Source organism: Mytilus trossulus, chromosome 4, assembly GCF_036588685.1.
Source record: "Mytilus trossulus isolate FHL-02 chromosome 4, PNRI_Mtr1.1.1.hap1, whole genome shotgun sequence".
In the NCBI taxonomy this organism is placed as follows: domain Eukaryota; kingdom Metazoa; phylum Mollusca; class Bivalvia; order Mytilida; family Mytilidae; genus Mytilus; species Mytilus trossulus.
Genome location: NC_086376.1, coordinates 57,343,191 through 57,465,918, shown reverse-complemented (window position 1 = coordinate 57,465,918; position 122,728 = coordinate 57,343,191). Strand labels below are relative to the sequence as shown.

Here is a 122,728-nt window from a genome sequence, read left to right as displayed (position 1 = left end):
TCCAAAGTACATGGATGCCCCACTAAATGCACTATCATTTTCCATGTTCAATGGACCGTGAAATAGGGTAAAAAGTCTAATTTGGCATTAAAATTAGAAAGATCATACAATAGGGAACCAAAAACTTTAACCTGAATCTTCTATGTTCAGTGGACCATGAAATTGGGGGCAAAAGTATTATTTGTTTTAAAATTAGAGAGATCATATCATAAGGAACATGTGTACTAAGTTTCAAGTTGATTGGACAGCAGCTTCATCAAAAACTACATTGACCAAAAACTTTAACTTGAAGCGGGACAGACGAACGAACGCACGAACGAACTGACCCACAGACTAGAAAACATAATGCCCCTCTACTATCGTAGGTGGGGCATAAAAAGTGTGGAAAACGTATTTGTAAGATGACTGACAGATGGACAGACAGACAAACAGAGTGCAAACCTGTAGTCGCCTTCAACTTTGTCAAAGGGGGCTAAAAAAGAGGGTAAAGTGATGTTTCAAAAAATTAAAACTAGAGGCTCTAAAGAGCCTGTGTTGCTCACTTTGGTCTATGTGCATATTAAACAAAGGACACAGATGGATTCATGACAAAATTGTGTTTTGGTGATGGTGATGTTTTTGTAGATCTTACTTAACTGAACAAGCTTGCTGCTTACAATTATCTCTATCTATAATGAACTTGGCCCAGTAGGCAGTAGCTACAGTGGAAAATAATTTGTAAAAATTTACAAAATTTATGAAAATTGTTAAAAATTGACTATAAAGGGGTCAATTGACAATTTGATCATGCTGACTTATTTGTAGGTCTTTCTTTGCCCTTTATTATTGCAGTTTATCTCTATCTATAATAATATTCAAGATAATAACCAAAAGCTGCAAAATTTTCTTAAAATTTCCAATTCAGGTTGAGCAATCCAACAACAGGTTGCCTGATTGGTCTAAATTTCAGGCCAGATAGATCTTGACATAATTAACAGTTTTATACTTGTCAGATTTGCTCTAAATACTTTGGTTTCAGGGATATGAGCCAAAAATCTGCATTTTATCCAATGTACTATTTTTAGCCAAGTCTGCCATCTTGGTTCGCCGTAGGGGTCATTGCACACATTTTTAAAACTAGATACCCTCATGATGATTGTGGACAAGTTTGGTTAAATTTGTCTTAATAGTTTCAAAGGAGAAGATTCTTGTAAAAGACTACCAAATTTTATGAAAAATTAACTATAAAGGGTCATGTTTACTTATTTGTAGACCTTACTCTGCTGAACATTATGGCTGTTTACAGTATCTCTATCTTAATAATATTCAAGATAATAATAAAAAAACGGCAAACTTTCCTTGAATTACCAATTCAGGGGCAGCAACCCAACAATGGATCATCTGAAAAATTTCCGGGCAGATTGATCTTGACCTGATAAACAATTTTACCCCTATGTTCTATTTTCAGCCAAGGTGGTTGGTTGGCCCGTTATGGACACATTTTTTTAAACTGAATACCCCAATGATGTTTGTGGCAAAATTTGGCCCAGTAGTTTCAGAGAAGCTTTGGGCCAGGTGAGCTAAAATGTATACAAATATTTGATGGAGATGTAACTATTTGAGAGATTTATATTTCCTTCTAGACTAAAGCTTAATTTGTGTCACCAGGTTTCACAGCTTTGAGTTTTCAGAAACTATAAGAATACATGGATATTACTGGTTTTAAAGATTGTCTTTTTTATAACAGAATTGAAATGCTTTTCCTGAACTGGTTTTTCTTGAATATTCTTTTATTGGGTCATCCTTGTGTTTAGTTTACTGATGATTAAAAAGAGGTAGAGGGTTGAGATCTTACAAACTGGTTCTAACTATCATGAGACACTCACACACTCACTCATTAGACAAAACCAGTCTAGCTCTGTTTTAAGTTCATGCAAATCCTTTAGTTTTTGTTTTTATCCTGATTTGCATATTTTAGATAGATTTTCCTTATTTGAATATCAGTCAACTATTGTTGCCTGTTCTTTAACCCTGTCACATGCTCATGAGGAAGCCTCGCTGTGACTATATATCATATCTTCATGTTGTTTTGTTTTATGAAGATTTGGTGTTGATGGCAAATACATTTTTTAAAGGTTTATGGAACTTTGTCTCACCTGAGACTTTCATCTCAAAATACAACTTGCATATGAATTTCAATCCAGCTGCAAAGGCTTAAAATATTTGTATAAAGCTTTATTTGTCAGGAGGTAGAAGACCTTTATGCTTTAACAACACAAGAAGATGTGGTATGAGTGCCAATGAGACAAATCTTCATCCATGTCACAATTTGTTATCGTTTTTTTCATATGTCCATTGTCCTTAAACTAATTGTCAAGGTTCAGCGACTGCTTGAAAAAAACCTGTCATAGTTTCGTGAACAATGTTAGTTTTGTTGCTTTCTCATTAACTAGAAGCAAAATATATTTGAAGTATGGAATGATTGTAAGGTGTACATTTCTGGCAGATTTTATATGACCTTGACCTTATTTTTAAGGTCAGTTTAGTTTCATGTCTTCATCAGTTTATCAGATACTTTAAGCAACATGTCAACTATATTTGGTCTAGGAATGATTGTAAGGTGACCATGACCTCATTTTCCTGGTAAACAGACTATGTTTTGTTTTTGTGGTTTTGTCTATTTTTCAGATACTATTAGCAAAAGGTCCTCTATATATGGTGTATGGAATGATTGTAAGGTGTACATGCCAGACTGGCATATTTCATCTGACATTGCCTATTTTTTTTCTAGGGTTTAACGTTATTGATAATGTTATGTGATACTTGTTGACTTTTATCATAAATTCAATCAAAAATAAAGCAGGCAAGACATTTCAACATGTGCACTCTTGTTAGGTGTATTGTAGTATCTTAGTAAACACAACTGATTTTTTCTCTGTGTTTAAGGCCTCACTGTGAATTTTAGATGAAGAACAGCATCAAAAGCACTATTCCTTTGCTATTTTTTCATGTGCACATAAGAGGTTTTCACATCCTGTTCAAAAAATCAGAACCAATTACTACAAAATGTAAATAAAAACAACATAATTTCAGTTTTTGCCAGTTTATTTGGGTGTTTGAAGCTAGACAACTATATATAGCTTTGTAACAAGTTACCAACCCAGTGTAAGTTATAGGGTTACCACAGAGACAGAAGGCATAAACATTGACTAGTGGTTAATCTAAAAATATAATGCTGCTCTGCTGTAAGAAAGAACTCAAAAAAGGAACCAGCAATTTAGTAACAATACTGGTTTCTTGTAAAATAGGAAGATAAGGTAATCAGTATTCTAGAAAAAAAGTGAAATTTTGATTAAAAAAAAAACCAAAAGAAAAATTGGTTTTTCAAATGCATAGAATAAAAAGAAATGATAAATAAAAACTATCAGGTTTTAGAGAAATAACCACAAATAGTTGGAAGAAATTTCAATTCAGTTAAATTTCAAAAGAAGAAACAAACTACCCTACCTATATATTCCCATTCTGTCTTTTTTTTCTATTTTGCTTATTTGTAGCAACTTTAAGCATATTTATAACGTGAGGTTATATGATTACCTACACTGAGTTTACATCATTCAAAGCATTCTATCTCAAGTCAACATCTATACACCAGTCAAACCAATGTACAAAATCAATCATAGGTAATTCTACTCTCATATCTCTACTTTCACTTTCAATTAATTATACTTCTGTATTCTAAAGGCAAACACAACTTAGATCAACAATAACTAAAATTGAGACGAACCTACATGTAATTAAATTTGTTCATCTACAACTTAAAAATTCTGGACATTAACTCATAAGAAAGATTTGTGACATTTCATTCATAATAAATTATGACTTTAAACATGTTATTGTCATCATCTTGTTTTACGAAAACACTGTGAAAAGCATACATAATCTTAAGTGAAAAATATATTCTTCTAAGAGTCAAGTGTAAATCACAAGATAAACTGGCTTGTGAAAAATACTGTATTTTCATGTAGGTTCTTCACTTGAGAAATTCTGCTGCTGGTCAAAAATAAGAAATTTGAAGATGTATAACTTATATTAAATGGCTTGCTGCTGATAATTTTTATGCCAAAGGTAACCAAAAAAATGTAACATAAAATTTTAAGAGGTATTCAACTGCCAAAATTATTTCAACATGTGTTGTTTAAAGGCTGCAGTCATTAAATGAAAAACAGAAAATAAACTTACTTAAACTATAAATGATTAATTCTAGTTGTAAAATTTAAAACTTAATATTAATTTGAGATGTAAAATTTTATTGAAGTTTTCACCAAATTCAAATAGGCAAATCTTACAGAACTTTTGAAGTGAAGAATCAAACATGAAAATTTGAATTGTGGTAAAAATTTCTACAAACCAACTAGCAACAAACAAATAAAGCACCATTAAAATCTATGTATAAAATCTGTCATATAGACAGAACATTGCACAGAGCCATAAAGACATTCAAACGTACAAAAAAAAACTATAAGCGGGTTGTATTATTTTCACCTGACTAGACCTATACGTTAATAAATATTATAAACAGAAGTCTGGTTATGTGAAAATATATAGTAATAATATAAAATATCAGAGACAATTAAAACCTGATGAAGATAAATTATTAAATATCAGATAAATAAATCCAAACTGATTATGCTGAGTGTTATGTGATACACATGATTTGTATGCTGTAATAAAATACACTGTTCATATAGTTTAGCTTAAATTGGTAAGTGTTCAGCCAGGACATAACATTGTAAAGCCATGACACAACTTTATAAAGCCATGACATTACATTGTATAGCCATGACATTACATTGTATAGCCATGACATTACATTGTATAGCCAGGACATAACATTGTTAAGCCATGACACAACTTTATAAAGCCATGACATTACATTGTATAGCCATGACATAACATTGTACAGCCATGACACAACTTCATAAAGCCATGACATTACATTGTATAGCCATGACATAACATTGTACAGCAACGACATAACATTGTATAGACATGACATAACATTGTACAGCAACAACATAACATTGTTAAGCCATGACACAACTTTATAAAGCCATGACATTACATTGTATAGCCATGACATAACATTGTACAGCAACGACATAACATTGTATAGCCATGACATAACATTGCACAGCAACAACATAATATTAGGCTTTTATTTCTACTGGTATCCTTAGTAGGATATCTAATGCAAATGATTCTAGTCTGCATATTAATGATTAACCTCATGAATATTAACCGGGGTTGAGAATTTTGAACTGCATATTCATTATTCAACATGTAAAAATGAACCGAGGTTCAAATTCCAATCTGCATATTTTTTAAATTTCATAAAAGAAAAAGAAAGAAAAAAAAACAAAAAAACATGCTTTATATACTCCAATTGCTATGTTCTGAATGCATAATAGTGTAAATATTTTTAACACATGTTTTTATACTTGCAATCTAAGCTAAGAAATATTGATTAGGCATACATTCACCAACACATGTAAACGGCTTGATTCATACAGTCAGTACATACTCACTGGGGCACTAAGACTACACAGTTAAATGCCCACAAATCCTTCATATACATGTCTGTAAATTTACACCCTGTTTGCTTTTTAAACAAAACAAAACAATATAAACCCTCATTATTTCATTGTTATGCAGAGCATAATCAACTATATAAAAAAAATACTTGCAGCAGAATTTTTTGTGACTATTGTCAGATTCTTTTCAAATCACTGTAATATTTTTAAAAATTAACCAAAAAATAAAATCTAAATCCTCAATGTTCCCTTTTCTGCATTTATTTCTCTCCATATATTCAATGTATAATTGGGAGATGTACAGCTTTTTATTGCTCCAGATTTATGATGCCTTCGGCTAATCAAAAATTATCTCCCCCTTATTTTGTTGTTTTACTAAAGGGAGATAATCGACTACTATGATTCAACAATGTGAGAGTATCATACTTTCATTATAAGCCTTAAATCAAACATGACATAACAGGATAAAACAGGGGGAAGACATGAGAGAAAGAAGAAAGTGTTTAAATCAACACTATTGTCCTCACACATAAAAAATCTAATATAATACAAGCAAAATTACATCTAGTAAAATTTCATTCTGTAAAATCTAATCACAAAATTACTTTACATGCATGCTCTGATTACTCAAAACCTTGTAGAAGATAACTCACACTTGACAAACATATGGACACTCTCAATCCAACAAGGAAGTAAGATATTCACTCTCACATACACAAAGCACACCTTTTTTTGACAGCAAATATATACATCATGCATTTAATATAAAATAACAATTGCACATTCTGATGACATGATAAACTGGTAATTAATTTATATAAATATAATATTTCACAGACCAATAGCTTTTCTATACAATAACCGATTAACCAAAAATTAACTTTTATCAAGGCACAAAGCATTTGATTTTGATTATGCAAAAATGTTCATCTCCATGAAAATTTCGCTGAAAGTTTATCTGGGGATTTTTCAGATGTTCTAATTTGAATAGAATTTACAAATTAAATAAAAGCTCTATAGTTTTGTACTTATGTTTATTCTATACCCATACAAAAAAGAGACTAACATATGGAGTATTCAAAATTTGACAAGGGAGACATTTTTTCGTCTTATTTAAAGATTTTTTGATCATATCCATTTGTCAGATGTGAGGTGCAAATTGAAAGCGAATGCTTTTCCATTGTAATAAGTGTTATTGAAAACTTGTCAAAGTATCAAGAAATTATTTGAGAATCTCATATCATTTTGATATACCAAAATGATGAAAAATATTGTGAAGTTATACAAAAACATTTTTAAATCTTTGAAATGGTTTGAATCTTATTTTAATGTACTAAAGAAAATAAAGAAAAGCTGTTAATATTAATTCAAAATCTTGCTCAAGACAATACAAAAGAAGGCATGATTATTAATATTGATAAAATTTGATAAAAATTGAAACGTAACCATATGTGATTTCATAAGATCTATATTTATTTTAATACTTGCATAAAAATCAAAATTTTATAACAAAGAGCTAGTTTTGATTTTTTTTTTACAGAAAACTATTTGCCACTGTCCCTTTGATTCATGATAACTATTAATAAATATCTGTTTATATACGGTCAACTATTAATAAACTAAAACTGATACAAACCTAAAAGTGCACAACCAAGTCTACGAGGTGATACAATAAATAAAAATAACACAAGCCCTTTAAAAAAAATCTGTAAACCTGAGGTAAAAATACAACCAAGCAGAATACCCTAAAATTTTAAATAAAAATTATATTCAACAAAATAACAAGGCTACTACAAAATTTAGAAATTTATATAATAATTTCAAATAACAAAATAATATTTCAATCTACTAAAAAAAAAAATTGATACACTTGTATAATGCTAGGCATGAACAACTTTTTCACTATTTTGTATTTCTATAGATTTTACTTTTGAAGTCATTTTATATACTGTAGTTTCATTATTATTCGTAGGATACCAATTTTCATTGCTTTTTTTTTGTTATTTGGACACTACAAATTTAAATGGTAGACAAAGTATAAATTGTCTATAGGTTTGCATACTTTTGCAAAGCCATGAACTAAGAATCAAATATCCACAAAAATTGGTACCAAAAAAAATAGTGAATCCACAATATTGTATTGTATTTCCTTTTTTTTTATAACTATTGGGGCAAACATCTACTTCAAATAATGGATATTTGAATCATGATGTTCCATTACAAAAATCTATCCCAACAAAATAATCATAAATTATTTATTAAATTGATGTTTTCCTGTTGAACCGGAAAAAATTGGAAGAAAATTGTTTTCGATAAAACATCCTAGATTGAGCAAAATTTAGAGTTATTCATGCATGGCACAATGACTTGTGTACCTATATTTTCTAATTAACACCAAACATTCATGCAAGTTCGGTTTGACTGTTTTTTATCACCTTTGCGAATACTTCCAATGTGCAAATCCATTTGTTTTCATCAGATCCTTATGATAATGAATTGTTACGGAAATTTTTTATTAGTCTTCTTATGTTTTACTTCTAATTTCATCTTTTTAACTTTCATATACTGAATGACTTTGTCTTCAAACTTTTCATTCTCATTATAACCATCTATGAATTCAAACAAATGAAGTCAAAAATTTCATCGAAAAATCGAAACCATTGGAAGTTAGTAACCCCTGTACTGTATACATTTTTTAAAAACAACCTAGTATTTTCTCACAACTCATTACGACAAAAAAGGTCAAAAAGGTAAAAATACTAACAATAAATATATTATCATTAAACAATAACTTGTATGAAAACAGCAGATCTAATCATTTAACTGTGGTAAAAATATCTCAAATTTTATACTAAGGTTTTTAACATTCAAAATCTTAATACAGTTTCATTTGAAAACAAATGACCTATTTCTTCACCAAGGTTTATTGAGTAATTTTATCTCCTTCGAAATTGGCTGGCTACAGTTAAATAAATCAAGGAGTTATTCTCTATTTGTGTCAAGAGAACTGAACATAATATAAACCTCCTTTCTCAATAAAAGATAATTTGTGGATAGTAATTTGTTTTTGAAAAATATCCAATTGCTTTTCAGTACATTTTTAAATAATTTTTATTTATACAGTAACTAATATTTTCAAGGTTTCTCCTTGTATTTCAACCTAGCAATACTTTAAAAAATTCTGTCTGGCAGATGTAAACAGTAAATAAAACATGATTTATGACAAAAATATACGTTTTAAATCGGATAAGAAAAATGGTAAAGCTTGGTTCCAATTGTCTGTACTGTACAAAAGCACTAGTTATCTTTCTACTAATATCACTGATCACATGACCCCATCATCCAATGATATGTCATATTTTGATCACATGGTTCTTAGGGATGATAATTTAAAATAAGTCCACTTTTTTCTTCATGTCATTTTGTTTCCATAAAGGCAGTCTATAAAATTCATTTCTTGGTACTTCTAATATATTCTGAAAGTCTTCTTCATCTAAATGTATCTGTAATGAGATATTTTTTTGTTAATAAAAGATTATCAGAGGAAATGGCAGTTTGAGTTTATATCAAACAATATCTAATGGTATCTATGACAAACTGAACATGTTGTCTACCAACTGTTCAGCTAAAAAGCATTTATAAATTGATACCTGTTTAAACAAAATTGATCAAATTGAACTCCTGCAATATCTCTCATTTTTCTACTTCCTCTATTGTGATTTATAGTATAAAAAACTTTTGTAACAATTTAAGCAGATGTTACCATTTTCAGATAAGAGTATTTACTATAAGAAGCTGTACACTGCTGTTTTTATTCATTGTTTGTTTAATTTACTACATATGGTCTTGATATGTAATTGTGTAGATTTTTATTCATGCAAAACTACTCCACATTTTTTTACAAAGTCAGACTGACATGTGTTGTTTGTACGTCTTTGGAGTTGAGTGATGGTTCTTCGATATGTGTATACAAATGTTAATGCATTTACATACATTTTAGTGAGTTTCAAAAACTCTTCATTAACCAGATGCAGGGTGCAGCTTTATACGACTGCAGAGGTCAAAATCTGAACAGTTGGGCAAGTATGGACACATTATTCAAGCTTGATACTGTCTGAAATTTGGATTGTGATCAAATTTTTGACATTATATAGGTTTCTGACACACAATTAATGTAGTCAAAAATCTTACAAATCTATTTCTCATTACTGTCAGTGTGCAATTAAATATTTCATCTTGAAAACTTTTCAAAAATTTGAAAATTTTGAGAAAAAAAAATATGAATCCCGTTTAAAAATTGTAAACAAAAAATCCCCGACCCAACTTATTGAAATCCCCCTTGGAGTAATAACCCCAAAACTCAATTCTAGCCTTTCCTTTGTAGTGTGGAACCTTACAGTACAATTTTAGAGAGATCTATACACTAAAACACAAGTTATTGTCTAGAAACTAGAAAAATGCTCATTTTTGGCCCTTTTTGGCCCCTAATTCCATAATGGTTTGGGCAATAAACCCAAAACTCAATCCCATCCTTCCCTTTGTTATATAGAACATTGTGGTACAATTTTAGAGTGATCCATACACTTACACACATGTTATCGTCTTGAAACTAGAAAAATGCTGGTTTTTGGCCCCTTTTTTGCCCTTAATTCCTGAACAGTTGGCACCAAAACCCCTTAAATGTATCCTAACCTTCTACATGTGGTATCTAACATTGTGGTACAATTTCAGAGCAATCAAAATATCTATACACAAGTTATTATCCTGAAACTAGAAATATGCTCGTTTTGGGCCCCTTATTCTAAAACAGTTCGGACCATCATCCCCAGGCTTCCTTTTGTGGTATTGAACCTTCTGAAAAAAGTTCATAAAGATCTATTAACTTAAACTAAAGTTATTGTCCGGAAACCAATGTGTCTTCGGACGACGACGCAGAAGACAACATCATACCATTATACGATCCCAAATTTTTGTTGCGGCCGTATAAAAAGTGCCAGTTGTTTACACAAAAAAACATATGTATCTTCTTTTCCTTGCGAATCAGACATTCACTAAACTATAACTATTCATTAAGTGCAAGCTTTTCAACCATCAGTTATAATTTGTGGTAAAAACATTCATTAGAAAGAACCCACGGTGAAGCAGTGTGGAATTAACAATCATTAGAAACTCAACAACACAAGGTCTATACCTGGATCTATAAACTTACCTCTAAACGATTTAAATCTACATCCCTTGGTAAATCAAAATTGGTGATTTTTAATGTTTCATATGGATAAATCTGCAAAAATAAAGTAAAACAATTAAAAATTTTGCATTTCTGTTTTTTCTTCTATCAGCATTACATTTTAATATTACATTCTTTTTTTGGTAACAGAATGAAAATATCATTACTGATTAAATAAATTGCTTACTTCAGCATTGAATGATGGACAACAATTTAACCTGATGTTTTTAGACCAATGTAACGTAACGGTACCCAAATTGCAACGAGTACCCAAATTGCACCTTTTTAGCAAAAATAGCAGTGGAAATCTTACAAGATTTCCTAGAGACTAAACAAGTTGTATTTTAATGATCCGATAGTATGCACGTCTTTCAACAAATGTAAACATATTAAGATACACACAAAACGTTTACAGTATTTATCAACAGATGAAGTGTTTACTAAAAAAGCAAAATGTACTGAAACCTCGCCATGCGATGTCATCAAAACGTCATCTATTTGAAATTAGCAAATATAATATGCTTCAAGTATCCATTTCTTAAAAAAAGAAGAGTCAGCATGGATAAATATCCAATTGTTCAAAATATTTGAAAAAAAGTAAACAAAAGCTTTGTTATTCGACTTTTGACGATGCAAATTTAAGCATGGATGCAATTTGGGTACTCCTCATTATCGCTATTATCTGTATTTTTCCTTTGATGTTTTTTTGTGATAATTTTCATATCACTCGTGTAGAGTGAGAATGAAAATTATCGCTAGTTTCTAAGGTCCTTAGCAACAGTGACTAATATAATTCATGCGCTAGAGTGTCGGCCAATCAGAAAAGATTAGCCAGAACTATACAAAAAACTGTTATCGGATGACTTCGTTGAAATGTCAACAATAAAAGATGATTTCTCGTTTTAATATTTTACCGTGAATTTCGCCGATAAATAATTTATTGGAAGTTAATAAAAGTAATCAAATCATGTTATGAACAAATAAAAAAAATCCTTTTTTTTTTTACATAAGTCTACTTCAAATCATCGTAGGTCTGTCTGCATGTACATTTCTTCATGCATGTATATTTCTTCGTCTCCTTTGAAAATACATAATATATTCAACCGTTCACTTCATTTTGATACGTAGAAACACCAAATTACAGCTTATGAACAGTGAAAATGGTATTCGCCATATTTGAACACGCCGGATGGTCAGATGAGACATCTTTTTAGCAAATGAATGAACTACCTGAGCGACTACATATATATATCAAATAAGCCTACGCCAAAAAAAATAGTACCACTAAAGAAAATGCATTATCATCGTATAAGATACTTTTTTTTACTGAAATTTAAATTAAATGATATCCGAAAATACAAATAATAGCGATAAATAGATTATTTATGTTTTTTTTAAACTCGATGCATTTTCTCATTCTCATCTCATCTCAGGGCTCCGCCCTTCGATGAGATGAGAATGAGAAAATGCATCTCGTTTAAAAAAACATAAATAATCTATAATTACAGAATCATTGATGGTTTGGAGGGTAGTTCAGACCAATTTTTCTATGATTCCATGTGAATTGAAAATCAAATTGATGTACCTATATAATAAAGAAGGATACGGCAACAAAATAAACACAAAATGGAAATGTTTGTCTTGATCATAAAAAAACGTAGTTGGAAAAACTGTCAAAATAGGTGCAATTTGGGTACTGTCATGTTACACATTCTGAAATCGTATCTTTTTTTCACATCAATGTTCGAGTTTCTCATCAGTTATAATATACTTAAAACACACAATCTTTAAAAAGATTTCTTTATACTGCACAGCCGTGTTTTATTATAATTAATGTTTTATTTCTTCCCAAGTCTAACATACATTTTATCTTTTAATAAATCTTTTATGATTTGTATAACTATACATTCTTTACTAAGATTGGTTACCAGTGCTTCCTAGAGTGATTTTTTTTTGGGTAGTTTTTTTTTTTTAATTCAATAAAAACATCTTGGTCCCTTGAATTAAGTCCCTACCAAGGAGGTTATATTAGAAGGAGAGTGAACACTCTGCTTGATACAAAATTAGCATCCCCAGGATAGCAGTTTGATCGGAGAAAAATTATAAAATTATAAAGAAACCGACATGTTTATCACCCACTTGACATGGCCCTCTGATGTACCGGGTGTATTTCTAGTTACAGTGCAGTGCATAGGTGTTTATGATTTGGAAAAAGATTTGAAGTTCAATTTTAAAATCAACCGTCTGTCTACAGTGAAAAAAGATAAAGAAATGACAAAGTTATGAGGGTTTAAAGGAAAGTTAGTGAGCGATTTTTATACAACACTACATTACTTTCAACAAAGATTTTCGCTTCACCGGTCAATTTCTGCTTATGAGAATTGGCAGGTAATAATCATAGAAAATATATGAATATGCAAAGTTCTTTAGTTACGGTGACCGGTAACGACCGGAAGGAATATTTGCAATTGAAACATAGAGAAATTTATCTGGAACAACATAAAAGTGACTTTCTGTTATGACTGTTGAATTAAACATTGACGGCAATGAGACGGATATTCGTTTTATTTCTATTGGTAATAAGTTTACTTTTAACATAAAATTTTAATTTTTAATTACTTTATAAAAAATATCACAAAAAATCTGATTAACATTTCAATAATTGTATATCCGGTCAGTTTATGACACCTCAGGTGTTTCCGTTCTTACTCAGGTATGTAATTAGGACAAAATCTCCCTCTGTGACAGAGTCGATCTCAACTAATTAACACCCACTTACAGAAAAGTCGGTAACATTTTATGTGTAATTATCGTCTTTCGTCCTCTCTCCTTTTAATATAACCTCCTTGGTCCCTACATATGAAACATGTTAACATTATTTACAGTTTAAAATGGTAATATATTGATCAGTAACTACAGTTTTTTTACAGTCAAATTCTTGGATAAATTATTTCAAACATTATCAAACAAGTTATATTTTATATTTTCATGTCTTACCTGTGGTTCAGCCTCCGTATGCCAACTACTTTTTTGTAATGTAAGTAACGACACACCGGGTTTGTCACTAAAACTATAACCGAATGACTCTCTCTGTAAAAGAAAATGCATTGTTTAGTATCAAAATGCACATGTAAATCAAGAAAGGAAAAACAAATATAGAAAGAAAGTATGTATACACATTACATTTTGTTTACTTGCATTCCTCTCAAAGGATGGTATCATTATTTCTAACATGTCTGATATTGTAACTTTACATTTGCTTTCAGTTTCAGGTTCACTTGTTTTAGAAGTGTCACACAAAATTGAAATTAATCATAACACATTTTTGTTTGGAATTTTTAAAAATGAGGAACTTTTTTATTTTTAACTTATTTTTGAATGAACTATTTTTTAAATGATTTTTTTTTTTTTAAATAAACTACTTTTTAATACCTTACCTCTGTGTTCATGGTTGATGATGATGTATCTGAAACAAAAATGAAAATGTTACGATATAAAACGAATAAATCGAGTTTTTTTAGTTTTGATGCAATATGAACAATGTCTTGACAACACATATCCTTGTATGATATCAGATGCGTAAATTTGTTGGATTAATTCCCATGTGAAATCATCATTGCTAATTTACTGGGAAATCTTTGTATTTTAGTGAAGCCAATCTAATAACAAGTGGAAATGTACTTCCAGTGTCATCATACAAGTTGTCCTTTCCATTTTATCATATTGCAAAATCAACTGATGAAATGTTTAGAAATACCTAGATCTTGCATGGTATTTATAATGTGTTATTATTTGTGCTTGCCATTGGCTTCCACAGCACAGGAGATCCCTATGGATTGTAGATTGGGTTTGTAATGCTCAGTCTTTATATTGATATTTGATTTTCTGTTGTTTTTAATTTCTAACTATGGTATTGTCAGTTTTTCTTTTGACTTGATTTTATTAACATTATCCTATTTGTGTCTATTGCTTCTTTTTTTTTACCCCAAATGTACACTTTTTGATATAAATAAAAACAAAGCGACAGTAAATGAAAGTAGTCTATACTTACATCTACTAGATCTATGTGTTTCAAAATCAAAATATCTCTGAAAATATAATATATATCACATTTTACTTTATTTGACAGCTATAAATAGACCATTTAAAGCAATACAATACTACCTGAATGTATAAGACATCAGCTCTTTGAAACATTACAAATTTCGTTAAACATTTTCCAGGAGTCGATTGTGAAATTAAGAAATTGTAAGAAACTGGCGGTACTTTGAATTGACACTTTCTCAGTGCTGTGAATCATTACATAAAATTGACTTCTTATAGCAGTACTTCAACAGAACAGAACAAACACTTTTCCTATGGTTTTTTTGTGCTATAAAATAATACTTTCAAGACAATTTTAAATCTTTAAATTCTTTTCATTGCTAATTCATACACTACATCATAACTTAATAAAATCTAAATCAGAAAAGATTTTCCTTACGATTACTTACAAAATCTATATGACCTCCATACATTCCTTGTAGGGGTAATGTGTGGGCTCTTGGTTCCATACCATAACCTGGCTTAGCAACTGTAAAAACAATAGGCTTCAAAGTTAAAAATGTAGATGAAAAATATATAAGATAAAGTTTATTTAAAATGAAAAGCAAAGGGTAGTCTAAAAGCCTTTCATATACAAGTTAAGTTTCTATGTTGTCTTTTTTAAACTGCTGTTTGTCTTTTGATCTCTTCAATTTTTACTACAGTGTTGTCAGTTTGTTTACAACTTATAAATTTAACTGTCTTTGGCCTCTTTTTTTACGAACCATGCTGGAGAAGAACTATGTACTGTGTGATAATTTCAAAGGAGGTCTTTCATGGGAGTATTTACTGTCTAGAATCGAATAATGAATAGAAATTTGACGAAAAAAATCTTCAAATACATAAGATGTATAAAAAAAAAAAAAAAAAAAAAAAAAGTAAATGAAATAACAACTTATATGCTGGTATTGTCAAGGAGACAATAAAATATTCAAACAATATCAAATGACGATTTTGAAACAAATATGATCGGAAATTAATAATATAACAAATATAGCCTTTTTATGAGGTCAATACAGGATATATCGACCCAAAGAAAAATATCGACCTCGGACTTCGTCCTCAGTCAATATACTTCTTTCAGGTCAATATATCCATGTATCGACCTCATACAAAGACTATCTTTGTATATTGATACATGTGCATGTTACATCATATCTTCAGTGTTTATTATCACATCTACAGTGTTTTAATAATATATGTAGTGTTAATTTTTACAGAAACTAAAAATCTGCATTTAATTTTCACAAGAACTTGAATAAAACAATATTAGAAAACACATTCAAAATCAAGAAGGTCTTAAACAACAATACTTTAGCAATTGCTGCAATCATTAAATAATATAAGGTCACAGTTATCAGGATAAAAACATATAGATAATTGTGCATCATTACAAAATATGGAAGTGATAATTTACATGTTATCAAAACCATGGTGAGAATTATACATTAAGAGAGAGACAGTATTGTGAAAAAGTTAACTCTCATCTATAACACGAAAAATTAGTTAAAATGTCTAAAATAAGTTAGTAAAGGTAGGCTGAAGCTCATTGGTTCGATTTTTCATTATTTATTATGTCTTTATCATTAATTAAGTATATTACATTGAATATAAACTAAGGGTGTGGTATGATTGCCTATAAAGTTTATTGCCAAACACCTTTTTCTTAATTATATCAGCTGTGAATGCTTTATAATATCAAATGCCTTTTTCTTCTTCTTTTGAGATCATTTAAACCTGATGCTCTTTTGTAACAATTCCCTGGGAAAAACAGTACCAAATATTTCACAGCGCGACTTAAACAGCTTTTTTTCTAACTATAACCATTAGAATGCAGCTGATTTTACAATAAAATTGTTTTTATAAATGTGTAATACATACATGCATTTCTATCTTCTTTACCATATTTTATTCATAAATAACCTGGATAATTTATAAGTTTGATCACATAAAGAACAAGAGAATATGTACCTGGATAATTGGACAATGTAGTTATAGTTCTGTACCCTCTAATATCACTGTCGTCCCAACTTCTCTTTGGTCTATCTACAAACCGTGAAGGTGCTGTAATATAAAAGTAAAATATCAGCATCAATTTTTTTAACTTTGTCTATATAATTGCATTGCAACTAACTGGTTTAAATTTTTTGAAAAAATAAAGGTTTCAAATGGTATATTTACAAACAAATACATATAAAAATCCACATATCCACACAATAAGCCTCTAAACTTACATGCAAACATTGGTGACTGATATCTAGTACAATATTTAGGTTCATGATCAGCACCAGGTACTCGTGAGGCTTTCCATGGATCTAACAATTTCATTGGCTGAGCTTTCCTTTCAGCCAACTCTTTATAAATAATTTTGCCTATACCAGAAGTGTCTTTAAATTTAGATAATTCTTCTATTTCTCTTTGAATTTTCGGATCTTCTTGGGGAGCTTCATCATCACTGTCCTCATCTCTCTCTCCTCTACTCTTCCTCCGCTGTCGCACTTAAATTGAAATATTCATATATATTATTAATTATTTGCTATGTAAAGACAGCTTTTATAGGAATAAATAAATATAAGGGGTAAAACTCAAGGAAGAGCTTGTGAAAATTGAGGTTTCAGTATTCAATTAATCAGTTGAACCTAACTACCTTTTTTTAATGTACAAGGTTCAATAACATCGATTTATTATCTTTTTATTTTCAGGTAGAATGCATATAGGAGAAAGTATAATTTTGAAGTTGAATATTGACAACTCATACTTATTAAGATAGACAAATGGTGTAGAAATGCAATGGGTGAGGTTTGTGTGCATGTAAAACATTTTGTTTTGGTACAAATTCAAGATATCTAGACCATGTGTTTTATCTATTTTTTTGAAGATGAGTAAGGTTTTTGAGCTTTTTGTGCTGTATATTTGGTCCTTTTTGTGCATCATTTTGTAATGGACTGTGTGTGTATGGATGAAAAATAACACAAGGGAATTGAAAACTATGGCATGTAAAAATCTATGAACGACTTTAAATTTAAGTGAGAAGACTGCTAAGAAACGTGATTCAACTTAAAACTCTGTAAGAAATCATTTCTACGTAATAACGTATCAAATGCTTGTTTTCCATATATAACTTGATGGCTTGCACAATTCATATAAAGTTCTAGACAAGTGTGGTTATACATGTACACATTACAACTTGAATATTTGAGTATATATTTCATTGATAACTTTCTTGAAATGTTCATAAAAAAATGCACTAAGTTTTTTTGTTTTTTTTTTTATCTCAAAAGTGATAAAGCCATGAAAATTGATAACTATCATTCCAGTCACCTGCAGTTTTGATTGCATGAAATAATCTTGAAATGGATAAAATGACCTACTTAATTCAGGTAATATAGAGGCTAAAGCAGGAGGTGCTGGCCAGTCTTCTCGTTCTATTTTTTCTAATTCATTAGCGAGTGGTTTCTTGGCACTTGGGTACATGCTGAGACGAATTGCTTCATTATTCTTGAGATCAGCAGGTGAGGATGCTCGTCTTGTTCTCTTCACTATCACCTTACCACCAGATGCTAAAAAAAAAAGTATAAAAGATTTTACTCATGCTTATATAAACATTTTTCAAAGGAAAACATTTTTTTGTTGCTGTATACATATTGCAGTAAAAGAGGTGAATCCTCAATAGTTCTACCTTTTGTCCTGGTGGACATCATTTATATACAATTTTAAGCATGATCAAAATGGTTAACACTTACATGAAAGAGGTCTAACTCTTGAAACTAATGATTTAAATAAACACGAGCATGATGGTTAAAACATGTCCAGTGCACATTTTAATTTTACAGTTTTTAAAACTATTTTTTTCATAATTATCCTTTAAAACAAATCATAGAACAGTACCACAAATATATAATCAAGCTACACTGTTTAATTTTTATATAACTATAATTCATAAAACATCAGTTCTGGATGATACAATGGCAAGCTCTCATTTGCAAGGAAGTGGAATTGAGTACAACTAACAAACTGAGCCATAATTCTAATTTAAACCTTCAGAAATTTAATTAGTTAACAGTTATATCATTCAATATAAATTTAACAGATTTCTTAAATATATTTGTATGACGCTCATCATATCTACATCAATCCCCATTAACCCACTTTTCTTAAACCATGCAAATGAAAAAAAAAAATATGTTCTTTGAATTTTATACATGAGTTTTAATCCTTGAAGACTGAATTATATTTCATTTGCTATTTTAAATTCTTTTATTTTGGCCAAAGTACAGAACTAATTCTTACTCAGATTTTCATTTGACACAAATTAAGTTAATAAGCTGATTTTCATAACCTAGAAATAAATCAAAAAGACATTTATAATCTATAACATATCTCAAGACTCTAGAAATTATGAATACTTTCAGATATCTCAATTAAAAATACACTTATAAGAATTTAATGAGTTTTAAAATATGGTACAATTTAATCAGTAGGTTTTGTTACATAATGATTTTTTCAAATCAAAAAACTAATTGCAGAATATTGATTTAAGAACCTAAAAAATGTTCTTAAAAGTTCTACTTTTAGTACTTTCATGTTAGAGGATATATTACTTTAAGATCTATTGTTCTTCAGGGATCAGCTTCAAAGTTGTATTCAGGTTGATTTCCTCCTCATTTGTGTTATCAAAAGTTTTGTCAAATCTGTTTCTGTTTCTACATGGTCTATCTTTATTTCAAAGCTACATCACAGCTAAACTGCTCTTTCCCAATTAAAATTACCCTTTTAGACCAAATGAACCTCAAATTCAATAATTTTTCCCTGATGGACACTGTCAACCCCTGTTTGGTTAGGATCCCATTTCTTTATTCGAACAATGATTTGAAATTAAAATAATTGCATACTGGCAGCTGTCAGATAAACAATCTGGAGGGACATCATTCATTTTATATGTACGAGCCAATTTTGATGAGAGTCAATTACATGAAATATGAAACTACCCTTCAATTTGGAGAATGATTCTTCTTAAAACCAAAATATTATATATCCTGTTCCTTAAATGGTAACTTCAGAATTCAGAGGTAAAACATGTGATGCATTACTTTTTGAAAAGGGTCACACATTTATACAGCCTTTTCATCTGTCGACCCAGTAAAGTGTTATACATACCCAAAGCAGCCATTCCACCTAAAATAGAAACAAATAGAGGTTAAGGTTGAATTCCATATAAGGATGACAATGCTGTTTTGAAAGTCTGGTGCTCTTTCATAAATAAAATCTGCCACCAAAAATGGATTGCAAGGTTATCTCAAAGAGTTATGATTATTTTTTCTTGTAAGATTTTTTTGTGAAATAAGTAACTGTATTTCATATCTATAAAATTTGCAAACAATAAAACATTAAAGTAAACTGATAATTTACTATTACTTACTTTGCTAAAACATGCTATATTCAATATATATTGAAGACATATACTACATTTATTGACCTATTCTTGTCAGAAACAAAAAAACTGTGATTGTGACAGGGGAGATAAACTTTGCACAAATGTGTTACAATTCAAAGGGAGATAATTAAACCAGATAAAGTGTAAAGAAATAATCAAAATTGTATATTCCAATAGTGAAATAGAAAGAAAACAAGAACATTTGTTACCTTTTCATTTCATTTTCAAAAAAAAATCCCCCAATTAATGATGCCCTTTCCTATGTGTATGTTCATATATATTTATAGATTTTTTTTTATCTATATTTTACCCAAAATATTATAATGATATAAACCTCCAATATCCTAAGGAAGTAAAAAGGAGATACAGTACAAACATGCCACAAATATAACTACTTGTTATATTCATTTAGTTAGTTCATATATTAAGCATGTGTTACTCCTCAATTAAACATTGACTATCAATCTAACCAAGCATGTGTGACCACTTAATCAAACATTGACTATTAATATTTCATTTCTATTCTCTTGATATGATGAAAACCTTTTAATCAATTATATAATTGATCTCAGGAAATAAAAATCTGTAAACCTAATTTAACTCAGTGCTTAAAGGAGTGTGTTCGATAAGGTCCTAAAATGGCCCCCCTTTTTAGAGTAAATGTCAAATTCGGATTTATCGACCAATATCACGATAAAGCATAGCTAAAACATTGATTGGCTACGATATAAACCATTTTGTTGATAATTTTACGTTTCTGCGTTTCATTTTGAAGTCACAAGTTGTACTCATATTGATTTTTCACGAAAAAATCAATGAAAATGGGTAAATTTCAATAGATTATTGGACAGGAAACCTTGAGCGCATACCTCGACAACAAAGATCTTTTAAAATAATGTTTGTGAAGACGTTTCACATGTCTTATTTGAATATTTAGCTTGTCGACTCCTGCGCTCTATGTTTCCTTGTCCTTTATTTGGTTGAAATCTAGCTGATTTTGTCAAATTTCACCAAAATCCCTTATCTTGACCTTTTTGGATGTAAAAATCAACATTTTAGAATTAAACTTTGAGAAAAACAGTTCGGTTTAACTTTCTAACATGTCTTTAAGGCAACTTAAAACATTTATTGTCTTGTAACTATGAACTTTATAATTGGGGCCAAATATGGCCCTTACCGAACTTACTCCTTTCAAATAAGTTTTAATCTTTGTTTTCCACAATCAGATTTCGATTACATATCCTCTTTTGGTAATACAAGTTTGCTTATTAGGATTTTAGCCCTTCACTCAAATAATTTATATAATCAAGAATTTGTATCATGATAGTTATCATACACTTACTTTTGTTGGTTGATTTGAGATACTGTGGTGTGCCTTTGTTATAGGAGAAATTTGCTGAAAAAAAATAAAATTTGCATATATGTATTTATTATGAAATATGTTATTAAATATAAGTTGTGTACATGAATAGTATACCCTACAAGAAAATTTTGATATACCAAAGCATTCAAAAAGTAAGTTTTGAGAACATCATAACAACAAGGAAATGTGTTAGAATCTAATGAATAAATCAGACATTTTTTTTTCTCCAAGAGATCAAATGCTGTGCATGAAAATAACTCAAGGTCACTGTACAGCCTTCAGCAATGAGCAAAACTCATACTGTAAAGTCAGCTATAAAAGGCACCAACATGACAAAATGTAAAACAATTCAATTGTGAACCAGATGCTCCAAAGGGCGCAGCTTGATACGACCACAGAGGTTGAACCAAGAACAGTTGGGGCAAGTATGGACACAACATTCAAGCTTGATACAGCTCTGAATTTGGATTGTGATAAAATATTTGATACAGAATAGGTTTCTGACACAGAATGAACGTGGTCTAAGAGCTTAAAAAAAAAAATTGGACATTTACCTATTATGGTCCAATATTAAAAATCTAAATACATGGTTAGATTCAGCATATCAAAGAACCCCAAGAATTCAAATTTTGATGAAATCAAATATAAAAGTTCAATTTTGGACTCTTTAAAACTCAATGTGGACCAATTTGATAAAGGGGCCCAAATATCAAAAATCTAAGTACATGGTTAGATTCAGCATATCAAAGAAACCCCATATATTCAATTTTTGTTGAAATCAAACAAAAAGTTTAATTTTGGACCCCGATTTGAACCAACTTGAAAACTGGGCCCATAATAAAAAATCTATGTACATGTTCAGACTCAACATATCAAAGAACCCCAAGAATTCAATTTTTGTTTAAACCAAACTAAGTTTAATTTTGGACCCTTTGGACCTCAATGTAGATCAATTTGAAAACGGGACCAAAAATTAAGAATGTTGATACACGGTTAGATTCGGCATATCAAAGAACCCCAATAATTCAATTTTTGATGAAATCAAACAAAGTTTAATTTTGGATCCTTTTGGCCCCTAATTCTTAAAGTGTTGGGACCAAAACTCCCAAAATCAATCCCAACCTTTCTTTTGTGATCATAAACCTTGTGTTTAAATTTCATAGATTTCTAGTTACTTAAACTAAAGTTATTGTGCGAAAACCAAAAAAATGCTTATTTGTGCCACTTTTTGGCCCCCATTCCTAAACTGTTAGGACCAAAAAACCACAAATCAATCCCAACGCAGACGACGACGACGTGATACCAATGTACGACAAAAAAAAATTATAATTTTTGCGGTCTTATAAAAATTACATTTCCAAAACTTAAATTAGTAAAGTTTGGTCAAAACTTGGTGTTATATCACATAAGATCAGAAAACACACTTATTGTTGAAAAGGTTCAAGGTTTTGAAGAAAAAAAAATTGTTATAACAAACAGAAAACAAGGATATAAATTATTTTTTTATGACTTTATTTAAATTTGATAGATCCCTTAACAGATACATTATTTATTTTTCATATCTCATGTCAATGACATTAACTTTAGGTATTAAATTTTTTGTGATCTTAATCTTTTTTAGATCTGAAATATTTTTTAAAGACACAGATTGTCAAAATAATGTTTATAAATACATTTTACCATCTACAACAAATACTATTTATTTATTTGTGATGCCATGTGTTGATAATTTTACTGTTATAATCATTTTCAATTGGTCACTCTAAAATCAGAATAATTGTGTAGTAGGAGAGAAACTGGCATTAAAATACTCTCAATGTGCAGTATCACATCTGAGCCTATTTGTGTAGTAAGGTTGCTGTCTAATTGATGTACATCCCTCACAGAAGAATGAAGATCAGCAACGAACTCCCCTCAAAAAGCTGGGATATACTGAGGTGCTTCAGATAAGGCATGCAGTTCTTTTTCCAAGTCTGGTACCCTCCATGTTACTCATTTCATTTAAAATTCTGTTGGAATAATATATGAACTAACTAGTTTATGTAAATGTGGAGATTTTTTGTCATTTGTAATATTATTGGTACCTTCCAGGGAAATGTTTGGGCTATTTGTAGTATGTGTGGTACCTTCCTAGTCTATGAATATGTAGACATTTAGGTAACTTTGCATAATGTGTGGTACCTTCTTGGCCTACAAAAATGTGTATAATTTTTGCCATTTGTATTAGGTTTTGTACCTACCTGGTCTGTGAAAATGTGGAGATTTTTGGCCATTTGTTGTTGGTGTAGTTGTGGCTTTCTTTAAGTAAGTTGCTTTCTGTAAATAACTACTGTTGTAAAATTTCCCAAAACTGAGTGCAGATCCTCTCTCATCTAAAGAATCCTGAAAAGAAACCACGATAGTTATAACATTAATACAACTAACAAGTTACTTTTGTAATTTTCACCCTGAAAACAATGTTTTTGTTTTTTGTCCTGAAATGTTTCTATCATTTGTTGTTTGATGTATAAGAAACTATTTTTTTTCAAACAAGAATGCCTAAGAAGACACATGAAAAGTTGTAAGTGGGTAAATAATAATCGTAAATTGTTCATTAAAACTAAATAAAAGTATGTATTTGCTATGTTTTTCATATGTTATTTGAAATAACAAGGGTCAAATATTTGAATTGATCATTTTTTATTATTAATTGTTTGTTCACAGTTAATATATTGTTTGTAGGTTGATTCTTTTCATTTCAGTAAAAACTTCCTATAACGGATAAATCTTGTAGTTTTACATGTAACATTTGTTTAAATATCTCGTAGAAGGGTGTTTTACTTACTAATAAAAATCTGATAACAACTTTTTCATTCAGAATTTAATAGTGGTTTACCACCTTTCCTAAATTCAAGGAAAACTAATTCTATTTTTTATGATTTTTTTTTTATAAATCATTTATGTTCATAAACTATCTACCATTTGTCTAAGATACATATCAATGGCCACTAAACATACAGTCAAGGTTAATATTCATATCTGATGTTGACAAAAACATTTTGAAACTAGATGTGTCAAAGCCCCAAAAAGTTGAAAAATCTGCAATTTCAATATAAACACATGTGGACACAAACATGATGGTAGTCTCATATATCAAACATCAGCTCAAAATCTGGAGGCGTATAGAAAAAAAATCTGTATAACTGTGATTTTCAATACTTTATCAAAGTCCAAAGCCCGTAATTTCAGCAAAAATTAGCTGAGCAGAACTTAACTTGAACTTGACCTGTGACTTATCATGATTAACTCACATACCAAAAATCAGCCCAATATCTGAAGGCGTTTAGAAAAAAAGTCTGTATTACTGTGATTTTCAATGATTTTCAACAAATTCTCAAAGTCCAAAGCCCGTAATTTCAGCATAAATTAGTGGAGCGGAACAAAACTTCAACTTGATCTGTAACTCATCATGGTTAACTCGCATATAAAAAATCAGCCCAATATCTGAAGGCATTTAGAAAAAAAGTCTGTATAACTGATTTTCAACAATTTCTCAAAGTCCAAAGCCCGTAATTTCGGCAAAAATTAGTGGAGCGGAACGAAACTTAAACTTGATCTGTAAATCATCATGGTTAACTCACATATAAAAAATCAGCCCAATATCTGAAGGCTTTTAGAAAAAAAGTCTGTATTACTGTGATTTTCAACGATTTTCAACAAATTCTCAAAGTCCAACGCCCGTAATTTCGGCCAAAATTAGTGGACCGGAACAAACCTTCAACTTGATCTGTAACCGAATGACGGAATTTCGGACAAGGGTAAAACTATATGGCACCGACAACTTTGTTGCGAGGCCATAAAAATAAACGTCTAACACATAAAGGTTCAGTTGTGGAAAGTTCAATGACTGAATTTTTATGAACCTTCCTCTGATTCTCCTGTGATTTTTGTCATTCGTCATTGCTTAAAAGATTAATTATATCTACATACATAAACATGAGAATAAAATAAATGTGGTATGATTGCCAATTAGACAACTCTCCACCAGGGACCAAATGACGTAGAAGTATAAGTCAGTGTTCTACCTTCTCTCAACTCGAGACCAAATGACGGTGAAGTTGGTGTCTTTAAGTCATTGTGCTGCCTTCAACAAAGCCTATCCTATCTTTTCCTTCTTTTTCTTATTTCAAAGAACTTGGAATATAGGATCAGTTCAGCCAATTAAAAGCAGACTGATTAGGGTTTTTTTTTTTTTTACTTGTTTGGGTTTTTACTAACTGCCACTCCCACAGACAGGGTCCATATGAAAAATAGGAAAGGCACTAGAAATTCCAAAAATATGATCATGTCTGCTTTAGATCACGTTATATCTTCAATGCAATCAACACTATGTACAATCCAACTAATAACAACAAAACGAGATAACTGTTCAAGAGAAAAGCATTCCACCTATTTCTTCATTATTTTGTGACTGAACCAACACATTATTTAAATAATAATGTTTGACTATGTTATGTATAATTAAAATTATTTTGGCTTTGCCTTTTACATGGTACACATATTACAAATTACTAGATGGAGTTCATATAGTGTAAAATTTGACACTTCTGTCTATCATTCTGTCAAATTAATGTTCAATAGCAGACGGCCTAATTGTGAACAACCTCTTTCACCTCTGTCTTCAAAGAATCAGAGCTAGAATATCTAAACACCTCTTTAAAGTAATGGCCTCTTAAATACATCAAATAAATATTACATATATAAAATTCACACAACAAACTTAATATTAGTGTTTTATCATGCCCCATCTCTTCAGTTTTATATTTTGAACAGGTACAAAATTGTATATAGCTTCAAAACTTTGATGTTAACATTAAACTCCTGGCTTTTTATTGTTATAGTCTTGGAAACAGCTTTTCAACAATATTTCAAACTGTGAAGTTCAACACTATTTATGTTACAGACGGCCATTTATTCAGTCTCACATTTATAGGTAAATCTTGCCCTAAGGAGATAATGTTAAAAAATAGAATGAATTACATGCTAAAGATAATTTTCCCTATAATTTAACATGGTATAAATAATGTGAGTAAATATTTTATCGGGCAATAATCAACAAACTTTACACCAATGAATCAATGTATGGTACAACTTTCTTACAATATCCAAAAGATTTCTGAAGACAAGCAATTCAAATGAGTTTTACTTTTATCAGTTCACTAGTGGCAACCATGTTTTGTACCCCCTTGCGCAACAAAATACCTGATAACGGGCTCTTTTTCTTTCATTGTCAAGTTTGTGTATCAGTGCTATGTTTGAAAAAGTGAGATGGACGATATCTAAATCCACAAGTCGATGACAAACTGACAACGCCTTTGCAAAACAACAAAACAACAAACAAAAGACAAACACAACAGAAAACTAAAGACAAATGAGATCCACCGAAAAATGGGGTGATCAGCTCAGGTGCTCCAGAAGGGTAAACAGATCCTGCTCCACATGTAACATCTGTGTAGTTGTAACCTCTTCTTCACATCATATTCTTCATACATTTCGATCTTAGTAATAGTTGGTGATGCCCAAAAAAACACAAGAAGAGACAAAACATAAATATGTTAACTATCCACCTACATAATATAAACATAAGTTGATACAGTACAAATCAGTTGATCAGTTATGTTGGCAACAGCAGCTGGCCTAATTAAATTAAATATTTGTTTACGTTCTAACTTCTTCCTGTGCATATTTTGGAAAGAAAACAACTTTCTAAGTTTTGATGCTGGAGTACACTTAAGACATCTGACAACAGCACAAACACAAATTAAATTGGAACACAAGAAATGTATACAAAATTAAGATGATCGCCAATATGAGACAATTCTCAACCACCAATGACAAAGAAGCTAGAAAACGAGCAAATGAAATGTATGAATGTTCTGAAATAGATAGACAGATAACTTAATATAAGCTTTTGATCAGTAAAAGAATCAACTTTAGACTTTTAACATTTCCGTAGGCATGAAGAGTTTAATAAATGGATTGAATCCTTTTCGGTCATTTCTGTATGGCCTTTCAAAAATTTCTACACGTTAAATTAAAAATCAACATTTATTGATATTTTCTATTTTGTTGCAAAATAAATGCTCGATTTGTAAAACATTTGCTTCATTAAGTTATACATGTTCAATGAAAATGTAAAAAAGATGCAGCTTATGTGACCTTGCACTTAACAAGATTATAACCTAACCTTACCAAGGCTATGTCATTGCACTGTTAACAAGGCAAGCAATAAAATCAATTATAATATAACTTTATTATTTATTTACATGTATATTTCACCTGTGATGACTTGATGTTGACATTCTCCAGCCTACAACATGGCATTTAGTGATTAATTGATCTGACAATAAACCTTTAGTTAACTAATACAATTTCCTTCTATTTTCATGGGACAAGGCAGATCTAGGAATTCATAATATAATAAGGTGATGATTTATTGCATTTTTCCCCCAACTTGATTGAGAAAAAAACTTTATTAACTGGTGCTTCTGTTATTCTCTGTGGTTTACAAAATGTTTTTTAAACACATTATATCTGGTTTAATCTTTTCCTTTTCAAACTGAAATATCAGATCATAAATTCAACAAGAGTGCACAACAGAAATATCTCCCTTGTTTTATGATTGAATTTATGTTGAAAGTCTGAATGAAAAAAGGTTTTACATGTAATACAAGTATCTCATAAAGTTATTATCAATGTCAAATCCATGAAAATGAGGTTATTCAGATGAACATTGCCAGACGGATATGTACACCAGACACTCAATACAGTGGTCCTATGGCTTATAGTACTTGAGAAATAGATCATAGCTCAAAATCTAAAAAATGACCAATGAATCATGAAAATGAGGTCAAGGTCATATGAACCTGGCTAACAGACAAATACACCTTACAATTATTCCTAACATAAAATATAATTTACCTATTGCTAATAGTATCTGATAAATTGACAAAACCATGAAAACTTTATGTTGACCATTGAATCATGAAAATGAGTTCCAGGTCATATGAAACCAGCAAGACAAGACATTTGCCCCTTGCAATCATTCCATACTTTAAATATAGTTGCCTACTTTTTATATTATCTGAGATACAGAATTGATCACGAAAAATGAACCTTGATCACAGACCCATGAAATGGAGTCAAGGTCAATCCTGAGCGAGAGTCATATAGAACTTACAAGGAACCCATATAACAAATCCTTTCACTCATCATGTTAACAGAGATCATGACTGAACCATGAAAATGAGGTCAAGGACAATAGACATATGACAGAAGGAAACTTGTGACATAAGGCATCAGCATACAAGGCATGATGCTTTTTTATGGTTGTCTACCTTTTGAAATATATAACAGCAGCTTCATACAAATAGTTTACGATCACTTCATTTACGCAATCGCTGAATTGTAATCCCTATGTCATTCAGTAAAAATGATCTGCATATTCATGAAATCCAAAAAGAATGGAGTAGCCACAGTATTGACTTGTAATAATTAGTAATACATAGTATTGAAAAGTTTTCCACATTTTATTTTGAACTTTGCACTAATTGATTAAACTTGATAACAAAAGGGGGATTTTAATTAGAGAAGGGCACCTGGCTTGTTCAGTTAAACTTGTGAAGTTTGTATAATAATTAACACAGACTAAAGTTTATAACCTCTATCATTAAATGAATAAAATGGACAGCAATAATTGACATTATCCAGATGAATTGATTTTCTCAAGGTAAATACTTCAGGTAATTACACAGAAGTTTCACAGTTCATATTTCCAATAAATTTCCCACTGCTTTTGTAAACATGACCTAACCTTGACTTAAAAAATAATACATCTGTTCAGTGTAACTAGGAATTAAAATACAACTATGTTAGATGTTTTTCTGAAATTTTCATAAGAACTTTTCACAAACTTGCCAAGTAATAGTATGGCTTGTTAGCTTGTAGCTTGAAAATACACACCCCATTAGTTATAGTACATTCAATGCTATAATATATTGAAAATAGTAGGCAAATGATGTTTTCCCTAAAAAAATTTAGATGAACTTTTAACAGTCTTGCCAAGTAATAATATGACTTATTAGCACTAAGCTTGAAAGTTACCCACCCATTAGTTACAGTACACATTCAATGCTACATTATATTGAAAATAGTAAGCAAATCACTAAATATAGCATTACCAGGACTTCATGGCAATTTATATTACAACTCACAAACTTTACCTAATTTCAAATCAATGTTATGCATAGTTGCTAGGAAATGTGTTTAAAAGTTAACAGTAGAACAAGGCAGTAGAAATATCAAGAACAAAAGTTTTAATTCATGAGCACAGAAAGTTAAAATGAGATACCAACATTATAACTTCCACCCATCATACTTGATGGCAAGTTTTCAAGAGTTGAAATATCAACTTAGGCAAACATTGTCAACTTATCCAGGAACTTTTATTCAAAAAGTATTTAACGGATGACTTGTTGTTAATTGAATTTCCTACCAAATAATCAATTGCTTTCCAATCAAAATACTAAGTCTTTTTTTCTGGTTGACCCAGTTACAGATGGCTTTATCCTATTGCATTGTTGTTTAACTTAGTTCTATCCTGAAACTGCTTGAAAAATCAACTTACTTTCAAAACTTGATTTGCCTAAAGAACAGCAATGCCATAATGAAGAAGACTTTGCTGGGAAAAGCTACCCACATGTAAATGATTAAATCAAGCATAAAATGTAGGTCATGATTATCAAAGTTTAAAAAACTAATTCTTCTGTTGTTATATGATACAGTGGTATACAGGTATGGAAATTTATAACATGGTCTTATGTACTAAGTATCTAAAACATAAGTTGCTTGACCTTCAGAAAAAGGGCATTGTCACCCAAATGTTGATTTTGTTTATATATATATAAAACAGTTACTGATATAACATCACATGTTTCTATGACACAAGACTTATATAAATACAAGTTTCACCAAAGTTTCTCCAACATAAAATATAGGTCCTAGTGACTCAAATGCAACTAGGTGCCTTGGTGGCTGATGATCAAAGTAGTTCAACAACTGTTTATCTGGCTGTCAACTATGAGATTGGAAGTTCCAAACCTGTGGCAGGTGCATTAAGAACTCAAGCTTAATTGCTAGGATTATCGTTTTTCCTGTGAAGGTCAGGGGTTCTCTCTGGGCACTCTAGCTTCCTCCACCAATAAAAACTTAACGCCACTATATAAATAACAGTGCTAAAAGTGACGTTAAACAAATAAACAATTAGTCAAATGTAACTTGTAAGTAAAGATTCTTCTAACAGCTTTTGCCAGCTGTGCTGAATCTTATTCAAGTGGGTCTCATTGGGGTCTAAGCGTGACGTGGGATTGCTGATTTTTTTGTAAGCATAACATGTGAAAGTCAAATTATTGTGCTGTGAAAAAGGAAAATGAAGTATAGCGGGACACAGGGAAATTACAAAAAAATGAGAAATGCTTACTTACATAGTGTAAGCGGGATACGGGAATCTGACAAAATAGTAAGCGGGATCTGGGATCAGAACCCCCCAATGAGACCCCTCTCAACTAAGACAAAGATGTGTGAAATGGGTATAAATATTCATTGAGATATCTTGGATTATGATATGGTTGTCACCAAGGCATCAGGTATGTGAAATACTACAAACAATGTAAATATCTCAGATAAAGCCGTAATGCTTCACAAATAGCTCTGTAAACAAACATAGGAAAGAATAAATAATCTATCTGTGAGATGTGTTAAACATCTGGGATAAATAGCTTCTTAAGTATTATATAAACCTGTGTTAATTATTTCTTCAGGTTTGGACTTAGGGCAAATTGAACAGAGGGCCTAAAAATAGGAAAACTCTGGTTAAATGTAAAGACAAAATTCATATTGACAATTAGGAAAAGCTAAGAATCTGATTTTTCCTATTTCCAATAGCAAACAACCATTAGCATATACCAATATAAACTCTCTATTGAATAAAAAGAGGGAAACGATACTAATAGCAAAGGGACAATAAAAAATAATAGCACCAAGGAAAAAATGACAAAACAACTTGAGATAAACAGTCTATAAAACACTAAATCCCAAACAGAAATACTTAACAACATTAACTCGCCCAAAAATCTAGGTCATCTCATGCTTCAGAAGAAAAGCAGATTATGCTCTGAGTATTTGGCACATGTCCTTCCTCATGGCAACTACAAATTAAGTGATAAGTCTTATTAGGAGATAAGTGAGACATAGCTTATTCTAAAGACTTCTGAAGAGAACCTAACTTGTTGTTTATACAATGTATTGGTATACAACAATAATCTTGATGAAGAAAATTACTGTGCTTGAGGAAAAATTACACTGCTTGCAGATGAAAACTACTAGACGTGATGCTTATCTATAGATTTGAGTACTGCCTTATCTCTTTGTATATTTTCCAAAGGAGTAATTATCGCTATCAATAATTTCTATAGCCAATTATATAAAATGTCAAAAATCAGCAATAATTTTCTGAAAAAGTGTTATTTTCTTAGACAGATTAATCAATAGGAACTGATAGACGTTTTGTTTTACTGAGCCCCTATAGTCTAAAACAAATAACAGAGGAAAAGATGATGGTTCTGTATTATGTAATTTTAAGATACCAGTACAGAGTCTGGTTACATAATCACCAAAGTTACAGAGTGCTATTGCTTGCAAATGAGACTACTATAACTTTATAGAAGTCTCAGCTTGCAAAAATAAACATTCAAAAGTAAAAATCGTTTCATGTAACATATACCTGCAATACTTAATTGCACTCAACAGCATGTTTAACCTTCAAAAGTGAAATCAACAATTATTTGAACTTTTATTTTAGAAAATTAGCAAAATTTTCCAAAGAATAGCATCGAAAATTGAAAAATTGAACATTGAAAATTTGAAAATGCTTTTCAAAATGCAACAAAAATAATTCAGTATTGAAAGACTCTAAGCATACATTTTCATAGAAAGCATTAACATGCGGTTTAATCCCAAACAAAAATGCTTTAGAATTGAATGACTAGCTCATAAGCTGTATCACACAATGTTAGGTCAAGACTATTTCTCATTCTGGTAAAAAGTAGTCACAAAAATACTGAACTGTGAGGAAATGACTAATATGTTATCTGTCCCTACTATGCATTAAGTGGTCTGAATGAGTATTATTACTGTTAGAGTGATACGAAAATAGGTATCAAACGAATAATAATGAATCCACAGATAGCTAAATGAGTAACGTTTCACATGCATGATATAAATGTGTCTAAGCCCTCAGAAGCAATGCTTATCACAAAATATTTCAATATTGAGGACAATTTCCTCTTTTTAACATGTGTTGGACAGTTTAAATTCCTTAAAACACATACTCTCCATTCACCCTTTTACAAGGAGTTGCACTTACAAGGAACAAGGCACATTGACAGACAAACTGATGGACAATGTGGTCACTATATCCCCCTAACCCCTTTCAAAATCTGTAGGGTATAACAAAACGTGATTAAATTCTGAAAAGAGGTAAAAAAAAAAACCACAAATACAACAAACAAAATGACAAATGCAGCATAGAATACTTAGTTACTTTAGAATCATAAACCAGAAAAGCTGTTCGAATGCATGAAATTCATAAAGTGTTATTTTCATTTTTTTACTGCAAGCTAGTGAAAACCCAAATTTCAACTAATAAAGACAATGTCATCCAAGTCTAAAAGGTATCTGTTCTGTTTTCAAACCAGATAGTAAAATACTATTTATATCTAAGAATTCTTATAGAAGTTCTATAATAACAACAAACATGAACGCCTGGATCAAACACAATCATATCAATCTTTTTTTTCTTACTGTTGATTAAATACCTCTAGAATTTCATGTCTAACCCACTCAATCACCATAAATATTATAGATCAACATCTTTCACCTCATAACAAATTACTCACAGAATTTTGTTACAATAAAAATATACAAGACGATTCTTGTATCTCTTTGTATAGTACAATATATAAACACATGTAAGGTACCAATTCAGAAAACACAAGACTCAGTATTAAGTAAAAAATATTGTTCAATGTCTTGGAATACAGTATTTGCCAGTGTAATGTGGAGAAAAGAATGCAATGCTTTCTCATGTGTTCTTACATATTTCGTATATGGTCTCTAAAAAAATCGTCAGCTTTACAGAAATATTTTTTGGTAAGAATCATAAATTTTGTACATAAAGCCAGCAACAAGGAAATTCTGTTAACTTTATCTTCTTCATATTAATAAGGTCATATGGAAGGGGACCCAGACATTTCCCCGTTTTGTTTCATTTTTGTTATTGAAGTGCATTTTTTTTAATATCCTATATTTTATCGCCAGATTTCTTTTTTAATCTTATGTGTCTCCTCTGGAAACTAATCACAAACTTTAACAATTAAAATGTTGATGATACATGTATATCTACTGAAGAGTTTCAGATATAAGAAATAGCATGTTTAAGTCTCTCTAAAGAAACTTTCATTATAGGCATCACTTTAACTAGTTAATAAACAAAAATACCCATTTTGGTAATGAGTAAAAGAAACACCTGTTTGACTGTCTGTTTTTATAATCTATACCTGTAGTGTAACTTGCTTTAAAATACATTGTATTTATTTAGTATGCTTAATTCATAAACAACATATAAATAAAACAAGACAACATAAAGACAATCAGGTTTAATGTCTGTAAGCTAGCTAGATGTAGGTAGAAACAAACTGATCAACACAATAAAACATTCGGACAAACCGGTTTACTGCATATAAACAAATATGTAAGCCAGCAAGGTTGTAGGCATACAACTAGTACAAAAAAAACCACATCAAAAAAATGTGTTAACTACCTGTAAACAAGTCTATATATGTATAAGTCAGCATACAAGTATACAAAACAACATCAAAACAAACCTGTTTACTGCCTGGAAACAAGTCTATAAGCCAGCATACAACAAGTATACAAATCAACATGAAAACAAACCTGTTTACTAAGTTTGTAAACCAGCATACAACAAGTATACAAAACAACATCAAAACAAACCTGTTTACTGCCTGTAAACCAGCTAGGCATACACATTCCAGTAAGGGTTTGCATTAAACTCTAAAACAAGCAGTCATCATTAGCAAAATAGACAAAATTTGGGAAGAAAATCATAAATCAACAATATAAAACAAAACCGTTTATTTATTTTTGATCAAGTCAAATTTGTTCTTTTATTTTATGATTTTCTATTAATTCCTTAAGCTCTTTTTATGTAAAATAGACCAAAAGAAAGGACAACACTTGATCATCTAAATACATGGTTAGATTCAGCGTGAAGAACCCCATATATTCAATTTTTGTTGAAATCAAACAAAGTTTAATTTTTAACCCTTTGGACCTTAATGTAGACCAATTTGAAAACGGGACAATACTGTGCAATTGGATATTTCTTGCTATTGCGCAATAGTGCGCAATTAGATATTTCTTGCTATTGCGCAATACTGTGCAATTGAAGATTTCTTGCTTTTGCACAATACTGTGCAATTGAAGATTTCTTGATATTGCGCAATACTGTGCAATTCAAAATTTCTTGCTTTTGCACAAACCTTTTTAAAATTTCATAGATTTCTGTTTACTTATACTGAAGTTAATGAGCGAAAACCAAGAAAAATGCATAGTTAGGCCCTTTTTGGCCCCTAATTCCTAAACTGTTGGAACCAAAACACCCAAAATCAATCCCAACCTTTCTTTTGTGGTCATAAACCTTGTGTCAAAATTTCATAGATTTCTATTAACTTAAACTAAAGTTATAGTGCGAAAACCAAGAAAATGCTTATTTGGGCCCTTTTTGGCCCCTAATTCCTAAAATGTTGGGACCAAAACTCCCATTTCTATTTACTTTTACTAAAGTTAGTGCGAAAACCAAATGTCTTCGGATGACGACGACAACGACACCAACGTGATACCAATATACGACCAAAAAATTTTCAATTTTTGCAGTCGTATAAAAAGGAAAAATTTAACAGGTTTTATTTCAACTTCATTGCACAGGGAAATGTGTCAATGCTATATTTTATCAAATGTTAACCTACATATTAAGCCATACTGACATGTATTAAACACCTAAATCACCAGATAATCCTTATCTTATTTTACATACTTAATTAAATTATATTGAATATCAATCTAAAAAAAAAAGTTGCTGAACTTTGATTTATACACATGAAAATTGTAAATCACAAAGTTAAATTATGAAGTTCTGAATAATAAACAACTTTAGTTTCATTTGGGATACAATGTTAGGGTTATAATGTGTTATGAAAAAGGATAACGAGTCTTACTTCAATTCATAACACAAAATAAATTCATGCACAGCAAAAAAAAACACACATAAAGCAATGGCACAGAGCATTTATTGCTGTTACCAATCTCGAAGTCACAATATGTTTGTATTATTCAATTCTTTCTCATATTTTCTATATTTCTTTTCTATATCCAAATTTTATTATACATTCTGTATTACAGCTGTAGTAATTATTCTGAAGTAACTCTCTCATTAGGTTTCCTTACAAAAATAAGGAGCTGTGGTATGATTACCATTACAGCCAATTGCATTGAGTGTGTAGGCAAAATTAGTGTCTTTGGTAAGCAAGCTTGCTAGCTGAACCTTGAAGACATTATTAAATTATTACGTTAAGTAAACTACCCTCCTACAAGAGTAAACAAGTCATATAAATAACCAATCTATCTGTCTGAAGGACTAGGCTACTTCAAAAGGAGGGTACTATACCTAACCTAATAATGACTTCACCGTTCAGCTGGCAAGAAAAATAACCAAGATATTACCTTTTCCTATACACACTCAATGCAATCGGCTGTAATGGTAATTTCCTACTACTATTCATGTCTCTTAAGAGTCCTCTCTATGAAAATAGAATTCATTAGATGTAAAATCTTTTGTACTGATTACAATGTATTAAGTACCATGTCACATGGTCAGGTCAGGTCATATAGAAGATTGTCATTGATTTGACCAGTGAGGCAGCATGTCACAATCTGGTCAAAGTTAAAAATGTCCATCAAATCAATAGAGAAAATAGTTGCTTTGTAATATTACTTTAATATTCTATCAATAATAATACAACACAAATTCCGAAACAAGAAAAAATGTGTGCAGAGTTTCATACTATATGTACATAATCAAATCAAATCAGTTTATTTCTGAAGGGCATATCAATAGTTACTAAAAAGGAGAATAAGATAAATAGACAGATATACAGTTTGTTTTCGACAAAACATTCATTAAATGTTATATTTGATTTATATAACATGTACAAAAATAAACAATTTGTGAGAGGAAGCTTTTTTTCTCATAATTGTTAAATTTTAACGAAATAACCCACCTAATTGTTCAGTATTTTTATCTCGTCCAATGTTGAAATTCTACTGAATTTTTAAAGCTCAAAAAACAGAAAAAAATTAAAACAAGGGGATAATAAACAGAAATCAGCTACCAGCCAAGAAATTGCAATGCATGCAGCAGAAAAGTACATATGGGCGTAAATCTGCTATAATAAGGGTAGGGGTTGATATCAGTTCCCTATCTGGAGTTTTTATGATCACCCTCCCCCTCACATCTGGAGGCAGTTGTTAAAAGACATTTTGTTTTCCAAGCCCATTTTATAACTTGATAAATAAAGGTACACATTGTATTCAACCGTTTTACATCAAGCATTCTAACTTTATTCTTAAGTTTGATTATTGATACACAGTGAGTATCAACAAAATGAAGATTTCCCTCTCCTTTGATAATAACAAATAGTTGAAATGATCTTGGTGAAACAACAAGTCCAAATACAACATCTTGAAAGAATAGTTTTGACAACATTTTTTGAGTAATCTGGCCATAGGCACGTAACTCCTGATACCCAGGTACTAGTTCAACCACTAACAGCAACACACCAGGAAAATCTGGCAGCGCAACACAATAATCTGACACAGTTGTGTGTTTTGTATCTGTGCTATCCCCTGTACCGTCTGGTGCTGATTTGGCTGACTCCAGATTTAATGATGACAGACTTAATAAAGATGAAGAGTTGCTAGGGCCACCAGAGGGAGCTCTAATGTATGGTGCGTCATACTGCTTTTGAGTAAATATGCTTTCTAAGTCACCAAAAATAGTTTCTACTAAAGTGCTGGTTGTATCATGAAGACATGGAACAAAACCTTTTACATTTGGCTTTGAATTATCACTCTGAAGGCAAGTAAGAAGTATTCTAACCAATTCATGTATCCACATTTTAGCCTGACCATTTTCCATATCTGTTGCCATGGTTGTTACAAATGCAGACACATATTCTTTCTGTTCTGTTGACAGCTTTCCAAATGCTTCTTTCACATCTTTGTCTGTCTTCAAGCTTTTTTTGGATGACCACAATTCTTTTGCACATTTTAGGTCTAGTAACTTTATGCAATGGACTATCTCCTTCCAGTTTTCCTCTGTTATTTCAGAATGCTCAAATGTCTCCAAAGAACTGTTTATAGATTCATAAAAATCTTCTATAGTTAATCCTTGTAGTGAACTATCGCAGTCATAGTGTGAAGTCTCTGGCAAATCTTTAGTGAAAAATTTTACACTATCAATTTTGTTTTCAAGCGTAGAATCGTATAGTGTCCTGACCAGTAAGGATCTTTGATTGTAAGTTCCCATCCATGCATAATCTAATTCATTCAGCAGTTCTATCCCAACAAGATCAGTATTATGTCTTTTCCCTGGGACAGATTTAAACTGCCTGGTGAAGCTGTGTGATGCCATCTTTATCTTCACATCCTCACAAAATACAGAAAATTTAAATTACTAATACCTTTTTTAAAAGATTTCCCAGGAACAGACTAATTTGTATGGTAATGATGTCTGGATATTTATGTTATATCCAAAAGCAAAATGAGGAACTTAAAACATCTAAGAGAACTTCAGGTGGGAGTCATGAATGAATAGATGAACCACAAATTAAAATATTCAACAAGGTATTAATTTATAAAAATTTTGTCAAATTTTGTCAAAACCACAAAATCAATGATCAAGAACATTCAATTTTCTTCAATCCACAAAAACAGGTACCCATGAAAATAAACAAATCCACCTTAGACTGAATATATGCCATAGGATAGGACCATACACTTAATATCATTATTATATTTACAATTTATTTTCACTGTATATTAGCCTTGGGAGTAACAGCAAATAAAATCATTACTTAATCATAATAAATATGTTGGATTAAAACAACTACTGATGAAGCCAATTACATCTTAGCATTCTGTCTTTTAAGTCTAATTCTCCATGGCTTCTTCTGCCCTGGTATAATCAAAGTTACTGGCAGAGGTATAACTCGGTTAACTACAACCTACTTTTTGACAAAGCTAAAGTCCTGTAAATTCAGAATTTATCGTGAGGTTTTTATTATTGCGCAATAATGCAACTGGGTGAGTATCGCAGTAAGAACTTGCAATCTTATATCTGATTCATACATGTATATCATTATGGAGATCGATATTCCTGAAATCCCAATAATTAATATTATATTTTTGTACATTCTTCAAAAATTGCAATAATAAAATGCACTCAATAATTTCTGAATTTACAGTACCTATTCTGTTACAAGGATCATCTTGAAACCTTATTCAATCCCTGATAAATACTGTGACTTTATATCTCAAACTTTACACTGTAGATTGGAGTTTAAATTTCTCAATTTGTACGTATAACCAATATAAAATAAGCTGTTTGCCCTTCCTGGTTTCATGTTCATGATTTTTCTTTTCTCATATTCTAAAATTCTTAAGGTTATTTTATACAATCAAGAAATTAGGGAAAATAAATGCCTCCTAAAAATAAAATTGCTGTTTTTCATTTAAATACATTATTTGGTTCCTTCTCTTTTTTATGTGAAAACACAATTTCAAATCATCTTTTCCACAAACCAAGGTCTAGTTAAAAGCACTAGATTGACCAATACGCATTGTATAGGCCTTAATCCAAAATTGTGTGCATAACCAATACGTTTACAACCAGGTAAAATTACAAAAAGAAGCATTTTAACAATCCTTATAACATTCTGATGCTTAAGAACAATGAAATTACTATTTCATCATTTTTTTTTAGTTTCTTTTTAATGCATTGCTGTGACATTGTCAATAGTAGCTTATATATTCTCAGCTAACAATAATTTTGCATTTTATTGGGAAATAAATTCTATTATTGGAATTTATTGCTATTATTGTCTGCCAATCAAGATTAGGGATTCTTTTGGACAAACATATAATGTAATTATGATCAAATAAAGGATTATCATTATCAGCTTCTTCCAAACAACAAAATACTATTTTCCAGGAACTAAACTTGAGAATTCCAAGCTAGGAGCCCAGACCAGACATTTCATAATTTGTTTCTATATAATACTACTAAAATTCAACTGAAAGTTTAGGGACCCAGCTCAAAATCTAGGAGCCATGGGCTACTGGGCCCCCTTTAAGTTGTGTCCCTATTTTCAAGTATTCTAGTTTTGAAAGTCTTTTTGCATGTAACTTTCAAAATTGATTATCTGGGGTAAAATCCACTTGCAAGTTCACATCAAGTTTGTATATTTAGTTAAAGTTTAACTTGTGAATCATTCTAAACTTTTAAACCAAATTGTAAGAAAAACTGTCATTTTATGGTCCAGATTTCAAGAAAGTCTTACTTCTTATCTAATTTACATACAACAGACATGTAAATCAAATAACTGATCTAGTATACAAGTACTTTTCAAATTCCATTAATAAGACATCAATACATAGTTGGTGGTAGGTATATATTTATATACAAGTGGTAACAGATGACACTCAGTTTTATACCTGATGTGACTCATCTGTTTACATGTGCAACTGCATAATGCACCTTCACTTGTCACAGATGTCGTATATTTCACTTCATTTACATAAATGTTTGTCGAAATTTAACATCTACACAGAAAAGTGTTGACATTTTAAATAATTTTTCTCTCCCAAAATGAGTCAAAATTTAACTGGTACTTATACATGTGCATTCAGCATATTTAACATGCATTTAAATACATGTACATATATATATTCAGTCCATCTGTATGAATCATGAAACATTACAAGTACAAGGCCAATATTTTGTCAGTCTACAACATTAACATGGGATTCTGAGACAATCAATCAAAAGTAATTATGGGAAATGGCAGTCGATGAAACAATTCCTAATTAATATATAACCTCCATAGTTATTATATAATATTACCCAATCACTACATGTTACTGTTTGATTTGACTTTCAATATCAAATAAAATAGGGGAAATATGTGTATTTTTTCTCATGTCAATTAAGTTTAATAGCTAATATCAGACTTTTCTCCATCATTACCTTAAAAACAAACATCATATTCTTTTTTATAACTACATAATCAATGTTTTAACGATCAGTTCCCAAAATGGACTTCAGGCAAACAATTCATATCAATTTATATGGCACTAAAATCTAATTAACAGTACAAAATGTTAGGAAAACTGAGAAACATTTATCCTCAAGTCTTAGTTTTCACTGCACGTTTAACATTGGACTTAATGTCATACATTTCATATTTTTTCAATCAAGGCCAGGATATGTGTTATATAAACAGTGGAGGGCAGGATAACCAAAGTCAGATTCAGGGAGACCTAGAGGGTGCATGTCCCCTCCCCCTGTTAACCAAACAAGGAACCTACCCTGATTATGTAATTTATCCATAGTTAAAATTATCATTTTTCAGAACAACAATTTTAATTTCTATAGTTACATCATCACAATTCGCGATATGTTTCATCTGACAGATATACATGTACAGTTTAACATGTCCACTGAATTTTAGATCACTCTGTCTGCTGCCCTTGCATATACACTATAAGTATAATGCTGGATATTAATTTTATTTGTCAAATATGTTCCTTCAAAGAACAAGGGGTGGTAAGGGCCATTTTTGGCCCCACCTTCAAATTTTAATTTTAATTATGGTACTGTAACCCTATACTTAGTACAGTCTGAAAATGGTGTTATTTTGAAAATGTATCATATATTATGTTGCTTAGCAACGATTAAAATGCATAACCTTTATCAGACAAAAGAAATTACCAGTGGTTAAATTTCTGAGCTCCTTCAAACATTCAAACAAGCAAGAAATTATCTAGTCCTGACAGTCAATTTTCCTATCACATTCCAATCAAAATATTTAGGTTATCTAAAATGAGCTGTCCATCTTCATTAATTTGTGAAATTTTCTTTAAACAAGAATACAAAAAACAATTTGTGTTTGTCTTTGATAAATTGTACATTCTTTGGTATCTCACAGAATCTCTTTAAAGATTAATTCCATACTGATTCATAGATGTCCATATTGACAGACACTTAAAATAGACATCAAAATAAGTTGTTTGTGTATTCATAACAATAGAGGATTTTTTTCTTTAAAATTCAAAGGAGAAGAGGATCTTGCGAAAGAATTAAGAGTTTAAGCAACTCTTCTCTAAAAGTGGTTCATGGTCACTCTGTGCTATATCAAATTAATAACACTGTTAACGTAAGAATTAATGGTCATATAACCTGTATTTCTGACACCCCACCCCTCCCCCTGGTTTTTAATTTGAAGACCATAAGTTGAGTCTCATTGCTTTGTCCCATCACAGTTTAGTGGATGATGAAAACTAATTTGTAAACAATTTCCCTCTAACCATCTTTTGGCAATGTCACTCAGAATAAACAATTTATAAATAGCTAACAATTAGGATTAGAATTCTTAGTGAATCACCAATTATTGACAAACCTTGCAAGGATAAACAAGAAATAATTGACTTGATTCTATGCAACACAAATTGCAGAGATTGTACCATAATGTGTCAAAAATTTATTTTTCCTCCTTTCTGATTCACTCACAAAAATCTATCCAAATCCATTTGGGGATAGTTATCCCCTTGCAAATCTCAATATTTTTATATTTTAAATTCATGATTACGAATAAAAATTCAATTCACATGAAAATTTGACCACTTGGAAAGACAAATGAAAGAATTTTAAGTTGAAAAAGAAATAAGAAGAAATATGTGCAAATATTTCAGGAGTTTAATATATTTCCTTCTGATGATACAAAACTTAATTGTAAGTACAATTTTTTTACTGGAATTCTATTGCAAAAGTAAATGGAGACAAATATTCAGAATGAATTGAGATATGGTTCATCATTAAACCCCATATCAAAATAAGACCTCAGGAAACTTGTGCCAAAAATTCTTGGTATGTACAAACAATGGAATGACATAACAATTGCTGTTTAGTAAAACAGGCAATAACTTATTAATTGAAGTGTATGAAAATTGCCAAGGAATCCCTCTTCCCCAGGTGGTTAACGATATTATCTGATTTACCTCCCCTTGAGGAAATCATAAATCACCAACCCCCTGTGTGTTCAAACTGATTATTTCTATAATTGAATTAAGACAAAACATTCAGAAAATGACAGAATCATTCCTATGTGATGATAGAACTTAAACTTTACAGCAGCAGACACATTGATTCATCTTATAATATGACTAGTACAGAAGGTCATGTTCAGGACAAGGTCAAGGTGACATTAAGACACAATGATAAGGACGTGTTTGGGCTGCAAGTCCAGAATTGAACTGTTTATTCATGATACAGTACAAAGAAGAGACCATCAATTCCTGCAACTCTTTTTCTATATTCCATAGTTAGCCTTGTTGCTTGTTCATAAATATAGGAATATGTGGTATGAGTGCCAATGAGACAACTCTCCATCCAAGTCACAATTTATAAAAGTAAACCATTATAGGCCAAGGTACGGTTTTCAACACGGAGCCTAGGTTTACTCCAAACAGCAAGCTATAAAGGGCCCCAAAAATTACTAGTGTACATGTAAAACCATTCAAACAGGAAAACCAACAGACTAATGATAAATCTATATAAAAAACAACAGACAGTGGGCAACTGTACTGAATTTACCATCCCTTTTCCAATTGGTCATGCTATTTTACAACCAACATGATTGATTGCTAGATGTCAGTTGCAAATATTTCATGCATGCTCAGAACCAACACATTCTAACTGATGCCCCTCACTATGAGTTGTCTTACTGTTCAACAGAAAAAGTCCAGAAAACCATATATCTTCCCTCTATTTCCCTTGGAAGTGACAAGACACTGAATAAAAATTGAAATTTTAAATTATACCCCTTATAACAACTGCATAGGATTAGATATCAATGAATTAACTATAGTTGTAAAAGACTTTTTCTTTCTTATTTTCTAAGGTCAATATGTAATTGAATATTTTTATTATATACTGCCAGGTGTAAAATCTATATAAACTGAGAAACATTTATAGGACAATACTTCATCCCTTAATTTCAAAGATATTAGTCAATATAACTTAATTAACAGGACCAAAATATAAAATTCTAATCTAGGTCATAATGATCAGTGCCAATTGCTGACAGCTGTTTATCCTTTTTATATTTTGTGGAATACTGATTTATATTTTAATTAAAAAGTACAATCATAAAAACAGGTGTTCATCAATCATAACTGCATCAACAGTATTAGATTTTCTGATGGAACACATAAAGTCATAAACAAGATAAAATTCTGTCAGGTTACTGGATTTCCAAACTATTCAATTGGTAGCCCTGTATAGTAAAAAATTAACTGGTGGTTACTGAATATTCAAAGTATTAGTATCATTGTACAGTAAAACCCTAATATGCATGACTTCTGTCAGCCTGGTTACTAATATCCAAAGTATTGGTAACATTATACAGTAAAACCATGTCATACATGAATTCTGTCAGGTTACAGAATATCTAAAATATTGGTGCACTATATACAGTAAAACCCTATGTTACATGACTTTTGTCAGTTTACTGTTGGTAACACTGTACAGACCGGTAAGACCATATTGATTTCCAATGTATTGACAATGTTACCTAGTAAACCCCTAATTATATATAAAGATACAGTTTATCAGTACAAATGAAAACTTTTTCTGTAGATCTTCGATTCATATGCACAGTTTCAGAAAGGTAGTAAAAAGTTGATTTTCTTAATAGTTGAGTATTTGTACATGTGATGCTGATACATTGTAGGTTAATTTGATGTTAATATAACATACAAAACAAACTGTATAGTTTTTACTCGCGAAATTAAATCGCTGCGAAGTTGACTAGCTGGGTATAAACGCGAAATAAAGTATCCGCGAAAATAAGTTGGTTTACAGTATATGTGAATTCAGGGTAAGGAAAAACAACAATAATTTCCATGCAGGTTCTCATACATACTTGGTATGCAGTGCACATTTATAAGTGTTCAATAAAAGTAGGCCTATCTGTATACTTAGACAAATAATTTGTAGCTGTTGTTTGAGATCCAAGTCAAAGCACGGATAGAATAACTGCAAAATCATCATTTCTTTCTCAAGACAATATTTTTTCCCCAACAAATTTCAATGAATTATGGGTATATACTCATCATACATTTTTTTAAGAAAAAGGAGAAATATTTACTTGTATAGAAAGTAACTATAAACTAATGTAAGCAATTCATAAGCAATGCAAAAATTTAAAAGTATGCCAAAAAAAAGCTTGAAATTACTAATTATAGCTAGTTTGACTGAGGTATACTTTCATGAGACAGAAACCCAATAACACAAAATTTTTAAGTTTTATGAAATTTCTTTATCAAAATACAAACCGATTGAGCTCTACGCCAGCTATTTGTTGTTGACCTTGAAGCAAGAGAAGCAGTGCTTAGACTGGGACTGTTACCAGGAAACTGGAATACATACAAATAAAAGCACACACTATAAACAAGGCAAAATATAAACATAAGCAAACAACAAATATACAAAATATAATAGTAGCATGCAAGAAAAAAAATATATGTACATGAAAATAAAGAATAAGTGTCAACTAAAAAAGAGCAAAAAAAATGATTTCTAAAAACGTTCAAAGAAAAGTACATTTATCCGATTTAAGCATATTAAATTGTATATATTGTTAATTTCAAAATAAAATAAAAACACTTTAATTTTTTTTGTTAATGATGAGCATTATGATATGAAAATGTGTTTTGGTGAATTACATGTATATTGGTCATGTGTACAGAGTCTCAATAGTTTTACCTTTATTTTCTATTGGAAATGAACCTGTTTGAAGTCTAGTCTGTGCTATTATATATAAACTAATTTTATAGACTATCTTATTGTAACATTCAATTTATATTTGTATGTTCAAGTACTACATGTACATACAATCAGTTTTTATTTCCAACTTCTGTCCCCAGATATACACATGTACATAAAGAGATGGGGCATGATTGCCAATGATGCAGCTAGCTACCCACCAGTGGCCAAAGGACAAGAAAGTAAACAACTATAGCTTATACTGCAAAATCAAAACCATAGAGTAAACTACATGTACAAAAGACAGTGGAATAACAAAATGTAAATAAGAAACAATTAAAGGAGTCTTGAAAAAGGACAAAAGAAGTCTGTTTAGTTTGATCATGTAACAAGGTTGCTAATTTTGGCCATGGTAGCCCCATTTATTACTGTTTTTAATGCAATGTGTAATGGTATTGCTGCATACATGTACATGTACAAGTACATTTAAAAATTTGACCTGATCTTTTTATAATATTAACTTACAATGTACATGTATCTATTTTTTTTATTGTATACACATGAAGCAAAAACTATTTCAAACCTGGTTTAAGAAGGACATGTCTTTTCACCAGCAGTACTTCTCTAATATATATAACCATGACATACAATTTTTTGAGGATTTCCCTGTGAGTCAGTTTTTATACATGTATTGTATATTGCCAAACAAAATTTATAAATACGTTCATGGCTCATTTTACAAAATCAAGAAATCCTGTCCTTGAATAATGATGGTAATAAAAGATGACCAAAATATATAATAAAAAGGCAAAGGAACGGGAAAAAGATAAAATTTCAGTAGTTCTTATAATTACAAGAACTTGAAGTAAAGTCAATAGAATCTTTAAAATGTGAAAAGCAGTAAATACAGAAAAGGTAAAAATCACGATCCTTCACACATACAAGCAATTCAGGACCACATGGAAATGGGCTTCTTTGGTTAAAAATAAATAAAAGATGTCAACATTTTAACCCTTTCATACATTACAGTAAGTGACTACTTTAAGTGAATGATTTAATGGAAGGTAAATTGTCAGGTGATAACAATTTTACCTGAGAACACCTTGTCAAGGTGAATTCAGGGGACAGTTAATCTGATGTATAACATAACATTTTTGGTAATATTACATATGCTTTAACAAAACAAATCTTTTAAAATTTGATGTCTCTATTTATTTTGGCCATCATAATATTAAATATAATTAACATACAATGTAATATGTACAAGATATATATGTGTTTTATGATTTATGTTTAATGATTTAAGTCTAATTTACAAACTACAATGTACTATGAAAATATGTGTTATGATCTCCAGTCAATGAAACCTTTCACAACTGCATGTAAGAAAAGATATAGGTCATCCCTCCATATGGGCTCCATCCCAAAAAAAACGTTATAATACGTGTAGATTTGTGTATATGTACATGTATTACCTATACATATATACCCATTTATGATGACAATATAATCATCCCAGAGTTTAAGAACTTAATGTTAAATCTTTTAACCTTTAGAAATAGGATGATATATATCAGGATATGAAGGTGTAATGCATGTGCTAACCAGATGACATGATAAGTGCATTTAAATGCACATTTGCACATACATCTACTTGTAGAAGTCCTCTCTATTAAAAGGATCCCAATTGCAAATATTCAATGTTTTAGTCATTAAATTCATCTACGGTTTTATAATAATAATAATAAAATTGAGAAAAGAAATGGGGAATGTTTCAAAGTGACAACAACCCGACCATAGAGCAGACAACAGCCGAAGGCCACCAATTGGTCTTTAATCTAGCGAAAAACTTTCGCAACCGTAAGCGTCCTTCAGCTGGCCCCTTAAAAAATATGTATACTAATACAGTGATAATGGACGTCATACTAAACTCCGAAATCATACACAAGAAACTAAAATTAAAAATCATACAAGACTAACAAAGGCCAGAGGCTCCTGACTTGGGGCAGGAGCAAAATTGCGGCGGGGTTAAACATGTTTATGAGATCTCAACCCTCCCCCTATACCTCTAGCCAATGTTGAAAAGTAAATAATAAGACTACATACATATGTAAACCTTTGATAAATCTTAAAATGTGTCTGGTTAAAGAAAAGAAATTTTATCTAGGCAACACCAATACAAAGACAGGTCAAACACCTCCTCGCTGCATGAGGTCTTAGATAAATGTGATGCTTCACAGTTGTGCACCAATTGTAGAACAGTTGGTATCTAAATAGTATAAAAGCATATTGATAAATCTTTCATGTTTATTAATTTCACCTGCTAATTTCAGGACTTACCATGATAACTTGGAAAGGAAAACATTTTAATTATTTTTTGATAACTACTAGGAATTCAGATAATTTTGCAAACATGTATTATAGCATGTGTGTTGGAGAACTTATCTCAGCACATTGAGCACAAATCAAGATTTTGACTAATTCTGCCCTGTATTTATTACATCAAACTCAGTGGCGTATCCAGAAATTTTCATAAGTGGGGGCCCACTGACTGACCTAAGAGGGGGCCAGCTCCAGTCACGCTTCAATGATTCCCTTTATAAGCAACTTGGTCCAATTCTGAATTTTTATTTTTTTATTTTCTATTTGGCATTTAAAAATACAGAAAAATATTTTTATAGATTTCTTTAATAGTTCATGTAAATTGCATCTTTTATCAGCTTTCAATCAGATATACAAAATGTATATAGAGTGTGACTTCACAGTGACTTGGTTAAGATTTTATTTTCTGATAATATTGATGACATGACGCTACTGGTACAGGGATAAATATGTAGTTGCTTTCATTATGTTTATACAGAAGTACAATTGTTTCAAATGGGTTGGATATTTTTCCATTCAAGATAGTTAATAAATTAACATGCAAGCTTTGACAAGCTATTCTGAATTAAATATTCAACTATTGAGAGGGAATACATCATATAACACATAAGTATTTAGAAAATAGAAAATTTGTTTTTCCCCATAAATTTCATTGTAAAACCTGTGATTGAAAGGGACAACAAATGCTCTGTCTCCAATATGAGGCTACTTATAAGGGCAGGTACAAAATGTACATGTTTTGATAAAAAAAAAAGATAAATGTACCAATCACAGCACTTGAAATTTTTGGTTGATAATCAAATCAAATTTAAAGTAAAAAAAGCTGCAAATCAAAGCTGTGGCAGAAATAAGCTCAGCTACTTTGCATAAAATTCTAAAGATAAAAGACACTACTGTTATATAAGCCTTTGTTTACAAACATTTTGTAATGTTTATATCTACATATGTAGGTAGGTGCATTTGTGTGGAAATGTGGAATTCATAGATAAACTTCCAGTAAAAACAATGATCTGAAAATAGCATTGTAGATTAGAAAATCTAATTAGATTCTGATGTATTATATCAGGTGAACAGGAAACGCTTGATTTAACCGAGCCTTGCAGGTGATTAAAACCTGCTGTTTGGTATACAGGTGGAGCTATATTCTTTTGTTGTATACCAGACAGAAAATTGTTCAGAATTCTACATATAAACAAATTCCACAATCTTATGCCTTACGCTTGTTATGCAAAACAAATAGGAAACAAAAAGCTTGTGTTCCTAGCTTAGATATAGAAATTTTAAAGGAAAATGTGGTTTTCTATATTATGATTATAAAATATATAATGAAATATATAAAATATATATACCAGTACTTCTATACTGATGGAGATTTTTCAAAAGAACATACAAAGTGTACATGTACATTGTATTTACTTTCATGACCATTTTCATACAAACCAGGTGCTCCGCAGGGCACAGCTTATACGACCCCAGTGGTTGAACCCTGAACAGTTAGGGCAAATTTGGTCACAATATTCAAGCTTGATTCTGTCTGAATTTGGATTGTGATCAAATTTTTGAAATAAAATAGGTTTTTGTCACAAAATTAATGTGGTCAAAGATCTTACAAATCTATTGCACAATACTGTGCAATTGAAGATTTCTTCTTAAAACTTTTCAAAATTCGAAATTTGAAAAATTTGAAAAAAAGGAAGCCCTTCAAAAAATGGTAAACAACCCACCCCCCCCCCACACTTTTTGAAACCCCCTTGGAGCAATAACCCTTAAACTCAATCCCATGCTTTCCATTGCAGTATTGAACCTTGTAGTACAATTTCAGAGAGATCCATACACTGAAACACAAGTTATTGTCATGATTGTTTGGAAACTAGAAACATACTTCTTTTTGGCCCCTTATTCCTATATATTTTGGGCAATTAACCAAAAACTTAATCCCAGCCTCCCCTTTTTTATATGGTACATTGTGGTACAATTTCAGAGAGATCCATACAATTACACATAAGTAATGGTCTTGAAACTAGAAAAATGCTTGTTTTGACCCTTTTTTGGCCCTTAATTCCTAAACTTTGGCCCCATAAAAAATGCTTGTTTTGGGCCCCTAATTTCTAATTGGTTGGGACCATCATCCCCAAAATCAATCCCAACCTTCCCTTTGTGGTATTGAACCTTCTAAAAAAATTTCATGAAGATCTATTCACCTAAACTAAAGTTATTATTCGAAAACCAATGTGTCTTCGGACAACGAAGACACACGAAGACACAGACGACTACATCATACCATTATACGTCGGATCAAAAAAAAAATTTAGGGTCGTATAAAAATTTACAAACTTGAAGATGTACAGAAGCTCATAATAGATACCAGAATACAAATTTATGTAAACAGAACCTCAATATTTTTGTTATAAGAATTAAAGATAGTGAAAATCAACTTTACTAAAAGTACATATATGCATTTAACAACAAAACTAAAACATATTATGAAGATACATGTGACACTCTCCATGCTACATCAAGGGAGGTAACTTACTTGTTGTTCTGATGGAGTAAATGCCTCATCATCACTTTGATCTGTTTGATCTTGATCTGAGTCTAAAAATAAATATTTTGGTTTTTATTTTTCAAAAATAAAATTGCTTGACAAGTACGTACATTTATTAATTAAGGTGCTAAAACTTCCTTTACAATTATTTCATTCAAATTTAATTATATATATTATCCATCTACAAGTTACATGTAGTACAAATATGGTTTTCTTTTATAATCAATATCAGTGGCAGATCCATGAAATTTCATAAGCCAAGCTTCATTGATTCCCTATGTTATCAACCATTTTTTTCTAGAAAAGGGGGGACCCTAAATCCACCTTTGAATATCATAGAACTTTCATGGTCTATATTGTAGAATATTTGACCAGAGCCAGAAGGTGAATGAGGTTTTCTCCTTATGGAATTATATACATGTACAATATACAACTGTACTTGTATGATATTAATGCATAGACATTTTACCACTCTAACTCCCAAAATATGTTGCCTTTTTTGAAATACTGTATCCAGAATTATAGATTAGATATACATGTACATGTATACTTATAGGTATTGTGTGTATAATACAATGCAAATTCTCCAAATCTTCAGCACAGAAGGACAGAACAAAGGGGCTATTGTATCAAAACTTAACTTTATCATATTTGTAATTTGTATTACAGACTTGGTGTTTTTTTCATTTTCTATATTCATAACAGAAATGATGATAAATTTGTTGACATTATAATAGATAATTATCTGGGATAAACAAGATATATACATGTATTTGTCATGATTCACTTCAATTAATGCACTGATGTAATCCTCAAGTGTGCATTTATTTACATGTATATTTTCAGCTTTCTGTTTTCAGATAATAGAAAAATTCTTGTCTATTTCCAACATTACAAAACCATGAAAACCAGACTTATTTATCCTCAACCAGTATGTTACTGAAAATTGCAATTGTTTCACCATCTAGAAAATCTGCAATTTTTTTAAAATATGTACAACAAATCAATGTTGAACCAGCCTTCACCAAGAGTCAGAGACATACTCAGTCTCAATATACATTAAAAATATTTTGAAAGCAATAAAAGTCATTTCTTCCTTCCTTGTTCAGATGAAGAAAATTTCTAAAAAAGATCCTACATTTAATTATATATAAGAGTAAAAGAGGCTTTAGAAATTACTGAGGCCTAAAATAAAATATTGTTTGTTTCCACAATCCCTACCGACCCTGCAAAAACGGTTTGACTCATTTATTATCAAAACTTGAAAGTAAGTCAAATATTATTTTATTCATTTCTAATTTTTAGGCTTGCAAGATAGACAGATATTGTTCCAGCATTTTGGAAAAAAAAAAAAATTATTTCCATACTTACATGTACCTACCCACACCTGGCTTGGCAGGGTCGGGATTTGGGAAACAAACAATATATTAATTTAGGCCTGTCAGAACAAAACACCTTTTTTTGTATATCACAAATATACTTTTTATAGCTGACCATGTGGTAGGTTTATTTTCTCATTGTTGCAGGGCTGACAATTGCCTATAATTGCTTACATCCACTTTATTTGAACTTTGGTGGATACTTTTCTCATTGACAATCATAATACATCTCCTTTTTCTTATACATGTATTCCTTTCAGTAATGACTGAGACTATTATTTTGAAACCCCTGAATATATTTACACTGAATGGCTGCTGCTGTGGTCCAGCAAATCTAGACCATTGGTCAAAGAATTCTGTAACTGAAACCAGTGGATGCCAGCCATCTACATGTATATGTAACACTTACCAAAAGCGTGTCCATTGGATTGTCCTGAACTTATTATTCCATTAGGAGCTGGCGTAGATGTAGCTTGTGGAAAATGATTCAATATGCTAGAATCTATCAGTTTTTCTGGAGTACACACCTCCATTTTTTCATTTCCGTTCATTTTTGGAGGAGTTCTAGATAAAGTTTGATCTGGAATATTTTCTTTTTGATCATAATCCATACTAATTCGAGGAGATTCATGTTTAGGAATTGTTTGTAAAGACTTTTTGCTAACGGGACTTATGGGTTTTTCTATATCTGAATATGGCCTTCCTCCTCCAGGATCCCCTGAACTGGACTTCTCTGAATGAGAAGGAGTGTGTTCTTTACTGGATCGCCTTCCCCTATGTTTTGAACGCTTTGGTGACTTTCGAGGCGAGGGGGAAGGTTCGCCGTCAGCATCTTTGTGTTTTGTTGCCTTTTGTCCTGTAAAAAAAAATCAGTTTATAATAATATATATGAATATATACATAAAGCCCTCAGTTCATGATCAATGTTCATGATTGTATTTTACAAAAATTCATATGTTGTCTGGAAATTTAAAGGCAATGTTTTTTTTTTAATTTTAAAAACCATAAGTTAATTCAATACACACAAATTAAAAATCCTGAGCACTGCAGATCTAAGCCCAATACAACATTGTTTTCATTAAAAGTTGAGATTGATCTGAATTCTTAATCATTTCCAAGCTTTTAGAATTTCTTTAACAGAGAAACAAATAACCTGATATTAAATTTTGATACCACATGTTGAGTGTTAATAACTGTGAAAAATCTACAAATCTTAGTGTCATGGTCACACTGAAAGCGTAAGGCATTTTCAAAATAAAAAGTAAACAAACTGAAATTCTAGATTAAAAATTTTCATATCAGCTAAGTAACAATGTCATTTGCACCTTTATTTCACCTCGCTCCAATACACATGAAATCTACAATTGTACATGTACATAAAAACTAATTTCATCGACATGTATGCAATACATTGTAATGGGCAGGTAAATCACCACAAATTAATACTTATCCAAACATCAAACTGTTATCAGCATTTTTGAAGGCCTGTCATTTGTGGGGTCTAGTGATCTTTGGGGTCAGCAGGTTATTACCTTTATTTCAGAATTTAAATCAAATTGTCAAATAAACAAAAAGCTTTGACAAAGCCAACAATGATAACAATTACCTACATAAAGGTTACAATGTATTATCTGAAGAAATCAACACTTTGCTAAGGGTTATATATTCATTGTACCTGTTATGTGTACATGTATACTCAAAATGTCAATTGTCTCCAAAAAAAGAAAAATGAGATAAAAATGTATATATATACTGTATATGATCCGTTCATCCTATATATTGACTCTTAAAATTCAAGAGTTAATCTAAAAATGAGGGTACTTTCTCTAAAAAATGAGGGTGCTTTTTATATGGCCTTCCAAATACCGTTTCGATCCCTAACATCACTGAAGAGACATTTATTGTCGAAATCCGGATATGGTGTACTAAAGAAATATTGACACCGAATGATTGTGGCACAACATCCTGTCCACAAGTTAACAAATTTTTTTTTCTGTGACGTATTAAATTTATAATAAGATCCATTTTGTTACAACCTGTGATCAATTTTATTTGGCAATCGCCAATGGCAGTCAGCAGGGTTAAAGAACATCAGTTGTTCGACCTGTTAGTCAAATGCGTTTTGTTTAAATATACTTTTTCACTCTTTTGGTCTTTTGGAAAATGTTGTTTGTGCTGTTTTTAGACCCTTCTACAACGAAATTTGTTTGACATGCACACGTATAAAAATTGCGGTTTTTATCCAACGCAGTCATAGGTTTGAACGTAGTTTTCAATTTAGACTCGTATATATACTGTACATATACAACAAAACCCTCAATCAGTTATAAAATTGTTTTGTCAGCAAAATTTAAACTCTTAATTCTATTAAATTATACAAATGCATATACATGTACATTTTATTGTGCACACATTGACACAGACTGGTGAAAGGGGTTAGATCTTTCAAAATTAGAATAACTTAAATAAACTACTTTAACATACATGTTTAAACCTCTTACAGCTGTTTGATTCCTTTTCGAATTTGTCTATTCTATGTTTACTGTAATCGGCTTTGCATAGCTCGAACCTTCTTCTTGCCACCAAAAATTCAAGTGAAAAAAACTATTAGAAACTGGTCAAAATTGTAAAACTCTGGTTTATATCAAATTGTATGTGTTCCTTGGTGGTATTTTCATGGAAGTCTCTGTTTTCCGTTTTCCATCATTAAATACAGGTTGGAGAATAAAAGCGTGGACTGCATGAATACAAGCCAGAATTTGGTACAATTGTATTTTAATGATTGACATTTCATAATTTGAGAATTTTTTATGCATATAGATTTTCATTTCATGCAAATCTACCAAACCTTATAATCACACACCTTTTCAGAATCAATGTACATGTATCATAAATTGTATATATAGTTGTTAAAAAGCTTACTGAATTTACCTCAAGTAATGTGTACTTTTTTATCATTTAAACAATATTAAATATAATGCATTGTGTAAATATTGACTTCTATATATAGAGCTTATACATAACCAGTACATGTACAATGTATGTTTAGCACTTCATTGTACTGTGTAAAATAAACATTCCACAGCATGGACTTATACTGGTTAAGCAGCTTAAAAAAACAAACATTCTATGTTTGAAGACCAGTAATCCAATAATGCAGTTAAGTACCTGGCCTTGTTAAATAAAAATGTTGATGGTATTAAACAGTGGGAAACTTCCTTTGTCAAATGTTCATCATATACATACATATATAGCAGTTACTGGGGTATAAAAACCACCGCTATAAATTCACAATTAACTTTTACCAAGTAGTGAAGTACGCATTAAAATTATTTTTGAAGAATATTTGCATGCATAAGGCACTGACAATTCTATAAAAAACATATAATTTGTTTCTGAAGAGAAGTGTTCAAAATAGTTTTACTTCATTGAAAATTAGGGGAGGGGGTAACAATCCAATGAGATTCAAAAATGGCACTTTAAAATTGTTGAAGATGGGATTAAAGTGTACATTTATGTGTATCCCTTGTTATACAATGTATATATATTTACTTCAAGAATGACAATGTTATGAGATGAGCCAATATTTTAGGCAATTCCTGTTACATGTAGATCAGTTAACCTTTTATGTGTTATGTTATACATGCACAAATCATGAAAATGTACATATAAAATTCTACATTTTCTATACATAGCTTACTGGCACAACTTTAGATTTAATATGCAGTTAATAGTTAGTTCATGTAAATGTATGTAATGCATACCAGTGGTCAATTATTTTGGGAATTCTACAATGTAAATACATTGTTACTACATCATAGTACATGTACATGTACAACTACAATTGTCATTTTTTTTTTATGTACCTCTACATTGTACAGTATTTATATGATTCATCATACACAGTGATTTATCAAGAATGTAGCCCAACAACTGTGTTATGTTTTATTTATTCAGTAATCAGGCTAATTAGACCTAAAGTAGTTTCATGCAGTTCGGAATGTTATCAGCATCTCTTCGAGGAATCAATGAACCTTCATGCTTCATCAATTTGCCAAACCGCCATCTTGGAATCAAATTATTCCATACATTTGCCAAAACATTTTGTCATCTTTGCTTCTGTATCTGTTATGTTTTTATTTTTCATCGTAAAATGTCAATAAACTTCATCTCCTCAGGTAAGTGCATCGAAAATGAACCATTGGTGTGTGATTACTAATTTTACCACACATGCAACCGGTCTCCGAGACGCGTGTTGATTTCAGACCAAATTAAATATATACTATTCCATAAAACTTACCCATTTTCTGTGTTCTTTTGATATACTAGCGTTTAACACAATTCCTTACAATACGATAAACATCCCCGTAACATTTTCATTCGAGCTTGTTTGGGAGAAGTAGGCGAAATGTCAATACATTCATTGAATAGGATTATTCCAATATGTGCAAGGTGCTCGGTGATATTAAGTTTTTCCGCAGTAAAAAGGAATGTAGTCTAAAATGAATTTCTTTTCTAATTTTGAAAAATTCAGATCGATTATTGTTTTGAAATAGTCATTGTGATGTCTTTTGCAATAAAACATTGTCGTTACATTTATTTCAATGACATGCGTGCTATTCTTCCCTTCATAATCTTGGTATCACCCAAATTATGCTCCGCCCAAATACCCACAATTCAATAACATGGTTTACTACACATGTTAAAGTTTACTACGAAAACAGTTGTGAATGAAATTTTAAGTACGTACCAACATGACATCGTTATTGTTATTGACTGGAACTGGTGTAGCTGCAACATTACTATTGGTTTTAATTGTTTTGATAATGAACAGGTAGGATAATTTTGTTTTTTAAACGTTGAAAAAAAATACAAATTTATATATAATTGGAGATTTTTTTTCTTAATTTGTTCTCCTCAATTATATATATTGTTTTCGCAACCAGTTGTCAAAAGTGAAAGGCTTCCATCTGATCTCTGGCAAACTAAATTAAATGATGATATGTATTCAAGTCTTTCGTGAGAAATGTTATTTTGATATTTAGATTATTAGCCGCTAATTCGAAGAAAGCGGTATTTGTATAGACTGTATAGTATATGCTATAAAAATATGCTATAAAAATATGTCCTAAGTCAGGAATCTGATGTACAGTAGTTGTCGTTTGTTTATGTAATATATACGTGTTTCTCGTTTCTCGTTTTGTTTATATAGATTAGACCGTTGGTTTTCCCGTTTGAATGGTTTTACACTAGTAATGTTGGGGCCCTTTATAGCTTGTTGTTCGGTGTGAGCCAAGGCTCCGTGTTGAAGGCCGTACTTTAACCTATAATGGTTTACTTTTTAAATTGTTATTTGGATGGAGAGTTGTCTCATTGGCACTCACACCACATCTTCCTATATCTATATACAAATCCTTGTAGGCTTGTTTAAAAAAAATTATCATTATCAAGAATAATTGACATTTGTTGATGCTTGACAGCATATTTAGACATAATTCACTGTTTTATATTTCTATTATTCGCAATAAATGCTTTTATTATTCCTCGCATAATTGAATTTAGGTCAAGGTGCAGCCAACTGACCAGACGTTGACCATAGACAATGTTAACCTCGGGCCAAGTGTAGATATGTCCTATTTTCGGTGCAAAATATAGTTAGCATGCATTTTGTGTCCGGGGATACATGGACACGTATGTATGTAACTATATAAACAGATAAACAATCAATGTCTATTATAGTGGTTACAGAAGCCCAGTGTTATATAAAACGTGTGATTTAGACGGACACAGCTGGACACAAGGTTACTACAGAAGCCCAAGTGTTATATAAAACTTGTGATTTAGGCGGACACAGCTGGACACACGGTTACTTCTATATAAAACATAAAAAAAAACTACTGACTACAGGCGGACACAACGCAATTTCTATATGAAACTTCAAAAATCTGCTGGCTACAGGTGGACACAGCTGGACACCGTGCTATTTCAATATAAAACTTCTAGAAATGAGGGTATACAGTCGGACACAAGTGGACACAACGTATTTCTCTATAAAACTTTATGAAATAAGGGGATACAAGCGGACACAGCTGGACACAGTACTATTCCTATATAAAACTTATAAAATATGCTGGCTACAGGTGGACACAGTGCTATTTCAATATAAAACTTCTAGAAATGAGGGGATACAGGCGGACACAAGTGGACACAACGCAATTTCTATATAAGACTTATAAAATCACCTGGCTACAGGTGGACACAGCTGGATACAGGACTATTCCTATATAAAACTTCTAGAAATGAGGGGACACAGGCGGACACAAGTGGACACAACGCAATTTCTATATAAAACTTCTAGAAATGAGGGGACACAGGCAGACACAAGTGGACACAACGCAATTTCTATATAAAACTTATAAAATTTGCTGGCTACAGGTGGACACAGCTGGACACAGTACTTTTTTCAATATAAAACTTCTAGAAATGAGGGGATACAGGCGGACACAAGTGGACACAACGCAATTTCTATATAAAACTTATAAAATATGCTGGCTACAGGTGGACACAGCTGGACACAGTACTTTTTTCAATATAAAACTTCTAGAAATGAGGGGATACAGTCGGACACAAGTGGACACAACGTATTTCTCTATAAAACTTTATGAAATAAGGGGATACAAGCGGACACAGCTGGACACAGTACTATTCCTATATAAAACTTATAAAATATGCTGGCTACAGGTGGACACAGTGCTATTTCAATATAAAACTTCTAGAAATGAGGGGATACAGGCGGACACAAGTGGACACAACGCAATTTCTATATAAGACTTATAAAATCACCTGGCTACAGGTGGACACAGCTGGATACAGGACTATTCCTATATAAAACTTCTAGAAATGAGGGGACACAGGCGGACACAAGTGGACACAACGCAATTTCTATATAAAACTTCTAGAAATGAGGGGACACAGGCAGACACAAGTGGACACAACGCAATTTCTATATAAAACTTATAAAATTTGCTGGCTACAGGTGGACACAGCTGGACACAGTACTTTTTTCAATATAAAACTTCTAGAAATGAGGGGATACAGGCGGACACAAGTGGACACAACGCAATTTCTATATAAAACTTATAAAATATGCTGGCTACAGGTGGACACAGCTGGACACAGTACTTTTTTCAATATAAAACTTCTAGAAATGAGGGGATACAGTCGGACACAAGTGGACACAACGTATTTCTCTATAAAACTTTATGAAATAAGGGGATACAAGCGGACACAGCTGGACACAGTACTATTCCTATATAAAACTTATAAAATATGCTGGCTACAGGTGGACACAGTGCTATTTCAATATAAAACTTCTAGAAATGAGGGGATACAGGCGGACACAAGTGGACACAACGCAATTTCTATATAAGACTTATAAAATCACCTGGCTACAGGTGGACACAGCTGGATACAGGACTATTCCTATATAAAACTTCTAGAAATGAGGGGACACAGGCGGACACAAGTGGACACAACGCAATTTCTATATAAAACTTATAAAATTTGCTGGCTACAGGTGGACACAGCTGGACACAGTACTTTTTCAATATTAAACTTCTAGAAATGAGGGGACACAGGCGGACACAAGTGGACACAACGCAATTTCTATATAAAACTTATAAAATTTGCTGGCTACAGGTGGACACAGCTGGACACAGTACTTTTTTCAATATAAAACTTCTAGAAATGAGGGGATACAGGCGGACACAAGTGGACACAACGCAATTTCTATATAAAACTTATAAAATATGCTGGCTACAGGTGGACACAGCTGGACACAGTACTATTCCTATATAAAACTTCTTGATATGGGGGTTACAGGCGGACACAAGTGGACACAACGTAATTTCTATATAAAACTTATAAAATTTGCTGGCTACAGGTGGACACAGCTGGACACAGTACTTTTTCAATATAAAACTTCTAGAAATGAGGGGATACAGGCGGACACAAGTGGACACAACGCAATTTCTATATAAAACTTATAAAATATGCTGGCTACAGGTGGACACAGCTGGACACAGTACTATTCCTATATAAAACTTCTTGATATGGGGGGTTACAGGCGGACACAAGTGGACACAACGTTATTTCTATATAAAACTTATAAAATCTGCTGGCTACAGGTGGACACAACTGGACACAGTGCTATTTCAATATAAAACTTCTAGAAATGAGGGGATACAGGCGGACACAAGTGGACACAACGCAATTTCTATATAAAACTTATAAAATATGCTGGCTACAGGTGGACACAGCTGGACACAGTACTATTCCTATATAAAACTTCTTGATATGGGGGGTTACAGGCGGACACAAGTGGACACAACGTTATTTCTATATAAAACTTATAAAATCTGCTGGCTACAGGTGGACACAACTGGACACAGTGCTATTCAATATAAAACTTCTAGAAATGAGGGGATACAGGCGGACACAAGTGGACACAACGCAATTTCTATATAAAACTTATAAAATATGCTGGCTACAGGTGGACACAGCTGGACACAGTACTATTCCTATATAAAACTTCTTGATATGGGGGGTTACAGGCGGACACAAGTGGACACAACGTTATTTCTATATAAAACTTATAAAATCTGCTGGCTACAGGTGGACACAACTGGACACAGTGCTATTTCAATATAAAACTTCTAGAAATGAGGGGATACAGGCGGACACACGTGGACACAGCGCAATTTCTATATAAAACTTCTAGAAATGAGGGGACACAGGCGGACACAAGTGGACACAACGCAATTTCTATATAAAACTTATAAAATTTGCTGGCTACAGGTGGACACAGCTGGACACAGTACTTTTTCAATATAAAACTTCTTGATATGGGGGGTTACAGGCGGACACAAGTGGACACAACGTAATTTCTATATAAAACTTATAAAATCTACTGGCTACAGGTGGACATAACTGGACACAGTGATATTTCAATATAAAACTTCTAGAAATGAGGGGACACAGGCGGACACAAGTGGACACAACGCAATTTCTATATAAAACTTATAAAATTTGCTGGCTACAGGTGGACACAGCTGGACACAGTACTTTTTCAATATAAAACTTCTAGAAATGAGGGGATACAGGCGGACACAAGTGGACACAACGCAATTTCTATATAAAACTTATAAAATATGCTGGCTACAGGTGGACACAGCTGGACACAGTACTATTCCTATATAAAACTTCTTGATATGGGGGGTTACAGGCGGACACAAGTGGACACAACGTAATTTCTATATAAAACTTATAAAATTTGCTGGCTACAGGTGGACACAGCTGGACACAGTACTTTTTCAATATAAAACTTCTAGAAATGAGGGGATACAGGCGGACACAAGTGGACACAACGCAATTTCTATATAAAACTTATAAAATATGCTGGCTACAGGTGGACACAGCTGGACACAGTACTATTCCTATATAAAACTTCTTGATATGGGGGGTTACAGGCGGACACAAGTGGACACAACGTTATTTCTATATAAAACTTATAAAATCTGCTGGCTACAGGTGGACACAACTGGACACAGTGCATTTCAATATAAAACTTCTAGAAATGAGGGGACACAGGCGGACACAAGTGGACACAACGCAATTTCTATATAAAACTTATAAAAGTTTGCTGGCTGCAGGTGGACACAGCTGGACACAGTACTTTTTCAATATAAAACTTCTAGAAATGAGGGGTTACAGGCGGACACAAGTGGACACAACGTATTTCTATATAAAACTTTTTGAAATAAGGGGATAAAAGCGGACACAGCTGGACACAGTACTATTCCTATATAAAACTTCTTGATCAATGCATTTGAATGGGAGCATATATAGTTGGACCCCACCCCTTTTTACTCTGGGTTGGGACCCCCCCCCCCTTTTTTTAAAATGGCTGGATCCGCCTCTGTGTTATCCAGTGTGTAGCAAAATATAGTCGATCTCTCAGACAGTGTTATTAGATGTGTCAATACATGATGTGTCACTGCTTTTATAGATTGTGTATATACATATATCATCTTTTGTGTATTTACCTTATACTTTGATCTAATACTAATAATTTGTGTGTAATTATGTTGTAACGTTTGCTTATATTCATTAATTGTATGTTCGTTGAATCTCATGTATGAGGAATTAAAGATATGAATGACTGAATATTAGGTCAATGTCAGAAAAATAGAAGCTTTTTGTATGAGGCTGATAAACTGGCTCTGCCGAGCCCTTTCCCAGTTTTGCGCCGAGTACAAACAAAGTTTATATTTTTATGACATTGACCTAATATTGTTTTATACTGCAACTTAAATTAATAAATTGATAGTTTTTTTAAATGGTAACACAAATGTCAAACTTATTTTCATCCCTTAATTGAGGGGTCCTTATCCCGAAATCCCGGACTTAAAAACACGACATCCTGAGGTCCCGAATTAAAATAAATTTAAATCCCTACTTTTCGAAATTCAAAAAAGAATTCCCGGATCCCGAAAGGGTCAATCCCGAAATACCGAGCTTAAATACACCCGATTCCAGACAAAAGAACATATTCTAATTCAGTTTATGCTCTTTAGCTTTGGAAATTATAAATCATTAAGCATTTATATGAAACCGGTACCGTACATGCTGGTGTATTTCAGATACATGTTTTGTTGTAATTATTTTTGTATTTTATCGCTTAAGAAGGAGATGCGAGTTGTATCTAACAGCAACAATTCTCTTTAAGTTCAGTCAAAGTTAAAAATTCAGTATATGGCTTGACCACATGCTATTTTGAATTTTGAAGATGAAAATCCTTCCATTTAGTGTTAAACAAACAACTCATTGTCATTAATATTAGTTTAGTATTTACAACCGTTATTGGTGGGGACTGGTGATATATTAAATAGTGGTTTCTTGTGGCACATTTCACTATGTGTAGACCTTTCACTTCCTCCTTTGTTAGGAAAGGCATGACAATGAAATACAACTTGGTCTCATTAATAAATAAAAAGAAACAATAAGCTTTCCCTGTTTGTTAAAACGGCAAATGAATTTCCACTTGTATTTTTTTTCCATCTGATTAGTTAAGCTTTTTTCAACTGATTTTTATAGTTCGTTCTTATGTTGTCCTGTTATACCACTGTCCCAGGTTAGGGGAGGGTTGGAATCCCGCTAACATGTTTAACCCCGCCACATTATTTATGTATGTGCCTGTCCCAAGTCAGGAGCCTGTAATTCAGTGGTTGTCATTTGTTTATGTGCTACATATTTGTTTTTTGTTCATTTTTTTACTTAAATAAGGCCGTTAGTTTTCTCGTTTGAATTGATTTACATTGTCTTATCGGGGCATTTTATAGCTGACTATGCGGTATGGGCTTTGCTCATTGTTGAAGGCCGTACGGTGATATATAGTTGTTAATGTTTGTGTCATTTTGGTCTTTTGTGGATAGTTGTCTCATTGGCAATCATACCACATCTTCTTTTTATTATTACCACTTAAGATAATTGAATATATTCAGGTATATCAAGATTTTTTTCTATGCATACAAAAACTGCAGTTGAATTTTCCTCGTGACTTTTTTTCCGTTTACCATCAGGACACACCAGCACAATGACAGGACCAACCAGTACAGAATCAGGACATTTCTAAATTGAGAAAATGCACAATTTTAATATAGATTGTGCAGGTTTTTCACCAAACATTTTTGTCGTGTGGTTTTAGGTAAAGAAAGCGGTCTCCAGGGGCATTTTTATTTTATTTTTTGTGTTCAACATTTTAAAAAAGTGAGCACTTTTGTGTTACTTTTACTGAAACAGTTTACAAGGTCACATTTTTAAATTTGTGGCCCATAAACCCATAAGAAACAAACTTAAAAAAAATCCTTCCATTTCTTATGCGAGAAAACGTAAAAAATCATTATCGTCTTTTTTTACATATTCACCAGAACCAGTCAGGACCAAATCACCAGTACAGAAAGATTTCTTGCAGGGCAACCTTACCCACCGTGATGTACACATTTTTCGTATCGTACTGCACGCACGGAGTGTGTTACGAAAATGATTACAAAAACTTTAATTTTGATAATTAGATAAATCAGTACCCACATACGATGAATGACAGAAACTGAATGGAAAACGCAGATAAATTCATTTTTCAAAAGGAGTACATGTAGGTCCGGTGAGGACCGATTTGGACTCAAATTTCAGGTTCATCTGACGAAAGATTTCGACCACTTTTTAAACACTTAAGTGTCTATTTTATTTAAACCGATTAGTTTATGTGAAAGATTTAAAGATGGTTTAAGAAATTATTGCCAGAGGCACCGTGAGGTGACACTTCCAGGTATTCAAGCGATGCACCGCCTGCTGAGCAGTGTACGCGCGGACGGTAATTTGGGACTTTATTTAAAAAAAAATATCGTTTATAATATACATCATGTGTACATTGATATACTATATTTAATTACTAAACTGATACGTGTAGTCAATTTTATATACTACCAATTGTTTATGAAATATATTTTTCGTGCAAAGAATGATATTTAATTCCAACCAAAGATTTGAGGAATAAGCAATTTATTGAGATATATTTTTCCATCGGTAAAATTTGAAAAATGTAACTGTGTACTACTTGTCAATAATAATGGATATTTCAAAACATTTAAATATTGATTCACAAAAATGCACGCACTTGTCGATCGTTGGTATGGAAAGATAGAAAGATTCGGAACTAAAGATAGTCACATTTAAAGTATTTATTTTGCACAACAACAAAAAAGACAAAAACTGCCAGATCAGTATACGATCTGATTTAAATCCAGCGTCCGTATATATGTGCACAATGGTACTTCAGTTACTGAGATTTGATCGGAACGGACGGATTTTTCTACATGTTCAACAATTTGGTACAACGATTGAATATTGTTAAATGCATACATGTATATGACCTATAGATCGAACTTGCTTTGTTTCGTCGAAAATACGAATATAAAAAAATCATGCAGGAGATTTCAAATTAGCCCAATTAATATGTGTGAAACTGAAACCGCAATTCTGCTGTAGTGCACGTCGATCGTATCTGTAACATGAAGGCGTATGGTAACTATACTACCTTACTTAGTTCAACAGTAGATAACAACCCTTTCTTTGTGCATTATACACTCAGGAACACACATCTTACTATTTTGCATGGATTGGTATTAAATGTTACTTTTTCAACTGTAGTCCTTAACCAAATCGTTTTCTTCTCCATCTGACAGGCTTAATTTTGGATCAAGTGATCATCGAAGTACGGATGCTAGTATTTATAATTCGGCTAGTCTGGATGACTTTGTGCGATACCCGCGTTCCGTATTCATTACTAGTATACGGTTTAAACATACATGTATAATTTAAATTTCAGATCCTTCAGTTTGCATATAAATATGATATTTAAATTTCGTATGGCTTTATAGTACAACCCGCGAAACATTTTATTTGATGTCACCAATGGTAAACATGTAAAATGAAACAATAACTTACCATATACCAAGGATTTGTATAGTTAACAAATACAAATCCTTGCATATACCAATATAAACTTTTGTTGTATGTTTAATATACAAACAGAAATCGACCCTAAAAAAGTAACAATACAAGCTTGAAATACTAAATCCCTGTGATGTGTTTTAGTCGATTTTAGTCTCTGATGCATGATTTTTTACTATTAATTGGTTTTGGCTTTTAACTAGCTGTCAGTAACTGCGAGTACTCTCAAATCGTATTTTCTTGTTAATTCGACCTGTTGATACTGTTTATAATGCTTTTTTGTCATTTTTTATTTATATGGATCTTGGCTGTATACCAGCTTTGATTATTTGTAATATCTTCAATTTTTCACTTATTCTTACAACATTTGTATAAACTTCAAGATTATAAAAAAACGTTTTTTTTCTAAAGTGAACATTGATTGGTTAAATATTTCTCAGTGTGTTTGAATTTATTTGATAGCCTTTTGGTCATGACTGTTTGTCTCTAATATTTAATTAACTGTGCATTTGTATTCAGATATCGCAGATCAAATTTATTCGTTCTTTGTGTAATCATACGTTTTTTGATTGAGTTAAGTCTGCTAATTGATATTTTATCGTATGTTTTTATATGTTGTGATGTTATGCTATTGTTTCAGAAAAAGGGAGAAGGTTTGGGCCCATTAAAACGTTTAATCCCGCTGCAAATGTTTGCACCTGTCCTAAGTCAGGAATCTGATGTACAGTAGTTGTCGTTTGTTTATGTAATATATACGTGTTTCTCGTTTCTCGTTTTGTTTATATAGATTAGACCGTTGGTTTTCCCGTTTGAATGGTTTTACACTAGTAATTTTGGGGCCCTTTATAGCTTGTTGTTCGGTGTGAGCCAAGGCTCCGTGTTGAAGGCCGTACTTTAACCTATAATGGTTTAATTTTTAAATTGTTATTTGGATAAAGAGTTGTCTCATTGGCACTCACACCACATCTTCCTATATCTATTATAGTATTTTGAAGCTTTTTTGAAGCATTCAAATATAATGAAACGTACGATATTTTTTACGAATACAAAGAAAAAGCAAGTCTGCCCAAAAATGATTGATATTCAGTCAAAAAAACATGTATAGTGTGTTCATTGTAAACGTAAACCAGAATGCGTATAGATGTCTCTACGTATAACAGTCACAAATCACTTCTACGATTATAAATCAGCGATTTACCATTCATGCAATAATATTTTGCCGAAGGTGATCGAGATGTCCTTACAGTGGCGGATCCAGGGGGAGGGTTCTGGGGATTGGAACCCCTTTTTTTGAAAGATCAATGCATTTGAGTGGGGACATATAGTTGGAAGCCCACTTTGTCCTGGGTTGGGACCCCCTCCCCCCTTTTTTTCAAATGGCTGGATCCGCCACTGCCTTATTAGGTAATTCAAATTCTCGGACACTTAATTTTTTTCCAGTACACGTTATAGTTAATATCTGAGCCATATTATACATGTATTATACTATATGGGACTATAATACTTTAGTATAATAGTCCCTGATTATATTCTCTGTTGATATGCATCCTTCTTTTATTATTAAAAGTCTTGGTTTTTTTTTTAAACACTTTACACCGTATATCGGCACTGCCGATAATCTTTCAAAAAGCAAATTTAAGTTTCAACCTTTAAAACGTATATGTCACATAATTTGACCACATGACAAGAAATTATACAATAAACATTGGTCACGCACGACAGATTCCGATGTAAAAGATGTGCCGTTACAATAGCCAGTTTACACGCATCAGTGCACACAGTTTTGTCGAATAGGCCAGTTGCATGATTGGAGGAAAGTTACCGAAAACCACGCCTACCTTTAAACTAATACCCAATCAAATGCCTTTACAGAGATTTTGTTGCGTATTCAATATTTGAAAAAGTTTAGACTCTTAATTCAAACTTAGAAGTATAGAAGTATAGAATATGCCCGTAACGCAATTTTTCAATAAATTTAAAATCTTATTTTACGTACCTAGTGAGGAAAAAATACAAATTAAAAAAAATTGCAAATTACAAATATTTCGAAATCCTTGATTATGCCAGAGACATAATGTATTATATGTCTCTGATTATGCTAATAACAGAATAGAAACTAAGTGGATATTATATATGAAAAAATGTTTTTGCTCGGGTGTTTTTGATAATTACGGTGTGATCTGCGGTATGAGTATGTTCAATATTATAGAGTCATTATAATGCACAGTTAGAGATAAATGGGTGTCAATATTTATCAAACGGAAACCCAAAGACCAGTTTCAACAAGAATGCTTATCTGTTATTACATAATTGCATAAAACTTAATGTTGTTGTATTTTCAAAAAGAATTAAATAATTTGAAAACTACTTTTCATAATGACATATTTACCTTACTAAATTCATTTATATAATATGCAAAATGAATATAGATGTGGTAGTCAGTCGCCACTTGCCGATTGAATCTGGAAGGTGGCAGGATTTAAAGAGAGAAAATATAATCTGCCGTCTCTGTGACACAAAAAACATTGGTGACGAGTACCATTACAAATATGAATTGTAGAACATTTTAACTATAGAAAGAATTTTTTTTACGGAACTACTGTTAGTCAAAACCTAATATTTTTAAAGTTGATCAACAGTTAAACCAGAGACATATATACACATATATGTCTCTGGTTAAACTCATCAAATAATTCCTTTAAACTATAAATTACACGAAGAAAGCCTACGAGTAAAGTACAAGTGAATATATCATAAAGATTATATTTAATCCTGATTCGTCCTTGGAAATGGAAAACTCTGGATTCTCTTTGATATTTACCTGAGAGATCATAAAAGAAAAATCTAACAAGACTTTCAAAAGTTTGTGAAAAATGAATAGAAATAAAAGATTTTTGTGTAGACGAGTAACAACATTGCATTAGCATGATTAGGAAATTTGACCAAATCAATGAAACTAAATTTAAAAAAAATAAGTGCACATCTTTCTAGTGGCGAAAACCACACATATCGAGTTACGTCGACGAAAGAGAATAAGTACATTAATAATAATTATGATGTCAATTTCATGAAATTATAGGGTTTTAATTAGAAAATAATCTGAAACATGATTCGTGATTCCCCATGTATATATAGATTAAAACAGAATTATGATTTTTATTCTTAAATTAAATTCTGAAATACAAAAGCATGGCTCTAATACTTGACAGTTCAGCGAACACTATTACATGAAATACACGATGCTATTGACCGAACACAAATGTGAGAGATTCAAATTGTAAAATCAGCCGCTGGACGGTAGAATTTCTATCAATCATTCAACGATATTAAAAGACTTTTGAGTGTAAAAGTATGATATAAATACTTTTAATGTGTTGAAATAATTTATCAAATGGAATGCTTGTTAAACTGTTCCAGTCATTGTTACTATAGTGACTGTCAGTCCATTGCGATATTACACAGCTCTTTTACAAATTCTGAAGAAGAAAAAAAGAAAAAAGAAAAAATAATGTTCCCATGGGAAAAATATATCTTCCCATGGGAAGAAAATTAGTTCCCATGGGAAGAAAAAATGTCCCATGGGAAGAAACTATCTACCAATGTTCCCATGGGATATTAAAGTTCCGATGGGAACTTTAAAATTCCCATGAGAACTTTTACTTTTTCCATTGAAACTTTTCCTTTCCCATGGGAACTTTAACTTTTCCCATGTGAAATGTACTTTTAATCAGCTGTGGTGACAATAGTGACAATGGTGACATGTTGGGACATATGGGGAAATTTAACATTTTTGATTATCTATCACTTGGGCAAAAAATATTTTTGATATCTTGTAAACCGACAAAGTCAGATTTGCCAATCCTGGAATGGCAAATTTGTCCCGCACAGGGTTTAATAAATAAACATATGCATGCAAGGGCGGTTATGTACTTTATTATACAAATAACGCATACCGGTGCCAACTTTTCAAAATGCCCATGGGGGTTTTGCATGCAAGATGGCTGTCATAGTCCTAAAAAACCTTCAAGGGGGTATTCAAATACATTTTAATTTTCATACTCTCATAAGCCTAAAGTCATTGTAAAATTAATTGTGTTGTCTAAAATGTGCACACAATTGCTCTTTCAAAATTTGAATTTGAGAGCCTCCATGGGGGAAATCCCCCGCAAATAGTGACAGTTGGCAGGTATGTTATATTTCCCAATCTCGTTGTTGTGTATACTGAAAAGTGCTATAATTCTATACGCATGGAATTCATGCTACTATTTTCTTTTGTTTACTCTGTATGTGCATGTTTGCACAAATAACTTTGAATTCAATTGTCACCTTTAGTATAAAAACAGTATAAAGGAAGGAAGAGATGAGTAACTTCGGGAATGCAAATGCAAAAACCAATTTTCTGTGTATACTATATAAGTATAATACTATTAGTCCTAAGTATACTGATTTGTATCACTACAATATAAAAGTTATTACGGTGCGGTTGAATTTCCTGTCATTTATTCATCATCCAGACACGAACTTGTTTCAGAAAACATTATCGGCTCGGCCAGTATACATTAACCTTAGTTTCAGGTATAGAGATGTGCTCTTTTTCTGTGACATGTGCTTTTGACCATCCACAAGAACTAACTGGCTATTTTTCTTGTTCTTGTATTTCTAAAGTTTTTTTTATAAATAATTTGGAACCAAATCGAAGGCCTGACTAACGAGTTCTGTCCCCTATTTGTTTTAAGTTTGTAATAGATTCAGATTAAGTATGCTAATAAGATATGTGCGCATAAAAAGTGCACACAAATCTCAGTATGTAATTTTAAATTCTCAATGTGTGTTTTCAGTTTATCTATTCTCAGTGTGTCTTTTTGAAATGTCAGTGTGTAATTTTCAATTCTCAGTGTGTAATTTTCAATTCTCAGTGTGTAATTTTCAATTCTCAGTGTGTAATTTTCAATTCTCAGTGTTAGTTTTTCATTTTTGTAATCTCAGTGCGTCTTTATGAAATCTCAGTGTGTATTTTTTTAATTCTCAGTTTGTGCTTTGAAGTTTTTAAATCTCAGTGTGTAAATTTTTCGAAAAATGGTTTAAACATAGTTTTGACGAGAACGGCTTGCCATAATTTTGTTGTGCTTGCTCACAGTTATTTGAGAAAATTGTAAGGATTTCATGGCGCCAAATAAGAATAGTCTGGGATCCCGGCCTATTCTGAGTTCGCATTGCAATGACAACCTAGGCTACAGATGAAAAGCGAGTTCTGCCCCCTAGTTATTTAAGCTTGTAATAGATTCAGATTAAATATGCTAATTAGATATGGGCGCATAAAATGTGCGCACAAATCTCATTGTGTAATTTTCAATTCTCAATGTGTGTTTTTCAGTTTATTTCATCTCAGTGTGTCTTTTTGAAATCTTAGTGTGTATTTTCAATTCTCAGTGTGTAATTTTCAATTCTCAGTGTGTTATTTTCAATTCTCAGTGTGTAATTTTCAATTCTCAGTGTGTGTTTTTAGGTTTTTTGTAATCTCAGAAAGACAGTTCGTCTTTATGAAATCTCATTGTGTAATATTTTATTCTCAGTGTGTGTTTTTAGGTTTTTTAATCTCATTGTGGTTTTTTTTTTAATTCTCAGTATGTAAATTTAAAAAAAAAATGGTTTAAACAAAGTTTTGACGAGAACGGCTTGCCATTCTTTTACAGCACATTTCACGTTATCATACAAAGACTGAATCGCAGACAGGAACTTTCCATTTATGCCCGTTCCTTGCAACTTCGTTTCTCTCTGAATCCGTTCTGTTAATCACACAGTACTTTGCGAGCCATGAATTAAAACGAGTATTGAGAACATGGCAATATATTTTACTAGGGACAGATATTAATGTAATTACCCGGTAATTTAAAGGAATCGTTCTATCTTCAGATCCAGGTTTAAAAACTAGATTGATTATGCTTTTAGTCCATTTATCTGGTACATTTCCCAGTTCGAAACAATTGTTACAGATTATATACAAAAATTCAATGGCTGCTGTGTTTTTTATTAACTACTGCAGGCATCTCATCAAATCCTGAAGCTTTTAGTAGTCAAAGTTCGCGCATTCGACTGCACCATAGTGATCTCACCGTGTGGTGAGTTCATTCATCGTCGAAACGTCACGTTGGTTATAATCAATGTCACTATTATTTCAGGATGTACCCCTCTGAGAAGCCCAAAATTTCTAGAATTAAACTTTTTTTTTCTAAAGGGTGCTATAAACAGTTTCGTACTAAAAACTAGGGGTTATTCCCCGTCTAAAAATAACCATGGAGGAAAACCCCTGTTTATTTACTTACTTGGTGAAAAAGTATCATGTTTTTTGTATTTGATTGTAAAAATTAGTTAATTAGCTTTCAATTAAAACAGGTTGAATGATTGAAATAATTTTAAAAATTATATTAAATAAACATATTTCGAGGGAAGACAACACTGTAAACAGTCTGTTTTTTTAGCAGTGAAAATTGAAAACTTATTTGCAGCCATTGTAGCTCTTTTCGGAGCAGGAAACCGTACCCTGAAACAAGATTTTTTTGAAAGGCCAGGTAAAAACCTACAAAATTCATACAGTTTTAATTATGAAAAATGTGCATGGATCATGTCTTCATGGGTGTGCACTTGACCTGATTTCAAGTTTTTTATGTTAAAATTATACCTTTTTCCCCCCATGTTCATTGGATGAAATTTTTATAATATATTAAAAGTACACATTATTTTTATTTCATTATAAACTAGAGAACATTCTGATTCCAGTGATATCTAGTTTTATACAAGTAGCTTTATTAATCAGTCCACCAGTAAGGGTCACATATGCATGGTCCCTCAAAACATGACGTCATAGAAAAAAACTGTTGATTGCACCCAAACCTGATTTTTGGGTTAATATGACTGTAAAAAAAATATTGGTGAAGAAAAAATTATATGGTGGTGCGCTTCTTTTTTTGCTACGGCCTTTTAAAGTACCCAATTTTTACGATTTTTCCATTTTTAATCAGTTTTTACCCATTTTTGGGCAATTATCGTGAAAAAAGATCACAGTTCCACAATTAAACTTTTTTTCAAACTCTCAATAAAGATGAAGGGGACCAATCTGAATAAATTCAACTCACTAAAACTATAGGTAGGTGTTAATACAAGACAGTTTTATCAGATTTTGATGCTTTTTCATGTCAAATTTACCATATTGACAATGTTGTAATTTTTTTTATTTTTCTCTCTTTAAAGAACAAAATGCTTATTTTTCAACTCTCTTGTTATAAATGATTGAAAAATATACATATCTATGAAATTTGAAAAGACAATTAAAGGTATATGGAATGGGTAGGTTTCTGGTAAATTATTTTTTTCTGTACCGCTCACCCATTTTTCTCAAAATTTCACTAAAAAAGATTGACTTGATTAGTAATAAAATTTGTAAATTTCATTACTCAAAAACTATTTATAAGATAGACAATTTTTTCACAGAGTTAAGTTTGATTATGATAATTTTCAAATTCATTGCTATTTTCTTCTTATATCACATGTTTTGGAAATAATTCTAGAACGAGATTTCAATGAGACTGAACGAGAATGAAATGTCAGAAGAATACATCCTTAAGCTGGCATTTGGTTAAATTCCATGATTGAACTTCATTTCTAAGTAAATTATACATGAAAAAAATCGTCAAAAGTAGTATTTTATCCTGAAACTTGCATTTGAAGAACTAGGGAAAGGTGTTTGAGAAAACAGGCCACTGGAAACGTCTACTATTGCTTGCAGGAAACAGATTATGGTTCGGTTCCTTCCGTGCAATATATCATTTGGTACTAACAACTCTCAAAAAAGAAATTTTGGTACTTGAACTTGCCGGGATCGTTTTTCTCCGCTCGAAACCGCCACCCAAATATATGCAATGTAAAGCATAGCCGACATCCAGCATGTGGGTGTTCAAGACGCTGTAATTGTACTAAGGTAGAAAAATAATGAAAAGTAATATGTATTTGAAATTCAATTTGTTTTAGATTCGTTTAGTCTATTTTACAAATTATATAAACGTAAATCCAAGGAGTTTGTTTTGAAAGGTGACAAAAAGAGGAAGTAACTCAAATTGTTGTAAACAACTTTCGTACATACACTAGGCCGTTATATTATTTTTCTCGTTTGTATTGTTTTGAATTGTCATTTCGGGGCCTTTTATAGCTGACTATGCGGTATGGGCTTTACTCATTGTTACAGACCGTACGGTAACCTAATTTATGTGTCATTTGGTCTATTGTGGAGAATTGTCTCATTGGCAATCCAACAAATGGAGGTGTTTAACGACCTTGGCTGGGTTATTGCCCTCGCACGGTCGAATATGGCAATCCGCATACCACATATTCTTTTTATATTTGAAATACACAAATTATTTACAACCTATAAAAGCTAAGGTAATTAGTGTGTTTGACACCAAAGCTGTCAAGAGAAGCCATACAATTAATGGGTCAGTTAATTTGACAGCACACACAGCTAGTTAAACGGCCCTTCCTGGTCATTGTAGCTAGAATTACGAATTTGCTGCCGTATTTCAAAGGAAAATTACTTAAGAAATCAGTCTGATGGCTTAGGAATCATAATGAAAACGGATCATTTTCGGAATTCCTGGGTTATTTAACGGACTAGCGAGTATCACAGGTAACCCTGAGAATTGTGAAACACCCACAGGATACAGGTCAGTTGACAGAAATGCAGCCGCCTGACAATTTCTTTAATATAGCGGAAAAAAAGGAGGAAATAAAATATTTTTAGTAGTTTGAAATAGTGTTATACTAAAATATTTTATATCATTTAGTGTTATACTACATATACTGCTATAAATATTTTATTTCCCCCATTTTTTCGCTATAATTATGAACATTAACGCCAGGCGAGTGTGAAACGTCTAATACGCATAGATATCTGATAATTATCTAGGTATATAATACATATTCTTACTTTGAAATAGTTGCATTGCCATTTGATTTTATTATCAATAGTCATGAGGACCAATTTAAAAGTCGGCTCTACACCTTCAAGTGGTTTCCCTGTACCCTGGATTAATAGATTGTACGTGCGCATGCGCATTTCGTATTTTAAGTTCATTACAATAAAAGTTGCAAGAATTTGGCCAACGCAAGTTTGTCCCTTTTCATACTTCATATAAGGGTATAATATTGTTTTATATTGACGATTAATTCACTCAATATCTTGATTATATCCAGGAATGATTTAAAATTTAAATATTAGTATAGCCATTGGTGTTCTATATGGATGTGTCCGGTGCCTAAACAATGCAAAAAGAGATTTGCAGTATAATTTATTTATTTAAGAAAATTGAATCTGATTGAATTTTCAATTGTGTCATTTGTCATGTGGTCATTTATATTAAATCAAGCATCTATGTTAAACTGAATTACTGTATTCAGTATTTGTAATTTATCGTTGTGTCCATGTGTCCGGACACAAAATGCATGTTAACTATATTTTGCACCGAAACCTTGCCACTAATGGCCAAGTGGACAGTGTCATACTGTCATATTGAAAAGCGTCTATCAACTTTTAAAAAAAAAAAAAAAAAAACATGTATGCAATGTGAAACGTTGTGTAGAATGTCTGAATATTGAACAATTCGTAAACGTTTTTAATGCTCAAAATAAGTTTACGAAGTATGGATCGAGTTTGCAGCTCATTGTTGAAGGTCGTACAATGACCTGTTGTTGCTACCTTCTATGTCACTTGATCTCTGGTCCATGAAGAGTCCAGTGTCTTATTTGCAATCATACCACATCTTCTTAGTTTTATAATGAGATACAAGGATATGAAATTTCAAAAAGCAATGAAAAGTTGACCAGAAAATGAAATGAATCGGTCACCTTTGTAAACATAATCTAGGCAAAGAATATCAGTCTCTCTTTAATTATAGTCACATCCATGTATGTATATACATAATGTATATATGCCATTTGCAGTCATATTAACAGCTTTAATTTGTGTTTTTTGAAACGAGCAATTTTCTGTAAAATTGGTTATTACTGATGTCTCGACAAAATTTATCGTTTTGCATAAACATCAAAAGTAATAAAAATATCTAGTCAGGTGATGATTTATTTTATAAATGTAATGCATGATGTAACAAATTACACTTAATTTGTCAAACCAATTGTGTGATGTCGTTGTACAGTATATATTGTTGGTGTCAGGGGCGGATTTAGGCGGGGGCGTGGCGGGCGTGCCCCCCCCTAAAATTTGGAAAGCATGGGTTGTTTTCTAACTTATTTAAGTATCAGAAGAGACCATTCCATCTTTCTTAACATTGAAAGTATATAAAACAGTCAGTTTAACAGAATCAACGTGATTATCAATCACTGACCTACGATTTATTTAAGTTCTATAATATATATATACCTAAAAGAAATGTGTCAAACGCGGAGCTGCGTTTGATGACAAATAAAATAGGGTTTTAGCAGTCAAAGTACAAACAATTGTTACATTGTATTTGCGGTTTTTATAATCAATTTCTTTGATAATCGAATTTCCAAAGCATCCTTAACGGCCTTACTCACTTTCACAATTTCATCATGGCACGGACCAAGAAAACAGTTCAGGTGTGATTCTTTCTTAATGTAGAAATACTGTTTCAAGCGAAAGGTTAGTTTATAATTTGTATCTCTGTGTCTTTATAAATTTCTTAGTTGTAACCTTGAATTTTTTTTCCGAATTATGTACCGCATTATTACATGCATGGGATCCTCAGAAAATAAACATGACTACGTAAATGCATCACATTCTAATTTTATTTGGTTTGTGGCGAACACTGTATGTATATATAAAGTCTGGCACGACCTCCGAAAATCAAAAAAGTAAAAACAGATATCTTATGAAAGGACAATTCAAAATCACGGAGTAATAGTAGAAATTTTCGTTTGCAAAATCTAATACAAGTATTGGTCAGGTGAGCTGTTGTGATCTGTCTCGTCTCACCTTGCCCGTCTATCTGTCAACTCTTCACATTTCCGTCGGGGCTGGTGTTATGGAGTGTTAAAGTCATTGTTAAGTGAACCGATTTCATTTCACATTATTGAAACCATGTACAATCGGCTTTGACACATTGACCGGCGATGTGCAAACAAGGGTAATTTCCATTTGTGATGTTTCTGTATTTCTTTTTGTCACAACTACCAGCACCATGTCTTTCAAGGATTAGTTGAGATATTTATTACCTGATATTGCTATATAGATCATCTTACAATAAGTGCTGGTGTCTTGATTGAAGATTGGTTTGCATAGGAACACAGAATCAAAATAAAATGTTCACATGGTCTTCAGATTCTGTTTTTAGGGCTTCAGCTTTATAACTGTAGCTTTATAAACTCATATATGCAATATGAATCTATTAGTGCGTAAGTTAGGAGTGTTAGAAGATTGTTGTAGATTTTTCAATTTGTAGGAGACCTTTCCATCATAACTTGAAGTTCTTTGTGGAACAGGAACATATACATATACATATATATTGTTTTACATCTGTCCGTCCATCCGTTAGTCAGTCACTAGTGATTGTAGATTGTTAACAGGGTGGATTTAGGCGGTTTCTGCTAGAAACTTTAATTTCTCGCTAATTTTACCTCACATTAGATCGAAATATCTACATTGCACCCCTTTAGAAGAAAATTTCAATAATTTTACCTAAAAAAAAAAAAAAGGGCGCCCCCCCCCTAATCTGAAATCCTGGATCCGCCCGTGGGTGTTGCAGTCAGTCACATTTACATTCACATTAAACTAGGGCAATTTTGATTATGGTTAATCATTTGCATTATTATGATAAATGACTTGTAGACTGAAACATTTTATCAGACGACGACGACCTTGACTCTCCATGAGAGTCTTGCATGGTTTGACAGTGATCTGATGGAATGTATCGAGAAACAGAAGAGCAGACCAGTCCCCTTTCAAATGATACATGTGCAGATTGGATAGAAATATTACAACGGTAGTGTTTCAAACAGTATAAACAAACATCCGCAAATGTCTTTCCATCTCAGCTGCTAGAAGTGTTAATAATTCTACCCTTTTAACTTGTTTCCTCAACTGCTATTTATATTGATGATCTTGTTTTAGATTTTGCAATAAAGCATATGGAAATAAATTCAATGGAATTTATCATTTTTGGAGTGTTAAAAACTCTTTGAACATTTTTGATAAACTACTTACTGTTATTTATAAAAATATGAAATAAGAACATTAATTGAAAAACGAATGCGACTTATCACTAAATTTATACTTGTCATGAATAAGTAGATTGTTGCCACGAGGGAGCAGGATCTGAGATCACACCGGTTTTCGTTGGGTTCATGTTGCTCAGTCTTTATATTTCTATGTAGTATTTTGTGGACTGTTTTCGTGATGAATATAATAAAAGTGAAGTCTTAATTTAAAGTGCGTTACTCATTTAAAAGCTGTATAGTTTTCAATGAGGCCCTAAAACAAACTACATACATGCATGCAGTACACATTCAATAGCAACGTACATCATGCATCGGGGTTTTGATTTTTTTCGCAATTTTTTTCATTTGCGCCATTTTCTTCACTTTTGGCAATATTGTTTTTCGCTTGTGCCAATTTACACGAAAATACAAGTCATGATACATTTCAGTTGTACAGAATTTATTGACATTATGAAATAAAAATACCCCTTCCATCTTTCCTCGGCTCACCATGGGAAGTTCATGTAGGAGTTTGATTTCGTTAATTTATTGTATAAATTTATAAAACTATATGCATTACACGTAAATTAGCCTTTTGTTCTAGATGAAAACGACAACACTATTTTCGATGAAAGGATTTATTAAAACTTTTTACATTGCTTGTTTCAAAATCTATGTGAAAAGATGCTTGAGTCATAACCAAATGTTTTTGCTGACATTTTAGACTGCATATTTGAAGTTCCACGTGATACAATAACCTTATTGTCGGTTTTGTTGCAAATAGGGCATTCAGAAGAGAAACGTTGTTACCATATTTGGTAAATTCCATCCACGAATGGTGTACATCTGATAAAAATATTTTGGTGTTGATGTGTTTCCCTCAGTTTTAGTTTGTAACCCGGATTTGTTTTCTCTCAATCGGTATACTACTGTTGCCTTTATTGGACATCCCTTGATAGTGTCGTTATAAATATTTCTTTTATATCATAACGCATCCATTTTTAACTGAATTAATAAAAATAATTATTTCGCTTTCATGTCTTTGTTTTGACGGTCATAAAGCTGATAGATCTGTGAACACCCTGCCTAGTCTTTGGCAAGATTGCATGGGGTATCTTTATATCTCTCCCTGTGAAGCATTCCTTAAATCTCTTGGTTGAGGGAGATTTTCCAACATTCGCCATAATAGCGTATTGTCCGTATTATATCGACTTGTGTTTTTATTTTGTATTTTGGTATATGTTTTGTTAAAGTCAAACTGAAAGTCTTTATTTATTTTAACATTGGACAAAATGTTTCTTTTAAAATGACATTGTATATTTGAGTGTAGGGATCCCAATATTTCAAATAAATATATCCAACGTGAAAGGTGAAATTTGAAACTAGGAGAAATTTTTTTGGGCTGTATCAGTGATCACAAACGTATTAATGTTACACTATAGGTCGAACTTATATGTGCCAACTTTTCCTTTCTTGAGTATTTTAAAGTTTAATAGATAGGAAAATAGATAGAATTTACAGAATTTGGCAAAAATACATCGATTAAAAAGAAAAAAATAACATTTTACTCGGATTACCTTTATAAGGATTAAAGTTAGATTCATTTTTTTTCAACTTTGGGTTAAATACAGTTTAAGATACAAGATCAAACATATTCTTTGGAAACAAATACGAAGAATGGAAACCAAATACAGTTGTATTGAATGATGAAGTCTTACGGTTACCTATAGTTTCTTTCATCTTCATCATTTCGACTCTGCTGAATAGTTTATCCCACATCTCTGTATTTTATACAGTGTACTATGCGTTTACTATTTTACCAATTTTACATATGTATCGAATTACATTATAATCCATTCGTTAAGCTATTATGGGTAGATCATTCAGACATGTCTTTATCTATTGGTTACAATGAAAAATATTCAAATTTAAAACAAGAGTGATCAAAATAATTGCATACTGAAAAAGACATGCAAGAGCCACCAAACTCGTAACTTGAAAACAAATAGACAACGCCATGATAAAATAACGAAAAACGACATAAAAACGACCAACGCAACGTAGAAGACTAAAGACTGAGCAATACAAACCCACCCAAAACCAGGGGGTGATGACAGGTGCTCCGGGAGGGAAAGCAGAGTTCTATACCACACGTGGCACCCTTCGTGAAGCTGCTTGGAATCTGTATAATCCAATTTTCAAGAACGTTATTTGCAACTTTGTAGTGTATCCCATTTTAAAACAGTGGTTGTTTCAATACCCAGCTGGTCATTTCATAGCTGCGGTATCGTAGCTCTTTAGGTCCTTTTGTTATTTTTTGACTATTTGCGGACCATAACAAAAGGACCTAAAGAGCTACGATACCGCAGCTAGTCATATACCTTAATAGTTCTAAGGAGGTTATATAACATCCAGTCCTTGCTTGATAATCAGTGTTTATTGACCATGTTGTAGAAATAATACCGTACCCAATACTAAAAGAAAAGAAAGCAAGTGAGTGATTCGCCAATTCAAAACTTGAAAAAATAGAGAAAAATAAATAAAAGAGTAATCAGATTAAAAGTTATAATAATGACGTTTCACAGTTTTCACACATAAAGCATTTACATAAAAAAGAGGTTAAAAGATAATGAAAAATTTGAGGTTCAAGTGGGAGAAACATTACATTAATGATTTCATTGTTTATAGTTTCAAATGGCAGTTCCTGTAAAATGGTGTTATCTATTCTTTTATTAATTTTAGACATCACGAACGGTTAATTTTGGCTGCTTAACGTGAAGTCATTCATTTAATCAATACTACATGGTAATTAGATTAATGATGTTGCCGTCAGAAACTTAATACCATGCATAAGATATATAAATAATAAATGAAAGTCAGCCTACATTCGGAAAATTAGTCGGCTGTTTCTTCAATATTTAGAATTGAACTTTATACAAGAAAGATACTGCATGTCCTTATATAAACAATATTAACTTTTGTCAAGAGCACCATTGAAATTAAACAGCAATATAAAATACCGTATAAAATAAGGAGGTATGATACGTTTGTCAATCTGACAACTATCCACAAGAGACCAAAATTAAGTAGATATTCCATAGTAACAAGTCACCGCACGGATTTTAGCACTGAGCAAGCTATAAAAGTCCCCAACATGACCAAATGTAAAACAATCCAAAACAAGATTTATGTACAACAACAAAAAAACGAAAAACAAATATGATATAGCAACAGACGACAATAACCGAATTAGGTCCTTGTGACCAATTTCACAAAATAGGAATTTCGACTAAGGTTGATCGTAAGTCATGGACAATTCAGTAAACTAGCTTACGATCATCTTTAGTCGTTTTTTGAGAAACTGATCACCGGACTTCACGGGGACAATCCCATACAGAATGCAGCGGGGTTAAATATGTTTGCAGGCGACATTTATTGCCGACAAATCTTTCCTTAACATAGGACAGTGGTGTAACAACAGAACATAAGAACAAGCTGTAGTTCATGGTGTTTACACCTTCCATTAAAGTTATAAAATTGTAGCAAGGTTAGTAGTCCAAGCATGAAGTTTGACTATAATTGTCAGTGAAAGAGCTTTTACGGAATCTTTACATAAAAGAGCTATTATAATTCTTAATTCTTAATATCTAGCACTAGATACAAAAAACTCTATCCGTTTGCATATTTCAAAGGTAGACTGCAGAAGTTTGTTGTCTATGTAGTGCTAGCGAATTAAATGTATTTTAATGCATTTTTCTCTACGTCATGCAGATAAAATGCCTGATATTGAGCACGTTTTCTATATACAAATACATGTGTGGTTTTCCTCCCAATATCTTTCAAATTTAGAACGAGTTTGAAACATTTTTTCTTAAAATTTTCCTACGAACACTGCATAAGTCCACATGCCTTATATTAAATTCTATCGTTTTTGATAATCATTTCGCTCATGTCAGTTTGCATTTCTTCTTCATCAAATTCTAAAACAATAGGATATCTATGCTGACTTGTGAATAAAAGTTTTACTTATATTGATGTATCTATTATATTTGTAAGTATATATATATCTTTTGGGTTTGTTGTTGATTCTCCATTTCAATAATGTAAACAGCCTTGAGAGCTATCATCTCATGCGTTAAGAAGCTATGGGTTCCATAGAGTTGAAGTTAAAATTGACCTCTAACCTGGCTACATTTCCCTGTGATTCACATGGCTATTTAATTATCCAACTCATTTGTGCATTACCAAAAACGAACTCAGAAAGTGTAAACAAAATGTAAATACGTACAATTAAAATACATAATTTTCCAGGGACACAGCTTTCATGGCATGTCTATAAACTGTTCCTCTGGTATCTTTCGCCCCTCTTTTGTCTTCAGTGTAATTATCGGATATGGTATCTCCTGCGCTCGAGTTCGAGAAATTTAAGATTAATAAGCGAGAATTGAATTGACAACTAGAGTGTTCATTTTCAATTTTTTTTTGTGTCAATCTACCTTGTTTTCAGCAGTTTTTGTGTATTTTGGTTTTCATTGGGAGTCCAACCTCATTTCCGTTTTGGATATGGAGGATACCGGTACCATACTAATTAGTGCTTCTTGAAAGAACGAGTTTGAAGTTGAACGTCATCATTGAGTTTTTGTCAAAGAAAACTTCATAATTCACAAAAGAATAAAAGAAAGACAGTTGAACTACATACTTAATCCATTCTATATCTTTACAGCCGATTTCATTGAGTGTGTAGCCTAAGGTAATATCTTTGGTTAGCTTTCTTGTTATCTGAACGGTGAAGTCATTATTAGGTAAGGTATACGTCCCTCCTTTGAAGTAACCTAGTCCAACGGACAGATAAATTGGTTATCTGCTGGACTAGTCTACTCTTAAAAATAGGTAGTTTACCTGACCTAACAATGACTTCACGGTTCAGCTTACAAGCAAGCTAACCAAAGATATTACCTTTGGCTTCACACTCAATGAAATCGGCTGTAATAGAATATCAAAAGTCAGTGCCACTAGGTGGTGTGTCAGCAACTTTGTCTTTTTACAGACATGCATCCTTCCCCATGCAGCATTAGGAAATTGAGGCTACACTTACTTGGTTCACAGTGATACATGCCATCATAATAAAAGGCAAGTGGTGATCCCCGTCTTTACGATTTTCATCCACATGCATTGCTAACCTATAATTTTGGAGGGTGTGTTTGTACTTTCGACCATAACGTAAGTTTGTGGTCCGACTTGCCTATTTTTAAAAGAGAAATGTGCCCATAATTTGACTGATAATGCATTTTCAGGCACAATGATGCTTTGATTTACTTGGCTACTTAATTCCATATTGCAGCTTAACATTATTTTTTTTTACTAGTGATTGGTTGAACATACTCTACTTTAAAATTGAGAATACTACTTTGAATTTTGTTTTTACGATCGACGCGATTTTGGCATTAAAAAAGGATAATCACAGTTGAATTCAGCCAAATGTTCTTAGCAACCGTCTTGTTTTCATAAAATTCAACCGTATCTTCACTTCTACAAAAATGCCAGAAAGGCATACGTCAGTACAGAATCTGTACGACGGACCGTAGCACAGACATTGTTAAAGGCCACATGGATTTTTGATTTGATCTCAATATTTGCAACATCAATATCAAATCGGCAAGTTCAATAGACGCTCTATGTTATAATGGAAGGCTGTTCTCAAAATACCAAAGAGTTCCCCAATATCAAAAACAAAACGTGAAAAATATTTCCGCATAAACAAAGTTTGATCATTGTTATACCCACGTTAACCAACACCCCTTAAGAAATGAATATCTGATCCTCTGTCAATAAACATATTATTTTCTGTGTTAAATAACTATTTTGATCTGAGAGTCACTGATGAGTCTTATGTAGACTATTTACACATTACAACATTCGTATGCCCGCAATATTTGGATAAATGAGATACTAACATCGGTAAATACTGTACCATTTACTTTAACATAACATATTTAAAGACGGCCTTGCAAAGTTTACAAAAGTATTTGGACTGAATTTGTGACCAACAACTGAGTTCGAGCTAATTTGAATTATCAGATCTACATACAGTCTGAATAGAGAAATATTTCTCCATAATAGAAATAGATAACAGGTCAGAGTCATAAGAGAATGTATCCTTTGTCAAAACTTCAGTTTCATCATTTGATTCAACTAGTAACCATAAGACATGTACATTCCTTAAAAACATAGATGTGGCGTGGTCAATTGCAAAAAAGAGTTGGTTAAAATCAATTTAATTATCTTTCATCTTGATTAATGTTGACACTTTAACACGGTACGCGGGATGCGCTGTAGAGCTGCAATAATATAGATAGGTTTATCAAAATATTCAGTTACAAAAAGCAAGGTTTAGTGTAAGATAAACAACAGCTGTTAAAATTAATGATTTGGAGGGAAAGTTGAGACTTGTCAGTTTTAAGCTAAGCATATCAAATAGACACACGGACTTTCACTAAGAGATTATATTTTTGATCCCTCATTGTATATTTTACTTGTTATATGAATATTAAAGATGTCATGATACATTGTTCAAACTGGATACATATGATAACTACTTTAGAGGATTAATATGAAGAAATCTGATGTAGACGTTTAGAACTGTTTCCTTTTATTGACGGATAAAGACCATACGATACAAGTCTTATATGGACCATCGTGACCCATAATCCGAAAATGAATATTATACAGTAACATCTGTGCGATGGAAGCTAAAAATCCCGACGTAACGTTTTGAGAATGTCCTAGCTTGTTCTTATGTGACAACACTTGAGCTCGTTGTACGTACGTCATTTTACTATTTGGATGGAATATCTAAAAAGAATGCATGACGAATTTTATAAACTGCTTTTCAAAAAAAATAACGAAATAATGCATGGCTTTTTCCAAGAAGGAACTAATAGTATTTAATTCAAATATGAAATTTCCATGAGAAAATAAAATAACAAAAATACCGAACTCCAAAAGAAATAAACAAACGTCCTTTATCAAATGACAAAAAGGAAAAATCAAAAGTCCATACACATCAAATGAATGTACATATATTGTTAGTGTGATGGACGTTAATTTCATTTCCCGATTAATTAAGATAATGTTAGTATTGTCACTCATACAGAATGAAAAAAAGTGCAAAGTGACCAATACAGATTTCCATAGCAACTGCATTATGGTTTTAATCAATTGTTGATCAGTATATAGACTACACTGAACTTGTAACATATTTGTTTAGAGCCATCTGAAGGACTCCTCTGGGTGCGGGAGGTTCTCGCTGTATTGAAGACCCACTGGTGGCCTTCGGCTGTTGTCTGCTCTATGGTCGGGTTGTTGTCTCTTTGACACATTCCTCATTTCCATTCTCAATTTTATAAACTGTCGTAAAAACTAGGAAGTCAACACACCCATCTTGCTATTTTTATTATGCCCCACCTACGATAGTAGAGGAGCATTATGTTTTCTGGTCTGTAGTTCCGTTCGTTCGTTCCTCCGTCCGTTCGTCCGTTCGTTCGTCCCGCTTCAGGTTAAAGTTTTTGGTCAAGTTAGTTTTTGATGAAGTTGAGGTCCAATTAACTTGAAACTTAGTACACTTGTTCCCTATGATATGATCTTTCTAATTTTAATGCCAAATTTTACCCCAATTTCACGATCCACTGAACATAGAAAATGATAACGCGAGTGGGGCATCCGTGCACTTGGGACACATTCTTGTTGAAAATATTTTGTGAGTAGAAACAACTTTATTTTCTTAGAGAAAGCATATTAATGATATTTAAAAAAATAACCACTCTATTGAGGCTTGCCTCATTCTCAAGGAGTTAATGTGCAATAAAATGCATGGATAGCAAGTTTAGATGCATGTATCAACAGTGTTATTAAAAAGAATACACTATTTGTTATTTTTAAATTCCCTAAATGAAACCAGTGAATCTGTAAAAAATGTTCTCAATTATGTCAGTGATTTTGTATATTCCATGGTCCGCAAATTAGGGTTTTATGAATTCCATAATTAATTCAGTTAATCACCTAATTTTACAAATCCACTGCAATTTTTATTTTTTTAGAACATTATGAACATGAGAACTAAAAACCTAAAAACGACCTTATAACAAATATTTATAAGCTAACTTGCATATTCTCATCCTATCTAGTTAAACTGACAAAACGAATTTTTGTTTCATAATAAGTAATATGGTTCTGCATATTTGTCATAGTTAAAATATTAACGTTAGCTAAACCAAATGAATGCTCTTCATATATGTATTTAAACTTCTATGTCTTCATTGCAGACGTAGACCGAAAAGTAATGTTCCTCCCGGAGTAGTTGTACTGTATCAGATAGGAAGGGGCAACTTTGCGCCAAGTATCTCACCATTCCCGCTGAAATTAGAAACATTCCTCAGAATGACAAAGATTCCGTATATGGTATGTTTAGCTAGTAAGAATGACAGAGATTCCGTATATGGTACATTTAGCTAGTAAGAATGACAGATATTTCGTATATGGTACGTTTAGCTTGTAAGAATGACAGAGATTCCATATATGGTACGTTTAGCTAGTGAGGATGACAGAGACTCCGTATATGGTACGTTTAGCTAGTGAGAATGACAGAGATTCTGTATATGGTACGTTTAGCTTGTAAGAATGACAGAGATTCCGTATATGGTACGTTTAGCTAGTAAGAATGACAGAGATTCTGTATATGGTACGTTTAGCTAGTAAGAATGACAGAGATTCCGTATATGGTACGTTTAGCTAGTAAGAATGAGAGAGATTCCGTATATGTTTAGCTTGTAAGAATGACAGAGATTCCGTATATATTACGTCACAGTTTAGCTTGTGAGAATGACAGAGATTCTGTATATGGTACGTTTAGCTAGTAAGAATGACAGAGATTCTGTATATGGTACCTTTAGCTAGTAAGAATGACAGAGATTCCGTATATGGTACGTTTAGCTAGTAAGAATGACAGAGATTCTGTATATGGATATAGGAAGATGTGGTGTGAGTGCCAATGAGACAACTCTCCATCCAAATAACAATTTAAAAATTAAACCATTATAGGTTAAAGTACGGCCTTCAACACGGAGCCTTGGCTCACACCGAACAACAAGCTATAAAGGGCCCCAAAATTACTAGTGTAAAACCATTCAAACGGGAAAACCAACGGTCTAATCTATATAAACAAAACGAGAAACGAGAAACACGTATATATTACATAAACAAACGACAACTACTGTACATCAGATTCCTGACTTAGGACAGGTGCAAACATTTGCAGCGGGATTAAACGTTTTAATGGGCCCAAACCTTCTCCCTTTTTCTGAAACAATAGCATAACATCACAACATATAAAAACATACGATAAAATATCAATTAGCAGACTTAACTCAATCAAAAAACGTATGATTACACAAAGAACGAATAAATTTGATCTGCGATATCTGAATACAAATGCACAGTTAATTAAATATTAGAGACAAACAGTCATGACCAAAAGGCTATCAAATAAATTCAAACACACTGAGAAATATTTAACCAATCAATGTTCACTTTAGAAAAAAACCGGTTTTTTATAATCTTGAAGTTTATACAATATGGTACGTTTAGCTAGTAAGAATGACAGAGATTCCGTATATGGTACATTTAGCTAGTAAGAATGACAGATATTTCGTATATGGTACGTTTAGCTTGTAAGAATGACAGAGATTCCATATATGGTACGTTTAGCTAGTGAGGATGACAGAGACTCCGTATATGGTACGTTTAGCTAGTGAGAATGACAGAGATTCCGTATATGGTACGTTTAGCTAGTATGAAATGACAGAGATTCCGTATATGGTATGTTTAGCTAGTAAGAATGACAGAGATTCTGTATATGGTACGTTTAGCTAGTAAGAATGACAGAGATTCTATATATGGTACCTTTAGCTGGTAAGGATGACAGAGATTCCGTGTATGGTACGTTTAGCTAGTAAGAATGACAGAGATTCTGTATATGGTACGTTTAGCAAGTAGAATGACAGAAATTCTGTATATGGTACGTTTAGCTAGTAAGAATGACAGAGATTCTGTATATGGATATAGGAAGATGTGGTGTGAGTGCCAATGAGACAACTCTCCATCCAAATAACAATTTAAAAATTAAACCATTATAGGTTAAAGTACGGCCTTCAACACGGAGCCTTGGCTCACACCGAACAACAAGCTATAAAGGGCCCCAAAATTACTAGTGTAAAACCATTCAAACGGGAAAACCAACGGTCTAATCTATATAAACAAAACGAGAAACGAGAAACACGTATATATTACATAAACAAACGACAACTACTGTACATCAGATTCCTGACTTAGGACAGGTGCAAACATTTGCAGCGGGATTAAACGTTTTAATGGGCCCAAACCTTCTCCCTTTTTCTGAAACAATAGCATAACATCACAACATATAAAAACATACGATAAAATATCAATTAGCAGACTTAACTCAATCAAAAAACGTATGATTACACAAAGAACGAATAAATTTGATCTGCGATATCTGAATACAAATGCACAGTTAATTAAATATTAGAGACAAACAGTCATGACCAAAAGGCTATCAAATAAATTCAAACACACTGAGAAATATTTAACCAATCAATGTTCACTTTAGAAAAAAACCGGTTTTTTATAATCTTGAAGTTTATACAATATGGTACGTTTAGCTAGTAAGAATGACAGATTCCGTATATGGTACATTTAGCTAGTAAGAATGACAGATATTTCGTATATGGTACGTTTAGCTTGTAAGAATGACAGAGATTCCATATATGGTACGTTTAGCTAGTGAGGATGACAGAGACTCCGTATATGGTACGTTTAGCTAGTATGAAATGACAGAGATTCCGTATATGGTATGTTTAGCTAGTAAGAATGACAGAGATTCTGTATATGGTACGTTTAGCTAGTAAGAATGACAGAGATTCTATATATGGTACCTTTAGCTGGTAAGGATGACAGAGATTCCGTGTATGGTACGTTTAGCTAGTAAGAATGACAGAGATTCTGTATATGGTACGTTTAGCAAGTAGAATGACAGAAATTCTGTATATGGTACGATTAGCTAGTAAGAATGACAAAAATTCTGTATATGGTACGTTTAGCTATTAAGAATGACAGAGATTCTATATATGGTACGTTTAGCTTGTAAGAATGACAGAGATTCCGTATATGGTACGTTTAGTTAGTAAGAATGACAGAGATTCCGTATATGGTACGTTTAGCTAGTATGAAATGACAGAGATTCCGTATATGGTATGTTTAGCTAGTAAGAATGACAGAGATTCTGTATATGGTACGTTTAGCTAGTAAGAATGACAGAGATTCTATATATGGTACCTTTAGCTGGTAAGGATGACAGAGATTCCGTGTATGGTACGTTTAGCTAGTAAGAATGACAGAGATTCTGTATATGGTACGTTTAGCAAGTAGAATGACAGAAATTCTGTATATGGTACGATTAGCTAGTAAGAATGACAAAAATTCTGTATATGGTACGTTTAGCTATTAAGAATGACAGAGATTCTATATATGGTACGTTTAGCTTGTAAGAATGACAGAGATTCCGTATATGGTACGTTTAGTTAGTAAGAATGACAGAGATTCCGTATATGGTACGTTTAGCTAGTAAGAATGAGAGAGATTCCGTATATGTTTAGCTTGTAAGAATGACAGAGATTCCGTATATATTACGTCACAGTTTAGCTTGTGAGAATGACAGAGATTCTGTATGTGGTACGTTTAGCTAGTAAGAATGACAGAGATTCTGTATATGGTACCTTTAGCTAGTAAGAATGACAGAGATTCCGTATATGGTACGTTTAGCTAGTAAGAATGACAGAGATTCTGTATATGGTACCTTTAGCTAGTAAGAATGACAGAGATTCCGTATATGGTACATTTAGCTAGTAAGAATGACAGATATTTCGTATATGGTACGTTTAGCTTGTAAGAATGACAGAGATTCCATATATGGTACGTTTAGCTAGTGAGGATGACAGAGACTCCGTATATGGTACGTTTAGCTAGTGAGAATGACAGAGATTCCGTATATGGTACGTTTAGCTAGTATGAAATGACAGAGATTCCGTATATGGTATGTTTAGCTAGTAAGAATGACAGAGATTCTGTATATGGTACGTTTAGCTAGTAAGAATGACAGAGATTCTATATATGGTACCTTTAGCTGGTAAGGATGACAGAGATTCCGTGTATGGTACGTTTAGCTAGTAAGAATGACAGAGATTCTGTATATGGTACGTTTAGCAAGTAGAATGACAGAAATTCTGTATATGGTACGATTAGCTAGTAAGAATGACAAAAATTCTGTATATGGTACGTTTAGCTATTAAGAATGACAGAGATTCTATATATGGTACGTTTAGCTTGTAAGAATGACAGAGATTCCGTGTATGGTACGTTTAGCTAGTAAGAATGACAGAGATTCCGTATATGGTACGTTTAGCTAGTAAGAATGACAGAGATTCCGTATATGTTTAGCTTGTAAGAATGACAGAGATTCCGTATATATTACGTCACAGTTTAGCTTGTGAGAATGACAGAGATTCTGTATATGGTACGTTTAGCTAGTAAGAATGACAGAGATAACGTATATGGTACCTTTAGCTAGTAAGAATGACAGAGATTCCGTATATGGTACCTTTAGCTAGTAAAAATGACAGAGATTCCGTATATGGGACCTTTAGCTAGTAAGGATGACAGAGATTCTGTATATGGTACGTTTAGCTAGTAAGAATGACAGAGATTCCGTATATGGTACGTTTAGCTAGTAAGAATGACAGAGATTCCGTATATGGTACGTTTAGCTAGTAAGAATGACACAGATTCCGTATATGGTACGTTTAGCTAGTAAGAATGACAGAAATTATGTACATGTATATGGTACGTTTAGCTAGTTAAAATGACAGAGATTCCGTATATGGTACGTTTAGCTTGTAAGAATGACAGAGATTCTGTATATGGTACGTTTTGCTAGAAAGAATGTCAGAGATTCTGTATATGGTACGTTTAGCTAGTAAAAATGACAGAGATTTCGTATATGGTACGTTTAGCTAGTAAGAATGACAGAAATTATGTATATGGTACGTTTAGCTAGAAAGAATGTCAGAGATTCTGTATATGGTACGTTTAGCTTGTGAGAATGACAGAGATTCTGTATATGGTACATTTAGCTTGTGAGAATAACAGAGATTCCGTATATGGTACGTTTAGCTAGTTAGAATGACAGAGACTCCGTATATGGTACGTTTAGCTTGTGAGAATGACAGAGATTCTGTATATGGTACGTTTAGCTTGTGAGAATAACAGAGATTCCGTATATGGTACGTTTAGCTAGTTAGAATGACAGAGACTCCGTATATGGTACGTTTAGCTTGTGAGAATGACAGAGATTCTGTATATGGTACGTTTAGCTTGTGAGAATGACAGAGATTCTGTATATGGTACGTTTAGCTTGTGAGAATGACAGAGATTCTGTATATGGTACGTTTAGCTTGTGAGAATGACAGAGATTCTGTATATGGTACGTTTAGCTTGTGAGAATGACAGAGATTCTGTATATGGTACGTTTTGCTAGTAAGAATGACAGAGATTCTGTTTATGGTACGTTTAGCTAGTTAAAATGACAGAGATTCCGTATATGGTACGTTTAGCTAGTAAGAATGACAGAGATTCTGTATATGGTACGTTTAGCTAGTGAAATGACAGAGATTCTGTATATGGTACGTTTAGCTTGTAAGAATGATAGAGATTGCATATGGTACATTTGGATAGTTAGAATGACAAAACAGTCCGTTTGTGAATGATAGGTATAACTAGTAAGAGTGACAAGTTTTTCATGTATGGTACGTTTAGCCGGCAAGAATGATAAAGATTTCGTATATGTATACGTTTAGTTAATGTGAATTAAAACGGAAGGAGAAACCCCATCATCATCTTCAAATGCCTAAAAAGAGAGCAAATATGTTCCACAAAAAGGCAAATGTTGTTCCCAAAAACACTGTGCTCTGTACAAATTACAAGATAGAATAAGAGGAGAATATTAGAACTTGTTGTCTATTAATTAAAATCCAAGACTAGTGAAAAAATATGTGTTAGAAATACCTGTATGTAGTCAGGTTCGGTAAAGTGACAACATTGAAGTAATTCGTGAGCAGAAGAAATCATTATCATTTCAGAATTGAATAAACTGACAAACATAATTAAGTTAGTCGAATACGTGAAGGTGTCAATAAGAAAGAGCCAAATTTTAGAAAAAGAAAGCACAGTTTATGAATCAACTAGAAATGAATGGAGTGCATATACATCGTCTAGCAAAGGTAGTAGAAAAAAGAAAAGACTGAAGAAATTTTACAGAAGATGCATGCATAAAATGTGAATAGGTATCATTCACCAAACACTAAAAATGCCCATGTAATCTTTTTTCATAAATGTTATCTTTTATATTCCATAGAATGACCACAGTGGTAAATTTTCATCGAAAGGCAAAACACCCTGGATGGAGTACAATGGAAAGCCAATAGCTGATTCGCAGTTTTGTATAGAATATTTGAAGAAAGAGAAAGAGGTCGACGTAAACACACACTTGAATAAAGACGAGATCAGTATAGCTAAAGCTTTCCAGAGACTTACAGAGGAAAACTTGTACTGGTAGGAATAACTGCTTAAAAAGAAAAACAGACATGATTTAAAAACACACCTTTATAAAATTGTTCGTTTATTTAGTAAGAAAAAGTACAATAACAAAAATACCGAACTCGGAGGAAAATTCAAAACGGAAAATCTCTTATCAAATGGCAAAATCAAAAGCTCAAACAAATAAAACGAATGGATTACAACTGTCATATTCCTGTGTTGGTACAAGAACTAAAATATTCAATTCCCTCTGACATAGTTTACATTAGGCAGATTTGCAGGAGTTCGTGAATGTGACTGTGTTTGTGTAACTTGCATGTTAAGTCTTTTAAAGTATCGTCTTATTCTAATAGAGAAACTAGTCGGACGTATGAAATACAAAAGTCGTTTTGTAATTTTTATGTAAAAGTGCTCAAAGAATCATTCTAATCAACATAAGAAAATCTTAACAAAATAACATATGCGTATAGAAGCTCAAAACTGATGATTTTGTACATACTATTTATTTACTTGGACGAAATGACGCACATCAGAATCCCAAAGATGAATTATCCTTAGGTCTTGTCTCAAATCTCGCAAGAAGTTAAATAGATGGAATCATAAAAATCATGAGCTAACATTTTTTTTTAATCAGAGTATATAATCAAAGCGGGCTCAAGAAAACAGTAAAAGTTAGCTAAAGTCAAGGTTGTTACAACCCCTTCTAAACATGATGTGCAAAAATAACAAAATATGTTAACTATTTTTGATCGCATACTTATAAGACTGTTTCAAAATTGCTAATCATTTGCTGAATTTTACCACTTTATTTTCCCTATTTTGAAAGAAATACACTGTATATTAAAAAAGAGGCGAAACATACCAAATGCATAAGTGAAAAATAAACTGACAACACCATGACAATAAAAATAAAACACTACCAAAAGGCAAATAACGATTTAATAAAACACAACATTGAAAACTAAAGAATGAGTAATATCTACCTAACTAAAAGCGGGAATTATCTCAGGTTCTCAGCAAGGGTAAATCTATTCTGCTTAATATGTAGCACCCGTCGTGTTGCTCAAAAACGAACCAGTACTAAACTGGTGATAAGTTTAATTTTGTAGATCACATTTGGGGGGGGGGGGAGGACGGGATTATGGTAACAACAACAGGAACTTATCCGTCGTCATCTGTGAAATTGGGTATACGTATTATGTCATTAGACATCATGAACTGAATATCACTGATACACTTTTAGTCAAAATTATTTGTATAGAGTAGTTCGTAGGACAATATAAAGTGCATAACATAATAACGTTATGAGGCTGACTTTAAACTGGTGCTCCTTATGAAGAAAGAGAAAGAAGCTAGTGTTATCCTTTAATTCACTTTCTGCTATATCCACTATATATATATCATGATTTTCCATAACGCTCAACCAGCTCATGTTGGTGACCGTTAAATTTCTGGAGGGCTAATTTAATAAGTTCGCCACTTAAAACGCTTGAATTGAATTTTCTTTGTGAGCCGCTCTATTAAGGAAATCATGATATGAAATACAAGATGTAGAGTTAACTGTATCTGCTGTATCCTTTATTTCAAGATCGATGAATAGTTGCGTTAACATAGTCACCAAGCTTTGAATTATTTAGTGGATATAGCAGAAAGTAAATTAAAGGATAACACTAGCTTCTTTCTCTTTCTTCTTAAGGAGCACCAGTTTAAAGTCAGCCTCATAACTTTATTATGTTATGCACTTTATATTGTCCTACGAACTACTTTATATAAATAATTTTGACTAAAAGTTAAAAGTGATATTGGGGTATGAATGTGCATTTATTTAATAAACATATATGATATTCATGAAGATTAAATATTCAGTCCATAATGTCTAATGACATAATACGTATATTAAGCACACTCACCGCCGTCTATCAACTCGTGTAGATTGCTATTTTTTTTATAATATTTGTTGAATATTATGTTACCACTTTCATGTAAACATTACTTATATTATGTCGACTTTTGAATATTGTACAATATCGTGTTGCAGTTATGCATTGTTTGGTGGCATTAGATCCAATTTTTCGTAATTGTAGCATAGTTTTTTTTATCAATTCATATTTCTCACGAGAAAGATATATATATATATATAATGCATACAATCGGTCGACTTTAAGGAATGTAGTCTAATGTCTAAGTCTGTCAGATATATATACAATAACCATACATTGTCTCGAAATATCAATGTTATTTGTACAAGGCTTAGAAACAGGTAGAAAGCGAGGCTGTGCCGAGCATTTCTACCTGTTTCGAGCCGAGTACAAATAACATTGATATTTCGAGACAATGTATGGTTATTGTTTATATACTGCAACGATATATCATAATATTGTGTTACGCTTTCACATGTGATTTATTGTTTTTGTTTACTTTCCAGGACAATGTGTATAGAATCATTTGGGGGCGACGTGTCAGCAGTATCATCAATCATACCTTATACAGGCCTTAAATTATGGTTAACGGTAAAGTTTTTACAGCGAGTAATAAAACAGGAGACATGGGGACAAGGAATGGGGCGACATACACCTGACGAAGTATGGGAAATCGCTGTTCATGATATGACTGCTATTAGTAACTTCTTAGGTAACATTCTCATATTAGGCTATAAAGTTTCATTTGTATTTCTCCATGTAGAAGGAGGATGTTAAGATATGTCTAAAAGAGAGAGAAAAAAAACAGCTAAGAGGGATTTCTATTTAAATTGTTTTACCAAGGGTAAAAGCTTTATTTCAAATGAATACGATCTTAATAAACACCACTGATATATAAGAAACTTTTAAATTGACAGGTAAATAAAACATACATCGATAACACACCCAAATATTTAACTTGGAAAGATGCGCACTTTGGACGTTACATAATTCTTGCGAGTTATGTGCTTAATGACATGCAAATGAAATACTTATTAAACAATATAACTTAGTTCGTTTAGAGGACGAATTGTAAGTAAACACAATTTAAAGATGACAAGAGAAGTCCCACATTTAATTAAAAAATTAGGAAGTAATCTTCAGTCACAAACAAACACTCAGTGCAATCAGACAAAACGTAAGTGTTTGAGAGAGAGAACATCTAGCAGTACAATTGTTAATCGTAAGAATACTAAGATGAATTGGTTTTTTATCCGTCATACATCGTATATTTCTGTTGTAGGTGTAAAGAAATTCTTTATGGGTGATGAGCCTTGTGAAGTTGATTGTGTATTATTTGGTATGCTGGTCATGATAATATACAATATGCCTGGATCAAAACATCAAAAATTTGTTACAGGTATTTATTCAACAGTAATGTTTATAATGTAAGGATCAATCTATACTGAAGCTTATCATTGTAAAAAATGAAAACAACACTTTAGAATTTTATGCATCCGGTCGCAATCGCAATCGCTATTCTGAAATAACCATTATTATGAGTACTTGATTCCGAACAATTTTTAGGTCAATAAATGACCTACCAATAATATCCAAATTCAGAGAGAAATAAGGTGAACTGAAAACTTCAGAGATTATATCAATCTCAACATGAAGATAAATAAGTTACGTCGATGTTGTAATCTAGGCAATCTGAAGATAGTTGATTTTTTTAAGATTAATATATGTAATAATTGAGCGCCATTGATGAGTCTTATGTAGATGGGACGTGTGTTTGTCGTATTGAACTGTTAGCCTTGTATCTTTGACGAGTTTTTATAACCAATGGAGCGAAGCCAATTGTTTTGGACGTTTCATTACCCCATGCAAAGGTTTCATCAGCCACGTTGTTGTTGTTGTTATTGGTTTTGGAAGGCGGCTTACTTATGTAGTAACAGCCACGTAGTCATTGCTATGCTGAATCGATTTTAGTTCCAAGGTCTTTATTTATATATATAAACTGTTCATATCATCTTTTTTCTACACCCTTGCAAAAGCGTTCCCTTTAAGAATATTTAATTTTGAATGCTCTTAAAATGAAAAATAACACATACACAAAAAGGCGTTTTTCTGTGTTAACCTTTATCAGGAATGATCATAAAATATAGGCAGTGGCTATTTGACCGGCACCGGCTAAATAGCAAATTTGCTATTTGACCGGCACCGGCAAAATAGCAAATTTGCTATTTAGCCGGCACTAAATAAAACTGTTCATTGATATGATTAGGAGAGAATAATAACTTAATAATAATTTAAAATCATTACATCCCAATATCAAGCATTAAAAATACACTGAGTACAATAAAAATATATATTATTGAACATGTTCATATTAAATGATTAATTTATAACTTTATCATGTTTATAATATTAATTAAAAGCATGGTTTAAATATCCTGCCATGCTATAAAAATAGTGTTATGTAAAACTACCCACATCTTAAAAAAGACAATATTAAAAGTTGTTTGCTACGAATTTCAAAAGGACACATGATTTTACATTTTAAATTGTTACAAAACCAGTTCTTTGCCTTAGAAAGTTGTTTTAATCTAGCACAAGATAAATGTTGCCACTCCAAACAGGAACTACACATTACACTGGCTTCCTTTGAATCTCCATCATGTGTACATATGGTTCTTTTATTTCTCTTTATAAACGCTCTTAATAGCTTCCCATGCATCTTTTTTTATTAAATCAATATTTACAACTGAGTCCAAACAAGAAGCAGTTAAAAGTTCAGGTCTTGCTTCAACTTGTTCCTCGGTTATAAAAATGTTGTTATTAGCAGCATGTTTTGCTAAATCGATTCAAACAAACCATCTAATAAAAAAAATCCGATTTCTTTAGAACTTATGATCATAAGATAATATCCAAAAGTAAAGTTTGTAAAAAAAAAACTTTTTTTCGTATATTACTTATAAATGGACTATTTTTTCCCATTTAACATTACATACACTCTGTTGTTAAAGTTTTTTAAACATTAGATTGTATATAAACCATCCTGGATTTTTACCCAATTTTGACTGAAGCTTCTTACAGTACTAGTCAAAAGATAGTATCGAGAGGAAAATTAAAAAAAAAAATTGAGCCTGCGATTAACAGCAAAAGTAGCCGAGACTATTTGTTCTGCAAAACCCTCACAATTTTAATAGCTGAATACATCGATAACCCATCTCCGGCTAGGGGTTGATTTGAAGGTCACATGAATAAGTACAACTCATCAACCTTGTTTCTCAGCTAATTTAACAAAATAGAACCAGCAGACTGCTAACAGTGAATTATAATTTGACTACATAATTTTTCTAAATGATTTAACAACAAAAAAAAAGATATATTTTTTTATATCTCGAAGCTAATGCACATAACAGTTCATTCCAGTTCTTAACCTACATAACGTTATCTTATCATTAATTATAAGGTAATAAGTCTTAATATTCTTCAAATTCAAAGTTTTCTTTAAAAAGTTAAAAAATAATGCTTTGGGAGAATTTTCCATTTCTGATTTCCATGTCTGCTGAAGTTGGTAAAAAATTATCTGTATAATGCTCAACTTAAACCATTTTAGATTAAAACTAAAGTTACACTGATTTAACCAAATATTTGAAAGTCCATATTTATTCAAGATATTTTTATACAAATCAACCATTCAAAATTTTAAGAGTACTAACTGATCTTCTAGTTCGTATTACACAGCTAAAACAATGTTGTATTATGTTCAGGTGGTCAAAAGTTATGGTTTTGTTTTAGCTGCTGAGTCAGTAAATAGGTGTAAAAAATCATTTTAAATTTAGTAATTACTGGTAATAACTGGGCCGTTTAAGGAATTACTTGTATTAACTAAGACGTGCATCGGGAAATACCTGTAATTCCTAAATTTTAGTAATTACATGTAATTCCTAATTTCACCTATTTAATACTGTAACATATATACAAATGTGTTTTCATGCTTTTAATTGATATTATACAGTTATAAATTATCTATATAATGAACATCTTCAATATTGTTTTTTATTGTACTATTATATTTCCTGAGTGAGTTATAGTAGTCTCAGATATTTCTAATGCTTCATATTGTGATAAAATTATTTTAAATAATTATCAAGCTTTTTTATTCTCTACTAATCACACCAATGTTTTTATTCAGTGCCGGCTAAATAGCAAATTTGCTATTTTGCCGGTGCCGGTCAAATAGCAAATTTGCTATTTAGCCGGTGCCGGTCAAATAGCCACTGCCTAAAATATAACTAGGATGTTTAACACTCAGGCTAATTATGGCACTAGAATGGTTTCGCTTAACTTTTTGTATTTTTCTATGGTATCTTTGCTGAGTTTTTTCTAATCTAGTTATGTGAATAAATAACCTTTCCTCTTTATCTCGAAGGGCATACGATACAGTCCAGGGGAGATAATGACGTTGCTAACGTAAATTGTTATTTTCGCGACGTCAAACTATGAATTATCGGGAAAAGATTCATTTTTAGACTGATTTTTATCATTCAAACTTATCTAACTTGAAAACGAGTTCAAAGACCCCTCGTTTTAAAATTCCACTTGGTTTGATTACGTAAGAAGATTATGTGTGCCAATTTTCATGAAACGTAAATAGTGCAATTTTTTTTAATTTGATAATTATACAGCAAAATGTCAGTTTTTTTCTACATTCGTGAACATTTGATAAATATGATTTATTTGAAAAACAAATTGCTCAAATTTAAAGGACATTTATATAAAACAGAATTTACAAATAATTTAGCTAAAAACAGCTTGTGTTTATCTGTTTAAACAAAAAAATTATGTATTTCTGTCGAAAGGAAAATTACGTTCACAAAACCGAATTTTGAGCAAATATATAAAATTTGGACCTCATTTTACTCAAAAAGTAGCACATGAAGGTATATTTTATATAACATATTTGATTTAATCGGGCAAAAAATAGCCAATATGCAAATTGTCAGCAAAATTTAAATACGGGATCAAAACTGTATCGTATGCCCTTAAGGTATTACACAGATGTTTTCTCCAGATGAAGTCATTTTGTTCCAATAATGTGCATGTGCCAACAGCATCAGTTATTTCTCTCGAAATGTCAACTAATGCATTTTCAATCCTTTAACCATCAAAAACAAACGGGAGGGTTCTGAGGAACTTAAGGTTTCAACTGCGATTGCCTCTGTCAGTGTCAAAGTGAAACGAAAGTACAAATTCGCGGACAAAATTAATTCAGTGATGTCACAATTTGAGAAAACAGGACTTGATTGTGGCAACATACAGCAATTGGAATATTTCCGTTGTCATCTGGAGCACATATATTCCACAATGGCCAACCAACAATGAATGATGTTCCGTAAACACAATTAAAAATGTCTCTAATCATAAATACTCTATTTACGTTGTTGATATTTATAAGTACTACGAAGGGAATAATTCAAAGGAAACTAAAGTGAAAAATTAATTACTGAGAAGCGAGTAGGCGAGCATTTAAATTATACTCGAGTCCTAATATATGTATATATGTACAAAATCACCAGACAGGAACTACTGGAAAGGTGCACAGTCAATTTCAAACATCGGTTATCTGTTATTGACCCCTAAATTTCTTTTGTAAAGTAAGGCAGAAAAACCTACTACACTGATAAAAACTGAGCTACAAGTCAATCGTAACTGCATGTTGTATCAATTAATGTTTCCGCCACTGAAACCAAGCCTTAAATATCAAACAAATTATTCATTTTTTTTACATAAATAAGGCCGTTAGTTTTCTCGCTTGAATTGTTTTACTTTGTTTATCGGGGCCTTTTATAGCTGACTAAATGCGGTATGGGCTTTGCTCATTGTTGAAGGCCGTACGGTGACCTATAATTATTATTTTTTTTGTCATTTTGGTCTTTTGTGGATAGTTGTCTCATTGGCAATCATACCACATCTTCTTTTTTATAATTCAGATATCAGGTCATCTTCTGTTTTTGAGAGTAGATCGTGCGACAATGACTGCTTGTACAAAATATGTATCGTATATGCATTGAAATCAGTATTATTTGCTTCTTCACTGTAATACCGACAACTGTTAAATATCAGTTAGATAAAAATGTATATAAGTGAGATAACATGTACTCAGTAAGCTTTTACGATAATGATTGGGAAAAGATTTGACAAATGAACTATATTTTCTTATCATTGTATGAGTAAATTCAGAATAGAAATATATTGTTCAAGAAATATAAGCCTGTAAACACGTCAATATCCAACCAACTGAGAAATATGAAATATGGGTATAATTTAATGATTATACTGATATGAGAATCGAATTCCGAACATATTAACATAAATATTCTAATTTTTGCAGCATATATATGAGAAAACTGAAATCATTAAGCATTTCATACAAAAACATCTAATACTGTTTTTCTGGGTTTCTTTTTGTTGGTAAAATATTGTTAATTTTTTGCCGTGATATAATATTGCTAAAATTGCGGTCGGAAAGGTTTCGATAAAATAGAATCTCGCTGTTTAAAAATTCACAGCATTTTCTTATGCAGCATTTCCTGAAATCACTCATGTTTGTGCATTGTCAAGGATCACAATTTCGGATGCACACAAATAGATGCTTATTCTGTTGATACTCATGAACTGTTTTACTCCCATTTTTGAAGTAATTATAACTGTAGGCTTTTTAATAAATCCTCTAAGAACGCGCTCATATATTTATATGGAATTTTCAAAAATTCAAAAACTAGAATAGGGTTTCGTACAGTTGCCAATTTCTATGTAATGGACGTTCAGTTGATTTTTTTTTTAAATTGTCAATCAAAAATGTTTTAAAATTATCCGTTTGTTTCTACAAGTTTTACGGACTCTCTACTTCAACCTTTTTACCAGAGAAGGAAACAAAACTCATTGAATATATATATCAACCACCTAATAGATGTTTCCTAGAAAAATTCAAAGCAACATATCGCTCCATATATTTGATAATGTTCTATTGAAATGAAGAAAAAGAAAAAAGTATGATTTAATAAAATACACATTATGTCAGATAAATTAAATGCCATGCACACGGAAACCTTGAAATTGTATTGTTATCCCCGTCAAAGCGGGACGGAAGGGAAGACACATTATAGCAATAACTTATATGATTTAGACTTCAATATATTCAGTATTAAAATTTCGCGAAGGAAAAACCATACATACTTATCTTATTACAATTTCATTTTCAGAAGTGCTTGGTAATTTAGTTTCTTATTGTGAACGAATGAAGAACAAATACTGGCCGGATTGGAATGACAAGCTTCTACCAAGCCCTACATATAAAGACGATAGTGACAAAATCTATTGGCATAAAACAGATAACTCTACACACTCGTAACCAGAACCGATCATTTGCAATTGATACAATGTTTGCAATGGGTAACCTCATTGACATGTTCATACTTAGTCATACTTGTTAGGATGATTTCTTTAAATACCATTTATTATTGAGGTTGACAATGCAAAGATGCAATGCGTCAATAAGTCATTTTATATTTTCTTGGAATTCGTTATAGATTTGTGAGAAAAAGACTATTGTTTGTGTATCATCTTTATAATCATTTTAAAAAATGCAACATTTGAATCTCTCAAAGATATTACAGATTGTATATGCAACGAATATAGAAATCACAAACCTGAAATGGCAGATTGTACATATAACTACGCATCATCATATATTGTGTTCTCTTCATATATTGTTATAAACTTGTGTTGGTTCATATCTTTCAAATTTGTTTTTTGTAAATTGTTTTGTTATAAAATTGGTCGTTAATTTTCTTGTTTGATTTGTTTTACTTTTCTAATGTCGTCGCTTTTTATTGCCTACTAAACGGTGTGTTTGCGGGCCCTACAAATTCTTACTATCACATCTTCTAACTGTGGTGGATAGTGTTCATTGGTAATCAATTGTCTTACCACATCTCCTGATCCTTATAATAGCGACCATCATGATACTACTCTGTAGATCGCTTATACTTATAAGATAAGGGAATTTGCATTAAAGATATTTGAATCTTTTGTTTTTCAAATGAAATTAAAACAACACCAGCTGAAGAGCTATATGACTAAAAATACATAAAAAGATAGTCTAAGGTAAACTTTGCCAGCGGGAGTTGGAACCTTTGTTTTATTTTGTATATTAAAATATAAATTTATAAATGGACAATTGAGATAGGTTTGTTATGAATAATATCTGACAACTGAGATATAATTACCTTCAGGGACTGATAGACCACCAGCAACAGTATCTACCCGGTGCTGTCAAATACGAAAACAACCCATCATAAATTTTATGCGTCCGTTGCCCTTTCTGGTTTATCAATTATATGGTCATTTTATAAATTTTCTGTTTACAAAACTTTGAATTTTTCGAAAAACTAAGGATTTTCTTACCCCAGGAGTAGATTACCTTAGCCGTATTTGGCACAACTTTTTGGAATTTTGGGTCCTCAATGCTCTTCAACTTTGTATTTGTTTGGCTTTTTAACTGTTTTGATTTGAGCGTCACTGATGAGTCTTATGTAGACGAAACGCGCGTCTGGCGTATAAAATTATAATCCTGGTACTTTTGATAACTATTTGCTTTCATCGGGACCACTCAATACGGGGCGCCGAATGGGACTCTTGTGGTTTTGTACAAAATTCAATTATGTCATAACAAAATCATTTTTGTCTTACAAAACTATGTGCTACAGACTTGTTTTGTGAGAACTTCAATTTTGTGATGACAAAATTCATTTGTGTAGACAAAATTCATTTTTGTCATGACAAAATTCATTTGTGTAGACAAAATTCATTTTTGTCATGACAAAATTCATTTTTATAGACAAAATTCATATTTGTCATGACAAAAGTCAATTTTGTCTTAAAGGTATGCAAATATAAACATATTTGCATACACAATTGACTTTTGTTACCTGATATGGAAATTAAATCACAAAAGTCAATTGTGTACGGTAAGATTCAATTTTGTGAGACAAAATTGACTTTTGTGAAACAAAATTAACTTTTGTGAGACTAAATTGACTTTTGTGAAACAAAATTGACTTTTGTGAGACAAAATTGACTTTTGTGAGACAAAATTCAATTTTGTCATTTTTGTTGAGACAAAATTCAATTTTGTCATTTTTGTTGAGACAAAATTCAATTTTGTCATTTTTGTTGAGACAAAAGTCAATTTTGTTAATTTTGTTGAGACAAAAGTCAATTTTGTAAATTTTGTTGAGACAAAAGTCAATTTGTTAATTTTGTTGAGACAAAAGTCAATTTTGTTGAGACAAAAGTCAATTTTGTCAATTTTGTTGAGACAAAAGTCAATTTTGTGACGACAAAATTCATTTTTGTGATGACAAAATTCAATTTTGTAACAACAAAATTGACTTTTATGAGACAAAATTGACTTTCGTGAGACAAAATTGACTTTCGTGAGACAAAAATCAATTTTGTTGAGACAAAATTCAATTTTGTTAATTTTGTTGAGACAAAATTCAATTTTGTCAATTTTGTTGAGACAAAATTCAATTTTGTCAATTTTGTTGAGACAAAATTCAATTTTGTTAATTTTGTTGAGACAAAATTCAATTTTGTTAATTTTGTTGAGACAAAATTCAATTTTGTCTATTTTGTTGAGACAAAAGTCAATTTTGTCAATTTTGTCTCACAAAAGTCAATTTTGTGTAACAAAAGTCAATTTTGTGTAACAAAAGTCAATTTAGTGTAATTAAAGTCATTTTTGTGTAACAAAAGTCAATTTTGTGTAACAAAAGTCAATTTTGTGTAACAAAAGTCGATTTTGTATGCAAATTAGTTCACAGAAACCAAACTAAACTAATTTAAATACAAAATTGACTTTTGTCGCTCAATTTTCAAATTAGGTAACAAAAGTCAAGTCTGTGTAACAAAAATGAATTTTGTCATGACAAAAGTGACTTTTGTCCGCTGATAGATAATTTTGTATGACAAAATTTCAAATTTGTAGTATGATACAAATTTTGTTAAACTTTTGTCCGTACAAAATTGAATTTTGAGTACAAAACCGCAAGAGTCCCATTCGGCGCCCCGTACTCAATGTATCCATTATTTTTCAGCAAACATGTGTCATGGCTGTCAAAATGAGCTAATACATTTGAAAGCCTTTAAAATAAAGATGCATAGGTAATGCATCGTCATTATGTCGTTTCCCTTGATATATTGTTGAAATTCTTGATAAATTTTATAAAGATGTCCAGGGTTGTTCAATTTTTCTGTTGTTGGTTGATAAGTAAAACTTGCGAATTAGTTTATACTCATCAACATTTACTGAACGAAGGGAATGTTTAATCGCTCGGAAGTTTGATTTATGTTTGGGAATAAGAACAATTCTCATTTAAAAAAGGATGTGACATAGTTATGTAAAAATGTAATATTAAAGAAATAATTGACAACATTATATCCTCACTTCTTCGACACTTACAAGGGATAGTCAGGTTATAATCAGGTACTAATATTCACTAGAAATAGTTATAGCTTTCCAATTGTTATCATCATTATTACTAGTATTTCTATTATATAGGATCAAATATGTTTGGCCATAGTAAACCTTTATTGTAGAAATGCTTTTTAATTATGTTTTTAAAGTTTAAACGATCCCATTTTGTCAGAAGCGTGAGATTTTTCTTGTTAAAAATGTGTTTGTCGCCTTTTTTTTTAATTGCCAAAAATTTATAACAAAAGACCACTTGTAATTCTTATATTAACAAATAAAATATATATGTCACTTAAAATATGGAAAAAAAACAGTTTATAAATTTCATGCGTCTGATGCGCTCAGCTGGATTCATTTTCATAATGCCCGCGTCACACTGTCCCGATTTTTAAGCCGATGGCAACACGATTAAGGAAATTTTCGAAATCGGGACTGATCGTATCCAGTTCGGGCTATTCATAGTGCCATCTTTAACCATCATAGAACCATCGACCACTTTTTCTAGCCTTCGGGGACAACTTCGGGAAGGGTTCTAAATTTTTTAACATGTTAAAAAATCCTCGAAGGTGCGTCCGATGTTGATGGTTCGTATTGAGTTCATATCACCATCCTCACCATCTTAATGTCACCGGGAAAGCATCTTTGAACATCGTATTGCATTCGTGTTTCCATCGTTTCCATCGGACAGTTTTGACATTACGATGTCTACACGAATGAATCACGAAGCTACCCGAAGGTCTTACGATGGTAACACGACTTCGTGAATACGGTATTACCTCGTAATCCCGTCGTGTTGCCATCGAATAAAAGTACGAATGCGACAAGATGGAACTACGACGGCAATAAATCCAGCTAAATGTAAGTTAATTTTCGCGATAAAATGCATTTAAAGTGCGATGCGCGATCTGCACTGGTCAGTCTAATACGACAGTTAAGAAAGACGTTCACAAAACATGGAGCTCATATCATATGATTCTATGAGAACAAGAAAGGCGACAGCGTTGTTTCTATTAATTCAAATGGAACAAGAAGAGCAGCTATTACAGGCTCAGGATTTACTTTTACAAGTAAAATATTATTTTTTTGTCAATTTTTCATATCAAGTAACATAATGAAAATCATAAACGCGCGTCGTACACCAACACTACAGGTACACGTATACAAAGAAACCAACTTTTTCTTCATTATTCTGATTTTTTATGTATCATCTGAGTTGTTGTCACACGAATGTCTACCCCATAACCATTTTGTTTTCTATATGTCATATTTTGCCACATTTGTTGCTTTCCCCACATCCTTCCTTTTGTCTATATTATTATGATATTCTCCTGGAAAGAGCTCTTTTTGAATAAAAGGGATCAACGAACCCATTTCCTTATCTTTAAGATAGATCAGTAAACATGGGTATAATTATGGGTGATTATTCAGACTAGGGCACACATTTTACAGTTCAAACAAGGCAATGCGGAGCTTGGCATCCCTTCGTTTGTAACATATTGGGGACAAATATGGACACTATATTTGTATATGACACATGCACAATATAATATATATTCAATATTGATCAAACAATTTAAAACGCGTGATGTCTTCGGCATATAATTTAAATGCACCGTAAGCTGTACACGACGTCTTTAAGACATCTTATGGCCATCGCGCCATCATCGTAATCCATCGTGTAGCCTTCGTAATCCATCGTATAGCCTTCGTGATCCATCGTGTAGGCTTCGGCTGAGATATGAAGCTTAAATATCCGTCTTCGGTTAACCTTCGTATGTCCATCTTTTGCTATCGTATATGATTTCGGCACCATCGTATAGACTTCTTTATTCATCGTACTTGCTTCTGTCACTTTTTGGTATTTTAACGAGATCGGGACCAACTTCGTACGAACTTACAATTTTCGCATTCAGGTGTCCATCGTATATAAAAATCGGGACAGTGTGACGCGGGCATGTGAAAGACCAAGCACGTATAAGAGCAGACACAGTTTTAAAGCTTTATTACCAAAACGGACAAGAAATAACAGCCAAATCCATCTAAGGTCTTTGACTGAGGGAGTTGAAACCTCAGTTTCATTATATTTGTTAAATTTATAAACGGACAATTTATGAAAGGTTAGTTATACATCATGTCAGTACCATGTACTTTCTACTAAGCTGCGAGACCATCGGGGACTGCTATTCCACAAGTAGCGTATCTTCAAAGAACCATAATTAATGAAATCAACAATACATAAATTTCATGCGTCTGCTGCGTTTTTCTGAATTTACATTCATCATGAATGCTAAATACCGATTATTACTAGTAAAATTTTAAATCTGAAAGTCAAATATTGAACACAAAATTGCTGCAGATATAGTACAGTCATATTGAAACAGTATCACCCGAAATCATAAAAATATAATTTTTATAATTTAATAAGATTTTGAATTCGATTCTAAGTATCTAATACAATATTAATTTCGATGATTTAATACCCCATAGACTATTGATTTATTACTCCCAATTTCTATTAATTGTTCATATTAATGTGGCTGAAAATGACATATCCATTGGGAAAAATAATCTGACAGCATTACATTGCTTCAAACAAACTCACCGAAAGTGAGAAAATGCAGCATCATAGTGTGAAGATATGTCCATTATTCTGACGGTCATGCCGAAGCCAACTGTAAAAAATTGAAAACAACACGTTTAATAATTCCATGCGTCCGTATAAGTACCGAAACCGTTGAAGAGGTATATAACAAAAATAAATAGCCAAATTCATCTAAAGTCAACTCAGCAACCTTAGTTTCTTAATAATTACAAAATTTATAAATGGCCAATTTTAGAAAAGTTTGTTAAATCATGTCGGTACCGAAGTACTGACTACCGAGCTGATAATAACTTCGGGGACTGATAGTCCACCAGCAGAGGCATCGACCCAGTGATTGAAAACAACACGTTTTATAATTCCATGCGTCCGAAGCGCCTTTCTGGATTTACCTTCATCAGGAACGCTCAAAGCCAAAGAATTGAAATCCGAGGATGTATAAGCCAAAACCGTTGAAGAGCTATATAACAAAAATACTTAAAATAAATAGCCAATTTTTTTTACTCTTATTTAATTGCTGAATATTGCGTTATCAGAATAAACTAAGTTATCTCTCTTTGTTAAGTGACACTTAATTTTAATAGGAATATAGATTATCGCTATTTTGTGCATTTTTCCTTTGATCTTTTTTGTGATAATTTTCATATCATGCTTCTCGCTTGATATGGAAAAATTATCACTAGAAACTAAGGAGACCACGTGGCGTTGCTAACGAAATTGACATTGAAATTGACAACGTCGTCATAGGTAAAATAGCGATAAACAGATTATCATTGGTCATCTCAACTCGATTGCTTTTCTCACTTTCGCCGTTACAGCTCAAGCGAGAAAATCAATCTCGTTGAGATAATCAACGATAATCTATAAAGATCGGATATATTCATCTCCCATGTATTTTTTAGCTCACCTGGCCCAAAGGGCCAAGTGAGCTTTTCTCATCACTTGGCGTCCGGCGTCCGTCGTCCGTCGTCCGTCGTCCGTCGTCGTCCGGCGTTAGCTTTTACAAAAATCTTCTCCTCTGAAACTACTGGGCCAAATCATACCAAACTTGGCCACAATCATCATTGGGGTATCTAGTTTAAAAAATGTGTGGCGTGACCCGGTCATCCAACCAAGATGGCCGCCACGGCTAAAAATAGAACATAGGGGTAAAGTGCAGTTTTTGGCTCATAACTCAAAAACCAAAGCATTTAGAGGAAATCTGACATGGGGTAAAATGTTAATCAGATCAAGATCTACCTGCCCTGAAATTTTCAGATGAATCGGTTAACCTGTTGTTGGGTTGCTGCCCCTGAATTGGTAATTTTGAGGAAATTTTGCTGTTTTTGGTTATTATCTTGAATATTATTATAGATAGAGATAAACTGTAAACAGTAAAAATGTTCAGCAAAGTTAGATTTACAAATAAGTCAACATGACCAAAATGGTCAGTTGACCCCTTTAGGAGTTATTGCCCTTTATAGTCAATTTTTAACCATTTTTCATAAATCTAAGTAATCTTTTACAAAAATCTTCTCCTCTGAAACTACTGAGCCAAATTAATCCAAACTTGGCCACAATCATCTTTGGGGTATCTAGTTTAAAAAATGTGTGGCGTGACCCGGTCAACCAACCAAGATGGCCGCCACGGCTAAAAATAGAACATAGGGGTAAAATGCAGTTTTTGGCTTATAACTCAAAAACCAAAGCATTTTGAGGAAATTTGACATGGGATAAAAATGTTTATCAGGTCAATATCTATCTGGCCTGAAATTTTCAGATGAATTGGACAATCGGTTGTTGGCTTGCTGCCCTCCAATTGGTAATTTTTAAAGAAATTTTGCCGTTTTTGGTTATTATCTTGAATACTATTATAGATAGAGATAAACTGTAAACAGCAATAATGTTCAGCAAAGTAAGATCTACAAATAAGTCAACATGACCTAAATGGTCAATTGACCCCTTAAGGAGTTATTGCCCTTTATAGTCAATTTTTAACAATTTTCATTAATTCGGTAAATTTATGTAAATTTTTACCAAATATTTTTCTCTGTTACTAATGGGCAAGGTTCATTATAGATATAATTGTAAGAAGCAAGAACCTTCAGTAAAGTAAGAACTTCAAACACATCACCATCACCAAAATACAATTTTGTCATGAATCCATTTGTGTCCTTTGTTTAATATGCACATAGACCAAGGTGAGCGACACAGGCTCTTTAGAGCCTCTAGTTTTTTATCCTCACGACAGTGATATTATTCTTATAGCTGCTAAAAGCAATATATAACTCTCGAAAAATATTCGTAATTTTCAACCGGTTTGCTACCTTATTTACTTAAATTTAATTGTTAACAAGGAAGTAAAAGTTTTTAAATAAGTGAATATTTTTAAGTTAATTAACAACCATTTGTAAATAAAAAGTGACTGGGCTGTGTTTATCCAAAAACATTATGCTGCCGATTCACCTATTTTATTTGTTGGAATAAAAAACTATTAACTAATAATATATCATTACAAATGTATATTTTTTGATTGAGTTAAGTCTGCTAATTGATATTTTATCGTATGTTTTTATATGTTGTGATGTTATGCTATTGTTTCAGGAAAAAGGGAGAAGGTTTGGGCCCATTAAAACGTTTAATCCCGCTGCAAATATTTGCACCTGTCCTAAGTCAGGAATCTGATGTACAGTAGTTGTCGTTTGTTTATGTAATATATACGTGTTTCTCGTTTCTCGTTTTGTTTATATAGATTAGACCGTTGGTTTTCCCGTTTGAATGGTTTTACACTAGTAATTTTGGGGCCCTTTATAGCTTGTTGTTCGGTGTGAGCCAAGGCTCCGTGTTGAAGGCCGTACTTTAACCTATAATGGTTTAATTTTTAAATTGTTATTTGGATGGAGAGTTGTCTCATTGGCACTCACACCACATCTTCCTATATCTATGCAGCAACTTATTCAAAGCCTTTTCTGTATTTAAAATGTAAATATGATAGATATAACAACTTTGACAGAGAAGATTTGACAACAATAATGTACGTTTCAGAAATACAGTCTATTGTCATGTTGTAGGTATTCCTATTGGAACAAATCACACCCATTTAATAACAAACTTGTCCCTGTGTTGGTATGAATAAAGAATGTATGTCCAAACTCAGTAAGATCTATCTTAATGATAAATCTAATATCTCTTATCGTTACCTTGATGATATTTTTCTTTCAATAATCAATAATTTTATAACCATTCTGCGAAAATCTAAGACAGGGTACTTACTTTAGATAAATCTTAAAATATGTCTTTTTTTTCTGGATTTAAATATTTCTGCTTAACAACCAAAGAGATTTTCATTCCTTATTCCCATTTTCGGATGGCGATACACCTATGGTCCCTTCTTACGATGCTTGTATTTTCTTATTCGTGCGTTTTGCCTACTATCTGAAGTAATGTGGTTTTTTTTTAATCTTATTTCAACGTACGTTATTTTTTTATACCTTGTAAATTATTAAGCCAAGGCTCTCGTTACAATAAATTGTTTCCAACGTTTACTTAACTTTTTATTAAATTCAAAGATTTTTAATTGTAGTTTGTGTGTATCTGTAGAATGTTTTAAAAACACAACAAGATGCTACATTTTAGTTTCTACGTTAATGATGTTAATAAAGAACGTAAAGTAAAATACTATACATGTATACTTATTGATCCTTTCAACAAACTAATTTTGATTGAATACCATTTCAACATCGGAGTTATTTTGGTTTTTATCTGTATTAACAATGATCTGGTTTTTGATGAATTTGAGAAATAACTGATCAATGAAAACTTTTTGCCCTACATACACAATATTATGCACTTATAATTTGGTATTACACAAAAGTCACACTTTTCTAAGACTTTTTATGATGTCTTTGTACACAATGCTTTTGTTCTGATTAATTCTCTTATATATTTGTTGTCATTTGCTTTAAATGAACAAGCCATCAGTGAATATGAGTCCTCTTAGATCGATGCCTTTTTCCTTCTGTCGTCATGTTAATATTTTTTGTGCTTGCGTCGATCGGACGAGTCGAGATATTTCCAACTGATTTTTGTCATTTTCCTAGGTTATGGGAGGGTTGCTCATAAACACATTCTTAGTGCCTATCTCAATTCAGTTGACCGGAATACTTATCAATGAAATTTATAAAACAAAAAATGATTTAGGAAAGTGTACAAAGCGATTTCATTAGAAAAAAGTATAAAAAAAAATACCGAAAATTCTAAAAGGGGGAGTTTATAAAAACAAAAAATTATAAGGAACAAGGAAATACAACTGCCATATTTTTGAACTCACACGGAGCACCTGTTGTGTTTTGTGAACTGTTGTTCGAAATCTTGTTAGTCTGTTTCCTTTTTTAGCCATTGTTTGTCAGTTTATTTTCACTTATGTCCCTTTTGTATCTTTCACCATTCTTTGGTATGGCCATTTTTGGGAAAGAAAATGGTGGTATAAACGTTGTTTTATAGCTAGCCAAGCTTCCAACTTGTATGATACTTGTTTATAGTTCCATCAGCCTGATAAGACAGACTTTACCTAGACCAACCATTCAATCCACCCTTTTGTCATGAATAAGGCATTTGTTTTTAGTTCGTTCGTTGATTTATAACTTTATAAAGTCAAGCGTTTGGTTTTGTCCATGCATTTTTTTAAAGTTAGTTCTTATTTTGTACTATGGCACGGTTCGGCGGATGTTTTATATCGCCTGCAAACATAAAACGCAACCACATTATATATGCTCCTGTCAGTGGTTGTCGTTTGATGCTCTCTATGCCGTATTTTTGGCGTTTTTTGTTCAATCATGCCATTGGTTTACTTGTATGAATTGTTCTTTTACATTTTGTTATTTCGAGGCCTTATACAGTTTACTTTACCGCTTATTATTTAATTGTCTCAAGTGGAAAGTCGTCTCTTTATTGAACTTATCAAATCTCCTATTTGGTTTACTTTAAACAGGAAACAAAAGAATAAATGTTCCACATGTTTAATATGTACTCAAGACAAAAAAAAACCACAACCAAACAAATAAAAATCCAGAAAAAATTGAGTCAATCATGTTTTTCTATTGTATTATATAAGTAAATATCTACCTCACAAAGGCAAAGTAAAAAGAAAATATATGTAGTTATAAACTCGTTTTATTTTTAAATTAGATATCTAGAAAACATACTGGAGTTTGTTCCTGATTCATTGTAAACAATTTCTGGTTGAGAATTACCATGTCTGATATACACTCGGTCGCCTTTCTTCAGATCTAATACCATGTTTAGAGTAGCTGAATTGAAGTTAGCAAGGTTAGGGTACAGGCCTACAGTTTTCTGCTCACTTTTCCACAGATGAACGCGAAGTGTTTTCCCTGAGGCACCCACAACTGTACAAGAGATTTGATAAAGTCCACCTGTGGGCACAGTAAACACTCCAGTTTGAGTGCTGTATCCATTCGCCACATTAGTCCACACTTTATCAAATAAAACGTTTGTATTGGAACCCAAGTTCTGCGATTTACTCAATGATGCTGAAAAAGCTGGTATATCGCCGTCATAACCTGAAAATTTACATAATCGTTCATAAATTTCAATTCAAGCAAAACATACTTTATTTGACATCAATTAACAAGACAATAAATTCGACAATTTTTAAATAAAAGATTGAAAATATGAAGTTAATATAGTATTCCCTGCTGACAATATACCAACAATAGTAATTAATACAAATATGCATTGAGACATTTGCGCCACTGTTTTGATCGGTAAGAGCTCCATAAACAGTGCTTGTCATATCATGGTCGTCTTGGACTTAGAATAATGCTTTCGGTTAGAGAAAAAATAGGCCGCGGTTAAACAATAATTCACCATGTCCGACTAGTGGCACCTATCGTGTTCTCATGGCAAGAAAACCAATGATAAGTAGCTTTTGGTAACGTCAAATAAGTAAGATCTTTCAAGATTTGATAAAAAATATGTTAAGCTCAGATCTATGTACGGCCTCAAATCTGTGTCCGTTTCTCAAATCTATGCCCCATCGTGACGTCAATCACTAATCTGTGTCCGTAAAAAAATATGTGGTCTCAAATCTGTGTCCGATTTTCAATCGTGACGTCATTCGCAAATCTATGTCCGTTAAAAAAATAAGGCCTCAAATCTGTGTAATGTTATAAACCTTTTTTCCAATTTGTTTTGCCATGCGCACATTGTAATGCCCATCTAATAAGTTCGGCCGTATAGGTTTTTTGTTTTATTAGAGGTTTCTCAACATCATACGAACGGACGAAACTCTACGAACGTATTGTTATGGAGCAGTAATTTTGTAAAAATAAAATCAACGATAAATTTCTTCCGATATCGCAGTGTGTTTAGAGACAACAGTTATCAATTTCTTAGTCTTTTTGCAACCTTAAATTTTATTTTTGTGGTTTAACATTAGTGTTCCAATTTATTTTCTGTTGAATGTTATGTATTCTTACGTTGTGTTTGATTTGTTTACATGTCGAATATGCTTTTCATTTATCTTCCTTATCCATTTTAAAAGATCATTGTTATGTAATGTTAAAAACAATTGGCGCGTCTGGTTTGTATTTGATTGATTGTTTGATGTTAAACGTTCAGTGGCGAGTATTCCATGAATTTCAAGAGAGAATAATTAGCGTTTGATAACGGATTTAAAAGTGATTAAGATGACACAAGTTTATTATTTTTCTTTTTATTATATAGACACATCCTTTATAAATATGGAACGAATAAGGGAGGATTGTTTGTGTATATACTGTCTCCTAGAAATACAGCACCCAACAGGATAGCCTTAAGGTCCAAGTAGTCCGACTTTTTGATACGCATGAGCGTCATTTACGTGCCCAATACTGTATTTTTCAACCTATAATGAATAAAGTCATAAACTATGAGAACATATGTTCATTTAAACATACTTTATATATACACATTGTGTAAATTGTAAATAAACTTGAAATTGTTATGTTGTGGCCAAACCGGTTCTTGGGGTGAACACTAAATTTCAAAAAAATCTACAGGCCTGCAAGACGACTTAATTTGCTTAAAATTGGTATGAACGAATACTGTTACATGTAATGCAGGGCAAGCGGATGCTGATTTGTCACATACATATGTTTTAATGGCATATTTGTCCAATTTCTGTATTGTACGTTCGATATTCGTTCACTTAGATACATAAAATTAACTGAAACTCGAAAATCAATACATTTTATGAAAAATCAACATGCGCTTGCCCTGCATTCCATGTAATAGTATTCGTTCATACCAATTTTAAGCAAATTAAGTCGTCTTGCAGGCTTCCAGATTTTTTTGAAAATTTATTGTTTACCCCAAGAACCGGTTTGGCCACAACATAACAATTTCAAGTTTATTTACAATTTATACAGTGTGTATATGTAAAGTATGTTTAAATGAACATATGTTCTCATAGTTTATGACTTTATTCCTTATAGGTGGAAAAATACAGGCAAAGTTTAGATGTTTATGAAGTGTCCTATATTTTGACTTTAGTGGAACCTTAAAAGAATATTATCTATTATGAAAAGGTTACAGAAATATAAAGGAGCACTCGACCAATCGTAAAGTAATATAGTTTTGTGTATTTTTGTAGAAAGTATCAGTGCTACAGCACTAATAGTTCCATATTTTTATAAATGTCCTTGGTCTAAATATTTCATATTATTCCACATAATTTTTCGATCAATTACATTTTCGGCTGTCAATGATTGACCGTAAATTGTATATTATAGTATATGAAATATATCAAGTCAATATGATATGTATACGACTTAACTCGGTCTTAAAAATACAGCATGTTAACATATTTTTTTTTTAAATAAAAGACATTTCAAAGGTAAGAATAACACAGCCGATAGTCCAATATTAATAAACAAATTAATGCTCCCATTTTCTCGTTCCGGCAAGTAACGTTAAGTTGGGGAATTTTCGTTCGTTCGCGAGAAACCTTTAATAAATCAGTTCCCATAATTTAATATTAAGTTGGTATGTGTTCTCCATGTGTGTGCAAGGGCCCAAGTATAGTATATGTTTAAGTAAATCTTGCTAAATTTTTAGCTGGTATATATATAATATTGTTTAAAAGAGGGACGAAAGATACCAAAGGGACAGTCAAACTCATCAATCTAAAACAAACTGACAACGTACGGTCTTATATGACTTTTGTTTTAGTAAGTCATTTCTCCATGTGTGTGGTTAAAATCTTTAAATGCGTGTGCTATTATTGTATGCACGGTCTTCAAGAATGAAACTGCACATATTTATTTTACTTAAAAGACAGTAAAGAACGAATATGTGTTTGCAACATCAACGTACTACATCTTCTTGTTTACAGGACATAGATTTGAGACAATACATGACATACATTTGGAACGTCTATGACGCAATATTAAAAAGAACATAGATTTGCGGAAAGGACATAGATTTGAGACAATAAAGGACATAGATTTGGAACGTCTATGACGCAATATAAAAAAGGACATAGATTTGCGGAAAGGACATAGATTTGAGGCTGGACATAGATTTGAGGCTTACAAATATATTACAGACCTTTTAATTATTCCTCTTTTGAGTAAGTTATACTGATGATTCTTACCTGAAACTCATCATACCAATCAAGTCTTCAAAGAGACCAGGTTCTGTAAAAACATACAATAAATATGAAATAATTTAAAATAAATACCAAACAAATACGTCTAAGTGACGCACAGCAATAAACAAACTATAAAGTTTTATGTTTTAGAAGTGTATGTCTCCTATCATTCATTACATTAAAGTATTTAAAATCTTACATATTTTAGAACTACAGTTTGCATAATCAAATGTGGTGCTCACAATTAAACATATAGCCGCACACACAATATTGCAGATGACAGTCATCGTTGAAAGCATTTTTTGACATATGCTGCTATATTGTTTTTGTTATAAATACTTTAGAAACTTTAAATTTCGTGACAAATGTTATTATTGTTATTTAATACCTGTTACATGATATGTTGTTTTTGATCAGAAAATTAATCAGATTATTTTTTTTTCAAAAATTTCCAAGAGTAATTAACATAATGGCCTCTAAGGTTTATGTTTCATAATTTTGTTAGTTTTTAAGAAGTTTTTTGTTTCGTTATCTTCTGTATTTTTTTTGTCTTTTGTCTTTTGTTTTTGTTTTTTTCAATTTTGATTTCGTCATGATTATGTAAAACGAATCGCCAGTTATCTAATATGTACAAATGTGTATTTCTTTTTTTTTTATAATCAACAATTGAAAAAAAGGAGACGGGTAGTTTAATAGATTTAATAGGTAATTTCCGACATAAAGATTGATAATGTAAGTCATTATTTGACATTGTACAATTGACGTGGAAATGTTTGAACAAATGTCACAAGATAGCATAACATGATTTTGATTTGAAGAAGTTTTGGTGTGACGTCCATTTTTATTAAACTAGTACATATGGAAGTGCAGTAAAAATTGTTAAAAACTAAACTAAACGAAATTGTCTCAAGATAAACCACAATCTTACTTATAAACGTTTTTAGCTATAAGATGTCGTTTACAATGTTTTGATGTGAGTAAATATGTATTTGTGTCTGATGCTTATTGAATTATTGACACATATTACTTATACCAAAACAAATGTGTGAAATTGCCATTTTAGGTCAAAAAGATCATTTCTGCAGGCTTTCGACGCACCGATGATCGCATTACTTATATTTTTGCACAAACTGTCCAGATTAAATCTTCTAGCTCACGTGTCAATACAATAAAGATTATATCAAAAGATAAGTATTAATTGCCGTAGCTTCATGAACCTCCTAATATGCGATTTTGCATAAAAAAATAAATAAACTCAACACAACACACTATGCTAAAGAGGTATGATTTTCCTATTAACTTTAGAATAATTTAAAACACAAAGAAAGCCAACACCAAATTTTGAGCAAAGTATAGACAGAAGATAAATTATATTTTATTTGATTTATCACTTTGCACATTATTTATATAACTACAACTTTTTGGTCCAACAACTATAGGTTCGGCAATATGCGTGTTTTGATTTTTCTTAGCAACACAGATTTCGTTTTGATATCTCAAGGGAGGAAACAAAAGTATTGAAATAAATCACTGACCTAGTCAAAATAATGAATCGAGATCTGTGTATCAAATAACCACTCTAGTGAAGTAGATAACGTATCCAATAAATTTCCGAGGGGGCGATTGAACCATGGCGTTTTCAAATGATCTGAGCGACACCCGAGTCTTTATCAAAGATATGATCCAAGTAGCCTGTAATATAGTACTATCTGAACTAACTATCCCTTTCCCTTGGATAGGGAGTCCTCCGACAGCCAGGAAGCATTGTATGAGTTTCATTAAACAAAAAAGTAACCTGCAAGGTTTCTGTTGACGAGTTTTTTTTACTGGGTCTATACCTCTGCTGGTGGACTATCAGTCCCCGATGGTATCATCAGCTCAGTAGTCAGTACTTCGGTACTGACATGATTTGATAAATTTTTCTAAAATTATCCGTTTATAAATTTTGAAATTATTAAGAAACTAAGGTTTCAACTCCCTCAGGCAAAGTTGCCTTTAGATGAATTTGGCTATTTATTTTAGGTATTTGTCAGCTCTTCAACGGGTTCGGTACTTAAACATCTTCGTATTTCAAATGATTGGCTTTGAGCGTTCCCGATGAAGGTAAATCCAGAAAAGCGCTTCGGACGCATGACATTATTAAACGTGTTGTTTTCCATTTGATGTTTTGATCGGCATTTTGTGCATTTAAATCTACATCAACTAAAATTACTTAAGGTTTCAAAATTTCTGTTTTGACACAAATTGATTTTTTGTATATTGTTTGGAATTTTTGTTCATCAAAATAAAAGGTATTGATACCGACATTGATTTGTTTTTAACTAATGTTAGTACATTTGAAGTTCCATAGTTTTCATTAGAATGCGTCTAATTGAAACCCTGTGTAGGATTTTTAATTATATAGGGACTTTAAAAAGCATGAAATTTTCAGAATAAAAATATAAATATAGATAATCTGTTACAAATTCCGTATAATTCTAAATTTTCTCATTACGAAAATTCATCAAATCGGTATCCATTGCCCGACAAGACGCATTCATCATGCCATAATCCATTGGATATAAATGGCATAAGTTACAACGTTCTGTTGTTCACTTCTGTTTATTGAATATTCATTTAAAACATTTTTGTACATTGTATATTTATGTTTACAAATTATATTGCAAGTAGCTTTATATCATAAGTAAACTCATCGTCCACAAAAAACTCATCAGTGACGCTTGAATAAAAAAAAACATGTTTAAAAAGCCAAATAAAGAATTAATTTGAAGAGCATTGAGGACCAAACATTCTTAAAGTTTAGCCAAATACAGCTAAGGTAATGCATCGTTTAACTTAAGGGCACAAAGTAATAAACTCTAAATTTGGTAGGTGCAAATCATTTAAGATTCCGTTGAAAACTTGTTCACAGAGACAGTCGGGAACACCTCTAACATTTGGGTGTGTTTAAGTACAATGCTAAGTCCATTTATAAAAATAAAGAAAAATGCTAAATGTTGATATAATACAATTAAATGTTAAAAAAGCTGGAACACTAAATTGATGAGGGCAAGTGCATTTTGTAACCGGTCATTATAACAGAGTATTTGTGTTTGAATAATACAATAACCATATGCTGTTATAATTGTAAAAACTTGAATGTTAACTCTCAACTCGCATATCGTCACACTGTCAAGATTAAATTAAGTCTTATTATGCAAATTTACTTCACATATTCTTGGTTTGTGCAAAAGCTGTTTTCATAAGGTTAATGTTTAAAACAGGTTTAGTGTTGTTGCATTTTTTTGTTTAATTGTCGTAAAACCTGTTTAGTTTAGTTAAAAATTCAAATGAAAGGTTTTGAACAAGAACAATGTTATTATCCATCAACTGTAAAGATATCAAACTAAAATTCCCTAATTTTAATTCAAGATTATTGGTCTGTTAGACTCTCCAAACATATAAAGCCAGATGTTTGAATGCAAACTGAACTAGTTATCTTGGTTGTCCTCCATCTTGTTCGATACTTCAAAGGTGGAGTTTAACATAATTTCGTATTGTGAAGAATGATTAACACATGAGGTCCTTAATACATTCCGTCTGACACTGGAAAAAGGCTTATCTTCATGTTTGATATAGAATGTTCATACTGAAATAGTATATTCTAAATATTTAATGATTTATTGTGACGTATTTAAAAAAAAAATCTTATCTGTGAAATTCCTTTTTATATCTATGATGAGTATATTTGACCAAAGAGAGTAAATGAATCAACAGGATAGCGTTGTTTGATATATTTTTTAATTCAAGATGAAAAAAATGTGCTTGCACTTGGTTCCAGGACATATGATAATCTGGTATCATTTTTTATGCAAATTTTCTCTTTTTATTCCTTTGCTTCTCGGAAAACGTACTAGCAACTTTCTAATTGACTGTGTTTTTTCTTTATTTACAAAAGAATAATTTAATTTCAGTATTATCTTTACTGCGGTACACACTTCCTGTAAATTCTGAGGTATTGTTGTAAAACTGATTCCGTATTACTAGCGTGGATCAAAGGGTGCACTACATTCAATAGGATAAACATGTATTATGAATGATACGTGAAAGACATGCTCGCATAGGTTCCAGTACATATTTATGAAATTGCCAGATTCTATATAAGTAGGAAATCAGAAAGTTATTATGATAATCTGGTATTTTTTTTATGCAGCTATATTTGGTGATGCTTTTGATACTTGCTTGTAGCTGTATGTTTTTTTTTATTATTAAGAATGATTTAATTTTAGTAACATTTTTACATTTTTACCGCTGTGTGCACCTTTTTAATTTGAAAGACAGAAAAACAATGTTTGCCTGCATAATTATCTACATATATCTGATATTGTTCGCTTATCGTCGTTATATTTATTTTTTATCAATGGATCGATGTTAATGACTTGTTAAGTCTATACAGGTGAGATGTTTATCTAGCTTTAAAACCAGGATATATCAATCATTTTTTACATAATGAATTCCCTGTACCAAGTCAGGGATTTGACAGTTGTTTTCCAATTTTTTTACCATTTAATTTTGCCCTTCCGTTTTCAATATTTCCTAAACTTCGGTAATTTTGTTAATTTACATGTTGTCGTATTAACAGTTATCGTTCTGCAATTTAAAAAGATTAGTTCATTTAAATTTCTACATAAATGAAATGATGTATATTCATAAAAATTAAAAAAAACAACACGTTATTTATTTCATTCGTCCAAAGCGCTTTTCTGGATTTACTTTTATATACTTTTATCAGGAACGCCCAAGGTGAAATGATTTATTAATCAAGCCGTGGATATATAAGGATCGAAACAATCAAAGAGCTTTATGACCACATTTATTGTTTTACACATTATGGGATTTAGTCCAAAAACCCACATTCAAATAATCACATATTTGAATTGTAGCATAAAAGTTTGATCTGGAACAAAACGTTACGCGTTGGTGTTGATTTTACGTACGCGAACTAAAATCAAAGTGTGGTATAGCCAACGTCTGGAAAATAGGATTGAAAGGCTATTCTTCTAGTTCTAAACCAATTAATATGTGTGATTTATCCGAGCTAAGTTCTACTCAGTCGATGGTTGGAGGTTTCTCCTATAACCCAAACACTCTCATTCAATAAAAGCTAATTGACGATAAAGCTAATGTAGATGAAAATGGCTTGAAAACCAACATACAAACGTAATAATTTATGATATCTTTTTCGTTTTTTTTTCAATCACTATAATAATTTTGTTCATACTAAAATTCGACCAAAATTTGTTGTAATTTTTTATAACATTTAAACTGTTCATTCACTATACACAAACAAGAAAATAACAAAACATCTTGATTGATTTTAAAATGTCAAAATATTAATATTTATTCGCTAAAAAATAATAAAAAAATAATAATCTAGAGGCCATTTTGGAACTGTTTGAACCACAGGGAAAAGGACATCTGGATGCAGAGAGGTTTGGTATATGTAAAGTTAACTATCAACATGATAGCAACACGGATGTGGATGCAACAAATGTGATGCTATTTTTTTTGTAATATAAGTTTAAATTGATAGTAAGGTTTTTAAATAAAAAAAATTCAGACAAGCTGATTGCTGAAATAAAACGCAATGCATGTTATTGTCTTAATTGGTTTTTATCCAAAGTAGAACTTAAAATATCACATGGATATGAACAGTAAGTAATGTGAGAGATTAAATAAAATTGTTCATTTACTATATCCAGTATTGGCCAATTTACAACAGTAATGTGCAATATCTTATGCAAAAATCTATACATTAAGAGTATTTGATGTGTCTGCACTTAAAACCAATTAATCATGATCACAGTGACATTTTTTGTTAATTAATAAGATTTACTCTTTCATTTTGATTTGAAAAAAAATCTTATTGAAACATTGATAAAAGTACCTAACTTAACATAAAAAGTAAAATCACAAAAATACTGAACTCCAAGGAAAATTCAAAAAGGAAGGTCCCCAATCAAGTGGCAAAATCAAAAGTTCAAACACATCAAACGAATGGATAACAACATATTAGACAATTTTCATGGGAATGTGCATTTTAGAATGATCAGACATTTCAAGAATCAATGTGAAAAAACTCATTGCGTTAATATATCGAGCTCGTAGCATGTAGAGAGAATAAAAGGACAATGACATCTATTAATGGAAGCTTACATGTTAACTTTAATAAAAAAAATTAACAAGTATAGAGATTTTACAAGTTTATTCCATTAATTGTAATTATAGTCAAGACTTGT

General features: G+C 31.9%; 2 protein-coding genes across 5 annotated transcripts; one reads left to right on the top strand and one right to left on the bottom strand.

The window, feature by feature from the left end:
* Positions 1-3,066: 3,066 nt before the first annotated feature.
* Positions 3,067-56,882, bottom strand: LOC134715607 (actin-binding LIM protein 1-like). 4 transcript variants are annotated; one of them, XM_063577897.1, is made up of 17 exons: positions 56,561-56,875; positions 52,670-53,116; positions 50,870-50,931; positions 45,525-45,605; positions 34,788-34,847; positions 23,918-24,059; positions 21,657-21,710; positions 20,038-20,055; positions 18,252-18,440; positions 17,115-17,378; positions 16,852-16,944; positions 15,291-15,370; positions 14,849-14,885; positions 14,235-14,263; positions 13,795-13,887; positions 10,780-10,851; positions 3,067-9,073 (listed from the first exon to the last, which is right to left on the bottom strand). In XM_063577897.1, exons 1-17 carry the CDS (start codon positions 56,562-56,564, stop codon positions 8,960-8,962), a joined length of 1,839 nt encoding a protein of 612 aa, XP_063433967.1. In that variant the 5' UTR covers positions 56,565-56,875; the 3' UTR covers positions 3,067-8,959. The 4 variants fall into 4 exon arrangements, with proteins under 4 accessions (XP_063433967.1, XP_063433969.1, XP_063433970.1 ...); XM_063577899.1 differs by lacking the exon at positions 34,788-34,847 and having other exon boundaries at positions 56,561-56,873; XM_063577900.1 differs by lacking the exons at positions 34,788-34,847; positions 45,525-45,605 and having other exon boundaries at positions 56,561-56,874.
* A 63-nt stretch (positions 56,883-56,945) lies between these two features.
* LOC134715608 (failed axon connections homolog) lies at positions 56,946-102,531 on the top strand. Its single transcript, XM_063577901.1, has 6 exons — positions 56,946-57,094; positions 86,373-86,508; positions 92,594-92,790; positions 95,201-95,406; positions 95,977-96,093; positions 101,948-102,531. The coding sequence occupies exons 1-6, from the start codon at positions 57,015-57,017 to the stop codon at positions 102,094-102,096; spliced, it is 885 nt and encodes a 294-aa protein (XP_063433971.1). The 5' UTR covers positions 56,946-57,014; the 3' UTR covers positions 102,097-102,531.
* The last annotated feature ends 20,197 nt before the right edge of the window (positions 102,532-122,728 follow it).

Bases quoted from the DNA above. Each gene is read 5' to 3' on its own strand.
- LOC134715607 (XM_063577897.1), bottom strand. The intron at 34,848-45,524 runs GTTTGTATTTTG...TGCTTGTTTTAG, and splicing joins GCTGGCGTAGAGCTCAATCG to AGTTTAATGCAAACCCTTAC. The intron at 14,886-15,290 runs GTAAGTAATCGT...TTATATTTTCAG, and splicing joins ATGGAGGTCATATAGATTTT to AGATATTTTGATTTTGAAAC.
- LOC134715608 (XM_063577901.1), top strand. From the start codon at position 57,015: ATGACATCGTTATTGTTATTGACTGGAACTGGTGTAGCTGCAACATTA. The intron at 86,509-92,593 runs GTATGTTTAGCT...TATATTCCATAG, and splicing joins TGACAAAGATTCCGTATATG to AATGACCACAGTGGTAAATT. The intron at 92,791-95,200 runs GTAGGAATAACT...TTTACTTTCCAG, and splicing joins ACAGAGGAAAACTTGTACTG to GACAATGTGTATAGAATCAT.